Raw genomic sequence first — 144,179 nt, 5'->3', positions numbered from 1 at the left:
TTCCATTTCACACTTAAAGATCTCTTCCACATCAAGGTAAACATGTGTCCTCAATGTGGCATATTAACGGTTCAACTCCCGTGTGGCACAAAATCATAATGTCATGGAGTGACTTTAACAGATCAGCAATACTAAACAATCATCCTCCTGACTTGTAAATAAATCCTTCTTTTGTTCTCACCTTAACTCGTGAACTTTGTCTATCATTCATGTACAGTTTATTTTTCCTTTGTGCTCTTCCGGCTCTGCATTGCTTTTTCTGCACTTTTGGTACTCCTGGCGCTGCTTGCTACTGTATATTTACAATAATAATACTAATAATAATAACAATAATAATTCACTGATGACCTGTGAAATAATAGCTTAATTTATTTACATAAGTTAACTTCAATATTTTAAAAAATATTTAGCATTTGTTAATATTTTATATAATTTCAGCATAATATTAGACAACACAAAACGGGTAAAAGGGACATTTCCTACAGCACAAGCTTCCCCACTGAGCGTCATTTGAGTGTTAATATGCAAGTGTCGCCACAGATTTACATTTGGCCCAGAAGCAGAGTTAGTAGATCAGAACAGCATAGGGTTATTACAATGGTGCTAGTCACAGCTATACCACAGTCTCGGTCAAGACAATGCTGGATCTATGCCTGCATTTGGTAGAGAAGCGTAAGCTTGAAAACCGTGCTCATGGCTTGTGGGATTGCTCCAAGGAAAAAACGGCAGAAAATACATGAATAATATGTGCCTGTTTCACTGCACACGATCTAAAGCACCCTGCTGTTTTCTGAGACCTTGTTGTGGAAAATCATCTTTTCTTTCCTATTCCTCTGTGTCGTATTTACATAATTTATTTATTTCACACGCATGCTGTGAATAATATTAACTAAGCAACAGAGTGCCACAGACCAGCATACTGATTGATTGTCCTTCTGCTTTTCAAATTATTTTTAGTTTTCTTTTCATTCTTTTTTTTTATTTGGTTGTCAGGTGCATACAGCTGAAGTTAGAGATGCTTTTTGCTGTTCCAGTTGCACATTTTGTCAGCCTCAGTGTAATTGTAGTGACTGCAGAGCACAGCAGTATAGGCATCGTCAAAATTTCTTTCAATTTATTGCAGTCACTGTTTGATGAGCATGAACTGTGTTGTGTAGGATACACTTCATAAAGCCACTCTGTTCAAATTTGCCCCTCATATTTTCACATAAAACAAACAGCTTGCGGCAAAAATTCTCATGTGGACTTAATCTGAAACAAGACCTTCATGTTTGCACAAAGGACTCTCTTTGGACCTTGGAATAAATGTTAAGAAGGTTTAGTCTTATTAGATTCATTAACATTTCAAATAAATTCACGACAGTCATTTACCACAGCAACACTACCATTTTCTCTACGCATTTATAACAGAATTTCTCTGGAGGTGGCAAAAATGCTTATGCATTAATAAAAACTAACACTTATGTTCAAGTGGCATCAAGTGGATTATAATCACTGAATCACATCATAATGTACTGAATTAATTTGCTAAATAAGCACTCTTGCCTAAAATCTTAAATAATCTGTCCATCTACATAGAAATGATTTTCTTGGCATTAATAAATATAGTTTGGGGAAAAATAGAAATAATATAGAAAAAAAAAAAGTCATCAGTAATTCTGTAATTCAGTGATCAGCACCAGGTAATTGCTTTTGCCTTCAAACCTGTGTTTCAGTGTGCTGGAAGCTAAAACATCTGGACTGGTTACTCAAGAGTCCCACATTCAAAACCTGGAGAGTTTGCATAGCACCACTGTGACCTAGAGCAAGACATTCAAACCTATGTCTATGCCTATGTAGTTGCTTATCTGTTAAATAGCAAATAGTTACAGTTGTGTGACGGTTTCTCTATATGATGGTAGGTGGGTAAATAGATAGATAGATAGATAGATAGGTAGATAGATAGGTAGATAGATAGATGCATATTTATTAGATATTTTAATATATTTTATTATAGTTATAAGATATTTTCATGAACTTCTGTTCCTGTTGGTTCCAGGGAGATTTCTGTTTCTCACTGGTTCTTGTGCATCAAACACACACTGTATATTTGAGCTTCAGTTTACCATATTTGATGTGCTATGGATTGTATGTGCACTGATCAATGTTTATATTTATGTAAAAACCTAAATTGAATCTGTTTATCATATAAAGCAACTGTGGTCTCATCAGAAAGCTACTTAAACCATTCACTTCGTATGGATTTCTTTTATAATGTATTTAATTTTTTTAAGCTTGAAAGTTTGTGTGTGTGTGTGTCACAACACATGTAGGAGCCAAGAACGAGGAGGCGAGGAACTTCTTAAATAAACTCAGATCTTTATTTACCAAACTCAGGGATCACTGGAGACACAGAGAAACATGGGATGACAATTAAAATCGGACACAGAGGCAGGGAAGCAGAGGACTTGTAAAGGCTGGGGAAAATTAGATAATTACTGACAAACGGCCGGGAACTAATAAACTAATGAACCTAAACGGGGACAGGAACAGGAAGACCAAATAAGGGCATGAGAGGAGGAGGGAACACAAGACACAGGAAGACAGGACTGACATTACTCCCCCCTCCCGGAAGGCGTGTCCTGCACCTTGCAACATCCAACGGGGAGGGGGGGTAGGCACTCTGGAGGCCTCCAGGGACCAGGACACATGACAGACGGCCTCCAGGGTGGCGCCCGTTCCGGGGCCCATGGCGGGTTAGGGAGCAGACTTGAGTTTACCGCAGAAGGCGGGCTAGGGAGAGCCACGGACAACGGCGAACTTGCGTTGGCCGCTGCCGACGGGTTTGCTTTCCCCGCGAACGGCGGGCTTGGGTGAGCCGCGGACGGCACTCCACAAAGGCGGCGAGATTCGCTCGAGGGCCATCCTTTGACGACAGCGCTCTGCACGCTATGTTCAAGCACAGAGCGCGTCGTCCAGGTAGGTGGTGAGCCCTCGAGTCACACCAGCAGGAGGAGGTATTCTGGGCAAAGGAGGGGGTCAATGAGGAACACAACGGAAATAAAACACTGAAGAAAAAACAGAAACAAAAATGGAGGGAACACACACGAAGGTAACGATTTCGGTCAGTTCTTCTGTCACAATACCAGGAAGCACGGAGACGAGGAATTCACAAAACGAGAGTCTTTAACAATCCAACGGGAAGACATAGAGCACAAGGAAGACATTCAAGAACCGACAAAACTAACTGAAAGGACAAGATCTTAAATACACAGGACAATCAGGGAGGAAGATGAGACACACCTGGAATCAAATCAACAATCAACGTGAGGGAGAAACTGGGTCACAGGGAACACACAGGGAGCGAAAAGACAACAAAACCGTCCAGAGGCGTGACAGTCAGTCAGTATAAAAGTAATAGAAGTCTATGGAAAGTCCCCACAATTCACAGAAACAAATGTGTGTGTGTGTGTGTGTGTGTGTATACTTGTTTTTCTATTCAGGTGGGGACTTAAACCTGAATACACACAGACTCATGGGGACTTGTGTCACGGTGGGGACCTAAATTGAGGTCCCCACAGGCAAACAAGCTAATAAATCACACAGAATTAAGTTTTTTGAAAATCTAAAAATGCAGAAAGTCTCCTGTAAGGGGTAGGTTTAGGTGTAGGGTTGATGTAGGGCAATAGCACATACAGTAAGTACAATATAAAAACCATTACGCCTATGAATGTCCACACAAGGATAGCGAAACAAGTGTGTGTGTGTGTGTAGACTTTCAATTAAGGGACAAACACCCATCGGGTTTCATAAAAAGTATTTATTTGTGTTTCAAACGACATGACAATAAATAACTGGCAACAGTATTTTATTTTATTTTTGGGGTGGTTATGGACACTGCAAATATGTTTGAAAACTCTGGTCACCATTTTACTTTCGCTGTAAACTTAAGATAAAAAATGAAAGTCATATGTGTTTTAAAAGACAAGGTTAAGTAAATGTTGAAAGAATTTTATTTAGATTTTATTTAAGAATTAACCATCTCTTTAAATAAAGGCCCTCATGAATGTACACTTTGGATTTTTTCCCTTACAGGGCACATAAAATTTCATGTCATCGAGCTCTTCACTAACAAGCTGATGGTTTAAATCAGGTGTCAGGTGTCTAAGATTACGTCAGGTGTGTAAGATTACATCCAAAACATGCAGCAGTGGGGGTCATAGAGGACAGGTTTGAAAAAACTGTATTGTCTTCACAGTTAGACTGAAGATTTTCAAAATATTGGCTACAATGTTGTCTGGCATTTGTTTGTACTCAATATTTATCTTGATCCAGCAGCCAGCCTCACCTGCTTCCTGATCTAAATCCAAATTCATGTGGTGAATTTGGATTTACCCAGCAGACAGATCTTTTCCATTTCTGAGGTGCTCTATTCAGTACTCTAGTCAACACAGCCCGTATTTCCATCCATCCTGCCCATCTGGACCTCGCACAAGTTGCAGCCAACAGGGAAGATTGACGATGACATATGTCCTGCCAGAGAAGCCATTCTCATCTGTTTCCAGGAGATGTATGTGTTTGCACAGCTCCAGTGAAATCAAATAGTATCTTTAATGCAAATTGAATGCCAGTTAGCATGAGATGAAGATCATGGTGTGATTTGAGCAAACCCTAATTCAAAAGAACACAATGATAAGAATTTGTCCCAAACACAGAGTGGCTATGTCATTGTGAATAAACAAGGTGAATTAAAGGTGGTCATCACTGTCACCATACGACAGTGCCCTACTATAGGTCTGAAAAGGGCTCCATCTTCCATCCATCTAAGGCATTCAGAGTGTACAAAGCCAGCTGACAAGCCTGCAAATCAATTTCACTGAAATCTGTGCTGGGAGTGGACATTTAAGTTTATTTACAGAATAATAAATTATAGAGAAAACCCTGACTTATCCTTGAGTTTGTGATCAATTACAAATCTAAATCTGACCTGTGGTTTCTGTCGCTCAGGTTAAGCTTGCATAACTGAAAGTGCACTAAACGTGGCTACGCAATAAATTTTTAATGCAAGGGTGCAGTGCAACATAATTTCACATCTGGCAACTTAGGATATTGCAACTCAGGCGACAAAAAGGTAATGTAAATGGTTGTAATGTAAAGTTCAAAAAGTAAATGTAAATAGCTTTACTCTGTAAAGTAGCGACCACTGGCTTTAGACCATTAATCATTCAAAAAGGTCAGCAGCAGATGGGGGGACAACATAAAAAGAGCAATAAGAGCAGGTTCTGAACCTTGCATCAAAAGCTACAATCAAACCTTTGGACTAAAAAAAATTTTAGGGTTCTCCGATCTCCAAAATACCATTGTCACCCCAAATAACCCCTACACTTTCAGAAAAAAAAAAAGATACAAAACTGTCATATGAAATACACTTTCCAAAGATACTAATATGTACTTTTAAAGCACAATTATGTACCATTATTGTACTAATGTGTATCATTGTGTACCATCCCAGTGACAGCTTAGTACCTTTTTATTTGAAATTGCAAGTGACTCTAGTTCATATTAGGTCAAGAAAATGGAACCGCCAAAGGTTGTTTATGAACATGGAGGTATAGATGCTTGACTGTGGTCAATCATGTGTGAGTGGCCATGATTTACTACTCTATAATAGAAAGACTAATGAAAGTGATTACTCACCTCATTTCAGAATCACCTCATATAACCTCACAGACAATTCAGGTTGAGAATTTTTCTTTTTTATTCACAGCACCAGAGGTGATATATTTCTTATAGATATCAGTGTAAATGTGAAGTGTAACTACTGTAGATTAACTAGTTTAACTGCTTTTTCAGGTGTTTCTCAGTTATATTGGTGCTATAGGATTTTCAGCAAGATGCAAACAGTGAAAACATTATAAAACATGTAGAAAACAGATCAACCATTTGGCAAATAAATATTGAAATTTTTGAATAAAATGTGAAAATGTAAATTCCAACATTGTTTTAAGGCAATTTGTAACAATTTTATGTTTTGGCAGACTGGCAGAGAATTCATATAATTTGTATTATTCCATTCATTACTAGCATGATCTGCTCATACCATGAGGGTTTAGTAGTGGGTTTATAGGGGTGCAGCTTGGTGCTTAGTGCTTTTCATAAAAATTGGTTGTACAATTCTATTTTGGAAGATTCAATTATTTAATTAATTTAATTGAAAATCTAATTTATGATGGTTTAAACTGGGTGTATAATTCCCCATAATTCAATTATACAGTGCCCTGCGAAAGTATTCATACCCCCGCTTTTTTCACATTTTGTTATGTTGCTGCCTTATGTTACACTACTTTAAATTACCCCAAAAGCAAAAACAGAATTATCACAACTCCATAAATGTATTAAAAAAATATATATACAGTATTATATATGAAACAAGTACATTGCAAAAGTATAAAACCCGTAACTCTGTACTTAGCTGAAGCACCTTTACAGCCTCAAGTCTTTTTGGGTATGATGCGACAAGCTTTGTACATCAGCATTTGGCAATTATCTGCCATTCTTCTCCTCACCTCTTTAAATACAGAGATAGTATGTTAAAAGTGCATTTTAGTTCATATTCATGGTGTCTCAAAATAGCACAGTTGAGTACACTTAAATGATAGATGATGAAGTACTAAAGGATCATTTTTAGTATATGAAGTACAAAATTAGTGCGCGAAAATAGAGCACTTTAAGTACATTATGGAAGTGTACTTGTTTTTCACCTGGGGTGCCTTTCCAAATTTGCCACAGGTTAAATCAGAAAATATTTTCAACAGCCAGAAAAAAAATCACCATTATTTATGGGAAAATGTTATATAAACCAATGTTAATTAATATATTAACAAACCCCTCTGTAAAAATTCTGGTGTATATACATTAATGGCTCAGTGTATTACAATAATATTGAGAAAACAGCCTTTAAATGGGTATTGTAATTTAAATCTACAACTGCATATAGATAGTTTCATAATATTTTGGATGTTTTCTTTCCAATATAATCTGATATAAAACATATTATGGAAGCAAAACAAGTGTACCAATGCAAAAAAACGAACAAAAAAACAAACAAAAAAAACAATGGTTTTCCAACATACCGTCAATTGCAAGAAAACAATAGGGAGCAGGGAGGCATGTTCTCTGAATCATCCAGAACACCTGTCTCAACATCATCATCCAGCAGCCTCAAGGACAAGCTGAGTAGAAGGAATTATTTAGTGATGGGTGGCAAAGATGAGCATTAGCAATGTATTTGTGCCAGTTATTTGCTTCAGATTGATGGAAAGGTTTGTACTGATGATGAGATCGTGATGGGTTGTGATGTTATGGAAGACAGACTTCTGTATGCTGCTGCTGTGGTCCTGATGTAAACCAAGAGAAAAGACACTTGTTTTTTGGTATGGGAATGTAATGGATAAAATATGGACATAATTGCCTTCTGACTTTGTTTGATTGTTGTAGCATTGTGGAGATCTCACCTACACTTTCAGATTATACACACATTCAGTATTTTAGTCAAGACCAGCTCATATGTGTCCAGGTTGAGACCAGAAACGGGTTGAGTCTGAGTCAGTACTGAAATCAGAAGATCTAAATGATTCAAACAGTGTAAATATGCTTTCCTTTGGGGTAAATGAAGGCCTAGTTTTGTGTACACTTTTAAAAATAAAGGTGCTTCACGATGCCATAGAAGAACCTTTTTGTCTAAATGGTTCCATCAGTGGCGGTTTTAGGCATGGGCGAACGGGGCAGCCGCCCGGGGCGGCATTTTTTCATGACACGTGGGGGGCGGCACAAGCACTTGGAGAAAAAAAAAATCATCTGCGCCGCTAAGCGGTTTTCTATTATCTATCATATTATCTATCATATAACTGTGCGGGGAATTGGCAAATTGGCGCCCCTGCTTGTTGAGAAGGTACCGAGCACAGAAGCTGTGTGAGAAGTGGAAAGGGGAGGGGGGTGCGGCCGCGGCGGACAGTTCACCTCTCTCAAATTAGTGGGACAAGTGGGCTAAAGTCAGTCACACCCAGGGGCGCGGGAAGTGGGGGTGCGGAGGGTGCTGTAGCACCCCCTGTTTTTTTTTTTTTATGTGGGCAACTGTTTAATTGTTGGGAATATAAAAAAAAAAAAAATCGGAGTGTCTATTTAAGTGCAAATAGCTATGTTGCTGGCAGAGGCTACATTAACTCCACCCACAAATGTATGATTGGGATAGTCAAATATGCAAAAGACGGTTACTAGTTGTCAGATTCAGTGGTGCAGATGGTAAAGTTTACAATACACTTCTTTTGACACGATCGACCGGGGTTCGAATCTGCCTTTTGGCGAACTTTTTTTCTCGCTTTTTAAATTTCAAATCACATCAGAAAAGCATTTATTTTTTAATAAAAATGAAGGAAATAATCAAAAAGTTGAACAAAGTATCGGGTAGGGTTAGGGTAGGGTAGGTGTAGAGAGGGCTTTTGTCCCAATAAGGTGGCATCCATTTAATAATTAGAAATAAAATAAAAAAATTACACTCAATAATTTATTGCATACTATTTTATACTGTATTACAATGCAAAAGTGCAGATAATTACCACTATTTTTGCAATAAGTAATGTTTTTCTCTAATAATGTTTTTCGCCATGTTTTTATTTTATTTTAACATAGAATAAATAGAATCTAAAGCTCAGAGGGGGTCTCGCCCGGGGAGTAATTCAATGTAGAACCGCCACTGGGTTCCATAAAGAACCTTTAACATCTGAAGAACCTTTCTGTTTCACAAAAGGTTCTTTGTGGTGAAAGAAGGTTCTTCAGATTATAAAAAGGTAAGATGGTTCTTTAAAGAACCTTTGACTGAATGGTTCTTTGTGGAACTGAAAATGGTTCTTCTATGGCAACGCTGTGAAGAACTTTTTAAGCACCTTTATTTCTGAGCGAGAAGGTCATTGCACACCGAGTCCGAATTTTCGTCCGAAATTTTCGCACATTGAAAAATAAATACGACCTCACGTTATGTCAATCACGTTTACACAATGCCTCCGAAATTTTCATCCGTCATAAAAAAATTCGGATCGGTTCGATTTTTTTCCATTTTTCGCATCCGTAGCAAGCATTTTGAGAGGTGTTTTGACAGTTCAGAGCCACCGTCCAAGTGAACGCCAAAATCCAGAACGGCGATTGTCCAGTTCATCCACTTCGTCTCACAGCACAAAGCACTGTATATAGATCCTTGCACACTGAGTTCACAGAAATTGTTGGCCTTCTTTTTAATATATGACTCTAGTATCGCTATAGCAAAGCATAAAACTGAGCCACTAACATCCTGAAATAAACTTTGAATCGCTCGTTATAATCCCGCTGCTCCTTAATAAGGAGGGGGAACTCTTCGTTCTCTCTATATCTCAGGATTGGATGGACCCAATATTTCCTTTCTTTTTCTTTTTTTTACGAAGTGAGAGGACAACAAAATAATCCTCAATGCTTCAAGACTCCATTTAATAGGCTACTGTTTTGCTTGAGTACAGTTTTGAATACGACACTGCACATGTTGTAGTTGTCACGAATCCTGTCCGTTGACTTACGTTCGTTCGCCACTCCCTCCCATTATATTGACTCCCACATTACACAGACTGTTACATTTGCCATGTTCCATTTCACTGATTACATATTCACCTGCAGCCAATTACACACACTATAAAAATCAGTCTCAAACAACCATTCAACTCCAAGTATTGTATCACTCTCCTAGTGATAGCTACTTTACGGAGCCAGTCTAGTTTCTCCGGTCTTAGTTCCCAGTCATATCTAGTCTTGTTCTTTGCCTGATTTCCCATGATTAGATCCTAGCCTGTGTATCTCAATTCTGTGTTTCCCTGTCTGCTCCGGATTTTGCTTATTCTGGATTACACCGGTCGTCACGCCCTGTTTGGATACAGTTTGCTCCTCGTCTGGACTATAGCCTGTCTGTTGGATTTCCCAGTTGCCTCGCCCTCTGGATTATGTTTGCCCTCGACTGGCCCATGCCTGTCTCTGGATTACTCTTTGTCTTGCCTGTGCTATATCTGTTTGCTGGTGTCCGACCCCTGCCTGTCTTGACCATGTCTTTGAATAAAGTTTTGCATTTGGATAATTTGCATTCTACTGCATTGCTTTTCCAGTGTTTTTCTATGTAAACATGCACTAGAATGGACATGTTTGACTGTTGTATCTGCATCTTTTCCAGCATTTAAAAAAAAACATGTCTGATTTTTCTTTTGAAATTCCACTGCCTTTTTTCCCAGGAGAAAAATCTGAGAAACAGCATTCAATTTAGACAACTTAACATCTCAAGTAAGAAAGATTTACTGAATAATTTATGTAAGTACTCTTACCCAAAAAAAGGCCATTTTCACATTTCTGTTTTTAAACCCTACAGAACATTGGTCCTTTTTACTTCCATAGTAACTTGTCTTTTAACATCTTCCTATTTAATTCAGCTTTGAGTTTTTCCATTTTCTCTCTCTGTTGGAATCGGTTGCCTCCACCTGAGCATCCGTACCAATCGCTGCCAAAGAAATACTGCTGTCTTATGCCCTGTCCACACATGGGTATTTCTGTGGTTTTGTGGCATACACACTTTTTTTTCACAATCATTGTTTTTTGTAATATCAGAAATCTATTTAGTTATGGTTCATGTTTTCACTGCATCTGATGACTTATATGGTTTTGCTTGCTTTTACAAATTATTTAATTTCAAAATAACAAACAATGTATCTGTTAGTTTCACAGGCTGTTCAGTAATTTAACCTTATCATGATCTCAGATAAGCTTTTCCATTTTTCACTTTTCTTAAAAGTGTCCCTGTACATGGTCAGAGATGTGTCATATAAAATCGGAAAATTGCTAACAGCAAGGATCAATTTTCCTCTATCTTTTTGTCACTGGAGATGGATCATGTGAGATCACGGTCTTCTTTTGTATTGGTTATCGCTCTCAAAACCTGATCTTTGATTGAATAAGTTGATGAATTTGTCTTAACTTTCTCGAGTTGAATGCACCTAATTCCAGTCACTAGAGGTTTTGAGATGAGGTTACTTTGTCACTGGAAGACACTGCATATATATATATATATATATATATCTTCTTCTTTTTTTTGTGGCTATTGTGCATCTTGACCCTGCTGTGCTTTAATTGCACATTTGACTTACATTTAGAGTTGCATCCTGACCTAAACCATTGTTCTGAACGAAATGTACTAAATTATAACATGAAAACTTGTGAAAGTTTCCTTGGTATCTCAGCATTTCTACAGTAATTTCTTCATAAATGCCTTTTCACATGGAAGACTTTTTTTTTCTTAGAAAGCTTTGCTGATACCTCAGTAATTTTCAAGGTCTTGAGTTATTAACAGCATACACATTCTTGCCTTCAGTATTTGCCTTTGTTAGTTTTAGGTTTGTGAAGATGGTTTGGCCTTAATGAACTTCTCAGGAAACAATGAACCTGAAAGTGTCAGTGAATCCAAAAGAATGTCAATGGAGTCCTTCAGTGAATATCTATATTACTGACTTTATATAACAGCAATCAAGCATCTGTGCAAGCAGCATGACTCTGACCGTCATGCTCTCTCGATGGTTCTGACCATTTACAGTGTTATTTTTACTGACTTCCTGCGTGGGTTCATTGCACAAAGCACAAATTACTGCATGGCCATGACTGACACCTCAAAAGACGAGAAGACTTACAAAAGAATCACTTTGGTTGTTTTAATGACCAGTTTAATACTCAGGGCTTTAATAATAAGAAATGCAAATGTGTTTAATGAGATTTTTCTGGACAGATCTGTGGCAACATTTCAAATGTTTACATCTGCATTGTAGTTTCAGCTAGTACAACTTTATTATAGTTTGTTCTCTCAATCATACTGACTGACCTTGAAAAATGCTTTGACATTCAGTGGGTGAGACGCCTGTTAGAATGACTCTGTGTTCAGTGCAAATGACTCTGAGTGCTGCAATTTTGTAATTTAAATAGCAAAGTGATTGGCCTGGACAGTGAAGGTGAGTATGTGGGATGTGTTTGTTTTTCAGCAGTTCTTTCAGCACTATTTAGTTTATTTTGAATTGAATCTCTTCTGATCATTTTCTCGTGTCTCATTTTTAGTCACAGAATAAGACATCTTCTGACCTCTTGTTAAAACACTTGTTGAAAAAATGCTGAAGTATTGATGTTGTACATTGGTATATGCAATCAGTTTTAGGAAACCTACAAACTACAGTAGCACTTTATTTTGCAATCCTGTTACACATGTACAGGACATATGAAGCAATTATTATATTAATTACACTAACCCTGAACATACCCCTAAACCGAACCTTATTCCATGTAGTTAACTTATATTACAGTACTTTCTTAGTACATTCTAAATTAATGTAAGTACAGTACATGTACTGTAAAATAAAGTGCAACCCAAACCACTTATGAATGAAAGTACAGTTATCCTACCAACAAAAAGAAGCAACTACTTTAAAGTTATATAAGGGATGTAATAATTTTAACACATTATTATGTATTTTAGCAATGTGATACACCAATATTTGCTCATTATTTTATTCCAACATTTCTTTTTTACTGCAAGACAGTAATTCTTTCCTTCCCATTACAATTTCTAATATTACCTATAATTCCAAATGTTTGGCTAATACTTTTTAATTACAGAGCCTTATGAAAAAGAAGTACACTTTCACAAATTAAATAATATGCTAAAGTGCAAACCGAATGTAATGTTTACAGACACTAAACTGCATGTTATTTGTAATTAAATGAAAATGTATTATAGTTTGAATTTATATTAAATGCAATTAGTTGGACTTAGGACATCTCTTTTTAAGTCACTTAAGTAGGGCTTAAGTGCATCTTTATATGTAATTTCATTATTGTTTCTATTGTTTTTGTTATATGGTTAAAGTGTGCTGTTAAATGTACTGACAGACATTTATGGTAAACTAAACCATACTAAAATGTAATATTGAAACTTGTATATCATGTATTTAAATATATTTGTAATTAAGTTGCAATTTAGTACATTTAAAATACAAACTTTAAATGTAATTTCAGAAAATATTCTACAGTTAAATTTAGAATCAAGTACTGTGCTGTAGTATGTTAATCAACAGTGTCAGCACTTCTGTAAAGCATGACAAAATATTATTAAAACATAATGATTTAAAATGTATACTTTAAAATAAAACTTTTAATTTTACATTATTGGAACATGCACTGTTTAAAAGTGTATCTGTTATTGCCTTAATGTTTCTCAATAATATTATGCAAGTTTTATTATTATTATTTTTAAAATGTAACTAACTAAATGCACTTCTTTTCACAAGGGAGTTCCTCTCTTAATGTATGATCATGTGAAAAAAATCTGTAATATATTATTCTTACTAGTTCCAAGGTTGTTGGGTGTTTTTTTGTTTTGTTTTGTTTTTTCAGACTTTGGGCCACTGAAGTCCTATTTCTGTCCTTTTGGGTTCCTATTTAAAGGGTTTGAATGTGTTGGTACAGGTGTATGTCAGCTGTAAATTAATTGATAATTTGCCAGTATGAGCCACCTGCCTCTTCTGAATGTCATCATAGCCCTGGAGGGCTAATCTTATACCTTCTGCAAAATAAAACTACAGAGACCTTCCGTAAGCTTCTGAAGAGCTCTGAAGATGAAGTTTAGAAGTTACCGAAATTACAGTGTGGTAAACAAGGGCTTTATGAAAAGCCAAGCAGATGGCATGAAGAATTAGCCAGAGCTCTAAGATCTCTAAAGACCGCTCTGTCCGAGGTGCTGGAAATGGTATTTAGAGATGGAGGGAAATAATTAATATTATCATAGGAACATAATATCTCTTTTGCTTTCACTTGGCAAATTTACCCACTGTTGCTTGTTCCACTGCTAAAAATAGATGTAACAAGTAGATGTCAGATTCAATGTTGTATTCTCAGCTGGCTGTTTCAGACTGCTCCAACAAATAAGAAGATATTTAACACCTCAAACTCAACAGCCGTTTGATGTTGGAGCAGTGTGAGCCTTTAGTATTACTGTCAGTATGTGATCTGAAATTAAGATTTCTTTACAATCTACCAGTGCTGGAAAGCATTTGGCAGAGGCTTTCATCCAATGGAAATTAAATTAGACTAAATTTAAGGTATAATATATATAGTAGGGCCTATTCATACCCCTACATTTTTTTCTTCACATTTTAGGTCACTAACTTATGTTAAACTGCTTTAAATTGCTTTTTTCCCCACATCATTCTGCACTTCATACACCATAATGGCAAAGCAAAACACAGGTTTTTAACATCTTTGTAAATTTATTAATAATAAAAAGCTTAAATGATTCCATTGCATATGCATTCATACCCTTATTTCAGACAGTTGAAATTTAGCTTAGGAGCATTCATATTGCTTGTAGATGTTACTAAACTTCGAGTAAAGTTGATGAAAAGAAACATCTAAAATCCACTCTGTAAAACCTTTTACTCTAATTTGTAGACAAAATGATGAAACAACATGTTTGAACCCGTTTATTCAATGTTCAGCCTTGTACTACAAAACAATTGTCTTAATATGATTAATCAACAAGGGGTTTATACTATAGAGTCTAGTATAGACATATACATGTATATTACAGTAGCTAAAATTTTTACCCTATTTTGCATGCTGTATTTATCCAATCATGGACACTGCAAATATGCAAGTCAAGGCCTGTTTGCACCAATGCTCTGTGCAAAACATTTGGTGTGATAAATATTTTAATTTGAAAGAATTTTCTTTTCTTTTTTTTTTACCTAGAGTCGCCCAGAGCCACTGCTCTTACATAAACTACAAATTGGTGCTCATGAACAAAAATCTTTGCTAAGCGACAGTAGCTATGTTGCGAATAAAACTGGAATATTGTATAAAACCTATGCAAATAAAGCACCTTTTTCCTCCAATTTGTTCAAGAGAACAAAATATTCACTTCCTAGGCAACTGGCACAAAGTATCAGTAATACAATAATAAAAAGTTGCTTCAACCGTGAAAGCCTATAACTTTTTGTCCCACATAATAAATCACTTGACCCTTGAAGCATGCAGATGAAATGCAACAACAAACGCTGCCATGTTATCTTGCATTCGGAGGCGGATGAGACAGTTCTGTAAGGTAATTATACCCGATCATTTTGATTAAAGACTTTGGTTTAGGCATTTCAGAAATACTAAAACAATATTTGAGATGGTTTACAATAATGCAGTCTTTTTTGCTGCGCATCCAGGAATTTATTCAGGCAATGTGCTTCCAGTGTAGTTTATGTATACATGAATGGAAACATGGAATGGAATGAATTGACTCTTGTCACTGTACATTTGTATTTTTTTGTTGCTTGGAGAACACCACAGCAAATGCAAAAATCTGAATCCCAGCATCTTCAGCCATAGGAAGGGAAACTCCCTGGACAGATCCTTTAGTGAACCTTTAAATGACAAATAAGCAAAGGACAAAAGAATTGTGCTTGGTTCAACATGTATGCAGCCAAACAAGCAGCAAAAAGCAATTTAGTCATAATAACACTTGGAGTGTTTCCCTCTTTTATCCATCAGCTTTTGCAGTCCCCTGTGCACTCAGGTATCTACACCAAAACAAATTAGCCAGAATGTGTGATGTGCATGCAACATTTATCCCAAAGAATTGTTCCCCTAAGCTTTGGCATGTCGTAATGAATAGAAGTTGCTGAAAGGCCCCAGGATGACAGTTAGTCTTTTGTTTGACTCTTGAAATTACACAGTATGTTCAGGCGAACAGGTCATTTCATTATGTTGGCCACATATAAAATCACTCCAGTCGTAATTACAAGGGCCAGTATGATAATCATGGTAATTCTGCCAATGCTACGGGTCAAATCATCTTAAATCCACCCATTGAGGATTCTATAGCGGTAAAAACATATAATTTCTTTTCATCTAATGTCATTTATCTACACATCTAATGTATTTGAATGCTATTTTTTTTTTATGTAATATTTTGAAATCTCAAGCAATTAATTTTTCACAGGCACACAATTGTGGCTGACACTGTCGGTGTCATCACCTCTTATTTGCTTCACTTCCTAATCTTCCCACATCTCTGATGTGAAGTCATCAATTATACGATCTCCCAGTCATGCTATTCCTTTCCACAAGTGTAAACCCCGATCCTCTCCCATAGGGATGGGATTTCACAGCGCTGACAACCAGGTGTTAATTTATTTCACAATAGCCTGCACAGCACGATGCTTTCGACTCCAACTGGCCCTCAAAACACACTATTAGTAATTCCTGCCTCTCACATGCTGCTTGGGAGGGGGGCATTATTGATGTTCTTTTTGTTTAAGGTTCAAATCTGTATGCGCGATTAAAAATGGATGTGTTTGAAGTCTGTCGGATCAAACCAGATGAGGGCAGTGAAGGTTTGATGGTGTGGAGCCCCAAACCTCAAAGCCAGGGAAACATATGGGAAATTCGAGTCACTTCATAAAAGGAGTGTGTCTTGTTTGGCTTGTTCTGGGAGGCCTGTGCAAGCGTTCAGTGGAGCTGCAAGATGACTATAGGATAAAAACTGGATTCAAAAGAGTTTCCCCTACACTGTGAAATCTAATTAGTTGGGCATACTTAAAAAAAAAAAAAAAAAAAGCATGCAAACTGATTACCTTAAAAAAACTAAGTAAAGTGAAATAGGAATAGTATGTTGTACTGACAAATGCTTAGCATAGTTTTCTTACACGAGAGCTCTACACTGTAATTTTTTTTTTTTTTTTTTTTTAAATCAGCAGATTTTTGAGTTTGCTCAACTTATTTTTGTGGGAGATTCTCAAATGTTTGTTGTATAAACTTAAAACAACAAGTTGAGAAAACTCAAAAATCTGCTGAAGCTGGTTGCCTTAAAATTTTAAGTTGGCTCAACTTTTTCTTTTTCTTTTTCTTTTTTACAGTGTAGTAACTAAAAAAAGAACTGTAGGGTTTACTTGATCCTTTACTTTAGGTTTACTCATGACTTAGTATAGCTACTCACTGACTCCCAGAGAGCATTGTGACATGAATAAATTATGCAATTGCTTTGTTTTACTGTTGTTGTTTTTATTTGCCAATTTTATTTGCTGTCTTGTGGCAGTAGTAGCAAAACAACAAGAGCAAATAAAATGGTTGTAGTTATAATTAGTAAAAATAAATAAAATTGAATTGTTACCATTGTTGTGATTCGTGTGCTGAATGTTTAAGTCTGTGTGTGTGATTTGAGATTATTACCACAAATATTAACGGACTATATCAACCCAATTAAAAGTTTCTCAAAGTGTTTATGATAAACAATGAAACTGTGAAACATCATTAATAAACACAGAAAATACACAAATTCTTTAATTAGAAGATAGATCACTTTAGGTCACTGCCTAAAGCAACCTATGTATTACTTTTCTTCCCTTGAAATCAAATATCTCTGATTTCATGCTAAATGTTAATAGAAAGAAAATTATGATAATATAAACGAAGTTCCAAGTGCCCAACCAAAGGGAACGCTAATAGCTATAATGGTGAGTTTTAAAAAAAAACACACACATTTTAGGAAAATCAACATCAATTTATGAAGTCAGCTTATGTGATGTTCTCTCAAAACATTTCAGTTGTATTGAAAATTCAGCGTTCAAGATGACTTTGGGAAACGAGTGAATGCAACTAGTGAAAGATAGCAGACATGGAGGACATGAGTGAAAAGGCTATTGAGACTTTTTCTTTTCTTCTTCTGTTGTTCTGTTGCACATTAGCAACATATTAGTGCACTGCTGCCTCTCACTGGTTTATTAATGTCATTGGTTCCTTTGTGGCTACTTAAATATTTTAAGTGTGGCACTCAAAGCAGTAAGTAAATTGTTATATTTGCCTTGAAATTAGCTGTAACTTGATAAAACCTAGTAAGTATAACAACTAAGTAAAGATAACTAATTATATCTAAGTAAGGTAAACTACTGGATTTTACAGTGTAACTCTATAAAGCCTACTGTACAGTTTCATTTGAATTTCTAAGTAAATTAACAACATGATCAAAACTTTGCTGAAAAAAACTGTTGTGCACAATCTACAACATGCCTTCTTGTCATCTGATTTATATTCTATAATTTGTATGATGTAAAATGCCCTTTTATAATCATAAAAATGTCCACCTTCAGGTTGTGTACATGTGTCCTTTTGCTGTGAAATTTTAAGAATAATAAGTAAGAATAATATTTATTGCAGTGTTTCAAGATGAACACTTATTTGACTGAAACAAAAGAAGAAACAAAATAATTGAATGAATGAATGAAAATAAAAATGACACACAAATTATTATGTGAGCATGAATCAGAGAACCATCAACATGCAAAAGTATTGTTAAATTATTGAAATACCTTAACCTTGTATAACTGGCACTTCTTCAGTTTATCGCCATTGTGTGATGAATGACTTATTTTATTCCTCAACTGTAAGTCACTTTGAATATAAGTGTCTGCTAAATGAATAACTGTAAATGTAAATATTAACTTGAATTTGGGGGGGACCTCACGTAAATATTTTAGGTCGAAGTGGTTTGACCGAATACTGAATGCTAACAAATAATTTTCTCCAGGGTTTGCAAAGATACCTTTTTTAGTATTTTTATATCAAATATTTTAAAAATGTATATTAAAGAAAGGCACATTCTAATGATTGCTCTTTTTAAAATCTATTACTCAGTTTTAGCAAGTGAAGATTTGCCCGTTATGTTTTCACCAGAAGTCAGCAGTTTCTTTTCTTGGAAGAATATTTATATCACTCATGTCCAAAATACCAAATGAACAAGACATTCATTCATTTATACTACTTACCTCCTTATATGTCAAGAAGGAAAGCCTCAGCCCATTTTCATTACTTTCCCCCAGTACCTTGGTTGAAGGAAAAGACTAAGTGGGCTTTTCAAGTGCTACATGACATTCAACAAAATAGCTTGGTGTGGAGGCCATCTATTTAATGCAGTTACAACATCACAACAGCATATGTCGCAATCTACCTCAAGTGCTATCACCATTTTATCCTCATTTTCTGTTTGAAATGTGCTGTGTGAGGTGAATCACTGTGCCTGTGGTACATTACGTACACAGAAAAACGAAGCTCTTGGAAGACTATGACCTTCAGATGGATTTTCAACTGATTGAAAATGTCAAATCATGTTAAGTTATACCTCTTAATGAAGATATAACATACTCATGTTTTGGAGGTGTAAATCAGTTACACAATTGACCTATCAGTAAGCCCCACCCCCCTTAGTTACTGTTGCTTCCTCGGACAAACAAACAGAGTTGCACACTGTCTTACAATGATGGCTACAGTGTGAAAACCATGTCCCACGATGTTTTTGCACAATTTTGGACACAGAAGGCCACCAAATGGGAATTAAATATTCCATGGAGGGATTTATAAAATATTTTAAAATAAATACGGTCGGTAACTCGAAGCAAGGGTTTATAGATCACAATGCAAGCGGGAGAAGTCTCATATTACGGTCGGTCATCACGATCGGATGACAACATGCAGGATCAACAGTTCATGTATGGCAGGGTACGATTAAATTAATGTACATTTAACCAGTTTAATATGGAGAGGCACTGAAATGTAGACCTTCGTTTATGTGTTTTTGACCTACACTGTACAAGACGCGAGAACAGTCCGCTATTTAGGTTGTACATTAGCATGGACTCACTAACTTTAACGTTAGCTAGTTTTAGCCAGAGATACCTTGCTAAAGCACAAGATAACGTTAACGTTCTGATGAAAATTGTAACTAATTGTAACATACTGTATGACAACCAGAAAATTAACGTTTTTGTCTTCATTTGTATTGGGGTGAATACTTAGGGACATTTTGCTCTGTTTTGTTTGGATTCAGGAAATGTAATAAAATAAATTATATTGCCCGTCCTCTCAGGATACCTGGAATCAGTGAATCAAGTACCCCAGGCACATCGTTTTTCCGTTTTTGAAGCATAAACCCCATAAAACCGATGCAAGCTTCGGATCTTCCAATGTTTCTCTATGGCGCTGAAACCTAAAGATGTCCGAGTTCCGCTCCCCGTGCAACTGATACTCGACTGCCATTGGCTAGTCTGCGTTCGAGGGGAGGGGCTTACCGATAGGTCAATTGGTGCTTCATTGGTACTATGAGAGGGTAATACTATTTGATATAGCCTACCATTTTTTATGTATTTACCAAGAGTAAAAAAAGTAAGATTTATATGGTAAGATATGGTAAAATATGGCTACAGATTTTAGTGTAATTTTTGTTATTATAATTTTGGTCTGGACAATTTAACAACCTAAAGTATGTCAAAATATCTTTCATCTTGTGTTGCATTCAATCCACTTCGTAGCCCAAAAGTCAGTCCTTTTTGCCCTTTTTCTCCTCTTTCAAAAGGAGACCATCTGTGCAACCTTAAGAGACTTCATTTTCCGGTACAATAGACACACTCTAATAGATCGATACTGCTGCCATTCAAAGGAAACAGGAGAGTTGGTAGCAGAGAAAGCAACTTGATGCGAACAACCTAGAAAATCTTGGACTAAACAAGCCGATTACAACCAATGTTCTTTCTGTTGAAGTTGTTGTTGCTGTTGCTGAGTAGTTTTTAGAATATAAGAGAAAAAAAGATATGCAAGAACAGAGGTATTTGATGGCTTCATACTGTACAACTGTTAACTTTGGCCATGCCCTTTAGTTTAAGTTGGTAACATTGTTGTAAAGTCTGAAAATCTTATCCCCATATTGTGCCAAAGCCATTTTTCCTTCTTGAGAATGTTATTATAAAACAATGCTTGAAAAACCAAGCCACGCAACAAATTTTCTCCAACACAAAAGAAACAGGCAGAGTATCAAAAGACTGGGCTGAGCTTAAAAACCATGCTGCGAGAAGCTGTAAAACACAACTCAAAGTTCTCTGTGTAAAAGGGTCTTTGATGAGCCCTGAATCCTGATACGCTGATGCCCTTTACAATCAATACATCTGAGTGAGCCTCATGGTAGATTTTTAAGGAAACCGACCAAGTTAATAAAACACATCAGTACACTGTGGCTGTGTTCAGAATGGTATTTACTATTATTTTTATTACTGAATACTGCACAGTATATACTGTATACTCCCTATAAATATAATAGTATGTGAAACAGCACACATTGTGCAACAGAAAATGTTTCAAACATGACCTTATTAGGTTTCATGTTTAATTCAGTGGATAGCAGTTATTCTGAATAAACTAAACTAAAACCAGTAACCAGAGCATTATAATCAGTTTTGAGTAGAAAATATTTCTGGCAGTCCAATCATATAATGATTCAAATCACAGTTGATTTACTCTCCAAATCACCTATAATGCTGGAAATGGAAAGTTAAGTGCACTGCAATGTGGGAAATTATTATTATTATTATTATTTTTTTTTTTTTTTGCAGTATGTTTTCATCAGTACATTTCAAAGAGGCAATCTTCTGTATTGCTACAGTATGTAGCCTACCAGTAGAGTTTAGAAAAATGTATTTCAAACAACTTTAAACATTTGAAAGAAAACAATGTCAGTGTGATTCTGCCTATGAACAGCAATTATTAATATGCAACACATCAAATAGCATAATGTTTGTCTTTTCGTGTCACAGCAGCAACAGCCAACATGCTTTGATGGTTTCTCCATGCCAGTGTAATGAAATGTACATATGAAAACATGTTCATCTCTACTGGGAAACTGCTAAATCTGATTAGTCTCATTATGCACATGCAATAACCATTTACACAATAAATAGAATATGGGGTAACGCATACGCTATCAACTGGAAGACTGATTCAATTCATATTAAATAAATGATCCAATTACACCAGTAATTGGCATCACTGACTTCAAAAGCTGACTCACAGTCAGCTACACTACATGATTTCTAGGACTCAATTAAACATACAATAATGAAAAAAAAAAAAAATTGTAAAAAAAGCATGCATTTACTCATTTCCTTTTTTTTTTTTTTTTTGCCTGAAAGCAATTCAAGATTAAAGTAATAATTTAACAAACTGATTTATATGTTTATGTTTATATGTTTAATTTAACTGTTGCTTCCAGCTAAAATACAAGTCCTTTATCTGTAATATTGCTATCATGAACACAAAAACTACTAAATATTGTAAAATGTACCTTAAACAAAAACTTAATTGCAAAATCAATAGCTGTGGACCATAAAACAATTAAATATTTATTTTCAATAATAAAGATGTAAACAGTAAATATATTGACTAAAGCCACTTTTTCTGTCTATTAAGGGCTTTTGTCTGTCACAGCAATGTCTTTGAATGATCTGGGGGCTTTTCTCAGAAAATATTAACGTATTAGATTGAGATATCTGATATTTTTGAGCACTTTAGTTTGGGGACTAATTCTCATTATTAACTAACTATTAATTATGGCTTATTAATAGTTAGCAAAGTAGTTGTTATGTTTAGGTATAGGATTAAGAGCTTTAAAATATGGTAATGCAGAATAGGGCGTTAGCATGTGCTTTACAAGTAGTATTAAAAAAAAAAAAAAAACAAGCAACTAGGCAATAATGAGAATTAATCCCTAAATTAAAGTGTGACCTATTTTTTGACTTGTGATGAATTGACTGGCCTAAAGATGATCTACAATATTTTATTCATTTCAGAACTGTATTTGTAAAGGGCTCACTGATTGTCTCTTCCGTCATGTAATATTGATCGGACATCTATCCATTATTTGGCTTTCTCATCACTGGTGACTTGATTTCTTTGTTTTGGTCAGGCCCACATAAACAGATGCACAAACACTCTTGGCCAGGAGAGAATCATTATAAGGTCCCATAAGCATTTATTATGTCTCCTGCATGGTAGAGGGAACAACAGCCCCTGTATCAGTGGCTAATGAGATTGAAGAGAATAAAGCGCAGGTTTTGCACGGGTCACTCAAAAGGGTCTGCTGCTGATTACATTTGCTTCCATGTGCTTGATATATTTATCAGCCCGGTGAAAAAGAAAAAGCATCCCATGCAAGCCTGTAGAGATTTAATCCAAAGTATAAATAAAGCTGAGGACTGCTGTGGCTCTTTAGTGCATTACCATTTCAATCGCACCCAATTTTAGTTTTCATTTTCTTTGTAATGTTTTGGCTGTACTGCACATCTACCTGTGTTTCGGCAAGACAAAGACTGAGATGCACTTCGCCATCCACATCAAACAGATTAGCACATTCAGGCTGACACAGAAAGGGTTTAGTATCATGCTGTTACTGTGAACAGATCTGAGATCTTCCAGTGCATTTGTGGTAATGTATGCAGTTTTTCCCCTCAAAGCCTTAGTATTTATTGTGCCATGAGTGGGGGGTAAGTTATTCCCAAATACAATGAAAGCTGTTTGTCGCATGCAAATGAATCTCATGCAAGAGTGTTTTTGACTGAATTTTACATTTTACATTTACATTTAGCAGACGCTTTTATCCAAAGCGACTTACATTGCATTCAAGTTACAGTTTTTACATTTTATCAGCTCTTGCTTTCCCTGGGAATCAAACCCATGATCTTGGCGTTGCTAGCGCCATGCTCTACTATTTGAGCTACAGGAAACCTGAATTCACAATGAAGTTAGTAGTTTTGTGTGTGACTACATTACACACATTAAAAAAATCCCTCATCTCACTCTTTAAGGTAGAGTTCAGCCAGAAATGAACATGCACCCTCTTGTCATTCCTGACTTGTGTGACTTTCTTCCTTCTGAAAAACACAACTTAAAAATAACGATTTCAAATGAGGGGTTTTGTAATGATTTTGACTGAAAAAACATTTTGGGTTCCCAAAGAACCTTTAAAGGAAACGTTTTTAAAAGAACACTGAAGAAGAACAGAACCTTTTGTGCAATGGAAAGGTTTCATGGATGCTAAAAGGTTAGTTCACCCCAAAATGAAAATTCTGTCATTAATTACTCACCCTCATGTCACATCGTTCCAAACCCGTAAGGCCTTCGTTCATCTTCGGAACACAAACCAAGATATTTTTGATGGAATCTGAGAGTTCTCTGACCCTCCCATAGACAGCAACCCAACTGTAAAGTATCGGCGTAATCGCCGTTGTTTATGCTTAGGGTAAAGCATGCAAATGCTTTGTGATACTCTCCAAAATGGCGGAAGACAGTAACTCAGGGAAGAAGAATTGTTGAATAAAGTCATTATTTTTGTTTTCTTTGCGCACAAAAAGTATTCTTGTAGCTTTGAAAAAACTGAAGTTGAGCCACTGATGTCACATGAACTGTTTTACCGATGTCTTTACTACGTTTCTGGACCTGGGAACATTACAGTTGCGTTGCTGTCTATGGGAGGGTCAGGGAGCTCTCAGATTCCATCAAAAATATCTTAATTTGTGTTCCGAAGATGAACGAAGGTCTATAGGTTTGGAACGAAATTAGGTTGAGTAATTAATGACAAAATTTTCATTTTGTGGTGGACTAACCCTTAAAGGTTGTCCATGGCACCATAGATTCCAATAAAGCATGCAAAAGAAGATTTTTTGGTAACACTTTACTTTGAGCCTTTATGTATAATGCATTATAAAGGTATTCATAATGTATGTTGTAATTAATTATATCTTTTAATAAATAATTGTAGCCAAAGTTAAAATGCATTATAATATTTGAATTATAATATTTGTTTGTCATGTGTTTTATGCATTATAATTTCTAAAGGTGTAACAATGAATAGATGAGTATTATAATGCATTACAACTGTTGTTGCAATTATTTATGGGATCATACAATTTATTATAAGGTCCATTACATACTGTTTAATGCATTAGGTTTAATTATGCATTAAACCTAATGCATTAAACATTATACAGTATATAAAAGTTATATAGTATATATTAAATATGAAAATTATAATAAAGTGAAGTGTTACCAAGATTTTTGTTTTAACCCTCATTGATTTTCACTGCATAAAAAAACATTATTTTGTTCCAAAAATAAATTGTTTAAGTCTTTTCTATGATCGCATTAAAAATAAAATATTTTTTTAAATCAAATAAAATATATAGCATTATATGTTGTGTGTTGGATACTGAAATAGCATATTTGTGTTGCTCTGTGGTGGTCTTTTTATCAAGCTTCGGTGAAACACATTTATATTTCCAGAAATCAGTTTAAAAAGCAAAACCTCAGCATTTAGAGAGTTTCTTTGTTCATCCAGACGGCAGCCATACTGTTGTTCAGTGGCTTTAAGACATGATTAACCGGAGGTCAGTGATCCGGAACTGCAAAATAATGAGGATTTCACACCTTACGCTACACTGTTTCTGTTTTCACTCTGTTTTTATGTGCACCTAATGGTTAGATTCTGCATTTCTGATATATTGCAGCAGAAAACTACCAGCAAGCTAATCAACCTCCAGAGTTGGTTATTTGTGCTATAATATAATTGAAGTTTATTCTTCAATGAGATAACAATAACTGCGGTAACACTTTAGAATAGGGAACACTTATTCACTTTTAACTACGACTTTTCCCTCAATAAATTCCTAATTTGCTGTTTATTAATAGTTAGTAAGGTAGTTGTTAAGTTTAGGTATTGGGTAGGATTAGGGATGTAGAGTAAGGTCATCTAGAATAAGGCATTAATATGTGCTTAATTAGTACTAATAAATGGCTAATATTCTAGTAATATGCATGCTAATTAGCAACTAGTTAAGAGACCCTAAAATAAAGTGTTACCATAACTGCATAGCTTCTCTGCAAGATTATTTGAACATTTTGCGGTTACACTTTACTTGAAGGGGTTTGCATAAGACTGACATGACACCTTCATAATCATGACATGATACATGTCATAAATATGAAGGGTTTTTATGCATGTTTATGACAACTGTCATTAAGTGTCATTCATAAAGTGTTACCCATTTTGCTGTATTAACTATAACTAGCACATACAGCTGACTGAGCAACACTCATTGATTGCTTTGTAAAGATAGCGTGACTGACTGAGGAACAGAGTGTGTCAGTGGTAAAAGACAGTCACAGCAAAAGACATTTCGTTTTTAATAACTTTTACGGTCTAACAACTGCAACTCAATCATGAGATGATATATATACATTATATACAGCAGGTAAAATAAGTATTGAACACGTCACCGTTTTTCTCAGTAAATATATTTCTAAAGGTGCTGTTGACATGAAATTTTCCCCAGATGTCGGTAACAACCCAAGTAATCCATTCATATGAAGAAAACAAAACAAATAAGTTCAGAAATTAAGTTATGTGTAATAAAATGGAATGGCACAGGGGAAAAGTATTGAACACGCTTACTCAAAATTTATTTAACACTTCGTACAAAAGCCTTTTTTGGTAATGACAGCTTTAAGATGTCTCCTTGCTCAGGTGTGATTTTGGCCCATTCTTCCACACAAACAGTCTTCAAATATTGAAGGTTCCGTGGGCCTCTTCTATGAACTCTGATCTTTAGTTATTTCTATAGATCTTCTATTGGATTCAAGTCAGGTGATTGGCTGAGCCATTCTAGCAGCTTTACTTTCTTTCTCTGAAAGAAATTGAGAGTTTCCTTGGCTGTGTTTGGGATCATTGTCTTGCTGAAATCTCCACCCTTGTTTCATCTTCATCATCCTGGTAGGTGTTGGGACTGAACCAGCTAATAGTAATTTCCAACAAATATGGTGCTTTTTTACAGCAGTATTCATTCCCTTTACATTGTAGCAGTTAAAATGTTTCTAGTAAATCTCAACTTATAACATTAATGTAATCAAATTAAATATAAAAATTAAATCTAACTCAATCTGACCTAATGACATCATTATCACATGGCACAGCTGACTAGTTCTCTCCTAGCCAATTAGCTCAACAATCAAATATATGACTAGTGCTTGCTGTAGCAGTTTGCAGCGTGCTTTCTGAAACAGCGAAATCAACATCTAAGATAAGTGAATGTTCTTCTAATCCATATCGCTGTGTGTATTGCATGGTCTGCCTAATTTAATTCAAAAATGAGCAACCATAATCAAGTTTAAACTAAGTGCCATGTTAGCAGTTTGCATTGTATGCTGCAGCGAAATATTAAGCATATTAGCAGCAGCATTTAGCATCAGTGTTTATACAGCTAGAGCAAAACGCAGTTTAGAGCATGTAATTTCTCTGAGGGCACGCCGATAGTAATGGACATGAAACAGGTTAAATTAAATAAACATTCTTGTGTATGCATTTCAACAGGGGTTTGCCATATGCATCGGCGTTATCTCAATGTTCACGTTCATTATTTCTAAGGTCGATGTTTTCATTGTGATGAGTGTGTGGTTGATTTCAGCTGCACGCAGTGTCAGAAGCAAGCGCTTATCACAGTCATATCAATGATAGTGTTGCGGGCGAAGTGAAATAAGTTATTGCTGAAGATCACTATCTACAGCTGTTGTAGTCCCGAATGAAATGCATTTTGGCTAGTGTAGTTCAGAGAAATGCATTTGTGTGACGTGTGCTCTCACTGTGCTGTATAATTCAGAAAACGGAGAAAGAACATTTATATTTTGCTTTTATTTCAGGTCAGTCGACCCAGAGGTTTTTGTGCACTGTAACTCTGACAACTTTTATCTGCACGAGAGAGTAAAATGTCATGCATCGGCTACTTTGTCCATCTCATCATTGTACGAACATAAATTAACAAGCTGTTACGCTGCCGCTGGGACTGATGAAGTGGAGAAAGTAACAGCAGTTATCAAATGACTGAATTATAATATTTGCACAGGTGGGTGCTAGGATCTTATCTATCGAATTGCAATGTATATCCATTTTGTTAATTAACATTATTCATAGTGCGCGTCTAATTAGAGTTAAGCCAGTCGGCGTGGTAGCCCAGGCACACATAGCCATAGACCACTAGCTTTAAGCCGGTCGGCGTGATAGCCCAGGCACACAAAGATAGTAATACATGCAGTTCACATGGCTCTTGGGAGCAGTACATATGTCTTGGTGATAGATCTGCTTGTTGGGGGGTGTTCATGTTTTGGCTTGTATTGTCCCTTCTATGTCTCTTTCTTTATTATTTCATGTGTGTTATATTTGTAGAAGCAGTATTTCTTACATGCTCATAGCAGCATGTTGTGGATATATTGGCAGTAGCAAGTCTCGGTACTTGCTCTGCTGCTGCAGCAGATCTATTTCGCCAAGACCAAATACATTAACATTGTCATGTACATTACCATGCCAATCCCTCCGAGAGTTGTCATGACAGATATATATATATATATATATATATCTTTTATATATATGAAGAGACAAGATGCAAAAGCCTCTAAGTGCCATCTGAAATTTTCATCAGAAATGAGCATTTTTATCAGGCTCCTATGTTTAGGTTCAGTAATTTTACTCTAATGGCAATGTGTAGGTACTTTTCTATGCAATTAAAGTGAAATAACTGAACATAAATATAGGAGCTTGATAAAAATGCTAATTTTAGAGAAAAATTTCAGATGGCGCTTAGAGGCTTTTGCATCTGAACTATACAGTATCTCACAAAAGTGTGTACACCCCCCACATTTCGGCAATCATTTTAGTATATCTTTTCAAGGGACAATTCTATATAAATGAAACCTGGATATATTTTAGAGTAGTCAATGTGCAACTTATAGCAGTACAGATTTACTGTCCTCCAAAAATAACTCAACATACAGCCATTATTGTCGAAAAATCTGGCAACAAAAGTGAGTACACCCTACGTGAAAACAGCTATATGTCATTTAACCATGCAAAGCCACATGTCCTATTCATCATGTTCATGTTTTTGTCTGCTTGACAGGACTATACAAATTTGTGTATCTTGTTTTAGAGCAGTTAAAATTTGGTGCTTTGAGTACAAATCTCTCATACTGACCACTGGATGTTCAACATGGCTCCTCATGACAAAGATTTCTCTGAGGATTTGAGAATTAGAATTGTTGCTCTCCACAAAGATGGCCTAGGCTATGAGAAGTTCAGTAACAACCTAAAACTGAGTTACAGTACAGTGTCCAGTGGCATACAGAGGTTTTCCAAGACCTCGCAAGGGTCGATCAAAGAAGTTGAGTCCTTGTGCTGTGCGTCAGGTGCAGAAGCTGGCTTCAAAAAACAGATGCATGAGTGCTGCCAGCATTGCTTTAGAGGTTGCAGAAGTGGAAGGTCAGCTTGTCAGTGCTCAGACCATACGCTGCACACTGCAACAAGTCGGTTTGCATGGCCGTCATCCCAGAAGGAAGCCTCTTCTGAAGCTGGCTCACAAGAAAGCTTGCAAACAGTGGCCAAGTTTGTCTCCAGACCTGAACCCTATTGAACACCTGTGGAGCATCCTAAAGCGGAAGGTAGAGAAGCACCATGTGTCTAACATGCAACAGCTCCGTGATGTCATTATGGAGGAATGGAAGAGGATCCCAGCAACAACCTGTACAGCTCTGGTGAATTCCATGCCCAGGAGGATTAAGGCAGTGCTAGATAACAATGATGCCCCTACAAAATATTGACACTTTGGACACAGTTTTGACATGTTCACTTAGGGTGTGCTCATTTCTGTTGCCAGTCATTTGGACAATGATAGCTGTATGTTGAGTTATATTTAGAGGACAGTAAATTTGTACTTCTATACAAGCTGCACATTGACTACTCTAAAATATATACAAGTTTCATTTGTGTAGTATTGTCCCTTAAGAAGATATACTAAAATGTTTGCTGAAATGTGAGGGGCGTACTCACTTTTGTGAGATACTATATATATATATATATATATATATATATATATTACATTTTCACAGATTTAACTTTTAAGATTATGGTAACCACAATGTCATAATTGCTCATGAGATTGTAATAAATGGTAATGAAAATATCTTTGTAATAAAAATAAACATATCAAGTATGACCCAGTCGTGTTCTTGACAGATTTTCAGATTTTGTGAGATCCACCCTGTTATTGCATATGCTGCATCTGTTTCACCCATACTGTAAAAAAGCATGTCAAGCATAAGCTGATCCATGGAACTAGAAGTAGGTGGGGTTTTGCTGTGCTAAAAGTAGAGAGCTGCCATACAAGAACATGACCATTGTTCTACTGACACATCACCATGGTTACTCTTGGGTAGTGTCCTACTCGCTTGCCTGAAGGAAAAGCCCACCTCTTTTTCTGACTGTATCAGGGTCAATCAAAAATAGGCACAACTTATGGAAATGGCTTTCAGGATAAAAGTCATCTTTTAGCTAGTGGGAAATGAGGTCTGTAGTTGGTTATTTAAAAGTGTATTTAAACTGTTTTGTCCTACAGTTCCCTGAACTCAAAATGTTGCCTTATCAAAATGGGCAAGCAGTTAAAATGACTCGCATGAAAATTTCATTATGAGCGCTGCCTATGAGAGCTGCTGATTGGGATATTTCGTTGGTGACAGGATAAAAATAACTGTCCAGAGACCTCACATTCAAGGTGCATTTGACACTTCTACTTCTGAAGAAGCAGTTTTTAAATATTAGTCAGTGTAAAATGCTGGTGTAATAGGCAAGAGCCACTCTGGAATTAATGGATTCGTCAGGGCTTCTGTGCCGGCTAATTGATTGTAAACAATGTATTTGTACTGGATAGGAAATGCCCTCCTTAAAGAAAAATAAGTAGGCAGTGTGTGGGATTAGCATTGAGCTCAGCATTACAGACTGAAATACTGAATCCAGGCTCAAATCGAGGGAGTAGTGCTTTTCTACAGCTCCAGACATTTGTCTTCATGCAAATGGTGTCTGATTCATCTTTTGCTCCTTTTAATTATTTTTTTTTAGATGAATATACATAACAAAGGGTATCGCAGACCTTTTAGTTTTTTACAGTGTGAAATATTGAGGGATTAGAGTAGACCAAAGCCCTCAGACCATGCATTCTGTAAGAAAAGCAAAGAAGTGTGCTTAATTGCATTGAATGTGCACTTGTAGTGTATTTTAAATATTATATTTCTCATGGTTTTAAATAGGCCTAAGTATTTTTTAAATGTATTTGCAGATAATAGTAATGAAACGTAAGTCATTAAGTGAACTTAAAGAGAGTATGATTATTTCTTAACACTTTGAAAAGTGCACTTTGTAATATACAATTAAAAGTTAAGGAATTTTAAATCATTGTTGTTTAATAATCCTTTGTGCTTTAAATACTTTGTGTTGAATAACATACTACGGCATACAGTGTGTAAAGAACTTGATCATTTTTTTTAACTACAGTGTGTTGTTTGATATTACATTTAAAGTTAATGTTTTGAATGTACTAAACCGTAACATCATCATTACAAATATTTAAAAATATATTACATTCATGTTTCAATAGAAATGACAAGTAGCCTATATTTTAGTTTACCATAAATGCTTGTCAGTACATTCAGCAGTGCACGTCAACCATATTTTGAGGACAATAGAAGTCATTAAGAAATTACATATAAAGCTACTTAAGTTCTATTTAACTTAATAGGTCAAAAAAGTAGTTTAGCTAATGGAATTTAATATACATTTTAAAGCCCTGCACGGGCCTCAAATATAGGCCCTTGCCTGGCCCTGGCCCAAGATGCTCAGGCCCTAGCCTGGTCTTTGTCCAACAACTTATCAGAATAACACAATTTCTACCGAGGGGGCCCCCAGGGACCAGTGCCCCAAAACTCTAAACAAGCCCCTGGCTATTATGCGCATATAGCCAAGTGTTTGGTGTTAATTGGACATTGAGGTGCTGGCACGATCACTTGCATTTATTTTTATTTTTTTGCATTAATATACTTACTCGGAAAACACTATTTTATTAATAAATAATAAAAATATACTGGTATGCATGCACTTGAGTGTGGAATAGGCTAGCTAGCCTATATATTAATGGCTCATTATGGTTTAGTATTTAAGTAATTACTACTGCTACTAGTCAAGTAAAAAAAAAAATCTTTATTTGGGGCCGACCCTAGTTTTAATCCAGTCCTCTTTTCTTCTATATTTCAGTTGCACCAAAATCATGCTCTCTGCTGCTGCTGGCTGTCTCGACAGTCGCTGTAGCACGGTCTTGTGGTGTTTCTTTTCCATCACCTTAACTGATGGATGTCTCTAACATAAAAAGAAAGAGAAGCCTAAAACAGACCCGATGCCTATCCCGTGTGTAAGCTATCAAAGTAAAAATTGTCCTGAAACCCAGCCCTAAGGGTGTAAATAAGTCAGACTCTGAAAATTCAGGGCTCTTTAAACTATAATAGCCAACATTTTCATTGAACTGAGATTAAGTGTTCGAAAACATTACATTCAGCTCCCACTTAAGTAGACTATTTCTAGTATTTGCTAAAGTGCACTTCTTTTCACAAGGGTGTCTAACAACCATGCAAATATTCCTGATGTTCCCAGTAGGCCATACGTAAGGGTGGTAAGAATGCATTACTATTGAGCTCCTAAGGAAGATCTTTTATGAGTCTTAGAGTGCTCTCAGTTACTGGAAAATCTATTAAATTTATCTTTTTTTTTTTTTTTTTTTTTCATTATAAGGAGTATATAATTGGGACACGGTGCATAAATTAATTCTGCAGTTTCTTTAGATTTCAATTTAAGAGTAATTATTTTTCTGCAGTCAACTCCCCACAGTATACCAGCCTTCCTGATCACATATCAGTTGGATTAAGATAAATAATTAAATTAAATTAAATTAATTAATTAAAATAATTTGATAAATATGTGCATGCCTGGTTCAATAGCAGTTTCAGGTATAATCCTTTGCCTCGTGGAGGACCATTGGCAAAATCCATTTCAACCTGTCATATAAATTCACCGCATGAGAAGCGGTCATTCATCCTCTCATTTGCTTACATACAAGCGTAAATGAAGAAACAATGCAACAAGCTGGACAAGATATGTTTTATGGAAGCTCTGTGATGCAATAAAAGTATATAGAATGCAACACATCAATAATGTACTGTAGCACACACTGTTGCCAAGTGACGGTGATAAAATGCAGGTAAACAATTTCTTGTTACATGCTATGGAAGTGTTCCTCTTCAGTACGGACTCACTCCCTTGGGAAAATCAGACCCTTCTGGGCTTCATTTTAAAAAATGCTTTTCCATATTTAGACAAGCTCTTGGGAACATTTCTATGCTGCATTGTTTTCTACATGCAAATCATACATTCACCTCTTCTTTTCCCATGACTATATTACCTTCTATAACCTTTTTACAGATCCTTCCTAAAACAATTACAGAAAGGAGTAATTGATTTTTAGTCCCTTGTTATGGTTAGCTATTCCGTGTTAACATGATTATTTTTCCACAGCTTTGATCTGTTCATCCCAGCTTTTGATGCTAATAGACTTTGTTGGTCTGTTCATGAAAACAGCCCCTTGTTCAAACAACATCTGATAGTTGTGAAGCACTGAAATTGCTTCTGACAGAGGTCACCTCCTATAGCTTCTACATTGTGTGTGTACTTTGTCATAAATTCATTTAATAAGCCAAGCTAAGCTCTTGATCATTACCTGATGAAAGCTTTTGTAGTCATTAAGAATGCATTATGGGTATGCATCTGCAGGATTACATTTAGATTAAGCGAGATAAATAGTGCCTATACGCTTGAGGATGTATTCATGTCTCTCTAAGACAACTTGATGCATGTTAAGTGTGAATAGACCGAAATACTCTTATACACTAAGGAGCGTCCATCGACTACCTGACATTTCTTCTATAAACAAACTGCTGTGATATTGACTTACAGATACAGAATGTATGAGTGTACTTTGCCCTCCAGTGGAGAATAGGATGTACGACACCATTACGAGTCCGGCTATCTGGCCTTCTGGTTACGTATTCTAATTTTAGTATTATCTTGCTGTGCAATGCACTCTGCACCCCTCAGTCACACCTCACCAGCCAGTGATTAGGCTTGAGTCATGAAATGGTAGAAAGGTTTGCTAATGTTGCTGAAATGACTGATATCCACAATCGAGCACAGCTAATGATTGTAGGCATGTGTGTGCGTTTGTGGATGTGTAGAAGCTCTTGGGCCCTCGCTACCTCTCTCTAGGGGGTTAGGAGTAATGGCGCACAGCAGTGAATCTAATAACAGCTGTGAAGAAATTAGCTGGGTATATGGCCCCACATGCTGCTATAGCGATTTAATCTCACCTCAAAATCCACTGCTATGAAGATTAAATAGGCACCGTTCGCATGGTGGATAAAGATCTGGTATAAATGGCCAGTAAGGATCATTAGAGTCTGGTCTGGTCCTAAAATAACATTTTGTCACTGATTTGACAGGATATGATTCCGCTTACATTTGCATGCAAAATCACCAGTGTTTGCAGGATGGAAACTATCATATTGCTTACTGCATACCCTATTTCACAGCATATACTATATTCTGCCAACTATTGATTTAAATAACAGGGGAAACGGTATAGTCAGAAAAAAAGGTACAGAAGCTTTCACTACCCCTAAAGGGTGTATATTTATGTTTGCACCAAAACTGCATATATTAGTACCTAAATGGTACATATTAGTACACTTTGAAAGGTTACCACCCCAGTGACTTTTTCTGAGAACGTATGCTACTTTACTTTACTTTTAGTCATTTAGCAGATGCTTTTATCCAAAGTGCTGATCTGGCGGTGGGGCTGCGCATGTCACAAGCTGCTTCTATTCCACCTGTTGCTCATTACCCTTTCCTTTATATTTTTCTTCTGACTAGTTCCTGTTGTGAGTAGATTGTTTTGTGTTCTGTGCTTTGGTATTACACTCACGTCTGTCTGTCTGTACCCCAGGACGCATAGAGAGAAGGACTGCCACTCTCTGCCTCACTCCACTCTTTAGTGGTTAGTCCTGTGCGAGCGCTGGGTCTTGGGCAGTGATCCGTTCGTTGGGTCCGCATCTCACTGCCGACCATAGCTGGATTACCCCAGAGACTTGCTCGATGATTTTTGTTACAGTTTTATTTGTTTTGTTCACTTTTGGTAAATAAACCTTGTGCTTGAATCTATCCTCTGCCTTTGAGTCCTCTTTTCTCCTCGTGCCGTCACACTTTATTTGACTACTTTTAGACTATTGAACAAAAACACCCGCCCGTGCCATTATAAAGCTTGAAAGAGCTAGGACAGTTTTATAATATAACTCCGATTGGATTCATCTGAAAGAAAGTCATGTACACCTAGGATGCCTTGAGGGTGAGTAAAACATGGACTAATTTTCATTTTTGGGTGAACTAACCCTTTAACTCCCATGTCCCAAAAGAAACTTGATATTACATGATATTGAATGATATTAAATCTCCTTCCAAGAAACCACAAATTGATCTTTGTCAATTTGAAAATTACAGGCCATAGGTAGATCAATACATAATTACATCCTCGTGGGCAGACTGGAAAATTATGTTTGTATTTGTGGACAGGCATTCCTATTTGTCCTATTTGCATGATCGTTACCCTTTTTTGTGTAAATGTTTGTGTGTAAGTCAAATCTTACACAAGCGATTAATATGGCATGCCACAAGGCTCTGTCTTAGGTCTTCTGTTGTTTTCTTCGTACATGTTTACCTTATTATCAGGAAACATTGAACTAATTTTCATTATTATGCTGATGACATTCAGATTTATATTTTCCCCGCACTAGATGACATTTATTAATTTTCCAAGCTAGTGGAGTGTATTAATGACCATGGAAGGATTGGAATACCAGTAATTTCCTACAACTAAATTCTGACAAAACAAAGTTATTGTTCATTAGACCAAAACGTCTCATGATAAGCTGTTACAGTAGATGACAATCTACATGAAATAAGTGTAATGTCATCAGACCTGGGTGTCAAGCATGACAGCAATTTGTCTTACGAAGAACATTCTTCCACATTAGCAATATTGCTAAGTTACAAAACATGCTTGCTGTTCCTGATACAGAAAAGTACATGCATTCATGACCTCTATATTATTGTAATGCATTACTGGCAGTAAATCCTGCAGTCTCCATATACACATACTTCAGTTCAGGTTTCAAAGTTCTTACCAGATTCAGAACATTTAATTATAAAATATGAATTACCTATAAAGGTTTTAATATTCTAGCTTCTCGGTGGTATTCTTCCATGCTATAGTTCTTCACGCTCATTAAGGTCACAAACAGCCTGTTGTTAGTACAAATAAATAAATTAAATTAAAAACAAAATAGGTGGTTACATCTATATGATAATATTTGGAATGGCCTACCCATCAATGTACTATATGGGACTTTTCATTACTTTCATCTCTTTCGCAGGCATACATCAAGCTTAATCCTCAGTCATTTATTTCAGCACAAAAATAAATAAATAAATAAATCACTCAGACTAACATTATCTCATTTGTTTTCTTATCTTATCTCTTGGGATACCCATCCCACATCATCTGTGTTGCTGAGCAATGCTTACTGCCAACTGCAGTCTATGCAAAACAGACGGCAAAGGATTCTTCAGCGACCACTGCCTGCATGTCTGCCAGCCATTTTAGGATTGGATTCAAAGTCTACAGTGTGCCAACACTTCTGACACTAGCCAGACACAAAGGGATGTTTCACAGACCACTGCTTACATCTTTACCAGTCATTCTATGATGGGCAAAGACTGTGCCAACCAGCCAATACTGGTAGCCAGACAGCAAGAGGCACTTCACTAACTGCATCTCTACCAGTTGTTTTAAGCTGGACTACAAAGTCATTAAAGAAATTAATCAATATATTATTTTTACAGATTGTATTGTATGTTCAATTATTTCATTTATTCAATAAATGGAAGATGTTATGTTTGTGTTTTGCATTTTATATATATAGCATGAGAAATGACAGGAGAATGTTATTTTTGAGAAAAAAAAGCATTATCAATTTTCTTGTCTATAGACTCCCTGTAATACAACGTTTCTCTCTCATTTGCGACTAAAACTAATCTATGAAGTGTATTTAGATAATGTGAAAAAAAAGAAGTAATAACAGGTTTTAGAATGTCTTAAATTCAGCTGTATCTAAGGTCATAAAAAGTCACATCAGACTATAATGGCAGACTATAACAAAAGACGTAATTACCATTTTAGAAGGCCTTAAATGGGGATAAAAAAGGAATAGTGATATGGGCTGCAGTGATTATTGAACTTTAAAAGGCTATGATTCATTTAAATGTGAGCTCTAAATATTTAAAAGTAAAAATGCAGCACTGTGCACTTTTTTGTGGTTGCAGAGCAGTTTACAAAGCAATTGCCAGGCAACTGCTTATGATCTGCTGATGAATTTTGACTATATTTACTATATTTACTTCATGTATTTTGGACTTGCTTATAATTACCAGTACAGCATTATGCATACAATCTGTTTTTTGGTTATTATTGGTATTTTGGTTATACAGCATACTCTGTCTGGGATTTTAAAATAAACGCTTGACTCTCTCACAGAAAAGAAAGAATAAAACACATTCAGTATACAGATTGTACATGTATCAACACAGTAAGTGTACACAATAATGTGTACTACACACATTATAGGGAGAATATACATACAGGTGCTGGTCACATAATTAGAATATCATCAAAAAGTTTATTTATTTCACTAATTCCATTCAAAAAGTGAAACTTGTATATTATATTCATTCATTACACACAGACTGATATATTTCAAATGTTTATTTCTTTTAATTTTAATGATTAGAGCTTACAGCTCATGAAAGTCAAAAATCAGTATCTCAAAATATTAGAATATTCACATTTGAATTTGAATAAATGACCATCCCTACAGTATAAATTCTGGGTATCTCTTGTTCTTTGAAACCACAATAATGGGGAAGACTGCTGACTTGGCAATGATCCAGAAGACGAACATTGACACCCTCCACAAAGAGGGTAAGTCACAGAAGGTCATTACTGAAAGGTGTGGCTGTTTACAGAGTGCTGTATCAAAGCATATTAAATGCAAAGTTGACTGGAAGGAAGAATTTGGGTAGGAAAAGGTGCACAAGCAACAGGGATGACCGCAAGCTTGAGAATACAGTCAAGCAAAGCTGATTCAAACACTTGTGAGAGCTTCACAAGGAGAGAACTGAAGCTGGAGTCAGTGCATCAAGAGTCACCACGCTCAGACGTTTTCAGGAAAAGGGCTACCAAGCCACTTCTGAACCAGAGACAACGTCAGAAGCGTCTTACCTGGGCTGTGGAGAAAAAGAACTGGACTGTTGCTCAGTGGTCCAAAGTCCTCTTTTCAGATGAAAGTAAATTTTGCATTTCATTTGGAAATCAAGGTCCCAGAGTCTGGAGGAAGAGTGGAGAGGCACAGAATCCATGTTGCTTGAAGTCCAGTGTGAAGTTTCCACAGTCAGTGATGATTTGGGCTGCCATGTCATCTGCTGGTGTTGGTCCACTGTGTTTTCTGAAGTCCACAGTCAACGCAGCCATCTACCAGGAAATTTTAGAGCACTTCATGCTTCCTGCTGCTGACCAACTTTATGGAGATGCAGATTTCATTTTCCAGCAGGACTTGGCACCTGCCCACACTGCCAAAGGTACCAAAAGCTGGTTCAATGACCATAGTGTTACTGTGCTTGATTGGCCAGCAAACTCGCCTGACCTGAACCCCATAGAAAATCGATTGGGTATTGTGAAGAGGAAGATGCGATATGCCAGACCCAACAATGCAGAAGAGCTGAAGGCCACTATCAGAGCAACCTGGGCTCTCATAACACCTGAGCAGTGCCACGGACTGATCGACTCCATGCCATGCCGCATTGCTGCAGTAATTCAGGCAAAAGGAGCCCCAACTAAGTATTGAGTGCTGTACATGCTCATACTTTTCATGTTCATACTTTTCAGTTGGCCAAGATTTCTAAAAATCCTTTCTTTGTATTGGTCTTAAGTTATATTCTAATTTTCTGAGATACTGAATTTGGGATTTTCCTTAGTTGTCAGTTATAATCATCAAAATTAAAAGAAATAAACATTTGAAATATATCAGTCTGTGTGTAATGAATGAATATAATATACAAGTTTCACTTTTTGAATGGAATTAGTGAAATAAATCAACTTTTTGATGATATTCTAATTATATGACCAGCACCTGTATAGGGAAATACAATTTTATAAAAATGTCAATGGCCAAATTTCATAAACAAGGCCTGTGTAAAATGTTCAGAACAAAATCAAGTTAAAAATGTTTGGTCAAAAAAAAAAAAAAAAAAATATATATATATATATATATATATATATATATATACATACATACATACAGTGCCCTCCAAAAGTATTGGAACAGTGAAGACAAAATTGTTCTGTTGGCTGTGGAGTCAAGACATTTGCAAATATGATGAAAAGATGAATATGAGACAAAACTACAGAATGCCACATTTTATTATTAGCCGTTTCAACACATGCATGTTTTACCAAATAAAAAGAACAGCACTTTTAGAGTTCATCCCACTCAATGATGTGAGCATAAGTATTGGGACAGTTGAACATAAGGCAGATATAAAAGATTAAAAGCTGTTATTTAGTTGCAGATCCCTAGTTGCAGATCCCTCATCCTTTGAAATGCTTTTCCCAGCCTTTAATGCAGCCAATTCCAATTGTTGCTTGTTTTGGGGAGTTTCTGCCTTTACTCTCCTTTTCAGCTGGTGAAATGCATGTTCAATCGGATTTAAATCTGGAGATTGACTTGGGCAATCTAAGACTTTCCATTTATTATATAAATTCCTTGACTGAACTGGCAGGGTGTTTTGGGTCAATGTCCTGATGCAATATGAAGCACTTCCCAATGAATCTGGTGGCATTTTCTTGAATATCGGTAGGCAAGATGGTTTTGTACCCTTCCAAATTCATTCTGCTACTGTCATCATACATTAAGTCATCAGTGAAGTTGAGAGGGTCTGTTCCAGAGGCAGCCATGCATGCCCATGCCATGACACCACCTCCACCATGCTTTACAGATGAGGCTGTATGCTTGGGATCATTGCAGTTCCATTTTTTTTTCTCCATGTTTGCTTTCCCATCACTTAGATAAAGGTTCATCTTTGTCTCATCGGTCTGTAAACACAGTTCCAAAACTCTTCTGGCTCACCTTTGTGCTTTTTTGCAAACTTTAATCTTGCCTTTCTATTTTTGGTGCTGGTCAGAGGTTTGCATCTTGCTGTGTAGCATCCGTAATTCTGTGTCAAAGTCTCCTGAGGACAGCAGAGCATCACCCCAGCTTTCTGGAAGTTGTTGGTGATTTTACAGACACAGCATCTTTTAGGATTCATTTTCACAGCTTTTATGATTTGTCTGTAATCAACTGTTGTTTTCTCAGCTGATCAGGTCGTTGTTGGTTGCTAGTGTCGCTGGTGGTTTCCAAACTCTTGATTTCTCCATGCCCTTTGGTTTTTGCTAGAGCTCTAATTGACTTACTCTTTTCTTTTAGCATCCAAACTGCTTGCTTTTCTCTCAAAGTCAGCTCCCTCATCTTCATCCTGGTTTGTGTGTGTCATCATCAAATGCAAGATTTAGAATGCAGAAGTAATGGATATAACTGATACGACACATTCCCTGCTTTTAATATCTGAAGAATTAATGCAACAGGACACAGCTGATCACTTAGAAAGGCCTGTGAGGCAACTGTTCCAATACTTATGCTCACATCAGATAGAGGGATGAATCTCTAAAAGTGCTGAACTTCCTAGCTGGTAAAACATCTATGTGTTGAATCACCCAATCATAAAATGTCACATCCTCCCTCACAAACTGGTGGACAAACTGACAGACCTGGGACTTGCATACTCCACCTGTACATGGATTAAGGCGAGACACTGCAGGTGAATAGGGTATTTTTTTTTACTAATAGTTATCGCCTTACTTACCTAGTTGATTGATTACATTCATAATTGCAAGCATTTTTTGTATTACAAGTTTTCTAAAATGTTAGGTTTAAATATGCAAATGAGGCATTATTTAATGAAATATGCACTAATTTGCATACATTTCTAGTACAAAAATCTAAACACTGGATGAAGTCAGTTTCAAAATTCTTGTTAATTTTTTGACATATTACAGTCAAAAGTTTTTACAGAGGAATTTTGGGTATCTCATTTTGTCACTCCATAATTCAGAAAATACTTAGAACAGACAGAAAACACTATATTTTGACAATTTTGGGGGGATTAAAATGTTGTAAATAATCAAGAAAATTATATATGAACAAATCCCTCTGTAAAAACCTTCAGGATATAGACAGGAATAAAAATGTAAAGTTTGGTGTGTGTAAGTACTACTGAAGTGGAGATTTATGGCTCAGTGGAGGAGAAAAAACTCATTTTGAGAAAACGGCCTTTAAAAATATGTATTGTAATTGAAATCTATTGACACAAATAGATAAAGTGCTATAAAAAGAAACACTTAACAGTGTCTTTTGGATGTTTTCGTTCTACTAGTCTGAAAAAACACTTCATGAAAAACCAAAAAGCCCAAAATCTCAAAATTGACAGGTGCATGAAAAAACAGTGTTTTTGCCTGTCAGGTCGCAGCCGGAGGGTGAGAGTGGGCCCACATACATCTATGGCCCTTAGTCTCAGCACTGGCTCCCCACAGGGCTGTGTGCTGAACCCCCTGTTCTACACCCTGTATACCTACGATTGTATCCCTGCCCACCACAGTAATACCATCATCAAATTTGCAGACGACACCACAGTGGTGGGGCTCATCTCAGGGGGGGATGATACTGCTTATCGGGATGAGGTGGAGCGGCTGACAGTATGGTGTGGAGAGAATAATCTGTTATTCAATACCTCAAAGACCAAGGAGGTCATCATTGACTTCAGGAGGAAGAAAACAAATATCTCGGAATTGTACATCAGTGGGGACTGTGTGGAGAGGGTGTCGGACTTATGCTTTCTGGGAGTCCCCATTGAGGAGGATCTCACCTGGGGCGTGAATACCTCTGAGCTGCTGAAAAAATCTCAGCAGAGACTGCACTTCCTGAGGGTGCTCAGGAAGAATAATATCACCCAGAGACTGCTGGTGTCCTTTTATTGGAGCTCCATTGAGAGCATCCTCACGTACTGTATATGTGTATGGTACAGTAGCTGTACAGTAGCACAGAGGAAATCACTTCAGAGGGTTATTAAAACTCTCACCACTCTGGAAGAATTACACAGTTCTCGCTGCCTTAAAAAAGCCAAGAACATTATAAAGGACACTTCACACCCTGGACATTCACTCTTTGAATTGTTGCTGTCAGGTAGACGATACAGAGTAATTAAAACAAGGACTAATATATTTAAGAACAGTTATTATCCTACAGCAGTTACCACACTCAATGCTGCTAAAACATAATTTGATGTGCAATAAGAGATCGAGGCAGTAACGATAGAATGTATGCTGTGTGTGTGTTTTATTATATAATTGGTTTTACTATTTTTTTTTATTTTATTATTTTATGTTGTTGATCATGAGTGATGCACTGATTGGATGGCACTTTAATTTCGTTGTACATGTTACAATGACAATAAAGATTTGAACTACTGAACTATATATAAAAAATAAAAAAAAAACACTTTAAACATCAAAAACTGTTTATTGAATATGTAGGCACTAATTATGTCATGGGCCTCTTTCCATTACAGGGTGAGTAAAATGGCAAACTCTTCAAATATAATGTGGTCGTATCACCAATTTTGTTTAAGGTTGCCTATGCAAGGGGTGACTCAACTTCCCCACAGGCTCAGATAACCCCGCTCTCCTCTAACATGTTAAATCCCACTATGCTCTTTAGCTCGTAGTACAAGCCTATTTATCGGTTCTTAGAATTTCTGACATGTCCAAAAGAGACTGTCCTCAGTTCTGTGTACTGTTGGCACAGGAACTGGTGTGATCAGATTCGATTTGCAAACTGTATGAAATGGTTAATTGCAAACAAGAGTTAATAAAAGCAAAATCGCAAGGTTGGATAACACAATTTTATCTCGAGTAGGAATTTCGGACACATTTGAGATACTATGTTTCATTATTGAGTCATTTGTGATTAATGCTGACTGCAGACGTGAACTATTTTAAAACTGATTAATCTGATTTCGTGTACTGGTTCAACCGCCTAAGAACCGGAAAACGCCATGCTTGCCTTATGCTGCCTCCATGTGCTATCTGATTTATTGTAAATACAAGTTTCCTAGTCCTAGAACATGAACAGCCTCTCGAGGTGTATCTAAGAGATCATTTTGATACCAGAGTTTCCGAGTCGGCCATAAGCTAAAACATGGCCCTGGCTGTAGAACTGTAAAGTTTTATTTTTTTCCCCCCACAATGTATACATTGCTTTCTCTTGCCATTACAGTCATGTATATGTACACATATGAATAACCATTTTATGCATATTACAAGCAGAATCTAGTGCAGTGAAAATTAATAGGATGCTACATTTTATTCAAAACCCGTTGGAAATTGGCTAAATATCCTCTATCCGTTTTAGCTTTATTCTGCAAGAAGGCAAGCATGAACTGATAAATGGGCCGTTCATTATGACTTCTGTTCTTTCTGACAACAAAGCACTTGAACTTGACTAACTCATAATTACAACTTTAAAAAGTAGGGAAATAAGGAGGTAGGAAATGTCTGATAGAATGTGATGGCAGCAAAGGTTAGCCCCCTTTGAACATGTTGAATTTATACAGGAAAACTCTTCATGTTTGAGCAGATGTTTGCACATCTGTGCATCTTTCTGTATAATTTATTGCCTCGTGGGGATTGTTAAATACATTATAATTGTCCCTGCTCTATTGTGTTTGTGAAAAGTGAAATCAGAGTCTCCAGAAGAACAAATGCTAGAGCACAAACTGAAAATGATGAGAGTCAGCAGCATAATCTTCAGATGCACAGAAGTGACTCTTTCTGAATTTTTGTATGTATTTGTGTCTACAAATGGAAAAGAGGTCTGTGTGTGTGCCTCAAAGTGAGAATGTTTATGTCAAGTGTTTTCACATGACAAAATATATTTACATACCATGTATTTAATGGCAAAACCCCCTCAAATTAATGAGGTAATTTAATATCTTGTATCATTTTGTGCAGACACATTGATATCCATTTGGAAGAACCCTGGATCAAATTATACAACATAGAAACAGCCATGTAAGGGCAGGCTTTAGAAAACAAAAGTGACTCCAGTTTCAAGTCAGTTTAGAGCTGGAGAGTGAAAATTTGAAAGAAATTCAAACTGAAAAATATGTTATTTTAAACATTTGAATGTGCTGACATCCTTTATGAGTCTTTGAAGGAATAAGTGAAAATGGCTTACCAAACGCAGAGATTTTTGTTGCTCTACTTCATTCTAAAAGGTGGGTTTAAAATCTTATATTAGAGATCTTTGTTTTATACACAAAATGTTACTTTATTTGCACTGTTTTGTCTTGTATGTTTGACTTCTCTCATTCAGTTTTGTCTTTTTAACCCATTCATTTTTGACTAAATTATGGATTGATAAATCTTATTGAAAATGTGGGCTTATCTATTCCCCATGACCCACAGTAACTGCCATAAAGCTCTGGTCTCCTCCCGGATTGGTGATTAAAATGCCGTGTCAATATGAATATGAGGCTCAAGGAAGTATCCAGCAGTTGTCCCTACAGTGGAGAAGCCCCAGGAACCAGCTGCTCTGTCACCTGATCAAGCACAAAACGTACAGCAACTGCACAGCTGGATATTCAGTGCACTACAACCCAGGGAATATTACTCTCATCATCGCTGAGGTGAGGCAGGAGGATTTTGGGAGGCACGTGTGCTCTGTGAGCAAGCTTCATGAATTCTCAGACTTCAGCATCGAATTATACCAGAAGGAAGGTGAGGGTGGTGCATTAAATTAAGTCACATTAATATCTTTTTGAACAGTGATGCAACAGTTATGAATGCATGAACTGTATCAAGTTCTGTAGCCTATAGCTCACAGTGTAAAATCTTGTAATATGTTTAGATCTCTCTGCTGAATTACCAAAAGGCAAGGTAGATCAGTCAGGTACAGTATGTAATTGTGTTCAGTTAATTGAGAATTTCAATTTAAAGACCACTGCTAAAATTTCATGGGTACAGTTGTTGAGATGATATTAGTTTATTCATTGAGTGCCTAACTCTTACCCACAGGTTCTGCAAAGGATCATTTCTTCCTTCTTGGCTGCAGTCTTTTTGTGTCCATTTTTGGGTAATAAAACGAGAATAATGTTCATCATCAGAATAATGTTCATCACAAGACGAATGTTTCACACTTTTTCTGAGATAGGGGATGTCTGGGATTTATCCAGAATAAGAAGTCAGTGTTTTATTATTGAATTTTTTTAATTATTATTATTATTTTATAAAAGTACCACTGGATGGCAGCATACTCATAAATATCACAAAACACCATTTTTAAGCTATTAGGTCTACAGTACTTGAGGATTGATGTTTAAATAACATTAATTAACTTTCTTAGTTGTGTTAAAAAATATAATAAAAGTGCAATATTTAGAAAAAAAATCTGCATATTAATTTGTGTAATTTTGTGTAAATTAAAATATATAACATATAATTTTATAATTATACAATCTAGAATTGCCGTGAGATCGGGCTGGATAGATAGATAGATAGATAGATAGATAGATAGATAGATAGATAGATAGATAGATAGATAGATAGATAGATAGATAGATAGATAGATAGATAGATAGATAGATAGATAGATAGATAGATAGATAGATAGATAGATAGATAGATAGATAGATAGATAGATAGGCAGACAATACCACTCACACACATAATTCAAATATGGGTAAAACACTTGTGGAAAATCAATACTATCACATTAACACAGTACATTTGGCCCTATTTTATGGACTTTTCTTAGAGTGTAATTTATTTATTTTAATATTAGTGCAGGTGTAAGCTATTTAAGTTCTTTCAGGCCTATAAACCAAGCTGCTTTGCACATCATTTTTGACACTAATTCAGAATGCAGTGTATTTATGCATATGCATGTTTAAATGTGTTATTAGTGGGGGGGTGTTACACCAAATCAGCATGTCAAATAAATGACAAAATAAATGCAACAACACAAAGGTTTTAAAATACAGAGTGACATGTTGTTTACCAAGTTATTTGTCTTGTTGATGCTTGATTGATGCTTCTTTAATCAGAATTAATCTAGGATGTGATGAAATGACACTGCCAGAATGAACACTCAGCAGAGCTCATCTTCACAGACACAATTGCTTGTATCCATTTTATGGGTCTGTGACATAAGCTCGCATAAAACAGTTTCAGCACATAAACACGTATGTGTGCCTGAAGGATTCTGGCCTGACGTGCCTGCATCCTTTTCAAAGACAATTCAGCCTTAGAGCATTTAATGTTCGACTTGCTATTTTAGTCAAAGTCATACAACATATCACAAGGACACTAATAGCTGGAAACAATGGCAGATGTTAATACATAAAGATGCTGTGATAACAAATAACAATATTTCCATTGTTATAAATTCATTATGGCTAATGTAAACACATTAAGTTCTTGGTTAATAAGTGTCTTGAATTATATATTATATTTAAAAATGCATAAAGTTGTAAATATGGTTGTATAACAAGAATAAAGAAGAAAAAGATAAGGTTTCCATTTAAACAAGATGCTCCAGTAGTTGTACATGTGTAACTGGAATTAAGCATGTCATTTGAGATACAGCGCTCTAAAGTACTGTATCATGCTTTGTTAATTTTAACCTGTCAGCACAAAATAATACATTGGGTCTTGACCTACAAATTAAGGGTAGTATGTAGTGGTGCCATGGCATACTGATGGAATCAGATTACTACTGCGTGGTACTTTACCATATTTATACTATATTGATTAAAAGTTTGGAGTGAGTAAGATTTTTATTTCTTCTTTTGTTCAGCGAAGACACATTGAATTTATCAATAGTGGCAGTAAATACATTTATAATGTTAAAAGATTTCTATTTCAAATAAATGCTGTTCTTTTAAACTTTCTAATTGCCAAAGAATACAAAATGTATTATAGTTTCTACACAAGTAGCAAAATCAGCATATTATTTCTGAAGCAGCATGTGAGACTGGAGTAGGCTAATAGCTGCTAAAAAATTCAGCATTGCCATCACAGAAATAAATTGCATTTTAAAATATAGTGAAATATAAAACAGTATTTCACAGTATTACTGTTTTTATTGTATTTTGATCAAAAAATGCAGTCTTGGTGAGCATAAGAGACTTCTTTCAAACTTTCGAACAGCAGTGGATAGTGTTCATGGTACTTCAAGGTACTTCCAAGAATACTATGATATTATCATGACAACTTGTCAAATAACCATAATGTTTTTATGTTATATATATATGTGTGTGTGTGTGTGTGTGTGTGACCCTGGACCACAAAACCAGTCTTAAGTCGCTGGGGTATATTTGTAGCAATAGCCAAAAATACATTGTATGGGTCAAAATTGTTGATTTTTCTTTTATGCCAAAAAACTTAAGTAAAGATATTATATTAAAGATAATTTTTTGTAAATTTCTTACCTGTTTGATTAGTAATATGCATTGCTAAGAACTTCATTTGGGCCCTAGTAATTCTCTGAAGAATCAAGGGTTTATGAGATGAAAAAACAATTCTGGTGTAAGGAAGTATCATTTCATTTCAGAATTATGATTTGCACTGAGCTGATAACATCTGAATCATCAGATTCTCTCATTCAATTTGTTATATAACATCCACACAAGCTGTTCACTTACATCCAAACACAACTAGAAATATCTTATTTGACCAGACAGGGAGGGTTGTAACACTTTTCAGTGTATCTGCTGGATCCACAAAGGGTTCACAGATTAGGACAGTGTATTAGATTTCACACAACTGTGAGAGTGACTAACACACACCCACGCTGTCTGTTGTGTTTTTAGAGTTGTTAGTTGTATGTTATATGTATTTCTTTCCCAATTTAATTTGCTCGTTTTATTGAAAATGTTTCATATACCTTTTTTAGAATAAAATGAATGGAGGGTGGTGATTAAGGATAGCATAATAATGATTTTTAAGCAAATTTGATTACCACAATACATATATGCACATGTTATAAAATAATCTAAATACTGTTTTTTTTTTTTGTTTTTTTTTCAAAACCATCTGATAGGGCCTAGTGGTAAGGTTGTAACATCAGACCTTAGCTATTTATTATCTAAGGTTTGTACATTGTATATTTCTAAATCTATGAGTTATGGACATTATGAAAACAAAATGTGTTCATTACAATATCTGCCACGCCTGGCGAGCAAAATAGCCTAAATTGGCACAAATCTGGTCAAATAAGCTTCTTACACCGATTGCGTGTTGGTTTTGTCAGACGATTAAAACTTTTTGAAGTGTAAAAAGAGTAAATAAAACATCGAAATATAGAGTGTTTGCACCTTCCTACTTAAACAATATTTAATCGTTAATAATCCGTAGGAAAGCCCATATGAAGAAAGCCGTGCGATAAGCGGTCGCCTGTGATGTGGAGAGTGTCGCGCACTCTGATTGGTCCATTCAGCTGAAGCGCACATCATCTACAGAGAGGCAGAGCGCATTCAGAGAGCTCAGCACCCTGAAAGAGAGAGAGAGGGGCAACATCTTTACCGATATATTCTTCAATCATAGTTTTACTGGACAACAAGTCTTAAACTTCACAAACCTGTCATCTCAAATCGCTATGGATTGTCGAAACGTAAGTGAAGTCCTTGTTTATGTTTGTACAGCTTCAAAAAGAAACTTATGAATTATGCAGATTTGGGGAAACAGACCAAATGTATGTTATATTACAGTGTTTCTAGACATTTTCAAAAGGTCTGTTGTTTAAAAATATCATCAGTTTCTGATTTCTAAATAGTTAAGGTAAAACTGAATTGTAAATGCCGTTGTTACATAATCCAGCAAGAGCAACAACTTAGTTGAGTTAATATTTTAGGATTTACAGAACTGCTGGACACCAATTACATTAAAATATTAAACCTACAAATGAATTAAGAAAACTGAGAGAGAATCTGCATTATGATTGCAGAGCCAGATTAATCAACTAAGTGACTGTTTACAACAAGAGGATTTAAGAGAACCTGATGTAATCAATTGTATCAATGCACTGGCAGAGGAATCACAGCTTGCACATAATATTTGAGGAATATTAAAAGTTTTACTGTTCATGGAAAGAATGATTGTCTTTCTTTTCTTTTCTTTTTTTTAATCTGTTTATATTGACAGTACAGAGAATGACACTTGGCAGTCTTAATTCTCAGAGAAATATTTCTCCACAGGCTTTTTACTGTGTGAAATGATTGAAGTGCCTTAAAGGAGATGTGCTGTGTGTGGTGAGAAGGGTCACTGGTTTGACGTCTGGTCTTCTGCATTCAAAAGTGCTGATTTTCAGAAGTGACATGTCTGTGTCTAAAAATATAACATTTGAATGCTTGACCAGTTTATCACAGCTCAAACACAAGCTTTGTGCTATTATTTCCACATTACATATTGATTAAAATGATTTTAAATAAACTAGAGATGTGAAATAAAGCTGTGAATAAACTAAAGCTGTGACTGGTTAATGTCAAGTTGGCAAAATTGTTCATTCCCATTTGTTTTACCCTCTCTGTACAGCAGGACAACAAGCAGTCGGTTGATTACACAAGTCATCCATTGCGTGGGCTTGGAGTTGTGTGTTTGTGGGAGGGTTCAGAACTTTCTAGAAACAGCAATTATCTGTGTATAATTTGAAGATATGGCTGTGACTGATGAGACAGATGGTCATTTGCATGTTCCAAACTGATGGGAGATCTTTCTGATGAGACATACTCACAAGTAAAATTCACACAAGATGTCCCTTGATTGATGATTTGTCTCAGGACCAGCTCCCGTCATGCTTGAGAAAGCTATGTTGTTGGGAACATCCTCAGATCTTTGGTATGGACGCAAATCTAAGAGCATGTAGGTAGAATGTCAAAGGGGTTTTTTGACACATGAGGGGTTTTATGGTGAATGATCACAGAATAGGAGCCCTCAGGTCCTTGTTTGTTGTGTAATAGATCATTGTTTATCCCTGCATAGTGCAGAAACCTCAGAGGAGCGTAAGGCTTCCACCTTACTCAGCTGGATCTTCAGACTGTTAGTCTGCGAAGCTCCGAATAATTTCAGCTTCACTCCCTTGACTGTGACGCACCCATAGCAGGCAGGGAAAATTAGTCAAGCTGTCGGAAACTCGAGGCTCGCTAGGGACCACTGACAGCTTGGATCCCACTGGATGAGGAGAATAAAAGAATAGAAGAAATCAAACAAAAGGAAATGTGCATTCCCCTAAACATAATGATTTACCTTTGAGATACCATGTATTTTAATGATTTTGATTCTGAGAGAAAGGAAAACTCTTTTAGTGAGAGAAACTTAAAAAGTTAATGCAATAGTTTTAAAGGAATAGTTCACCAAAATAAGAAAATGCTTTCATCATTTACTCACCCTCATGTCGTTGCAAACATAAAGAAGATTTGACGATTGTTGGGGAAACGATTTGGTGATCATGACATTTCATAAAATATATTCTTTTACATTCCACAGAAGAATGAAAGGTTTGGAATGAAATGAGGGTGAATAATTGATGACAAAATTTTCATTTTTATCCCTTGAATGTTAGAGTTTTATTTGTAGCAGTTTACACCTGCTGGATGTTTTCATCAAAATGAAGCAGTAATATGAACAGTAATAGCAAAAGATTTAGTTCTAAAAGGAATCATATGATGGATATATAAGGCATTATAATAATGCTATAAATGCTGGAAAGTTCACACAATTGCTGAAATCTCACACATACAAAAACAACTCATACCTGTGCATGAAAACACATTTACCAATATCTAAACCTAAACCCAGTGCGCGGTTGCTCCCAAAGGAATTTTCTAATGGGACTTTCACCAAAAACTGGGCTGGTGAGAGTACCATTAAACAATTCCTTTGGGAGCAACAGAGTGCCGACTTTAGGTTTTGACATGACTGTAACAATACTTTACCATTAGCCACTCCTACAAACAACACTGTAAAAGTGAAAAGATTCCACACATTCCACTACAATCTTTAGAAGAACCAACATACTCTAATGGCAATTTCATAACTATTTTACAGTTTAATAAGCTGGTGGCTAATCCATTCACACAATTTAATACATTTTTGTCTGATCTGCTTACACCCCACTGGGAGTTAGGTTCAGAGGTGGGATTATGCTTAATTCTTTTTTCTAAAAAAACATATGTTTCAGTACAAATCACATCGAACAAATCCACCTCGTAAAATAGGTACGTTTTCTCATCAGATCAGAGATCAGTTTGAAAGAACCTCCATAGGCACCTTCTGAAGGTACTTCAAATATCCTATTGTGTATTCAAGATCAATTTATAATTTCAGTATATATTTATATCCTTCCTCAAAGCCTTTCCATTGTGACAGGGTTTAAGAGGAACTGTGGACAATCTTTGGAGTTCTTGCAGGAACTTACTGCGTTCCTTTTTGTAAGTTCCTCAGAGACTCGCTCTGCAGTCTGCAATCATTTTACACTTGGTGTTCTTGATAAAGATTGGTCTCATGTGGTATTACATAGTGTGAAAGTTCGTTGACACTTCAGTGTAGATCTTGACAAGGAGCTGTAAGTGTTCTTCTCTCATGTAGTCATAGCTAAAATGGCTGACTGTGTTTTATCTGAACTGCAGGAAGGATGCACTCAGCCGCAAGATGAGGACATCATGGACATTCCACTGGATGACCCAGCTGCAAACAAGGCTGCTGCTAAGATTCAAGCTGGTTTTCGAGGTCACATGACCAGGAAGAAAATGAAGGATGACAAGCCTAGAGACGAGGTTAGCAGCATGGGCACTACGTCAAAATACATTTGCAAAGGGACACGCACACAAAAAAACCTAATTACACAATTCAATTCAGTTATTCAGTATATTATATAAATCTACTTTGATTTACAGGTTAAATTCACATTTGTAAATTACACGTATTCTTAAATCACTAGTAAAATTATTTATGATATGTCTGCTCTGTGTTATAGTTGTAGTATTAATTTTCAATTACTAAGTGGCCCATCGTTGTTTTTTTCCAATTATAGCACATGATCTCAAGACATTTTTGAGGTTTGACCCATTAAAACCTTTTTATGTGTAGAACCACATCTTTCCACCTGTGATCTTACTTAGAAACAGCACAAGATGTATAACTAGTTAAAAACTGTCCACAAAGAGCATGGCAGAGAGAAATACAATTCTGTGTTTAAATCATTAAAAGTCATTTTTAAATCCATCAGCCAGTCTTGTAAGTTATTATCCAGTTAGTTGAATGTGTGTGTGTGTGTGTGTATTTTATTTTATTTTATTTTATTTTATTTTATTTTATTTTATTTTATTTTATTTTATTTTATTTTATTTTATTTTATTTTATTTTATTTTATTTTATTTTATTTTATTTTATTTTATTTTATTTTATTTTATTTTATTTTATTTTATTTTATTTTATTTTATTCACTCCTGGGAAATTAAGGCCGATCGAAATCCTAATCAATCTCAGATTATTTTGTAATCCATTTTGTACTGAAAGAACAATAGCTATTAAAGCCATTAAGGTTCTTTGGAACTATTGTTATCACAAACTCTACACAATCGTTTCTGTCTGGAATCAGAATTTCTCCAGCAGACGTCAGTATGGTTAAAATGGTATCCTAGCAATACCGCCTTAATTGCTTGTTGCTAAGCAATAATACAGATGGTACCCAGTAAATGTCATGTGTGCACCCTTCTCAGTTGTATTGCCTATGTATGGTAATGCTTTAGACGAAAAGAAAGCTATTTTACAGAATTTTGATGAAATGCCTTTTGACAAATTTCTTGGTTTGAATGCAGCTGGTCTATTTCATGCATAGGAACACGACAGCCTTTCATAAGCATCTTTCAGGAGTTTTGTGCGAAACAAAAACATGTGTCATCTGTTTCAGAAACAACGAGAGCAGAAGTAGCTAAGAGGACCACCACCACCGCCCGATAGCACATCACTGCAATAACCAGAGCTCTTTTGTTTAAAAAGAACCCTTCAGTGTATGATATGAAAGCATCGACATCCAAACAACATGCAGAGTTTGCCACCTGACTAGCAGATTCTCTCACACTTTCCTCTTCTTCCTTTAGCATTTGAGTGGCTGTTTCTTACTTGAAACAGGTTCACAGCATGACATTATAAATTCAATTCATTTTAAGATAGAAGTTTGTTTGTGATCTGTCAGCTTTCAAATCTGAAGCGTTTTTCTTGTTGCTTCAAGCAAGGCAAGCCAAATACTCTGTCTGGAGATTTGTTGATTTGTTTGAAGTTGTGCTTTACTTCTTTGGCTGTACTGAATCTTACAATATACAAGTATGCATTTACTAAAAGTCAATGTTTTTTCTAGCATAAATTTTGTTTATGCCTGTTTAATAAATCAAATTAAGTTCCTCATATAAGCTTTCTGTGTTCATTGGACCTGTTACTATTGGATTTTTTGTGTTGATGATAATAAATATGTTAATTACTGCTCAGATATCTTTTTAATTAGTCAAAAAAACGTGTTTTACATGACAAATATATGCAAGCTGTGAGAAACACTGAGCATATTGTTCGTATTTCCATACAGTGTGTGTCAGATCCATGTGATTCAGTGAAGTATTCCCACAGCTTAATCAATCTTTCAAACAGTGAGACTGTATCCTTCAAATAGCACAGATGCTCATTAAAAATGGATTTGCTCAAATGCACTCCTTGCGTGCTGCCCTGCCTGTGTGAATGTTTTTTTGTGCATTTGTGTTTCTGTACCTGTCTATTTGTATCAGATCATCACCTGGTAAAATGCAGTACTTTTATCTTGTGTTCTTGTAGCTCAACTAGTAGAGCATGGCATTAGCAGTGCCAAGGTCACATACTGATAAAATGTATAGGGCAGATGTGCTGTAAGTCACTTAAGATAAAAGCATCTGCGAAATGCATACAGATAAATGTGATGTAAATGTCACTGGACTACATTCTTGAACTTATTGCTGAGGGTTTTAAACAAGGTTTGTAATACCTGTAGAAAGCTCTGTTAGCATCCCCATTAATTTAAATGGCAGTTGCTTGGCTGGTGCATGAAGCACACAATTTGAAATGTGCTATCTTTAAAAAAAAAAAAGTTAAAAGAATATAAAACTGCGACCTGAATGTAATGCTTTTTGGACACTTTATTGCATTTTAATTGTAATTAAATAAAAATTTGTTATAGTTTAAATGTATTTTAAATGCAATAAGCTAAATTTTAGAGTGTTTTCGACTTTCATCATTACTTTTATTGTCTTTGAAATATGGTTAAAGTGTGCTGCAGAATATACTGACAGGCATGTATTTAAATATATTTGTATTTACTTGTAATGTTAAGAAATATTTGCAAAGAAGTTGTAATTTAGTACATCTAAAATATGAACTTAAATGTACAGTTCTACTGAGTAACAGTTAAAATTATAATCAAGCACTTTACATATTACTTCTGCCTCTTCAAGATGAATCGCTTCATGTGTTCCCCAAATTGTAAGTCGCTTTGGATAAAAGCGTCTGCAAAATGACTAAATGTAAATGTAAATGTACTTAGTCCATTAGTTGACACATCAAAATAAGCGTACTTTAAAGCAAAACGAAAGATTATTAAAACAATTATTTGAAATTTAGTTTAATTATTTAATTATTATTATTACAAAGTCCACGTTTTAAAAGTGTGCTGAAGTGTGTTAAAAACACAGTCATGAAAGTGTTCTTTCTTTAAGTACAGGGATAGTTCACTCAAAAATTACAATTCTGTCATCATTTCAGTGAAACAGAAGAGGAAGTGCTGAAATGCTAAATGTCATTCTTGCAGCCCCCTATAGTGCAGAAATAGGCAAAAATGTCACAAGCCCATAAAATCGAGTCCTGTTTGAATCCCAAGGGGTGGCTGTTTGTAATGCTTGTAATGTTTGTAAAAACAAAAACTTATTAACATGTTATTATCCATCCATCCATCCATTTTCCAAACTGCTTATCCTTTGTAGGGGCGTGGGACATGTTATCTTGTTCTAGATAATCTGAATAGCTTTTCCGGTTGTGGTTTTGTAGCGGGAGTTACTTATTTAAGTAGCACTCTGTTATCTCTGTTTTATTTATTTATTTATTTTGCACTATAACCTATGGTACTATCTAAATACTAGGATTATGTGTGGTAACATAAATAAATAAATAAATAAGTTTTCCTGCTAGTTCCAATATAGGAGGAGGATCAGTCCAGAGGCTTGACTCAAGTGCCGAATTAACCCACTCAGTGGTATTACACAGAAAGAGAAAGAGTGGAATCGTGGAGGAGATTGGGAGGTAGAGGGATGCTAGAATAATTGTTGCTGGGACGGCTCAATGGCTGCTGCTTATACGCTCATAATGATGACTGACAAGGATTAGGCTCCTCCTGTTTTTAATTCTTGTTTGCTAGTGTGTTCTTTTTGGGGGGGGGTTGGTTTAATGATTTTGAAGGTTAAATTAGGGGTCTCCTGGAAAAAAAAGGTTGGGAACCTCTGAACTAGTCCATCAGTCAAACCCTGACTCTTGTTGGTTTTAATATGCCTTGGTTAAACAGACATTTTACCAGCGGGTTTTTTAGCTGACATCCCATTCTTCCCACAGAGTGCTCTTTGTTGGCAGTGAAAGAGTGCCTCTAGAACTCATGTTTTAATTACAGTACACAACTCACAATGGGTAGGAGAAAGTAGAGCGTGTTGTAATTATCTCTTCCTGCCCTGTCCCCTGACAGAGGTTTTATTACATCTACTCGGCCTCCTCAGTGATATCAAGCAGTTAAAATAGAGCAGTGGCACAAGACTGCTGCAAGCTGTGTGAGTGTAAAAGACATATTATATGTGGTTAAAAATCAGGGTGCAAATGTGGATAGATTCTGGGCCCATTGCACAGAATTTGCTATATGGCCGCCTCAAAATCACATTCAGTGTAGGAGTTGGCCCCAGTCAGTCAGGCCCCTCAAAAGACATTGTGTTGGGCCACTCTCAGCCTCTGGTTGTGATGCCCCTGTCCATGAGTTTAAAAAGGCACCTGCAATACACATCATCAACTCTTTTGTCTGAATGAGATGTGCAGGCAAGCTCTAGGCATGGCAACGAGATGTATAGTGTCTCATTCCCCTTCTCAGAGAACCAGGATGCATACACAATCTGAGATGTTCCCTTTCAAATTGGAACTTGGATGCTGCGTCACAGAGTTGACACTATGGGAACCACTACCCCAGGGGTTCTCAACTCTGGCCCTCGAGGTCCACTTTCCTACAGAGTTTACCTACAACCAGTGTTGGGCTAGTTACTCAAAGAATGTAATATATTACTCATTACTAGTTACTCCTTTCAAAAGTAATATTGTTACTTTACTTATTACTTCCTGGCAACAGTAATTAGTTACACTACTAGTTACATTACTTTTTCTTTACGCCCCACAGAAGTTGTAACTGTGTATCTTCCACATGAAATTCTTCTAGAATGTTACTAACAACATATTTGCATTACGCCATGCTGAGAGAATGTGTGCCTCACTAAGCTGTGAATATGCACAAACATTGTGGGCATAGCGTAAATTGACTCAACATGTCAATTCAATGGGTGCATCCCATGTGAGACATACTGGTGATACTCCCTAAGCTAATATTTCTGCTAGAAAGATTCCCAATCTTTGCAAAATTAGTACTTCGTACTAAAACCTTCAATGTTGCCATTCCTCCAAGGGGGAGCATTTATCCTTAATCTTACTCAGGAAAGGGAGGCAAACGAGAGCAAGACATAATGCAGTTTGCCCAGTAACTCTTATCACCCAGGCTCTAAACCCCAAGGGAGCCAGGGAGTAAAGGCACACTACCGAAGACCCTCTATAACTAACACTTATATTTTTCTTTAAGCACTAAAACAAAACCTACTCAATCCCTGTGATTCCAGCAAGAAATTCTAGGAGGGACAACAAATACAAACAACAAACAAATAACAATGCAGAGTCTGTGCTTATTACTGTTGGACCTGTGTACCATCCAACTGCCCACTCTCATAACCTCTCAGCTATATGCTGCAGGAGAACTAATGGAACACTTGTCATCAGCCCGAGAGGCTCTGAAGGAGCTCAAGAGAAAAGATTATTTTTTCTTCCTTCAATCTCAAGACTCTGCTCCAGCTGAAGAAGGCAACTGGAAGCAGAAGGGACCCGCTACCAACCCGCAACCAAACTTCTTATCCATTACCTCAGCAGTGCTTTAACATGAAGCATTGTACTGAACTTACCAGATGACTGTCATGAGTAGTGCAATATCCATTATTTGACATTTCTTACATCATTAATCCAGTCTCAGAGCCTGATGTAAGCATTTAATCTCTTGTGCCCCCAGCACTCTCCTCTGAGAGCATGTCCTCACCTCTCTGAACTCTCCCACGACTGTCCAGAGGGAGAGATCGTGGCATCAAGAAGGATGGACAAGTCTGTGGTGTGGCGCAGTTCAACAACTGTTCAGGGGACAATCCCTGCCCCTGATCCATGTAAGCAGATCTGGGGCTGGTTGCACCAGCTAGACGTAAAAAAGTTGGGTCTAAATCATACGCTGGTCTTTGCAATGTCCAGCTTTACGATAAATATTTACACCTGTTGCAACAACTAAAACTACGACCAACTGCGCAACTACGGCTAGTGTAGATGATGCGTGTCCATGCCGACACATTCTCCCGCAATGACAGCTGAGACGACATTCATGTTGCGATGGCTACAACTACAAATAATAAAAAGCTGAACTGCTCAAGACATCATAACAAGTGAAGCCAACCATGATTTAATTGAGTAAATATTCTGTGTTTTTAAATCTGAAGTCTCCCTGTACATTCATATGACAGATTTCTTCTTCTTCAAAAAAAAGGAAGGCGACAGGTTAAGTAAAATATAATGAATCTAATATAATGTTTTGGTCTAGAGTTATTTTTCTAGCTGATTATGGAGTTTATGTACAACGAATTTCTTTCCTGAGGTAAATATGACTTTACATGACATTGTTCACGCGTTTTACTGACGTATTTCTGTGATTGAAAAAACACATTTATAATTTGTATTTTGTAATAAAATTGACAGAATTTGAAAGCTAATATTTTATTTCTGATTAAATGTAACAAAGCACAAAACTTACTGCGATTATTGGATGGCGCGCTAAATAGCCTAATGAATGGACTTAAAGACATAAAATATTTATACCAAGCAAGATGATGAATGGTAAAGTTTTTTTAATAATCCCAGATCATATTATTTCCATGCATAATTACATACTGAACATTTTTTGTTAGGTCAATTACTGTGGGCAGTATAGCTACACCGAGCTTCGCGATTGATATTGCATATCCTGCTTGAAAAGACCATAAACGTTACTACAATTCACATCTGCAGTAATAATTAACAGACATGAATCCTAAAAACTAATAATGTACGAGCAAATCATGACTTTTCACTTTACACCTACCTTTGACTAGGCGTAAGATTTCGTTTCAGACGTAACTCTACGCACAACTTAAAGCATATTTTATGTCCGGCCTAGTCTTACAACCGCGTGTATGTCCAGTTGGTGCAACCGGCCCCAGGTATGCCTGAAACACAGCCATCTAGTGCAAGGCATCCCCAGCCTGACCCGCTGCTCCTTATGGCCTGCCAATCGACCACAAGATGGTCTGTAACCATTTGGATGGCAAGACCAGAGTCTTCAATAAGGATGCCTCACCCTGTGAGAGATAGCTAGCGTCTCCTCAATATCTTCACAAATCCCAACTCGCACAATCCCTACAATCAAAATTCTGAAATGGAAATAGATGAATATGTTTTTTTCCCCCATGATCTCTCCACCTCAGTGTGAGCACCTGAAAGGAAAAAACAGCAGGTTTATAATCTAGCTGTGGCGTGGGCCATAACATCCAACAGTTTCCCACATGTGGGGCTGATAGAAGGAGAGGGCTTGCTGCATACAGTTTCTTTGCCCTCTCCAACCACATCCAGCACCTCAGAGATAGATGGCACCAGCAACATGTTTTCTGCTGCATCGGAAGATACCAGAGACTGGGCATCCTGATCCACCAGATCGTTCAAGCCAGCAATCGAGGATTGAGAAAAAGTGACCACTGTCTGAAAGCCTTTGCTATCCCCACAATCTAAGTTTTCAAGCTGCCTCGGCAGACATTTGTCCCTGATCCTTCAAGAAGAGGGACAAGAGGGGTGATCGTAGCTTCCTCAATGTGAGCTTGTCTCAGTAAGTTCATACAGCAACCTCGAGTGCTGTATGTGTGTACTCCACTCCCAAGCAAACAACCTGCAGATCATGTTTCCTCAGGTGTCAAATAAAAAGCGCATGAAGGCACACACATTCTGAAACACTTGCTGATTGAATTCTCCATTGTCTTCAATAACATGTGCTACAAACAAATGGCTCCTGAAGATAAAACGTTATTGGTGTGTATTGCAGGCTCTTCGCTTTTGATATTATGGACCATCATCACCAATGAATATTGGCGTGAGGTTACACATGCTTCATGTGAATGGTGTTCCCCATAGCATCAACTCTATGACAGACTGTCAAAGTTCTACTTCAAAAGGGAACCAGTTAATTTAGATACTACTACATTACATATTTAGGTTACATGACATTTTTTTAAAGAGCTGAGAAAGTTATACTCTGTTTGATGTGGCATTTCATCTTTGTATGAAATGAACCAAAATTTACTTGTACATATCACAGAAGTGTGTGTGTTTATCATAAAACGTTCTTTTATTTTCTTTCACATATTAGCGCACCTCTAAAAAATACTATTTTCTGAGCTAAAAATACTCTTTTAAGAGCCATTCTCAAAAATAGGCGCTTAAGGGCACATAGTTCAAATCAAAGCAAATCACAATTCAAGGAATTCATCATAGCAACAACCCATGTCTGAATCCATGAGTAGTAACTGAATATCCTGCTCTGTGTTGCGCTGTGGGATGAGAGCCTTAAGTTGCTTTGGAGCCTCTGAGCCCACTTTACGCCCACGTCGGCTCCCACTCGCTCTGACACGTCCAGGGACTCAGCCGGGGGTGGGAGAGTTATGAAATATGAATTTCACTCAGGTTTCCAATGGCAACACAGACAAAATCTGCTATAGTGTTGCCTCCTGCTTCTGTAGGCTCATATGTTCGCCTTTCATCTCTCTTTTTTGTTGGTAAATATGCCTTTTGTTTAGTACAGAAACCATGTTCATGCTCACATATACAAGCTTGTTAATGACAAGAAGTCATTACACCTACACTGACTTACAGTATATGGAAAATGAATTAGTCACTGGCTTAATTACTCCCTGTGCTGCATGTGTATTTGTTAAAGGGAAATGTGAACATAAAGGTTAATGTGAATTTGGATAAGGTTCACTTTGCTTTAAAGCTATGAGCTCCTAGCCTGTAGTGTATGTACAGGAAAGATTTTCTTTCATTCTTTCTTTCTTTCTTTCTTTCTTTCTTTCTTTCTTTCTTTCTTTCTTTCTTTCTTTCTTTCCTTCCTTCCTTCCTTCCTTCTTTTCTTGTTTGCCCCAGTTTAATGAATGACTGTTATTCATTAAGAGATAAAGTCAACCTGGAGACCCTGAAGAAACACTGTCCATTTTATAGTGGGACAGAGAAGGAAGGGTCAATTTGGTGCTTTCAAACCAGTGGAGGGCAGCATTGTATAAACGTGCCCCATGAAACCCCAGCTGCATATCTAAACTGTTTAAAAGGTTCCTGGCATTGAAAGAATCTTTTAAATTTGGGGTATTTTGCAGATCAAAATCTTTACTACAGTTTTGCTATACAGCATGTTTTAATTGATAAAAACAAGCACAGAGATGAATGCAGCTTATAACTTAAACAAGATTCAAAAGAGACAGATGGACAGATGTATCAGTATAGGTTTCAGTACTGTATGTAGAAAATGACTAATAACCAACAAAAGTTGGACAGACTGTGTAATTGTTGTGTTTGTCAAATTCTTTGGGGGAAAATAATTACATATCAAAGAAATCCAATAACGTTACTGGAAATAAATGACAAATCACTGACAAAAGAGATTTTAATTGAAATTCTGTTCTTGTATTGACTGAGTTTCTTTTAGGCATTATATGACATCATAACAACCTAAAATCTTGAACAACTTTTTCCATGCTATTTTGTCAATTTACCATTTGCATAGTCTAAAATCAGCTGATTCTTGTTCTTGATATGCCTTGTGGTCAGTTTTATGATGGCGAGTCAGCTTAAATCGGAATTTCTTCTCTTTTCTTATTAATGCCTGCTCTCCCCTTCTAATTTTTTAAGCTTATTAGGAGATGAAGGTATTTTTATATTTTTAATACAACTATTTTCATTTCTCTAATATTTATTCACTTGAGATGTTGCACAATTATCTTTTTTTTTTTTAAGAATCCTGTTATTTCATTCTATTATTACCTTAATTACTCGAAGAAAAATTCATTTGTGAAATACAATAAACAGTCAGGCCATGAAGCAACAACAACCTCCCCACACATATATTAGCACCCGCTTCTCCCCCCTTACACAAACAGACCCATTCAGCAATTCACAAACATGCCATCATAGTGCAATGGTTGTGAGAATGCATGCAAACATGCACATGTGTGTGTGAATGCACATCCGTGTGTGTTTATGTGTGTGTGTGTTTGTCAGCAGCATGGCATTGCCCAGCCTCGGAAGGAATGGCAAGACTCTGGGTTGAGGGACGTGCTCAGAGTGAACAAATCATGCTAATTGTTTTGGGAAGACTGTGGAAGTTAGACCCAAGATGAAGGCACAGAAGGAGGCTTTCTCTTGGGCATCAGCTGCTTTTGCTGCTCCTCTCCTCCTGATCCTTGCAGTTCTGATTCACTCAGGTAAGAGAGACAAAAAGTAACTTTTTATCGAATGACAATGCTGCACTGTTGGCCTTGACCAAGGGCTTATGGCGTAGTTATGGTTGGAAGTTAAAGAAAAAAAATTCATTTTATATTGTATTTATGTCATTGCAAGTAATTGTCTAGTTCGGACTGATTTATTAATTTAGTAACCAGAACACAACTATATTATCTATTGATGTTGAGTAATTAATATCGTATTTAGACCCTTTTGGGCTCGTCTATCACACCTATGATGCATGAATTTCATATCACAAGGTAAAAAATATCAAATCAAGTGGCAAACAAAAAATGCTAAAGCTATCTTCTAAACTGGTGTTACTTTTTGAGATTTTCTGGAATATTTTAATCAGTTAACTGGTGTCAGTGTGATGTTTTGTGGATACATCATGCTGAACAAATAAGCTTTCCATTGATGTATGGTTTGTTAGGATCGGACAATATTTGGCTGAGATACAACTATTTGAAAATCTGGAATCCGAGGGTGCAAATAAAATCGCCTTTAAAGTTGTCCAAATTAAGTTCTTAGCAATGCATATTACTAATCAAAAATGAAGTTTTGATATATTTACGGTAGGAAATTTACAAAATATCTTCACAGTACATGATTTTTGGCATTAAAGAAAAATTGATAACTCTGACTCATACAATGTATTGTTGACTATTGCTACAAATATACTCTTACTATGACAGGTTTTGTGGTCCAGGGTCACATATGTGCTTTATAAGTACTAATAAACAGCTAATATGCTATTAATATGCATGCTAGTAAGCAAATAGTTAATAGTGAGAATTGGTCCTTAAAATAAAGTGTTACCAATGACTTTATATTGTTAGTAATATTTCAAGAAAAAAACTTTTAATGTATTGCATTGCATTATATGTTTTCCCCCACAATAAAAAGCATTGATCATAAAACTAAGCATTTAAATATGATCTTACTAAGACATATTACTGGGCAATATAGAGTGACAGCTATGCATTTTATGGAAGTTGACTGCTCTACAGGATTTCATTTATTTAAATTACTTTACAGAATTTCATCTTACTTTCTGGACATAAAAATATCAGCAACAGCACCAAATTGCATATTTACAAATATGTGTAGTTTGAGCCTCTCAATGAAACTGAGTCATTTTTCTACTTGAGTATGAGCTCTATATATATCATAATATAAAAGCCTGATGTATCAAATATTATACTAAAAAAAAATGTATGCAAAAAATAAAAGGGGGGGGGGGTTGTTTCTTACTATAATTTCATGTCAGACTATACAGGGTTAAAATAAATTCCATGACATTGACATTTAGACATTCAAATGAAAAAAAAAATGGTTTCTATAAGTTTTGTAGTCTAGTGTTACAGTGTAATGCTGTGCCTGTCTGAAGCAGTGTTAGAGCAGATAGCAGCATTAGCTAGCAGAGACAATAACTTACTAGAAGGACAAAGACGACTTTCAATGTACTTTATATGCTATTTACAACATCATGAAAACCCATTCCTATCCTCGCATCCTGACTATTTTAGAAGCTGTTTGTGTTGTACAATTGGGCAATGTTGTCATCAACAGAGTCACAGGAGCCCCGTGTGTCACTTTTCATCTAATCACACTGATTGTTTGTCGCTCTGTAGGTCCTTTTCATGCCAGGAAATTGGGCCAAACAATTCAAGCTTTTGTGTGCTCATCTCTGGCAGGCCTTTCGCACTGTAAGCAGTTACCAAGGAGATGGGCTGTTTCCACACAGGCTTTATTCTGCTGGTTATCAGACAGAGAATGAGAATCTTTGATGCTTTACTTACAGCTTTAAAGGTTGACACACTAAAATACAGTACAAAAGTAAAAATATTAAGCAGCACAACTGTTTTTAACATTTATAATAATAAGAAATGTTTCTTGAGCATAAAACAGGCATATTATAATGATTTCTGAAGGATCATGTGACACTGAGGACTGGAGTAATGATGCTGAAAATCCCTCACAGGCATAAATTACATTTTAAAATATTCAAATAGAAAACACATTTTTGCAATAATACTTCACAATATTACTGTTGTTATTGTCTTTTTAATCACCACAGTGAGCATAAAACACTCCTTCCAAAAACAGTAAAGAAATCTCACAGACCCCAAACTTTTAAATTGTAGTGTATATTGCTATAGTTACTATGCTTGATTTTATAGTTAGTTTTATTTTATTATTTGTCATTTCTTCTCCTGCTGTTCCTGAGAGTGTCATAACAGAGTTGTGACCCATTTTTGGCTTGAATGTGCTCCAATGTGAGTCATCAGTATCTTAAGAGCTCAATTGTAAAAGGTGTCTTGGACTGTGCAAGTGTACTTTATGTAAGTTATGTTGTTGCACTCTCTGGCAATGGGATCTGATGAGTGTTGTGCACAAGGTTTGCAGTGACAGTCAGATAGTGTGAGGCCTTACCAAACTGACAAATTAAGTGTAATCTTCCCTGTGTGTGGAAACAGAAGGGGAATGCTAACAAACCATCATCTAAAGTGAACACAACATGAAATAGAAATAGAAGAGAGAGAGAGAGAAAGAAAGTTTCACTCAAATGTACAAAACAGAATAAAAAGATCTGTTTGTCACTACTTCAATATACATAACAAAAGAAATAAAATGCTAAATTTAAAAATGAAATTATTTTACAGGACCAGTCATATTTATTGTATGTAATAAATATGTACTTATGTAATTATGTAAGTAGTAATTTAGCAGACATTTTAATCCTTAGTGTCCTACAGTGCACTTACTACAGGTTCAATCCTCATAGAGGAGCCTGAGGTCAAGTGCTTTGCTCAAGAGCATAATGGCTAATAGCACGGGTTAATCCTTATGTGGATCAAACCATCAGACGTGTGATTATGAGCTCTGATTATGAACCCTGAGCTGTATAGAATACTTGTGTTTTTGAAGAAGAAAAAAATCACTAAAATCTAAGTAACTAACATAAAAAAAAATGAAATAACATTTGAGATTATGCATCTGAATTGCATAGAAAATTCCTATCCATTTGGATTACACAGTTGTAACAAAAACAAAATAATAAAGTTTATGTGATGCATATATGTCGGTCATAGATTAACAAATTATTTCTGCACTTAAAAATCATGACATAGTTTATTAACTATTAACTATTTGCATGTTTTAATTAAATAATATTTTCATGTGATATTTTTCATAATATTTCAAATATTTTTAATGTATTTATTCAAATGGCTGAGAATTAGAATAAAACTGATTAAAAAAAATAATGTATATATATATATATATATATATATATATACTTTTAACTAAAAAATGCTCATATTTTCTCCTACGATTGTGTAACGCCAGATTTTACATGCAATTCAAAAACAGAAATCTTAAATTTAGGCCTAAATATTTTTTGAGTGCAGCCAACAACAGTTCAGGTAATGACTCTTTATAAACTTATTTGATAATGACTTCACTGCTGACTTGATCTCTTCACATTAATCTCATAAATCAGATGTTTAAATTACATTTTTTATGTCACAGCATGTGTTCAAGGAGTGAACATCACCAGTCTTGAGACTCTAATCAGAGGGACGGTGGGTGGAGAAGCTCTGCTTTCTGTCCGATACTCAAGCACCAGTATGGATCATCCTGTAATCAAATGGCAGCTGAAGAGGGACAAACCTGTTACAGTGGTCCAGTCCATCGGCACAGAGATCATCGGTAACCTGCGACCAGAATACAGAGACCGTATCCTTGTTTTTGAGAACGGGACACTGCTGCTCCATAACCTCAAGCTGTCTGATGAGGGCACTTATGAAGTAGAGATCTCCATCACTGATGACACCTTCACTGGAGAAAGCAGAATCAATCTGACGGTGGATGGTAAGAAAAATCAAACATTACAGAATCATAATTGTTATCAATCTACTGATACCAGTAACTCATAACAATAAAATCATACCTAAAATTTTGCCAGAGCCAATCTCTAAGCCATATGTCCACATGGCCACCTCCACTGTGCTGGAACTGACGGAGAATTTCACACTAAACTGCACCCATGAAACTGGCACTAAGACTACCTACAGTTGGGCAAAAGGTGGTCATCCATTACTAAACGAGACCCGTCTGCTGCTGTCACCAGACCAGAAGGTCCTGACCATCACACGTGTTCAGATGGTTGATGATGATGTCTACAGCTGTATGGTGGAGAACCCTATTAGTAGCATGAGAAGCCCACCAGTCAGACTCACCGTTTACAGTAAGAACGGGTTATTTGAAAAATGTTCCTGTTTTAAATATTCCATACATATTTGTGTCATGTTTGCAGATGTAAAATGGCTGAAAATGTTCTTTTGTTTCCAGAAAGAAGCTCTCTTTATATCATACTGTCTACAGTGGGCATCTTCCTCCTTGTCACTCTTGTAACTATGTGTGCTTGCTGGAAGCCGTCAAAGAAGTATGACTTTTTTTTCTTTGCCCCTTGTCTATCCTTAAGTTAACAATGTCGGTGTAAATTGACATGTCACCACAAATACTTTATTTAACAGATCAAAAAGACAGAAGTCCAAAACTATTAAACCAAGATCTATTCAACAAAACCATCACATCAGGTATCAAGACGTCAAGCCAGAGGGTATGTAATCAATGTAATTATGTTTCTTCTTTTTGATTTACTGTCCATATTAAATGTTGATCACAGCAAATACACACTAGGCAAATAGGCCCATTTATTAAATTTTTTATGAAATATGTTAGTAATTAAAAGAAATGTTCTGATGTATTGTTGATTGCCATAAAATATAACCCTCAGTATATACAACCCGAATTCTGGAAATGTTGGGACGTTTTTTAAATTTGAATAAAATGGAAAATAAAAGACTTTCAAATCATATGAGCCAATATTCTATTCACAATAGAACATAGATAACATAACAAATGTTTAAACTGAGAAATTTTACAATTTTATGCACAAAATGAGCTCATTTCAAATTTGATGCCTGCTACAGGTCTCAAAATAGTTGGGACGGGGGCATGTTTACCATGGTGTAGCATCTCCTCTTCTTTTCAAAACAATCTGAAGATGTCTGGGCATCGAGGTTATGAGTTTCTGGAGTTTTGGTGTTGGAGTTTAGTCCCATTCTTGCCTGATATAGGTTTCCAGCTGCTGAAGAGTTCGTGGTTGTCTTTGACATATTTTTTGTGAAACATCTGGACTGCAGGCAGGACAATTCAGCACCCAGATTCTTCTACTACGAAGCCATGCTGTTGTAATAGCTGCAGTATGTGGTTTTGCATTGTCCTGCTGAGGGGAGCATATGTTGCTCTAAAACCTTTATATACCTTTCAGCATTCACAGTGCCTTCCAAAACATGCAAGCTGCCCATACCATATGCACTTCTGCACCCCCAAACCATCAGAGATGCTGGCTTTTGAACTGAATGCTGATGACACGTTGAGGAACATTGTTTTTAAAGTATTCCACAATCTTTTTACGCACTCTTTCACAGATTGGAGAGCCTCTGCCCATCTTTACTTCTGAGAGACTCTGCCTCTCTAAGACATCCCTTTTATGTTACAGACCTGATGTCAATTAACTTAATTAGTTGCTAGATGTTCTTCCAGCTGAATCTTTTCAAAATTTCTTGCTTTTTCAGCCCTTTGTTGCCCCTGTGCCAACTTTTTTGAGACCTGTAGCAGGCATTAAATTTGGATAAAAGTGTAAAATCTCTCGGTTTAAACATTTGTTATGTTATCCATGTTGTATTGTGAATAAAATATTGGCTCATGTGATATGAAAGTCTTTTAGTTTTCATTTTATTGAAATTTAAAAAAATGTCCCAACATTTCCGGAATTCGGGTTGTACAACACACATGTACAAGTGACAAAATTATCAGTTAAATGTCTGCTTTATTGTTTACTACCACAGAAAAAAAAAATGTTGACTCGTCCCTCAATTCAAAAGAAGACTAAATATTCTGTTAAACAGACTGTTGTAATGTTGCCTTCCTGTGCTATTGAAAATTTCCTAGTCACACTTCTGAAGTTGTAATTACAAGTTTGTCATGTTCAAGTGTTTTGTTGTTGGAAAGATCAGGAATCATTGAGGACAGCTCATCATTCTAATTAAAGCCAACATTTATAAGACGTTTTTAATTAGTATCCAACAGATTTTCCATAAAAATAGCATCCCATTCGTAAAAACATTCACCATATCAACATATATTCAGCTTGCTGAGAATGCCGAAATTTTGGTCAAATATGCTATTTTCAAGTGTACAATACATACAATTTGCAACAAATGGTTATTTATATAGTAAATATACATGAGTGTAACGACAAGAGAAAGCAATGTAGATTTTGAGAGAAAATGAATAAAACTTATCAGTACAACCGCTATGTTTTTCTGCTACACCATTTTAGAAATTGAGCTATCTTTATTAACAAACCACATTTTTTAATTCTAAACAATTGCATTCTTGGCTAAAAACTCTTAAAACTACATTCTGTGACGCCACAACAGTAGTGTTTGTAAAATTATAGTGTGTTTGGTTGTCTGCCATGACACTCACTGTGAGAAATGCAGCAAGTGGAGTGATAAAAATGGTGAAATGGTTCCTGTTGTGATATATCAAATGGCTGGAAAGACCTCTCAGCCAATCAAATTCCAGGACCAGAAGTAACTGCTGTATATATTATATTATATTATATTATGTTATGTTATGTTATGTTATGTTATGTTATGTTATGTTATGTTATGTTATATTATATTATATTATATTATATTATATTATGTTATGTTATATTATATTATATTATATTATATTATATTATATTATATTATATTATATTATATTATATTATATTATATTATGCAGTTTTTCATTTATGATTCTAGATGATGCCATCCCAATAATGACTGATCATGAGCGCAGGAATCCTGTATCACTCTACATCCTAAAAGAGAAGGTATTATCACGTCATTATTTAATTTCCCTCTCCCAGCACACATACTTTATGTTTAAAAATAGCATTTCAAGTGGATGAGTGCTTCATTACCTCGGTAGAGCTGTCTGTGATTCAGAGAGCAAAGGTTGAACCTGCAACCACCTGACTGCAACATTTCTTTACATTAGACATTAATATTTATGGTTTCACCACACATTCTAATATACTGTACAGCAGAATAGGTTATGAGATTACCATATTTCTGTGCTACAAGAACAGCCTAGTTTTGCGCGTCTTGATAAAATGAAAGTGCATTGATGTAGGCGTGTAAAGACTGTAAATGCCTGCACTTGACATCCTCAGGAGTCTCCTCCTGGAGAACCAGCGTCAATGTGTGAAACATGCACCTCCAACAGCAGCAGCCCTCCGAGCTACAGCAGCTCAATACCTCCTCCATCTGACTCGCTTGAGCTGCCAGCACGCTCCTCTCGCAGATATCCTCGCACCCCGACTAAATCCCCACCGCACCATCGCCGGAGGAAGGGACACAGCCAGAGCCCACCAGCCCCTTCCTCGCCCCGCAACCAAGGGTCCGGTCGGGCCTCTCAGCGCCCTGCGTCATCGTCTCCAGCCAGGATACCTAAGGATCCGTCCATCCCTCCACAGGAACCAAGAGGCTCCCCAAAAACATAGATGATAGCACTGACCACTTTTGCCGAGCCCACATGCTGCAAAAAGACAGATACTCTATTGACCTGCACAAATACTTTTGCATTAATGTATGTAAATTTGTAAAGACACAAATATATGTTTATGCTCCAAAACTATGCATTTCAAGCTTGTTTAGCATGTTAAAGGGATGAAAAAAATTTAAATTCTGTCATTAATTACTCACCCTCATGTCGTTCCAAACCGTAAGATCTTCGTTCATCTTCGGAACACAAATTAAGATATTTTTGATGAAAAACTGACACATTTAAGGCCCAGAAAGATAGTAAGGACATCATTAAAATAGACCATGTGACATCAGTGGTTCAACTGTAATGTTATGAATCTATGAAAGTACTTTTTGTGCAAAAAGAAAACAAAAATAACAACTTTATTCAACAATTTCTTCTCTTCCGTGTCAGTCTTCAACACAATTCACGAGAGTACCACGAATAAATGGTGGTGGAGACTGACCGGAAGAAATCATTGAATGAAGTCATTATTTTTGTTTTCTTTGCGCACAAAAAGTATTCTCGTAGCTTCATACGTCTGCTGTCTATGAAGGGTCAGAAAGCTCTCAGATTTCATCAAAAATATCTTAATTTGTGTTCTGAAGATTAACGAAGGTCTTACTGGTTTGGAACAACATAAGGATAAATTATTAATTACAAAATTTTCTTTTTTGGGTGAACTATCCCTTTAAGACACTTTTTCAAAAGCACATTGTGAATGTTTAGTTGATTTAACACACTAGGACAGATTCACTTTCAGAGATGTCTGGGTACTTCAATGTGATTGCGCTGACTTGACAAAGCCTTCAAGCTAAATCTATCAATTCAGCACAGTCCTACAGATTAATTATAGTTTAATTATATTTGTTTAATTACAACTATGGGCTTTTCATTACCAATTTGACATTATCAAATATGTGCGGTGGAGGGGGAATAAAACAATATTTTATTACATGCTTTGCACAACAACTATTATAGACATATAAAAAAACAATAACAAATAAAAATGACAAAAATGATAAAAAAGTAAAATACAAAAATAAATACTAATCCAAATATTCAAAATCTATAGTAGTATCTAAAAATAACTAAAACTACAACTTAATAGAAACTATAGACAGTCTATATAGTTTTTATTAAGTTTTTGTTTTAGTTATTTTAGCACATCAAGTTTAAAGTAAGGTAGCCAGTGTCTGCGCTAATGTCTAGTGTCTGCTAAAAAAAACTCAGAATACCATTGCAACCATTTAGCAGAATACTTAACTGTAATTGCGTAACAACCATTCAGTACACCCTAACCAACATTTTTTTTTTTTATGTTTATGCATGTAAATGTACTGACATATAGAGTCAATATAAAAATACAAAAACTTCATATGGTAATATTATATATATATATATATATATATATATATACACATATATATTAAAAATATATTGGAAAACGCCTGCCCTAGAAACTGTTCAAATAACTTAGCACCCAGAACACCATAACACCATAGCAATGCTCTAGCAACCAGCCAAAACCCCCAAGCGGTGCTCTAGCAACCACCTAACTATCTATATGTGTTTGAACTATTCAAACTACACTCTAAAAAAGGCTGGGTAGTTTAAACCCAACTTTGGGTCAAATATGGATTGACCCAACTTTTGGATTAAAAAAATGTATTGAAAAAATTAACCCATCAGTTGGGTTAGTCCATGTTTGACAACCCTGTTGTACACTTCAAGAGACTTTGTCAAGCCAACAGTGAATGTTTGTCTTTTCTTTTCTAGTTTTTCCATTTCCTATTTTTATTTTGGTGAATGTAAATGACAAGTAGAGTTGATCTGTAATAAAGATGTTAAATAGAAGATTGAGAAAGACCTGAATGCAATCTTTCACATATTTGTTGTTATTTTGTCCAGTGTTTCTCCTGCTCATAATCTGTGCATTATGTAATCATGTCTTTCTCACTGAAGTTCATACTGTTCCTGAAAATGGAGAAACAATGTGCATGCTGATTCACACAAAGGACACAGTAGGCTCCTTGTTATGCAAGGGCACGGCCGTTGAGAACAGGCATTGTAAAGAGAGCAGGCTGTTCTTGTGTTGATTCATACCCATGCATAAATGTATAAGTTGGAGACAGGAACCCAAATAAGCGCAGGGAATGCTAATAGATTACCCTGTGGAAAAACAATGCCTACAAAACAGTTTCAAGCATGAACAAAAGTAGGCGTGAAAGCTTAAAAAAAATAATTAAAATTAAAATTAATTTTAAAAAAGTAATTGTGACTTTTTATCTTACAACTTGGAGTTTGTTTTTTCTATTTATCTCGCAATTCTGAGTTTACATCTCATTTGTTACAACCTCGCAAAGAAAAGTCCCAATTAAGAGACGTTTTTTTGTTTGTTTGTTTGTTTGTTTGTTTGTTTGTTTGTTTTTGTTCCATTTAAAACGATAACACGACCGTTTCAAGTTATTTTTATAATAATAATAATAATAATAGTAACACAGCCCCATTTAAAACTGATACACAATATAAATCAGATTTATAAGAATTTGAAGGAAAAAACATATTTAGTTTTAGTCACTGTGGAACTAAAACTAGCAGGTATTCTTTTCCCCATCGAACTTTCATGTAGGAGCACATCGGGCGTGACCTAATCGCTACAAGTTTTGAATGGCGTTACTTTTGACGAATAAGAGCGTATCTTTACAAGCTGTAGCCAATAGAATCATAAATGGGCGTGTCTAAAATGTTGTGATTCTGTTAGCGTCATTGACAACGGAGCTTTAATTCTGACAGTTACAGCAATGGAAATATTAACGCTATTTGTATGAGGACAGTAACAACATTATGAACCGCTTTACTGTAATAAAACTCCCATAAAGAAGTTTTGTTTTTGCTCGAAGGATCGGTGTTTTGCTTGGTAGTAAGGTCTGAACATCAGTGACTCCCAAAATGCCATAAATGATAGTTATACGTGAAGTTACCCATTCATATCTACCAGGTTTTACGCGAAAATGAATCAAGCAAAAACAGCTAAAGAAAGGGTTTGCTCTTCGATAACACAAAAGAAGCTCTTCAAAGAAAACAAAAGGATAACCTTTGGAAACAGGAGAAAGGCCACAGATGTGAGAGTGTTGGCAGAGAGGAACCCGGCTGTGGCGCCTGTGGGTGTTTGGGTGGAGAGCGGAGATGAGAGTCAGGAGCATCCCGCGGTAAGAACTTACACTAATGTGATATATATATATATAATATGAGAGCTGTAGAGATGTTGTTGAACATGAGCTTCCTTGTATTACGGTGGGTGTTGTTGGTGTCTCATTAAGTGTACCCATACCAGGATGATTTTTAGTCTGTCCCACAATGGAAGGGAAGTTTATGGGAAAAGAAAGTTTAAAAAAAAAAAAAAAAATGAACAGTAATCACAATCCAACATTTGGGCCCAAACTAGCTTATTAGCTGGTACTGAGTAAAATCTCAATTTTGGTTAAAAGAACTCTGTTACCTATCATTAACTAAAACCTGAAATTAAAGTTGAAATAAAATAAACATTAATTGAAATAAAATAATTTTAAAAAAACCTTTAAAACTTATTTAATTCCACCTAGCTGCCCAGGCAACATTTCTATTTTTCATTAAAGTTGAAGTATTAAAACTAAAACTAAAAGTACATAAATAAAAAAACTATAGACATATTACAAAAATAAATAATGATGATGATAATAATAATAATAATAATAATAACGACAAAATGAACTGGTCATTACTTATTGTTTTTTAGTTTATATATGGTATATATATATATATATATATATATATATATATATATATATATATATATATATATATATATATATTCACCAGCTAAAAAATGGTTTTAAGTCAGTTATTTCTGTATTTTGCTGTAATGTGTCAGTGGGAAATATCAGTGTACATTTTCAAACATTCAGTTTGCCATTAATTGTAATAATCCAGTGAGATTTTTGTTTGCACAAGGAATCTGACAACAGCCGGTGCTCCACACAGAGATCTGATCTGATCATCATCCAGTATATCTGGAATGACATGAAGAAACAGAACAAACTGAGACAGACTAAATCCAGAAGAACTGTAGCAACATCTCCAAGATGCTTCAAGAAACCTCCCTGCAAAGCTACAGTACTGTTAAAAGTTTTAGGCACTTGTGTAAAAATGCTGTAAAATGAGGATGCTGTCAAAAATAATGTCATAATAAATATATTTTCTTTATCAATTAACTTCCATTAAGTTTAATTCTCTTTGCGTTTAAAGCAGCTTTTGCCCTCGGTGCACTTGTGCATAGTTATTCAGGTAGCTTTGCTGGTAGGTTTTTTTAATCATCTTGTAGACATGTTTTTAGACACATCCCAAATTAGGGTTACACAAATTGTAAACCCAAATAAATAGACTCATATAAAATGACCTCTTAAAACTGATGAAGATTTGCAGAAAGCTCCTACTAGCGGGTCTCTGATGCCACACATGTCCTGTAAATGTATCCATGTGTGTGTGGAAGGTCCGGGCTTTGCTCACAGAAGAGCTTCTAGAGGAGACCAGACGAGAGAAAGAGGAGAGTCTGCGCCGATTTCAGGATGCAGTTCGTGAACGTGTGTCGCAGCAGACCCGTCTGCGCAAACAACAGCAGCTGCTGAAATCATACGAGACGGTAAGAAATCACCTCATGACACCTTATTCTTTAAAAAAAAAGCCTGACTTTGCTTTACTTGCAAATTTAAATGGTGGTGAAGATTCCAGATGTGTCCTAACAAATTCTCAAATACCTGCACTCATAAAATGATTCATGTGAACACTATCTTCAGGTTGAGTGTGAGAGCAAAGTATTGCAACAAACCATCAAAGCAGCCTATCGTCTTACACCTCAAACCAATTTATTCCCTTCCTGGACACATGGGGAACAAGCAATCTGCAGTCCCAGCTCTCGCTGTGTCAGCGCTCTGGGGACGGAGGCTGTTTCTTCACATCACCATACACATAATGTACGGGTATTTACAGAGCATGATCCTTATACATCTGTGTGGATCATTTTGGTTGTGTGATTTGGCAGAACAGAGATGTACGGCTGAGTTTCTTTACGCTTGTCCAGGTCAGTAAAGCCAGGAAGCAGGTGAGACACAGACTAGCTGCTCGTCAGACAGTGCAAGAGGGTGATGAACTCTCACAGCTACCTGGTGGGAGATGGAAAAGATCCACAGCTAGAGAAGTGAGTCATGCATGATGCATTTGAGACATTTTTGAGACCTGAATGTTCAGTGTTGTAGTATTAATATATTTGCATTTTGTTATATACAGAAACCTGAATCACACACTTGGAAAGATCAGAAGAATTATACTGAAAGTACAAATGATGGAGGAGAGGAAAACGAGCAGGATGTTGAAGTAGAAGATGAGATGCTGTTGGGGCAGCATGATCAACCTCTTCATTTGCATCGCCACAGAAGCAAGACTGTAACTTTTCAGAATGATATGGTAAGAAGATCTTGTGTGGCCTTAAAGGGATAGTTCACCCAAAAATGAAAGTTCTGTCATTAATTATTAACCCTCATGTTGTTTCAAACCTGTAAGACTTTTGTTCATCTTCGGAACAATTAACAAATTAAGATGTTTTGATGAAATCCGAGAGCTTTCTGATCCTACACAGACAGCAAGGGTCCTACTGCGTTCAACGCACAGAAACGTAGTGAGGACATCGTTAAAGTAGTTCATGTGAAATCAATGGTTCAACCGTAATTTTATGAAGCTACGAGAATACTTTTTATGTGCTATTTTGGAGAGTACCGCGATGCTTTTTCTTCATGTAAACAACACATGCGTCATGATACTCTCCAAAATGGCACTAGGGTGACACGGAGGAGAAGATTTGTTAAATAAAGTCGTTATTTTTGTTTTCTTTGCATACAAAAAGTTTTCTCATAGCTTTGGAAAATGTCACATGGACCATTTTAACAATGTCCTCCTTACTACGTTTCTGTGCCTTGATCATGGTAGGACCCTTGCGGTCTATGGAGGGTCAGAGAGCTCTCGGATTTCATCAAAAATATCTTAATTTGTGTTCTGAAGATGAACGAAAGTCTTACGGGTTTGGAACAACATGACGCTGAATAATTAATGACAGAATTTTCAAAGGATGTTCCGTTTTTTCCCCACATAAAAACATTCCTTTAATTTATATTTTAATGAATAAAAATTAAACAAATCTTATTTTTGGAAAATAAAGGGATCTAATATTGATAATATCATTGAAGACATTGTATGATTATTCCTTAAAGATAAGGTTTTAATAGTTTTAGTAGTAGTAGTAGTAGTATTACGTTCTGCCCAATGTCTTCAAGTGAAACCGAACTTTTATTTTGACGGGTTGCCGTGAATACCTTTACATTTCGGTGTGTATATGATATGAGGATAGTTTTTCTCAAATGAAACGGTCAAATGCTCATGAAGTGACTCTCAGAGCAGTTCTGGAGATGTTGTTCATGTATTTATGTCCTCATTTAGTGAGACGACAGACGTCACGGCTTCTGTATGAGTAGTGAACAAACCCGCGCGTCTGCGCCATACATTAACACAGAGACAGGCAGAAGTCATATTTAAATAGTCGTTTTGCGGCTTAATATTTACAAATAGGAGTGGGAGTGTGCTCACTTGTGTGTCCCCCAAAAAATAATGGTAGAAACACTGCTGTCACATTTTACGCAAGATTTAATTAAATGCATGTAACTTTTTATAACATTCATGTTTTCCAAATTTGATAATATTACTATTTCATTCTATAATTGTGATTATTTTATTCAATTAGCAGCACTAGTTTTTAATATTAAGAAAAACAAATCAACAAATCTGCATATAGTTTTATGGGGAAAAAGTTAATAAAAAATGTCTTTAGTCAATGACATTATAAAAACAAATGATTTCATTTGGAAACAATAATTTTTCTACAATAATTTTTCTCATCTTTATTACATCACGCATTATTTTCACACAGTATAAATGGGTTTAAATACATGATAATATATTTTAATATGGGGTCCCTCACAAGGGGAAACTCCAAAACTCCCAATACTACTACTGTGCCATTATTTTAATTTTAATGAGCTACCAGTTTGCTGCTTACTTATTACAATTATAATTGTAATATCACTGATTTTTAAATTCACCTGTCCCTAAATATCACATACTGGTTGGTGGTTTTACAAATAGCTTAGACATTCTCTTCCTGTTTAAGTGGGCTCTTCAGAATAATTATGTACTTTCTGAATCAGTGCTGTTCAAGCTGTCTTACACCAAGTAACCCTTATTAAAAAAATGTTATATAATATACTATTATTATATAATACAATGCCTTTTATTATTTCATGCATACATGTTGGTGTCTCTGCAGGTGTATGAGCCAGATCCCACTGTTTCCTTCACAACTGACTACAGAGCTTCCCAAGTGCTTTGGCCTCATGAGAATCAGGAGGAGGTGAAGAGGCAGGTGAGGAATCATGCTTTATTTCGAATAGTGTCTCCCTTTTAATCTTTTTTTTATTAGGGACATAATGTACATTTTTATAATTGTGGCAAAGAAAGTTTACATTTAAAATAACTGTTTTAAAATCACTACCACATTATCCATACGAATTCATTCTAATATGTTGATTTGCTTCTCAATAAATATTTCGGTAACACTTTAGAATAGGGAACACTTATTCACTGTTAACTACGACTTTTCCCTCAATAAATTCCTAATTTGCTGTTTATTAATAGTTAGTGCAGTAGTTGTTAAGTTTAGGTATTGGGTAGGATTAGGGATGTAGAATAAGGCATTAATATGTGCTTAATTACTATTAATAAATGTCTAATATTCTAGTAATATGCATGCTAATAAGCAACTAGTTAAGAGACCATAAAATAAAGTGTTACCAATATTTCTTATTAGCACAGTTGTGCTGCTTAATATTTTTGCACAAACGCTGTTGAATTTTTCATTATTCTATTGAATAAATATATTCATTGAATACATTATATTGAATAAATGTTTTCAGTGTGACTGTTGATACATTTAATTGATCACTGATGAATAAAAAATATAATTTCTGGTAGTGAATTTAGTGTTTAGTCTTGATTTAGGTGGAATCTTTGTTTTCTTCAACGCGCTAACTGTATCGTTTCAGAGACAGTCTCAGTTCCTCATGTATCGACGCCACTTCATGGACATTGAGCGAGAGCAAGTGAAGGAGCACCAAAGGCACAGGAAACATCTGAAGAGAACTGCAAGGTCAAATCTCACCACGTTTACAAGTATCTTCTCTACAACAGCATCACATTTACATTGCTTATCTCACTTCTACTTAAAAGGTGTCTATTTTAATTTCTCTCCGCATAATAGTTGCTCACTTCTCTTTTGGGGCCTCCCTTGTATTCAGGCTACAGTAAAAAGTTTACATGACTGACTAGTTACTTACTACCTAATTGGTAGGTCTTCGACACAAAGACCAATCTAAAAAATATTCATGGTATTACTCAAAAATGTCACTCTCATAACAAATAAACGTATTTTAAAATTCATAACTATTATGGATTTTCCTATAACTCAGCTGGTAGAGCATGACACTTGCAATGCTAAATTCAAGGGTTTGATTCCCAGGAAAAGACACATCAAAATGTATTTTCAAACTTAATTTATATGTATGTGCACATATTATCTACAATTAATTTAACGTAAACATTAAACATTCTTTTTAAATGTATAATGTTTTAAAAAAAATGTATTACAATTTTTTTTTTTAGTTTATTTTAGTAATCTGTCCTTAAGCTAAGTGCATTTTTTTTTGTACTGTTGAAGCAAGTAACCACACATCATTTTTCTTTTATTAAGTTGTCTAAGAACACAAAAGACTTCATGTTGCGCTTTTTACTTTCTTTTATAAACTCTGAGAACTTTTTTCTTTGTGTAGGATTAAGAATGAAAAAGAACAACTCAGGAAAGCAGAGGAGAAGAAGATGGAGAGGCAGCGACAGCAGGAGGAAGAAAGAAAAGACATGGCTGAGAGGGAGTATTTGATTTTGGAGCGATTGAGGCTTGATGAGGAGGAGGCAGCGGAGAAGGTAGTGAGACGAGAGAAATCAAAGAGGAACAAAGAAAGCAAACGGTACATACTGCCAGTATATGGCACAAGTTATCTTGCTATAAGTATGTTCATTATAAGCATAAATACATCAAAAGTTTGGGGTGGAAAGTTGGAAACACAAATCTATTATATTCACCCAGGCTTCATTTATTTGATCACGAATACAGTAAAAACAGTGATATTGTAAAATATTATTCAGAAATCATTCTAATCTGCTAAATTGGTGATTTAAAAAACATTTATTTTTATTATTATTATCCATAGTAAAAATAGTTGTGCTTCGTAGTATTTTTGAAGAAACCAAAACTACTTTGAAGAAACAGCATTCATTTACCAAGCACCATAACTTCTATTGTTTTCCATTCAGTAGATTAGAATTGTGCTCTAATCGTATGTAAAGAGCTGTTGTGGTATGTGATGATTGTATGACAGGTACATTGAGGCCATGCAGGCTCTAATGAAAGAGAAGCTGGAGAAGGATAAAATAGAACTGCCTCCTCTGTGCTGCTGTGGAGACTCTTTCTGGGACAGCCATCCGGATACCTGCGCCAACAACTGCATCTTCTACAACAATCCGAAAGGTAAACTACTCTCTCTGTTTCCTTAGTTTTCAATATAATTATAGAGTATTCTGCTTTTCTTTGTCTTGTTACACTGTGTATTGGGTAATTCTGAGTTTTTGTCTAAGTGACACAACATTTTGTTAGGTGTTTGGTTCCTATTTCTGTGGCGTAGCCCCGCCCACAGGCAACTATCATTGGTCGTTAATCATGTTCCTCATAACTGAACTTCAGAAATGTTCTGATTGGTTGTGATTGTGTTGCTGGGAAACATGTCACATAGTGCCTGTTTTTATGTCATAAATGTTCTTACTCACAGTACCATGACTTGACAGACAATGCATGTGGGACCTGTCGCAACTGATATCTTTTGTTTTTCCACTTTCCATGACAGAGTATAACGGTACATATTTTTACCAGACAGTCTGAAGTTTAATCATGGATTTAGTTCATCACAGCAACAATTTGTAAATACCCTTCTGAAAAAAGATTTCATACTTTTAAAAAGGGTACTTATTATTAAACAGGATATTCAAGTGAAAGTGAATCTAATGTTTTACAATCATACGATTAAATGAAAATATAATACATTGTGTATCTTTGAAATATGGTAAATGAATGAACTGACAAGCTAAACTAAAATAGAATTTAATGTACTTTCTTTTGAAACTTGTATGTTACATTTTGAATTTATATTTGTTATTTGTAATGTATTTGTAATTAAGTTTAGTACATTTAAAATATATTAACTTTACATGTAATACTGAATAGCACGCTACAGTTAATCAAGTATTTTGCATGTGCTTTAGCATCTTAGCACCTTACATTTAAAATGTATTTTAAAAGTAACTGTTAATAACTTTTGCATTATTACAAGTGCACCTTTTATGGTATACTTAAGTGAGTTAAGAAACATAACCATGAAAGTGTTCTTTAAGTACATTTAAGTGACCTTTTATTTGATTAATATTGTATCTATTCTATTGTATCTGCAAGTACACTTTTTTAAAAATATGCTTTTAAGATTACAAGTACACATTCAGTACAATTAAGCACACTTCTTCTTCACAAAGGTATTCTTGACCACGTTGCTCAACTTTTTTGATACTGATGTTTATTCAACTTTAGAGTTTGTTTATTGGTCATTTATGATTGTTTTCTGCAGCATATTCTCAGGCTCTGCAGTCTGTCATGTTAAGCTGTGATCTAAAGGAAGGAGGCTTTGGACAGCATTCGTCCACCTGGAAGGCGTCCTCTATAGATGTCCATTTTCAAAGGAAGTGATTGTATTCCATCTTTAGAGTCATTATTGAACATGTTTTAAGACTGGACAGCCTGAAGTGTTATATTGTATTAATGTAATGATTTCATGGTGTGATATTTTTTTATTGTTCTCATAGATGGTTTTAAAATACCTGACATACCTCTATGTAATTTTTTACAGCATTTTTGCTGTTTTAATAAACCTTACTAAACTAGGAAAATCAACTGCTGTGATTGTTTATTGTGTCACAACTTGGTTTTCTTAACCTAAATGCAGAGGCGGACAAAGTACACAACTTCATTACTTGAGTGAAAGTACAGATACCACTGGTCAAATACTACTCCACTGCACAAGTGAAAGTTGTAAAGACAGATTTTTACTTAAGTAAAAGTATGGAAGTACATGTTTTTAAAAGTACTTAAGTATCAAGATATTGAAGTCTATGATATGGTTCATTTTAGGCAAACAAAGCAAACATTGAAAAGAAAACAAACCTTTAGTCTTTTCAGAAAACTAGATCATACCCTCTCAGTATGGCCATGGGTGTGCAGGTTGCACCAAAGAACCGTCTTTTTGAATTTTGTCATCAACTGATCAGTGTTCATAAAATGCTCAGAGATCAGTGAACTTCACAACATGTGGCTGGTTGGGCATTGTTTGAATTTTATCCATTCAGATTCTGCTTATTGATTTCAATTCTTATTGATTCCCAGTTTAGATTCCAAAGTTTTCATTTAGCCTACTTTTTGATCATTTGTTTGCAAAAAAAAAATAATAATTATATATATATATATATATATATATATATATATACAGTGAGGAAAATAAGTATTTGAACACCCTGCTATTTTGCAAGTTCTCCCACTTAGAAATCATGGAGGGGTCTGAAATTGTCATCGTAGGTGCATGTCCACTGTGAGAGACATAATCTAAAAAAAATCCAGAAATCACAATGTATGATTTTTTAACTATTTATTTGTATGATACAGCTGCAAATAAGTATTTGAACACTTGAGAAAATCAGTGTTAATATTTGGTACAGTAGCCTTTGTTTGCAATTACAGAGGTCAAACGTTTCCTGTAGTTTTTCACCAATACATGGCCCCGGTCATCCTCTCCTTAATACAGTGCAGTCACCCTGTCCCATGTGCAGAAAAACACCCCCAAAGCATGATGCTACCACCCCCATGCTTCACAGTAGGGATGGTGTTCTTGGGATGGTACTCATCATTCTTCTTCCTCCAAACACGTTTAGTGGAATTATGACCAAAAAGTTCTATTTTGGTCTCATCTGACCACATGACTTTCTCCCATGACTCCTCTGGATTATCCAAATGGTCATTGGCAAACTTAAGTCGGGCTGGACATGTGCTTGTTTAAGCAGGGGAACCTTCCGTGCCATGCATGATTTCAAACCATGACGTCTTAGTGTATTACCAACAGTAACCTTGGAAACGGTGGTCCCAGCTCTTTTCAGGTCATTGACCAGCTCCTCCCGTTTAGTTCTGGGCTGATTTCTCACCTTTCTTAGGATCATTGAGACCCCACGAGGTGAGATCTTGCATGGAGCCCCAGTCCGAGGGAGAATGACAGTCATGTTTAGCTTCTTCTATTTTCTAATGATTGCTCCAACAGTGGACCTTTTTTCACCAAGCTGCTTGGCAATTTCCCCGTAGCCCTTTCCAGCCTTGTGGAGGTGTACAATTTTGTCTCTAGTGTCTTTGGACAGCTCTTTGGTCTTGGCCATGTTAGTAGTTGGATTCTTACTGATTGTATGGGGTGGACAGGTGTCTTTATGCAGCTAACGACCTCAAACAGGTGCATCTAATTTAGGATAATAAATGGAGTGGAGGTGGACATTTTAAAGGCAGACTAACAGGTCTTTGAGGGTCAGAATTCTAGCTGATAGACAGGTGTTCAAATACTTATTTGCAGCTGTATCATACAAATAAATAGTTAAAAATCATACATTGTGATTTCTGGATTTTTTTAGATTATGTCTCTAACAGTGGACATGCACCTACGATGACAATTTCAGACCCCTCCATGATTTCTAAGTGGGAGAACTTGCAAAATAGCAGGGTGTTCAAATACTTATTTTCCTCACTGTATATATATATATATATTTATGTGCAGTGTTTTGACAATAAAATAATGTTCAGAGTTATATACTTCCCTGATCAGTGTTTAGCAGCAATTTACCAGTAGGCCTAAGTTTATATATTGCCTATATATATATATATATATAGTAAAGTGAGGGCAGCGATTTTTGACAGATATATTAGTCAAGTCAAGTCACCTTTATTTATATAGCGCTTTTACAATACAGATTGTGTCAAAGCACTTAACAGTATCAAATTGGAGGATAGAGTGTCAGTAATGTATAATGATAAGATTAAACACTCAATTTTCAGTTAAAGGCATTTCATTATTGAATTCAGAGATGTCATTGTCTAGCTCAGTTTAGTTTAAATAGTATCTGTGCAATCAAATCGGCGATAATCGCTAGAAATTAAGTGTCCCCAACTGAGCAAGCCAGAGGCGACAGCGGCAAGGAACCAAAACTCCTCTGAGACATAATGGAGAAAAAAAACCTTGGGAGAAACCAGGCTCAGTCGGGGGGAATTAGCCTACCATTTGTATTGCCATAGTTTAACTACAAAAATCAAACTATTGTTAATATAAAGAAACTATGGTAAATTTGTGGTTACTGAAGTTTTATTACAAATAGCATAATTATGGTTACTATAGTGAGATAATAGTACATTTGTGGATACTGTGATTTTACTGCAAATACCATAGTTATGGTTACTATAGTAAAAACATGGTTTAACTACAAAGGGCTTTAATGAGTTTACACATGCCTTTTTTTAGAGCGCTTTTAGCTGTGCGGTAGCGCGGACGTTTACATTAGTTTAGTGGAGAAGATCCCGAGGTTGCCAGATTTGCGTAAAACAAATCAGCCAAATGTCCGTTCAAATCTAGGCGGAAAACTGCAGGCTTTGAAATACTGTAAGACTTGGCAACACAGGAAGGTCCTGGCAGATCGCAGGCCGGATTTTCGCAGAAAAAAAGGTTCAGTGAATCTGAAAATGCACATACTGTAAAAACTGCTAAATATAACGACTTTCTACTTGGGAACCTTGATATAAATGTAGTTGAGTAAAAAGTACGATATTTGTCTTTCAAATGTAGTGAAGTTAAAGTCGCAAGTTTCCAGAAAAAATAATACTCAAGTAAAGTACAGATACTCAAAAAGTGTACATAAGTACAATACTCAAGTAAATTTACTTCGTTACTGTCCACCTCTGCCTAAATGCAGGTAAATGTGTATGTGACCTTTGTACAGTTATTCAGTCATTATCCACACAGAGTGCCTCATCATATGCTTCAGGTTGAGAAGTCAGTAAATGAATGGCAGTCACATTTATTTCTGTCTTCGTCTGTGGAAATAAGAAGTATTTATTTCCATTCCAGGAAGCAACATCCTAATTTCTAGTCAAGGTTGTTAAGTCAAGGATGTTAGGTTTGATTGGTGAAATCTCGGGCTTATTTCATATATGATATGCTGCATAATAACTATAAAAAGTGTATTGTCAGTGCAAGCAGATGCTCATGAATTTAAAGGATTTGTGTAATATATAGTAAGAACATAAAGGCATGAACACTGTATTAAAGGTGTGTTAAAGTTATTATTATTTTTTATATATAGAAAATGAATAGTTCTAAACTAAATATTTTAGGTCTAACAGGTTTGGCTGCAAGAAAAAAAGAAAATAAAAAAAAGCTGAATAATTTTTATAATGACAAAGAACATAAAAAAAAATCAATGCCAGTGGTGAATACAATTGAAAATACAATAACAGGATAAATAATTAGGAAAACATTATAAAATGACACAGTGAGACAGTTTTAAGGGCTTTAGAGTTGCTGGATGTAAGAAGAGTGTCCAGGTAGCATTTAAGTTTTTTACAGTAAACAATAAAGTAGGGCTTAGCACCCTGAAATTTACATTTTGTGTAAAAAAAAATAAAAAATAAAAAAATAAAAAAATAAAATGCTAGAAAAGTTAATGTTTATCCAAAAAAAATATTGATCCTTAACGTCTTTATCAAAGTTGTGATGACCAAATAAAACATATTTGTATGCCTATAACAAAGAAAATCTGTGAAGAAAAAGCACTTACAAAGATAAAGAAATCCTTCCAAAATAAAACTGTAGGCCTGTATCTGCATTCCCAAAGGAGATGAGAAGTAGATTCGTCTTCTGCCCCACAAAAAAAGAACATAAAAAAACACACATAAGATATTAGATCACTTTCTTCCGTGGAATTTGATCAAACTAGCCTTTCCAGTAGGACACAATGTATGAAAGAGAAGTTATCTCGGTCTGAAATAGTTTGTCTGTTCCGTCCGGAAGAGGTAGATAAAAAAAACAAATATTACCAATCATTGTATTGAGAGGATGAGTTATTGACAAATAAATTTGGGATCTAGCTGAGTCTAAGAAGAGTTATGGCCCCATAATGGAATATATAACGTTAACCACCAGAATTTATTAATTGAGAAACCAGATTAATAATATTATCGACCCAATATGGGAAAACAAATATTTATTTTTTATAAAGAATATCACCATTTTTCCAGATAAAATAACCGTGAGGACTAAAATCATGTTAATGGTAAATTAGGTGCCACCCCAAAATAACTTTATGTAAATTTGAACATTTATGGAGCAATTTAGTGATATTGTAATTACATAAGAAAGGGAGACCTCCCACCCTAGAGAAAACAAGATTAGGAAGAATATTCCAAAATGAATCAGGGTTTGTTAAGTACTGCTTTAACCAATTAATCTTAAAAGTATCAAAGAAAAGCCGAAGAATAAAGGGTTAATTTGAGCCCTGGTGACGTCACGATGTATCACATGTTTACGCCGCCAGATCCAGTGTGTGTGTGTTCGTGTGTTTGTGTGTGTGTGTGTGTGTGCGCGCCGCAGCAGCCCTGTATGGAAAATGGAGACGCTACATCAGCACTGCACGAGCTAAAGATCAATTAGGCCTAGCTAATACTCATGTGATTTTTAAAGACCAGACAAACCGGTATTAATAGCACTCAGGTTGACACGCAGACGGACACCGGCCAAGACAACCATGGAAATCTTTGGGAGCTCAGAGCGCTTTACGGTTTTTCCACCTCTGGAATTGGGAAATGACAACACGTCTCCGACACTTTAAATGCAACTTTTTTTAAATCTGAATTAGGATCGCCGGCTTTCAACGAACATGATTATATGGACTCGTAGTTTTAGGTCGTAAGAAATGAGCGCAAACTGATCCGAGGCACAAAACGATTAGTCAGCTAAGTTTCGTTGTGTATTTTAGTTGTTCTTGATTTTAATCTTAAAATTGTGGATTTGAGAAGTCTTAATAGATATGGCATTCTTTATACATAATTTATAACGTAGATACAAATTTTAGTATAACTTTTTTTATAATTTTTTTGCAACGAGACAAACAACGTTAACTGTAAAAATGAGATCTCTGGCCCCGGGAATCAAATTCATTACTTCTTTCTCTAGAGACAGCTGGTGAGTAACAGGCCCATGTAAACACAACAGACTATACAGATAACATGCTGTGTGATGTAAAATGTGTATCCCATCATGTGGGATTTTATTGTAACCGACATGATTATTCATTTTCGATTACGCTGTTTTAGCGCTGCTTAAGAGTTCCTCATTAATCTATAAAATAAAATGTTTTTAGTTAACTTAGTGCTAATATACATTTCAATACAGGCGAATGATTATTTTTTTAACAAATGTACTACTCTGGAAATTGAACCACAGTTTGTATATGCACAACTTCATTTATTGCTTTTTATTTTATTTATTAAGAATCTTAAATCACAATTTAAACATGATTCATGAATATATGCGTGCCTCATGAATGGAAAATCAGTACTCAAGTTAAAGTACACTACTGTGACCTAAATGTTAGAGGTTTCTGTTTTGCAGCATGCATAGCCCTCTGAACTGATGTACACTGTGTTAAGCTTCCCCCACAGGAAATGTATAAAAACTTATAGATAGATCATTCAGTGTGTGTGTGTGTGTGTGTGTGTTTGCCTTAGGTGAGGCTGTTTTCCTGTAAGTCACATAATGTGGTTTCATTTCTGTCGCTGCCTGGGTGTTTTATTTAATACTACAGACATCCAGATTTCACTTTAACCACTGTTGATGCTTTTTGACTTGTAAATCTTTTATTTAAAGAACTTGTTCCTTTTGATTAGGTACCGGTTCTTCGTCCTCCTCCTTACGTTTGTCTTCTACACCACCTACCACCTTTCTCGAAAGCCTATCAGTATTGTCAAGGTAATAAAAAGTCAGAGACTTTAGCAACTTAACATTAACTAGCTGCATGATAGGCCTAACCTAAAAAGAAGACATGCAATAAAAAGGATTTTGTTATACTGATAAATCACATGGTTGTGTTTACATGTAAAAAATTAAGAGTAAAATGTGTTGAATAATAATTTTATGTTGTGACAGAGTCAGCTGCACAGAAACTGCTCTAATGTTATTCATCCAGCAGACCTCAACATCACTGACAATGACACCTGGTGTGATTGGTCTCCTTTTGGTGAGTTTGATTCATGATGCTTATATCATATCTGTCCTGCAATTAATACATCCATGCACAAATGGTGACATATTAATACAATTTAAAATGTCTAAAATTTCTATTGTAATATATTTTAAAATATATTTGAATTTTCAGCAGCCAGTCTTCAGTGTCACATGATCTTTCAGAAATTATTCTAATATGCTGATTTGATGCTCAAGAAACATTTCTTATTATTATCACTGTTGAAAACAATTATGCTGCTAATATTTTTGTGGAAACTGATAATTTTTTTTAGGATTCTTTGATAAATAAAGAATTTATTTGAAATCGAAATCTTTTGTTGGATTAGAAATGTTTTTACCAGTGTTTTTTCTGATAGAAAAAAAAACGTACTGTTTACTAGTTTATATTAACCCATCAATGTGTTTCTTTGTCTAAATTCAGACCAGAACAATTACCAGAACCTGTTTGGAGTCTTGGACAACTGCTTCCTTGTTGCATATGCTATCGGCATGTTCTTTAGGTATGATATTGGGTTTTCTTGTTTAGACTTTCTTGGTTAGTGTATTTTGCTTGAGTTATAACAGCTGGTTTTGAAATGTTTTTGACAGTGGGATATTTGGAGAGCGATTGCCCTTGCGTTACTACCTGAGCTCAGGCATGATTCTCAGTGGCATTTTCACTGCTCTGTTTGGCCTGGGCTTTTACTGGCAAATCCACTCTTTGTGGTATTACTGCTTAGTTCAGGTAAGCTAGTTCTCCTTTCTCAATTTAAACCAATGAATCTCCAAAGGTGTATCAGTCCATCAAACAATTCATTTAAAGTACCAGAGCGAGTACCAGAATTTCACAATAATGAAACCAAAAAAACAGAAGTGATTCTTTTCCAATGGCACGTTTCCTGTCACAAGCGAGTTTTTAAAATGAAATGAAAAGTATGTTTGAATATTATCAAATAAAAACCTTATCAGTGCATGGTTGATGTGTACATCATGTTGAGCAGTTTCTCTTTTCTTAAGCCCGTTGTTTTCCAGTCTTACAGCCCCAGAGTTATTTCATAGTAAATCTGGAGTCATGCTAGTCTGAGTCACACGGATAACGCATGACTGAATCAGGTGGAATGGTTTGCTGCTTGAACATGTCAAAGCCATGTGCTCTTCAGACTTGCTGATTCCTATGTTTTTTGTTTTTTTCTTTTACAGGCCTTAAATGGGCTGGTGCAGACTACAGGCTGGCCGGCAGTGGTAGCGTGTGTTGGGAACTGGTTTGGGAAGGGAAAGTAAGTGACTTGTGTTATTTGCTGCTTGCTCAGTTTGTGTGCTGTTGACAGTGCAGAATTGTATCTGCACTTTTTACACAAAAACAACTAAGTGCAGATCTAAATGATCTCTCTTGCTTGCACAATCCCACAATCCCAAACTGTTAAAACTTGTCTGCTGTGAACTGTACTTTTAAATCAACATGAAACCACAATTGTAACCCATTTTACTACAGCAATATGACAAATTTCAGAGTGAAAAGGGATATTTCACTTGAAAAATCGTGGCAATTCTTGATGTTATCCATCAGGAATTGTTTGGATGATGAAAACAGGGTATTTCATTTTGGAACTAAGCCAGATGTGAATTTAGTTAACAAAACAATTCATAAATCACTATTTATAAACAGTTTATTAATGTTATCCAAATAGCCTGCATGGCCTAAGAGACGTCAAAGCAAGTCAGAGTTGTTTTTAAGGCAGGGCAAGGTATTAAACTTGATTTTAAACAACTTCATTGATGAATTGTGCACATTTAAGATCGTACGCTATCGTTCAAAAGTTTGGGATCAGTAATAATCGGTATTTGATCAGAAATGATAGTACAGTAATGTATGATGTTACAAAAGATGGCTATTTCAAACAATGCAATTAAACTTCATAATCATCCAAAAATATTCATATTAAAGTTTCCAAAATTATATAAAGCAGCAGAACTGTTTTTGAGATCAATAATGTTTCATCATGATTTCTGAAGACACGTGACAGATTTGACTTCACAGGAGTAAATTGCACTTTAAAATATATTAAAATAAAACAGTTCTTTTTAATTGTAAGAATATTTTATAATATTACTGTATTTCTGATCACATGAATGCAACCTTGGTGAGTATAAAATACTTAGAAAAAAAAATACACAGGCTTTTAAATGGTAGTGTATTAATAAACTAATTTCGCGTTCTTCCAACATTGAATTTTCAAAATTCCAAAATTGCTCTCTGATGCAGGCGTGGATTCATCATGGGCATCTGGAATTCTCACACCTCAGTAGGAAACATTCTGGGCTCTCTCATTGCTGGGGTCTATGTGTCGTCCGCGTGGGGCCTGTCATTCATTGTGCCTGGTATCATCATCACTGCTGCTGGAGTCATCTGCTTTTTGTTCCTGGTTGAAAGTAAGTCACAACCTTAGATTGGAGGGAAATTTGCTATTATATGCCTGTGGTGCTGTTTACAAAGACAGGAACAGAAGGGAAACAAAAAACAAGGATCGTGCAACTAAATTACATGCACATAAATTTTCCATTACTTCAACCTAGATCAGATGGGTGTGTTAGAAATTAAATAAAGACAACACAAACACAATATTAACTTTATCTGCAGATATAAAAGATATTTTCAACTCAAGATTCATTTTGAGGGAAAAAATTCCGTTATACGAAAAAACTTTATTTATTTTTTTACAGAACCTGAAGATGTGGACTGTACCCCACCACAACACCATGTGAGTTCACTTACAATTTAAAATCTGTGCAAAATATTTAGCAGTTTGACTTTATGACCTGCATATGTTACGGTACAATTATCTCACTTAAACCTTGGATAACCAGCTAAACAGCGGTGCTCCCCTCTCATTTGTGTTGCATTATTTGCAAACTGATTATGTGAAAAGGCTGGCTAACACTCATTTACTGCCATTTGGTTCCAATCAATAACATTTTGTGCCAAAACGAAAGCAAAATTAAATATTTTTAATACATTTGGCCTATTTTTTGCAGCAAGAGAATTTAGTAAATGAATGTAACATTGTCATACTGTGTGCCTGTAGTTCACAACACTATCATAAATTTGGTTGAGAAATGACCTGAGAATTGAAAGCAGAAGTAATTGTGAACAGAGAGAAATCACATGTAACAATCTGCACGAGTTTACAAGCATGAGAAGATCTATGATAAAGCTGTCTGATGAAATCTTTTGATCTATGTGATTAAATCTCAGTTGTTGGTCTCGATGATTAAAGGCTGGGTAACTTAAAATCTGAACAGATTTTAAACTCTAGGCATCATACACTTGCTGACATGGGAAAAACTAAACGAGTGAGGATCATAAACTGAGACGCTGTCAAACACAACAAATTTACACAGAAATATGCAAAATGTTGACACTGCCGCTCTATTCTATTTCTATTCTGTCTACTTGTTTTCCTTTTATTCATTAAAAAATGACCCTCAAAACAGCTTCTCTAAAGCGTCTGCTAAATGATTAAATGTTGATAGGAGACACATGACCAGTAAAAACGGTCTTTGTTCTAAAATCAGATCAAAATATCAAATATGTTTGATATCCTCTGACTGAAGCCCACACTGTGATTTTCTGTGAAACTCTGATTGCCCAAAATCTGCAGGCTGTGACTTTCAGCAAATAGCACTGACTCCTCCAGACTGAAAATTGGGGCAAAAATATGTGCAAACGTCGTGTAGTGTATTCCACCCTTAAGTATGTACTTAAAATACTGTCATTTAATGTTCTTCCTTTAACAAACACTTTTTGTCCTCATTGATGTAACACTAACAGGCTGTAATGTGTTTAGGAGAGTGTGGAGCAGGAGCCTCTCCTGAGGAACTCGTCCAGCAATGAGGAGATCTTCAGCGCTAACACCTCCACAGCCGTGGAGACGGTGGAGGATCACACAGAACCCATCAGCTTCTGTGGAGCGCTCAGGATTCCTGTGAGTGACCTGTTATTCTCAGTTTTACACCCACAGCTGTTAATCAGCGAATATAAGGTGTTATTTTGAAGAGACTGTGAAAGGAGCCAATCCTGTGAAGTGTCTGGAGTTCTTGGATCAAAAATCATGCTTTTGCTTTCCCAACCTAAATATTATTTTTTCTTAAAATAATAACATTTTTAAGATTAAATATTTAATTAAAATCTTATCTAATGGCATTTAAACATAATACTCTGTTTTGGTCATTTGTCAGACAATTTTTGGATTTGCATTTATTTATTTAGCAGGTGCTTCTTTATGCGAAGTAACTCACACGAGGAATGCTATAAAATAAGCAGTTCATCCTAATGTTAGAAATTAGGCAACATGATGTTGCAAAGTTGATAGAGAACAGTATTATTTACATTCAGTTGTTGCTAGGCATGTCCTGATATTGTTTTTGTGCTCCTGATTCGATCGGTGTCATTGAATATTGAGTATCTGCCGATACCGAGTAATCCCCGGCTGTTCCCTTGGACAGGCGTAAATAGCATAGTGTTGCTTTTGCTCATTGTGTTGTTTTCTTCCTGCAGGGTGTGGTGGAGTTCTCCTTGTGTTTGCTTTTTGCCAAGCTGGTCAGCTACACCTTCCTCTACTGGCTTCCTTTATACATCGCTAACGTTGGTAAGAATCCTTCGTCAGATTCTCTCATATTTACTCGGTTCTTGGCACAAATGAACTGTCAAAAGTCACTGAGTCTGCTCTCTCTTAGCTCACTTTGATCCTAAGGAAGCTGGGGACCTGTCTACGCTGTTTGATGTTGGAGGAATTGTGGGTATGTATGTGGCATTTAAATTATTTATAGGAATGAGAAATATCTAAGGGTGATTCTTGAGATTGGTGGTACTATAAGGGTTTTTTCTGTGTTAGGTGGCATCCTGGCTGGATTGATATCTGACTACAGTGGAGGCAGAGCCACTACTTGCTGTGCCATGTTGATCATTGCTGCTCCTATGGTTAGTCAAACTGTTCTCTTTTTTATCTTTGCTCAGACTTTGGGCAAAATGCAAACATCTGTTTCAACAAGATGTTGCAGATTTATTTAATCTATTAAGAGTATGTAAAAGCATTATTAAAACACATGCGTGGACCATAAAATTTACACTTGGGAGTTTATATCAGGTTTAATGTGCAATGCTTATGTCCACTGGCGCTGTAAATGTTTGTTGTAACAGATTGTTCTTCCTAGAGTACTATTGGTCTGAGCAAAAAAAACAAAAAAAAGAGCAAAGCTGGCTAGTTTTGCACAGCTACAGAATCTGAAGTGTTGTCGGTAAATCTTGAAGTTTGCTCAGAGTTTTTACAGACATATGTAATCTTTTGCACACAAAACCCTCAAGCTCGAGTTTACCTGTGAACCTGTGTAAACGCATGGATGGGTTTCACTTTCCTTTGAGATCTGCTGCTTATTCATGTTTGCTTTTTCTTCCTCAAGCTGTTCCTGTTCAATAAGATCGGGCAGAACGGCTTGCCAACCACCATTGGTGAGTATGGAGTACATGGCTTTTGTTTTATGTTTTGTATATATATATTGTTTGGACAGATGCACTTTTTTTCCAAAGTTGGTTAAATCAATTTTTGGATGCATTTCAGGCTGAATAATCAGATCAAAGTGTTTTTTGGTCCCACATTATATTGGGTGGCCTTAACTACTATGTACTTACATATAAATTAATAATTTGATACAATGCAACTTATTTTGCATTATACATACATGTTTTGCATTGTACTTTTATATTTAAAAAAAAAAATACCTGCATCTAATTACATCTGTAATTTAATTTCTGTAGTTACATTTATAATTATACTGTTGACCTATTACACCTTAACCCACCCTTAATCCTACCAATACCACCAACCCTGTCCCTAACCTTACCCGTATCCCACCTCAATAACAGCAGAAGTGTTTTGCAATACAATAAGTACATAGTACTTATATTTTGATGGAAGTACATAGTAGTTAAGGCCACCTAATATAAAGTGGGACCAGTTTTTAAGTAAAATCCATTTTTAAACTTTATTTGCCTTTGAAAAATCATAACAGTCATCATAATATTGTATACTGTTAAGTATAAGGGGATCAGATGATCTCGTGAATTATGAAATAAGTGCCATATTGACAACAGATAATCAAAATCTCTCTCTTTTTTTTTTTTGGCCGTATCTCCTCCTCTGCCCTTTTCGGACCTGCAGGCATGTTGCTGTGGTGTGGTGCTCTCGTGAATGGACCCTACGCCCTCATCACCACTGCTGTGTCAGCTGACCTAGTAAGCGCTGGGCACCTTTCCTCCATGTGCTCTTCACATGGATACTTGTAAAGTCTTAAAAAAAGGTTCAAAACAGATACGTCGGGATCAGCCTACAAGTCCTGCCGTCAATAACTGATCAATACATTTTGTAACACAACAAGCATTTTGTGTTGGACATTTCATAATGTTTTTTGATCTTTTAGGGAACCCATGAGTGCCTGAGAGGGAACTCCAGAGCACTGTCCACTGTGACCGCCATTATTGATGGCACTGGATCAATAGGTATGTAGGGAATGTGTGTGTGTGTGTGTGGTTATTGACAGTCAATTTAAATGTAACATTCAGAAACCAGTGTTTGTTTTGAAAACTTCTCACTGTCCTGTGATAGCCGTCACATGTTGTGTAATGTGTTTAATGGGCTCTAGGTGCTGCTGTTGGACCTCTGTTGGCTGGTCTGATCTCTCCCACCGGTTGGAATAATGTTTTCTATATGCTCATTTCTGCTGATGTGCTGGCCTGTCTGGTGAGACTAAAGCTGATGTGTATTATATTGTTTTTGTTATTATTAATGTTGTTGATTCTATTGTTATTTGTAATGTGACCCTGGACCACAAAACCAGTCATAAGTAGCACAGTTATATTTGTACCATTAGCCAACAAATACATTGTATGGGTTGTATTTTGTAAATTTCCTACTGTAAATATACCAAAACTTAATTTTTGATTAGTAATATGCATTACTAAGAACTTCATTTGGACAACTTTAAATGCGATTTTCTCAAAGTTTACATTTTTTGCACTCTCAGATTCCAGATTTTCAAATAGTCGTATCTAAGCCAAATATTGTCCTTTCCTAACAAACCATACATCAATGGAAACTTATTTATTCAGCTTTCAGATGTATAAAATTAAAAAAATTGATCCTTATGACTGGTTTTGTGGTCCAGGGTCACATATTATCCAATAAATAATAGCAAAATATCTCTTCTCATGATGAACATGTGTTTTCAGGCTGGTGTTTCACTGTCTCCTCTTGTTCTTGTTTGTGTAGCTGTTGTCCAGGCTCGTGTATAAGGAGGTCAGAGGATGGTGCGGATACACTACAAGGCTGAGAGGGTGAACATCCCTTATTCACTCTTGTTCTTTGCATTTGTTGAATTATGTAAGAAGGTCATTAAAACCATTCATATAAATACACTATATACACTACCGGTCAAAAGTGTGGAATAATTAGACATTTTTTTTAAATTTATTTATTTTTGTGTTTGAAAAATGACTCCTATTGCTCGCCGAGGCTGTATTTATTTGATGAATGATACAGTAAAAACTGTAATATTGTGATTTTATATTATTACAATTTAAAATAACCTTTTTCTATTTGAATATATTTTAGAATGTAATTTATATCTGTGATGGCAAAACTGAATTTTCTGCATCATTACTCCAGTCTTCAGTGTCTCATGATCTTTCAGAAATCATTATAATATGCTGATTTGATGCTCAAGAAACTTAATGAAGTGACAAATACCCTAACGGTTGCACTCTATTCTGTTTTTATTCTAACTACTTTTAACACTAGCATTCTATATTCTATTTCTATTTCATCTACTTGTTTTCTTTTTATTTATTATAAAAATTAACCCTTGATACATATACTCTGTTAGGCTAACCAAGACTTATCACAGCAATTACGTATTGTTGCTCTTTTGTTGGATAAAAGTGTCTGCTAAAAGATTTCTAATTCAAATAAATACTGTTCTTTTGAGCACACGATCAAATAATCCTGCAAAAAAATGTATCGCAGTTATTATAAAGCAGCAAACATATTATCAACTTTGATAATAATAATAACCATTGCTGAGTGTAAATAATAACTGAGCATCAAATCAGCATATTTGAATGATTTCTTGAGGAACATGTGACACTGAAGACTGGAGTAATGAAGCTGAAAATTCAGTTTTACCATCACATGAATAAATAACACTTTAAAATGTATTAAAATAGATCATTGTAATAATAATGCCCAATATTACAGCTATTACTGTGAGCATAAGAGACTATAGAAATATAAAAATCGTAATTATTACAAACTTTTGACTGGTTTCGGGGGCAAAATTTTCCATGCTGTGACGTTATTGGCAGATGACTTCATTAAGGTTTATATTTGACCTTCTATTATTACCTAGTGGCTTTTAAATATCCCGAATGGTGCTGATTGCCATTACATGTGCTTGATATTAGTGGCTGCTAAAAATGTAGAACGTCATGACCAAAGAGACGCTGTACTTGAATTAATTGGGCCTACCTGCCTTCAATATGATTCAGTGGAGGCTATTTTTAGTGGTTGCAAGGCATTCACAATTACTCCAAGAGGCTGCGACCCACCTCGGGATTTGTTAGTTTTCACTGTGTTCCCAAATGACTGGCAGAGATCTGTGTGTCGAGGTGGAAAATTATGTATGCACTTCAAGTGCAATATCATTACGTCTCTGACACCCTTATAATTATCAGTCAATTTTTGGCTTGAACAAAACCTGGTTATGAATTATCCATTTAAAAAAAAAAAAAAAAACTTGGTTTGTACTAAGCCATTTTTGTGCTTTTTTTTTAAATTATATTTTAATGCATTCATTGTACTAATGGTTTCTGCTATCCACTTTAGACATTTTGTCAAATGAGCAGGCGGTAATTATTTGGTCTTTTTTGTCTTTTTTTTTTCCACTGATAGAATCTGATGATTAAAAGGGAAGCGTTTAATTTTGCACCATGTGTTTGCAGTGGTTTCATCTGCTCTTTTCTTTCAGGTTCAAAGAGATCTGAGCCGCCCGTCGAACAAGAGAATATCACACCTGTGATGGAAAATTACCTGCAGCATAACGACAAAAAGGGACCATGGCTTGATGCAACACACCAAGCCTTTTTATGCCCAAGGGTTATTTTATATGAAAATTGTAACATGAGACTTTCATCCTTTTATACTGACAATGGGAACAAAGCTTAGCTGCTGCAGTGAAGGAGGAGGAGCGTTACACTCACCCTCGTCCACATGTGGCCTGAGCGGGACAAACACAACAGGATCACTAAGCTTCTTCATTTTAAATCAGGATGTTTTTAGTGACTGCTCAATACAGATGTACCTTTTTTTCTAGCATTAAAATATGCCATCGGTGCTTTGTCCTTTTATCTGCATCGTGTCTGCGTGATCATTCGTGCATTTCCCCTTCGAGTATGTTTCCTGTTTGTTATTGGCCTGGCTAGCTGTGAATCTTAGCTTTGAGCCTGAATATGTATTTCAGTAGATATCGAGGTCATATATATGTACATGCACACACACTTAATCACTCTCAACTTCATTAAAATACCAGGTAGCTCCAAGCATCCCAAGAGAACCTCTCGGCTTTATTCTGAGGCTTTGTATGTATGGACGCACGTACGTTACTGGTAGCTGGTTTTCTAGCTTTAGGGTATAGATAATATCAGTTTCTGTCAAAATGAGAAATTGTGTGAAAGGCAAACAGTCTTATCTGCAGAATAATGCTCTGTGATAAATCATTTCTTGAACACACACAGTGTCTTTCCATTAGTTTAAAAGCTGTGTTATTAGTCATTACTTTTTTTTTTACGTTATTAATTTAATTTATTGATTATAAAAAAAGGTAATGTCCAGGTCATGTTGTTATACTGTATGAGGCAAGTTGTTACAATACTACAAATGTTTAACAGTAAAATAAGAAACACTAGGAAAAAAAAAATAATAATTAAACGGTAAAAACAAGATAACATGAAAGTATAACGCCATTGTTTTGGACAATAGAAATCATAATCAATTTTGTAATTAATGGATTAATTAATGAATTATAACTGTATACATTTTAAAATGTTTGATTTGTCCTAACCTGGTATTTTTTAAATTTATACTCTGATTAAAATCTACACTACCATTTAAAAGATTGCGGTCAGTGAGTTATTTTTATTTTTTTGAAAGGTTGTATTTATTTTAGCAAGGACACATTAAATTAATTAAACCTAACAATAAGGACACAGTTACAAATGATTGCTATTTCTATTTTTTTCTAATGCTGTTCTTTTAAACCTTCTGTTCATCAAAGAATCCTGAAAAAGCATGCACAAAAAATATAAAGCTGCACAACCGAATGTTTCTTCAGCACAAAATCAGCATAATAAAATAATTAAAGGATCATGTGACACTTAAGTCTCGAGTAATGACTGCCAAAAATTTAACTTTGCCACCACAGGAATAAATTAAATTTAAGATATATTAAAACAGTTTTTTTTCTAATGATATTTCACAATATTACTGTTTTTACTGTAATTTATAAATAATTGCTGGCTTGATAAGCAAAAGAGGTGTCTTTTAAAAACATATTTCAAAAATATTATTTGTGTACCTTGAATTTGTGTATTATCTTTATTATTTAATTGAAGACAGAATTCACAAAAGCAATTTCATTCAACAGTTGTAACTCAAGATTTTGAAGCAGATGAAACTGAACCTGAAGACTATTACTAAGACACAGCCCTTGTGATAAACAGCCCCGGTTTTACTTTTTTCATTTCTGATGGCAAAAAAAAAAAAAAATGACACTACGGCAGGCAGATTTTATGTAGTCTATGAGTTAAGGAAAATGTGAAATTATCCTGTTCTCTCTGATAGTGTTCAGATCAAAGATATCATGCAGTCAAACATGCATATCATAGAACCTGTGGTAATTTTAGTGAATACACACGTGCGTGTGTGTGTGTGTCTCTGTGTGTGCATGTGTGTGTACCTGTTTTTCTATTCAGGTGGAGACTTAAACCTGAATACACACAGACTCATGGGGACTTGTGTCACGGTGGGGACCTAAATTAAGGTCCCCACGGGTAAACAAGCTAATAAATCACACAGAATGAAGTTTTGAAAATCTAAAAATGCAGAAAGTTTCCTGTGAGGGGTAGGTTTAGGTGTAGAGCAGGGGTGCCCAACCCTGTTCCTGGAGATCTACCTTCCTGCAGAGTTCAGTTCCAACCGTGATCAAACACAACTGAACCAACTGATTAGGATCTGAAGGAACACTTGATAATAACAGACAGTTGTGTTTGATCAGGGTTGGAACTGAACTCTGCAGGAAGGTAGATCTCCAGGAACAGGGTTGGTGTAGGGCAATAGAATATACGGTCTGTACAGTAGAAAAAGCATTACGCCTATGGAGAGTCCCCACAAGGATAGTAAACCAGACATGTGTGTGTGTGTGTGTAAGGGGTAGGTTTAGGTGTAGGGCAATAGAATATACGGTCTGTACAGTAGAAAAAGCATTGCGCCTATGGAGAGTCCCCACAAGGATAGCAAACCAGACGTGTGTGTGTGTGTGTGCGCGCGCACGCGCATGTGTGTGTGTGTGTGTGTGTGTGTGTGTACACTGGTTTTTGTGGTTTACGGGGACAAAATTTGTTTAATGACATGGGTATGACAGAGGTATTACAATTTGAAGGTGGTTTATGAGAACACTGCCTATGTCCCCGTAAAACAAAAGGCTTAAAAAACATACTAAATGTTTTTGGGTTTTTTTATCTAAAAATGCAGAAAGTCTCCTGTAAGGGGTAGGTTTAGGTGTAGGTTTGGTGTAGGACAATAGCACATACAGTAAGTACAGTATAAAACCATTACGCCTATGGAGAGTCCCCGTAAACCACTAAAACAAACATATATGTGTGTGTAAATCATCAATTATGATTATACATTTTATTTAGAATTATACACACACACACACACACGCATAATTCTAAACTAAATTTGTAATCATAATTGATGAAGCATAAGGAATGTTTCCAAGACAGCAAGCATTCAAGCATTCTTTTTTGAGTATGTTTGGGTAGATATTGTATGTCATGAAAAGGAACAGTGTTGTAATGGATACGTGTGTCGCCTCCAAGCAGTAGATGACATGGAGTACATAGTCAGCTCTCTGCTCTAACAGTTCCTTGGCAACGCTGGAGAGCAGGGGAGTGAGTGATAGCCTACTTAAAGGGCAGAGACGTGACTCCTGCCAAAGCCGACCGCATCCATCAGCATCTCAGAGTGAGTGGCTGCACCAGATTTAATGGCACATGCTGAGGTAAGGCAATAGGTTTTATTTATGCTCTGTCAATTATCACTCTGCAAATGCCTGTTTTAGTGCCATAGTTCCACTTTATATAGCAGTTGAAAGTAACAAAATTTGTTTATTTGTTTTGAAGTGTTATTTGCTGGTCCTGAGGAGGTATAGCTATAGGTTGTGTATCTGTTGCTAAAGCATCACCAATATCAGAGGTCATCATGGGGTCGAGTTCATCATCTTATGCCCCTAAAACTATTTATCTGGATGTGGATGGAAAGGTGCAAAGGGTGAGTCTCAAGATTTCAAATATAAAAGCTGTATGTTTAAGATTGCATCAAAATGAGATGCATTTTAATTTCAAGTGCAATTGCTAATACATGATTAGCTATGTCAGGGTTTCATCCAAATATAAAAAGTATTTGGTGGCACACATAAAAATGTATGAATGTCATGGACTTGATGGGGTTAGTAAATATATGATGAGAGTTTTTCTGAACTAACTTCAGCTTTTTGGAATCATTTTTACAGTCATTTTTAATAGACTGGTGTGGCAATAGCTTCAAGCAATTCTCTAAAAGTTCACACAGGTGTCAGAGTAACCACGGGAGTAGTTCATCACATTATCTATGAATATGGTTTACCAAAGTTCGACAAACTTAATTTTGAACACAATTTGTTTTATTGTTTTATCCTTCATAAATTATGAAACGTTTTGTGAAATTTCTACATGAAAGTATGCTTGTCCTGGCTTTCATTAAGATAAATGCCACTGGTTTGATATTTTTATATCTAATATTTTAAGGCTAACGTGTCCAAATAGTTTTTAGAGCAACCACAGAAAATCTCCACAGAATAAAGATTGTAAGATGTGTTTTCTGTTTGTACTGTTCAATGTTTTGAGGTCGGTAAGTTTTGTAATGTTTTGGAACATAAGTCTCTTATGCTCACCACAGTGGCATTTATTTAATACAATAAAAATATCATCAAATGTTATTATTTATTTATTTATTTTAAAATGTAATTTATTTCTGTGATGAAAGCTGAACTTTCAGCAGCCGTCACTCCAGGCTTCAGTGTAAAATATCCTTCAGAGATCTGATTTGCTGCTCGAGAAAGATCTTATTATGAAAACACCTGAAAACACAGTTTTGCTGCATAATATTTTTCTGAGCTCGAGATAAAAATTTCAAAAGAACAGCATTTATTTGAAATAGATGTATTTTGTCTTTTAAATGTCTTTATTAGTATTGTAATTAGTATAATATGAATTTATTTTCTTAAAAAAAAAAAATTGACCAGTAGTGTAACTACTTGTATAATACGGACAACATTTTATTAATATTAATATTATTATAAACTATAGTCATTTAATGTATTTTAAGACAGGCACCCTTTTTAGGATAATACTTGTGTTAAAAATATATCGAGGGTCATTGTGGGTGACAGGTGCCTTTGACACAAACAAGCACAAGGGCAAATCTAGAGCTCACTAGAGCCACAGCTTCACTGATAACAAGACTCATGATTAATAAATGATTTGTAAATAATGATCTTTGATTTTTCTTCATCATCTCATTAAGAAAATGACTCGCTTAGTTGTCATGTGCGATCTCTCATGTTGTAGGTGATTTTCAGTCGACACTGTAGCCCATGTGATATTAAGGAACTTCTTTGTTCATCATCCAATATTGCCAGGTCAGTATCTTCTCATATATGAAGTCTTTAATGCAGATTATCATCTCAAAAGTGTCTCGAATATGTTCTTCTCATGTTTCTCCAGAAACACGGCTATACTTCTGATTGACTCGGAAGGAGCAATGATATCTATTGACCCCACCATGCCTGCAAACACACCAAAGTAAAAAGTCAACATTAGAGTTAATAAATTTAATGAATAAATCAGAAGCATTCATTGTTTTACTTTCTTTGTTTCTTTGTTTCAAGCAACTTATATAAGGTTATGCCTCATTCCACAAACCAAGGAGGAGGTATGAAAAAAAAAAAATAAAGTTTACTAAGTGTACATAATTAGCCAAAGGCAATGCTGATTACATGTGTTAAGTGAAACTAGATTAGAAATAAGGCAACTGACAGTAACATACCTTATAAACAACTTTTTATTCCCCTCAAAAGAGAAGGAAGACATGTTCCAGAACGTCCTGTCACAAGTGGCAGAGCAGTTCAGCAGGTACGTTATGTGCTTTTGTTGTAAAGTTAATGGTATGATTCAGATCAGTGTGTGCATGGTAATGAATGTAATATTTGTTTCAGGGCTTTCAGGATCAATGAGCTGAAGACTGAAGTGACCAACAGACTGGCCATGCTGGAGAAGAGAGTGGAGCGTGAGTGATTCTCTGAGGGCTAATGCATGTCACAACTCACACCTGATGCTGTGAGCTAATAGTCTTTGTATCGTTACAGTGGAAGGACTTAAAGTGGTGGAAATTGAGAAGTGTAAAAATGATCTGAAGAAATTAAGGGATGAAATGACCTCTAGAGGAGGAGTGAGGTAAGAACAACTATTACTTTGTTCTTTTTTAATTAATTTATTTAATTGTTTTTATTGATTTATTTATTTATTTTGCACAGTAATTCCGTTAGGAAATTGGTTAATTGGTTGTTTATCTCTTACAACCAGAGTGAACTGCAATTGCAAATACAATTTTACTGATGATGGGAAAAAACTGTCTCCCAGGCGAGATGTCCCAAACTACCCAAAGGTAAAATAAAAAAGTAAACAAAAAAAAAAATTCCTTTTTTTCTTGGCTTACACTCTTAAAAATAAAGGTGCTTCACGATGCCATAGAAGAACCTTTTTGTCTAAATGGTTTCATAAAGAACCTTTAACATCTGAAGAACCTTTCTGTTTCACAAAAGGTTCTTTGTGGCGAAAGAAGGTTCTTCAGATTATAAAAAGGTAAGGAAGAGATGGTTCTTTAAAGAAACTTTGACTGAATGGTTCTTTGTGGAACCAAAAATGGTTATTTTATGGCATCGCTTGAAGAACCTTTTGAAGCACCTTTATTTTTAAGAGTGTATGTACTGCAATCAAATAAAATCTTTGCAGTGCTGTTGTAATCATAATTAACGCTGTGTTTTGTGTCTGTGCAGTACACACTTTCTCAGGAAACTATAGAGGCTCTGAAAAAGCCTACCTTTGATGTCTGGCATTGGGAACATAATGAGGTTTGTCATTCTTTTTTGTGTTCAAGATTGAGACATGCATGTTTTTATTTTTGTAGAAGTTCCCTGTATAGGGAATTATAGTTGTGTTTCACTTAAGTATCATTTAAAAAAAACAAAAAAAACAACAACCAACAAACAGATTAAAAAAAAACAACAACACTTAATCACACTTAAGGACAATGGCATGTTAAAATTGTATTTTATTTCAAATTTATATAAAATGTGAGTACTTTTTGACCCACTTAAGTATGGCTTAATATATAATTGCATAATTATTGCTACAGTCTTTGAAATATACTTAAAGTGTACTGCCAAACAAGCATTTATAGTAAACTAAAATACACTTTCTATCATCAGTTATATCATTTCTATCCTATTCTGTCATGTATTTAAGTATATTTGTAATTAAATATTTGAAATGCTGATGTCCCAATTTAGTATATTTAAACTTTATTAACTTTTAATATTGCATAACACACTACAGCTAAAATGGTAATAAAAATGAATGTTGTGCTTATCAGCATTAGTTGTTTTATCAGACACACAGGTCAGGTGGTGAATTGTGTTTGTCTACAGATGCTTAGCTGTCTGGAGTATATGTATCATGACCTTGGACTGGTTAAGGAGTTCAACATTAACCCCATAACTCTCAAAAGATGGCTGGTAAGACGTGCTTTCCTGCATATTTCATTTCTGAATTAACTAGAGCACTAGACTCTAAGACTCACCTGTTGTGTCTAGCTTGCAATTCAAGAAAACTACCGCGACAACCCTTTCCACAACTTCCGCCACTGCTTTTGCGTGAGCCAGATGATGTATGGAATGATCCATCTGTGTAACCTTCAGGTGAGGTCATGTCCTTTAGAGAGTGGGCTTGTGTGCGTTTGTCAGATCAACATGCTACTTGCTTTTGTTCCCTAGGAGAGGCTGACTATGACAGACATGTGCATTTTGATGACTGCAGCCGTGTGTCATGACCTGGACCACCCGGGATACAACAACACGTATGTCACTGACATGTCCACCCTCTCAGAGAACAATACCTCTGACAACACTGACTGTGTTATCATATGCAGCAGTTTGCCAGTGTATCTAGAATTTATACAGTATAGGAACTGCTCAAAGGTTTGCCCTCTGTAACCAGGTATCAGATTAATGCTCGCACTGAGCTGGCCGTGCGCTATAATGACATCTCTCCACTGGAGAACCATCACTGTGCTGTGGCTTTCCAGATCCTCTCTATGCCCGAGTGCAATATATTCGCCAACGTGGAGCCTGACTCCTTCAAACAGATACGACAGGTACTTCCAATCCACCATACATACATTTCAGGCTGCAGATGCAGTTTCTACACAGAGGAACACTCTTTCATAGCTACATGAAACCAGTTATGCTAGTGTTCAAAGGTTTGCTGTTGCTTTTTAAAAGAAGCCTTGTGAAAACAGGTAATATTGTGAAGTAATGTTACAGCTGTTTCTATTTTAATGTATTTTAAAATGTAATTTATTCTTGTGATGGCAAAGCTGACTTTTCAGCATCATTACTTCAGTCTTCAGTGTCACATGATCCTTCAGAAATCATTCTAATATGCTGATTTGCTGCTTAAGAGACATTTATTTTTATTATTGCTTTTAAATTTTTTATATTTTTATGGAAACTGTGATACATTTTTTCAAGATTCTTTGCTGAATAGAAAGTTCAAAAAGTTCATTTTTTTAGTAACAAAGAAAAGGTCATACTGATCACCTACATTAAACATTCAAACCAAAATTTATTCAGACACCTTCAACATGTCTCACATTATCACAGTCACAATTTTATGGTGAAATACCGTTTTTGGAAGTGAAAAAGAATGTAAAATTTACAGGGAAAAACTGTAAATTGATGTTCCCAGAATTTCAAATTTTGTTTGAATTTGATGTTTTTTATTTGAAATAACTATGTTTCTTCTTAGTTTTTTCTTATCAGTTATGTTTATTAGGGTTTTAATGTTCTTGTTAATGTCCATCTAATGTTGTTAAATTAATGTTTATTGCATATTTCAGTTTAATGAATCTCACCATGATGGTGTTTAGTGTTTGTGTGAATGACACTGTACACCTTCTATATATATTACTATTTAAAAGCTGCTTGTGATGGGTTTTGGTTCATCATTTGACTTTCTCATTACCACCAGCATTTGGTGGTTATCAGTGTATTTCAAAGGTATAAAATAGATTTCAGTACTTCAATAGGTTGGTATATTAAAATTATATCAGTTAATGAAATTACGATATTTACCTGTAAATTTAAGTAAAAACGGTAAAACCTACAATGTTGCTACCATATTTATTATGGTAGAATTCCGGCAACCACAGCTGCTGTTTTTTTACAGAATTTTTTTGACAGTGTATATATGTATACATACAGTGTGTATATATATATATATATATATATAAAATTATATCTGGTGTCTGAATAATTTTTGGTTTGACTGTAGTTAAAAATCTGCTGGCCATCCTAAACAATCCTGAATGTATTTTTTGGTGTCTGTTGTAGGCGATCATTACTCTTATCCTGGCGACGGATATGGCCAGGCATGGAGAGATACTGGACTCCTTCAAACAGAAAGTGGACAACTTTGACTTTACCAATGAGGAGCATGTTAAATGCGTATGTGTTTCCTGCTGTGACTACAACTGCATGCTCAAAACTTGTTGGCTTTGTCTTGTATAAGCAATTCTGTGTCTTTACAGCTGAAGATGGTGTTGATCAAGTGTTGTGACATCTCCAACGAGGTCAGGCCCACTGAGGTGGCAGAGCCGTGGGTGGACTGTCTCCTGGAAGAGTACTTCATCCAGGTACCTCAATACAAGCGATTTCTGCTTACAAGTGCTTTGAAAATGAATATGGTAAAAAGCTTATTATTATGCTTCTATTATTTCACAATATGCTTACATTACCGTTCAAAAGTTTGGGGTCAGTATGATTTTTTGATTTTCTTTTAATCAGCATGGACACCCTAAATATTTAATTTCTTTTCTTTAACATACAACTTTCTGATTATTTCCAATGGAACTTGAAGATTTTGATTTGATCAGCCCTTTGGACTCACACAACATTGTATGTTGTAGCTTGCGTTTTGGTTTGTTTTGGCAGAGTGACCGAGAAAAGTCAGAAGGTCTTCCTGTGGCTCCATTTATGGATCGTGATAAAGTCACCAAACCAACGGCACAAATTGGCTTCATTAAATTCGTCCTCATCCCAATGTTTGAGACCGTCATGAAGGTTTGTACACCCGTCATACAGACTGACCTATGAACTGAAACTTTGAACTGAAGTTACGTAACATATAGAGATACTGTGTCTGTGTTCAGCTCTTTCCACAGATTGAGGAGATCATGGTTCAACCTTTGAGGGACTCCCGTGATCACTATGAAGAGCTCAAGCAGATAGATGATGCCATGTCAGAGGTAACAAACTGAGCCTTGTGTCCAGAATGCAAATCAGAAAAACTACATTCATAAAAATTAAATAATTACATTTCCAAAAGGGGCGATTCCTTAGAAGAACCATTTAGGGTTCCCCAAAGAACCGTTAGTGAACTTTTCTTAAAAGAACCATTTTTCTCTTAGTGTGAAGAACAATAAATCTAAAGAAACTTTTTCGACTATAAAGAATGGAAGGTTCCATGGATGTTAAAGGTTCTTCATGAAACCATTTACTTTTTTTAAGATTGTAAGATACGCATTATGGTTTGCTCTCTTTTCAGGCACAGAAGAAGAAAACAGAGAGTATGTCTTTAGGTGGAAAGAAGAAATAGCCAACTTGCTTCTTTTATGGTATGAAGGAAGAACATTCAAAACTTTTGAACGTTTATTGAAAGAACTAGAAGATTGTCATTCATACTTCAGATTCTTCAGATTTGAGTTTAAGGGATAGTTCACCCAAAAATAAGTATTGTCATCATTTACCATCATGTTCTTCCAAACCTGTAGGACTTTTAATCAATGATATTCTGAAGAGTATTTCACCTGCTTTTGCCCATGTAGTGAAACAGAATGGGCAAAAAAAAAAAAAAACATTTTTGACTCCCTGTCCTGTTCTCTTCCTTTAGGGATCTCATGCTCATCCAGCTCCCAGTTTCCTCAAAACTGAGGTTTTGAACAGTTTGAGCTCTCCAAGCACCCTATTTCTGAAGGAGAGTGTTGGACCCCCTTCTGTGTATTGAGACATCCAGATCAGTAGTAAAGAGGGGGTCAAGATGACTGATTCTGTTGATTTTGCTGGTCTGATGTGCTTGGCCCTGAAATATTGTTTTATTTTCACAGGTTAGACTAAACTAAACACCTTTCGGAAATGAGCAGTCACGATTTATAACTTGAAGATGTTTGATCAGATAATGGCATTATATGGCAACATATTTATTTTTTACTTTGGTATGTATTGTTTTTAACTCTGAGGCACTGAGGAACTGATTTCACCAAAGCAGCTATTAATAAAATGTATTTAGTAATAACTCAGGAAAATGTGAAGCATCGTTCCAACAGAAAACCTTACAAATGAATAAAAAAATAAGAAAGCAAATCAATAAAATATACATTAATCATGAACATGTCCAAATTTGGTGTTGTGTTTATATAACTTTTTTTAAATGGGAATGTAAAAATTCACAACTTTCCACTAAGAAAGCTGTATAATATTAATTTATATTTCTTTAAAAGGAAATGAATCCCCATTGAAGCGTGTTTCAAGAAAGGCATTTGTTAAGGCAATGTGTGTGAGACACTTGTTTAAAGGTACAGGTGTTTTCGAGGGCTGCAGGTGCAAGAGACATGTCTGTTGCTCTCTATCCTCGCTGCATCTGGATGTGACAGTTTTTACACAGCCGTCGTTTACAGGATTATGGCTTTAAGGAAGCAGTGAAACACTTTTCTCACAAATTCTCTTTTGATAGAAAAGGTTTTTTTGAGATTGGGGGGAGGGGGGGGGTTATAAAATCATCAGAAATATCTATCCAAACATCAATCCAAGACACACAGTAAATATGGACTGCAATTGACTGCAATGAAAAATAACAAACAATTATAAAAATTATATTTGTATTGCCTTTATGCCTTTATATATATTTGGAGGCATGACTACCAAAACATGCAATATATGTAATTATTTTTTAAATTCAATATTGTCACAAATGGGAACCTGATGTTTATGGACATTGATTTGAGAAGAATGCACTTTATATAAACATATAAAGTAGTAATTAGTATATAATAAATAAATAGTATATTCATATAAACATTCACATAAAATTTGAAATATTTTTAAAACCTAATTCTGTACATGTGTTTAACATGATATTTTTCTAACAGCCAAAATGGAAAAAGTAACAGAAAATTTAGCCATTGTTAGCCAACAGAAATTAATTAATTGTATTAATTGTATAAAATCACAACATATCTTTAATAAATATGACAACATGACAAGCTCTAAAATCAGTTTGACAGCTTTCTCTAATCTATTTATGAAAATCAACCATTTCCTGAGAACACCATTTTAGTGTTCTTTAAACTTAAATATGGTAGTTACACTTTAGTATAGGACCAATTCTCACTATTAACTAGTTGCTTATTAGCATGCCTATTATTAATTTATTGGCTGTTTATTAGTACTTATAAAGCACATATTCTAACTATTAATAAGCAGCAAATTAGGAGTTTATTGAGGCAAAAGTTGTAGTTAATGGTTTGTTAATAGCGAGAATTGAACCTTAAAATAAAGTGTTACCTGCAAGGGATATTACAAAAATATGATAATATTCGAATTTCTGTTTTTAACCTTTTAAGAACTACATTCTTTAGTCAGTGATTCATGCCATTAGTTCCAGACCACTCATCTGAATCCCCTGGCAGCTGTTAAGGGCTCTGCTCATTTAAAATGACTCCAGAGAGTCTGGTGATAAATGAATTCATGAGGTTGCTGTGAAGGAAGGTAAAGATCTCCATAAACCTCACAGTCAGTCTGCTGGGGTCACAGGTCATAAGTGTCTTAGTGAGAGCACTTTACAAGACAGGCCATGTTTTCCACAGCTTAAACTTTCATGATGTTATGTCATAAATGTAGAGAGCTATGCTTTACATGAATCTGATTTGATTATTTGAGCCTGTGAGACTAAAAACATTAGATGGAGTTTCTGCAAAATTGGACTCTAATGAAATTTTAGTCACACTATATTTGAAGGTGTCCTTATTACAGGGCAATCATACATTTAAGTATTGAGTAATGTTAATTCATTACAACATACTACTGATTTAGGGTTAGTTGCATGTAATTATGCATAATTTACTGTTATTACTATATTAAATACAGGTAACGTGTAACAGACATTGTAAAATAAGTGTAACCCAAGCTTTAAATATATGGCTATTATTTTATTTGTGATATGATGACATTATACAGCCATTGTTTTTTCTCAAGTCTTCTTAATAATAATTTTGTGTGCTATTGCAAATTATTATAGTGAATTGTAGTGCATACCAGGAATGTATGTTTAATGTGAGCTTGCAAAAGTCTTAAGAAGATCAAAAGGTTAAAGTTCAGAAGGTTAGAAGAAAGGGTCACCTGCCACCTTCTGGCATCCTGCTGCCAATGCCTGCTCAGGCCAGTTTAAAACCATAAACACTGGCAACACACTTTTTGGTGCCCATGTTAACAGGTTAGAGTTAAGATTCAACAACAAACATTTTTCAAATATCTTCCAGTGTATGGGTTAGGAATTACATGGCATGAGTTTGGAACAGGGAGTAAATGATGGTAGAATTATCATTGTTGGGTTTGTTTGACAACTAGAAAACTGCTAAATACTTTTGTCACAATTTTGAATAATATAACCACTTCTTTGTCACGCAAAACCTAGCAAAGTTCTTGAATTGTTTTGCTTGAAAAGGCATGTGGTGTAAAGAAATATAGAGTGTCTTATTGTTGGAAAATCTGTGAATGAGATGCATTTTTGATAGTAATTTTAAAAGATGTTGGAAAACATATTAAAAATAGGTATTTGATGAAAGAGATGACAGATGAGAGAGATAATAATAACAACAACAACAACAACATTTTTTATTAAGGGTCAAGCTCCTATTTGTTATGAAATCTGAATAATGGCTCTGACTTCTCAAAATAATGTAATGAATCATTCTCAAGAAGAAAAAAAATACCACCACTTATTTACAGGGTACTAAATTTAATCATATTATTTGACAGATTTAACTCTATTTATTGTTTAATGGAAAAACAACAACAATAACAACACCATATAATCTATAGGCCTAATTTATGAAAATATAAACCAACGTGCATGCCCCAGCCACTGAAAAAAATGATTCATTGAATTTTTTAAGGTAAGTGGTTGCAATCAATTTATTTTAGCTACATTTAAATAAACAAATTTAGTTGACTAACTTTCAACATTTTTTTTTTTTTCTTCATTAAATGTAGCTAAAATAAATTGTTTGCGACCGCTTACCTTAAATTTCTTTTTAGGTTTATATTACATTTAATGGGTTATAGCCTATATTATAAAAACTAGGGCTAACTCATTGAAATAAAAGTAACGAAATTTCTTATGATCCTCCTCCCGGTCAGTTCAGTAGAGGTTTATTATAGAGTCTTGAAATCTGAGCCTGTGTCTTTAAGAAGTGGCCCCATGCAGTGCTGGGAGCCCGAGGCGCCTTTAGCCAAATTACTGAAGTTCAGAGGAAGTGAGGGGAATACAGGAGCTTTCTTTAAGAGTTAGTAGTTCAACGAACAGAACAAGAAAAAACTGTAGAAAGAGAAGGCGTTTAAGAAGAAACTGTTCGTGTACAATTAAGCCAGTGTTTTCTGAATCACGACAACGCACATAAGATGAAATTCAAATATTGACGGAGGCGCAGTTTCTGCGATCATGATCGAGCTGCAAGTATTATTAGTTTACTAACTATATTGTTTTATAATCGACCGTTAACTACCTCTCTAAGAAGTAGTTTACATTCGCTGTCCATCTGTTTTTAGTAATTTACTCTGACGATATGCCCCATTGTTGTGTTAAATGAGTTTACATCCTTGGCGTCCTTTGTAATGAACGCGAGAGCGACTTTAGTCCAGATAGCGTTCGTCGTGTTTACGCTGCTATTATCGGTAAGTGTTTGCTCACAGTTAACGGTGCTTGTTCGTCTCAACGATGGTCAAATAACGGAGGAGCAATTAGAGGCGGATAGTGAGAAGGACATTATAACAGTGGAGTTCAGGCAGACAGACGGGACTCTCATTACATTCCTGTCTGATTTCAAGCGCGTGAGTATAAATCCAATTAAATGTATTTCAACCAAAGTTGGGAATGAACTTGAAAATAATCAAATACTTGCGCCTTCAAATCCCAGTGAAGCCCTGCAATACAACTGTATTTCTGTGGCAACAAAACAATAAGTCAAGCCAAGGTTTATGTTTGTTGGACGTGCACCATACCAAGTAGGCTGTATAAGTAATACTAAAGTAAATACTCTCACTCTGATATATAAATTTCAATACCATGGTATCTCAGAGTACTATTACTATCTGATGCATGTTGCATTTTTCAGAAAAGTAGCCTACCAGTGTATTTCAAAATACTATTCCAAAAACAGGAGACTTACCACCATGATACTTTTTGGTAGTTTTTGTAAGTTACACTTTATTTTAAGGTGTCCTTGTTACAGTGTAATTCAACATTTAAGTACTGAGTGATATTAATTAACTACATGTACTTACTATATGATTATGGTTAGGATTAGGGTTTCGTTTAGGTTTACTTAAGTTAAGTCGTGACGTATTGTCAAGTATGGTGAGCCATACTTGAAATGGTGCTCTGCATTTAACCCATCCAAGTGCACACACACAGCAGTGAGTAGTGAACAAGTGCACACACACACACACACACACACACACACAGTGAACACACACCCGGAGCAGTGGACAGCCTTGCTCCAGCGCCCGGGGAGCAATTAGGGTTTCGGTGCCTTGCTCAAGGGCACCTTAGTCGTGGTATCGAAAGTGGAGAGAGTGCTGTTCATTCACAATCCCTACCTTCAATTCCTGCAACGTACTGTGGTATTACCATCTGATGCTGCACCATGATACTTTTTAAAATGGTAAAAAAAACAAACACACTTTTTGTGACTTGATGGCACTACTTACATCACTTGGTTTAATATGGTTAAAGAACTGAGCTTTTAAAATGCTTTTCAGCGTGACATCAGATCTAGTTTTATGAATCACACATGTATTTATCAACTTGAATGTTATTTTATAGGTTTGAGAGGACTTTAAAGTGGCATTGTTAGATTTATACTGAATCATGTGTCTAACAGATGGATTTGATGTAAATTACTATCTGAAGATCATATTTTGGCCATAAAACATTTACGATACTTTTGCACTCTGAAACACAGCGTTTTTCTCTCAATAGACATACCTAAATGTAGAAACCTTTTTACAGAATCACATTTTATTCTGTCTGATTTCTTTCATCCATGGAAAGTTGGATGAAATCAAGCTGCCAGTTCCCAGATAGTCATACAGCCAAAGTCATGCTGTGAAACATCATGCAATATGAAAAGCAGCTTAAGAAACACAGAGCATGGAACATGCATGTTTATATATTATACAGAATTATAATTAAATAAATTTTTCCATTTGTGAATAAAAGAATGTTCTGGGTTCCTTACAAGTTATTGTTGGCATAGTATTGATTACCACAAAATTACTTTCACTTATACTTAAAATGTCTAGGTTAGAGTAGGGTTGCCAGGTTTGCATAACAAAACCTGCTTAATTGCTTTTTAAAACTGGCCCAATCACAGCCACAGTTTTGGGTGCAGGGAGGCTTGGTTCAACCCACAAACAAAAAAAAAAAAAACAACCCATGGCAACAGTATAAAAGTATCCCAAAATTCTGCTGGAAAACCACAGACTTGGCAACACTGGGTTAAAGTGAGGCGCTTACAATGGAAGTTAACAGGGCCAACTTGTAAACATTGAAATACTTCATGTTTTAAGATTGTTGCTACTAGAACATAACATAAACATTATGTGTTAACATGATTTTTTTGTGAAATATATCAAATACTAACATTTTCTGTGTAAGAGTGTACAAGTCAAATGTATTTGTTGGTGTCATCAATATTGTGCCACAAATGCTGCCGATTGAGCGTAACTGTACTGAACCCAAAATATTCCTTTAAGTGCTGCAGTTATGACTAATCTCATCTATCAGGACCTTGCTGTCCCGAAAACATTGCATCTATGAAGTACTTCCTCCCACTCCATATAGAGTGTCATTTTGATGGCCTCACAACATGTTTGACCATCACGCACACACACATTCCTCTCTACATTCAAGAAGCCATTAGCTTTTAGTGAAGCAATGCCAACTTTTCTGATTTCATATCACTCCGTGTAACAGAATCTACCAGACCTTTCAAAAACAAAGTCTATTCTCCTAGTTTTTTGAGGAAAAAGGGCCTGTTCTCTAGCTGACGTTCACACTGCTCCAGTCATATTCCGTGTGAATGCTGTAGTGCAGTTACCACTAGGACGGAGGCAAAGAAAAGCAGTATTGTTGTCATGAAAGAGAGGCTGTATTCTTGGTTATGTGCATATGGGAGCACTTAGCCTGCTTTGCGCTTGGTAAGTCGGTGGATCAGCTGATGCTCAGGGTCGTGGTAAGAGGTTACGCTTGAGATGCATGTGCTCTGAAGAGCTGGTCTGTTTATAGACAGGGGCCTCTTTTTTGTTTTTAGTGTTCACAAAATAAAGGCTTTAAAATAAAGCCTCTCCCAGTCTATAAAATAACTTGTTCACATTCATCATTTCTAATTCATCATTAATAGAACTTAAATAATCCAAAAAATGCCCACAAAACAAGAAAAATATATTTATTTTCAATATTCATTCTATTAAAATAAGAGTTTCTATTAATATGAGTTTTAGTTTTTCTTTATTACATCTAATAATATTTGTTAGGGGTTATATTTTTAAAATAATTTTTTTTTTTTAATAATCTTATTGAGTTTTGCTTCCCAATGAATCCCAAGTAATTGCATATTATTTAAGGATTCAATATTTTGTATATATGTCTGTAAACTGTATGTGAGCCTGTTCTTCCAATTTGCATATCCTGTAATTTCATAGGAAAGACATCCTGGTAATACAATCCCCTAATACATTGATAAAATGTAGGTTTGTCTTATGACTGTGTCTAAGCGCACATTTTCTTTTGTTCTTTCTTTCTTTTTTTTTTCCTAACAGCATGTGAAGATCTTTCGTGCACTGGTGCTTGGGGAGCCAGAGAAGGGCCAATCTCAGTACCAGGCCCTCTGCTTCGTCTCACATTTGGATCATGGAGAGCTCATCCCGAGTGAGGCCATGGCTCGACTCAGACAGGTCAAAATTTAAAGAATTTTAAAGCACCATCTGTGGCACCCTGCTGAAAAGACCAGCTTAAGCTAACTTTCATGCTGGTTGTGGCTTAAAGGGATAGTTCACCCCAAAATTAAAATTCTGTCGTCATTTACTCACCCTCATGTCTTTCCAAACATGTACACGTTTCTTTCTTTATACAAAAATATATATATTTTTTTCAAAATGCACAATCATAGCACAGGAATAAATGTTAGTTGCAATAAAAGTGTAGAAAGGCAAAGACAGACGTACACATATATTATGTATTGATAATCATCAGGGCAAAAATTATTGAACCATTAATGGTTTATCATCAGTATTTTTGTGTTTTGTCTCTTAATATCCAAGTATTAACCTTATGCCCTGAGATGTCCTTATGTTTCTTATGTGAACCCAACAGAAAAACGCTCATGTGGTGCGAAGTGCGGACGAGAGACGCAGTGTTGAACAGTTCACTATGAATGCAGTGCTCAACATGACTCGCTCCTGGCACCTCAGTACTCATATTCATAATGTCTGCAGGGATGCACGAGACCTGGTGTACACACGACAGCAAGATGTCAAATACTGGCTGGAGAAAGGTTAGATGAGAGGGTCATTAATGCAGCCCTGTTAAGGCTGCCAGTGACTTTGTTGCTGCATTCTGCTAGTGTTTATACTGTATAGGTCGCTCATGCACATTCCTAGCGCTGTCAATGTATGAATCAAACTCTATAAGAATGCTGACAGTTCATTTTCATGCATTATTTTCTTGTATTCATGTATATTTACAGACCAATTTTAGTTCAAAATTTTCTCAAAATCCATTCTTCATTTGCATGTCGCTGCAAGTCACCAGAAAAAAAAATACACTTTGAATACATATGAGTAAACTGTGGTAATATTACTCAGTTTCAGTGTGCTCTGTGATAGATAGATACTTTTCTACCACTCTAGATTATTTAGTCTGCAGTCAGTTTGTTTTGTGCCAAGAGCAACCTTTGTTCTGTCAAAGTTTGATTTTTAACCCCTTAATTTTTTCTGAAAATGAGTCTTTTTCTCTTGACAGGGGTTGAAGGTTCAATATTTGATGTCTTTCCTCAGAGTTTGAATGTGACTGACTTGCAGAGCTGCAGCTCCACAACAGACCCATGGCAGCCCTGCGCCTGCAGTTACAGGTTAAACCTGGAGTGGTTCCCCTGTCAGCTGAAGTACTGCCGGGGCCAGGGCCCGAACCCTTACAAATGCGGCATTAAGAGCTGCAGCAAAGGCTACCGCTTCGACTTCTACACGCCTCATAAACAGCTGTGCCCTTGGGATGAGGACAATTAGCAGCACCTGACAAAGGAAATTTGTTTTTCTTAAAATAATGTGTTTGTTTGTGGGAAACATTTTTGCAAGGTACTCTACAACAATGCAAAACTTTTTCTTAAAGGAACTGTTTTGATAATGACATTATCTAGAAATTACTTGTGCACTTCAGTGATTTGAAAGCAGCTATACATTTTGTCTCAACAGGGAACTTTCTCTGACTCTTATGCCTTCAATGGGAGTGAAAGAATGGATATTTTGATGTGGATTGTCAAGCCATTTATCTTTTTTACTTTGGGACATCACTACAATGGTACCTCAGGGCAGGAAATTGTTTTATTATTATAAGTTGTATGTTCTGCTTAGGGCAGCTGTATTGTAGCTCTTGTTTTCATTCTGTTTAGTTTGTACGTTAGTAAATTTTTGCGTTAAAATATTTGAATGTTAAAGTCTTAGCTATCCATACATTCCCAGTATTGATGACATTAGTATAAAGGAGAGTATTTTGATAAATATTCAAATCCCATTCTACAAAAGGTTTACAATATGATGTCTGAATGTGGGTATTTCTGTTTTTTCCTTTGTATTTTAAAAGGTTTCTATGCTGTTTGATCTTTTACGGTTGAACCTTATTCATTCTTTTTTACTTGGTTTTACCATGTTGCCTTCACTAATGTTATAAATGGAATGGAATAGTTCAGACAAATGAAAATCGACTCACCCTCAGGCCATCCAACATGTAGATAAGATTTTTTTATTCTTCATCAGAACAGATTTGGAGAAAGTTAGTATTACATCACTTGCAAGTGATGTAATACTACCCTGCTTTAAACTCATAACGGACATATGCATGTGTCTGCGGTGTCAGACATCCTGCCAAACTCAGCACGTGCACCACCTGTGCCTGATCCCTCTGTCCCAGTACTTTCAAAGGAGTAGTTTACACAAACATTTTCTGAAGGTTATGAGTTCTGCAGTGAATGGGTGCCGTCAGAATGAGAGCTCAAACGGCTGATAAAAACATCACAATAATCCACACAACTCTAGTTGATCAATTAATGTCTTGTAAAGTGAAAAACTATGTGAGAACCAGTTGGTAAGAACATTTTTTTTTTTTTTTTGGTGAACAATTCCTTAAGTGATTCTTGTGATTCTGCCTACTGCACTGTAAAAAACAAAAAAAACAAAAGTTGAGTCAACTTAAGGCAACCACCTTCAGCAGATTTGTGAGTTTTCTCAACTTGTCGTTTTAAGTTTATACAACATAAATTTGAGAATCTCCCACAAAAATAAGTTGAGCAAACTCAAAAATCTGCTGAAGCTGGTTGCCTTAAAATTTTAAGTTGGCTCAACTTTTTTTTTTTTTTACAGTGTGCATTGTCAAAGTATTGTAATATAAAGTATTGTAATGCAATATCTGCAACAGTTTAACTGCTGCAGAATAATATCTTCGAGTTTTCAATACCATCATAAACATTTTCAAGACAATTCACATTTTTGCTCTCTGTTTATGAAGCTAGGAATGTAAAGCTGCAAAAAAAGGCCTAAGTGGCTGCTAAAATAGTGTCTCTGAACATATTGTGATGTCAATTTATTGCAAATTTATTCAGTAGATGCCAAATTTCTTATTCTCTGCTAAGTTGCTCTCTATAGCCTTGACTAATTCTAATTTACATTTCAATTGCAGCTGTCTTATGAAGAGTCTTTTGCTTTGGTTTGTGATATACAACATGGGTGTGTGAGCTTCAGTCTGGCGAGGCTCTGTATTCTCTTCTCTCACTCTCTGCTCTCTTGTGTCACTGTCCTAAAATGATTTGCTAGTTTCTCTAATTCATATTTTTAAGCTTTTTCCAGACATTGTTTTTTTTTTTTCTTGTAGTATGAAAAGTATTTACAAGATAAAGCATTTGCAGTGGATTAATGTGTAATGCAGTATATTATTCACATAACTGTACCAAATGTTGTGTTCTACTACCTCACAACAAGAGACCTCAATGTGTATTTTTACATTTATATCATGTAAAGTTTATTTTATTACGGTTATTTGCAATCACTTTGGTACTAATTTTAGATCTCTCATGTCTTTTGTTCAACAGTCTGGACACAAAACTCCTAACAGGTTTTACATGTAACACAAAACATTGCATTGTGTATTCGTATCTTTAAACCGTGCACTTGCAGAATCATTGGTTACAACTTATTTTTCATGAAATACTATAGGAATATTTACTTGGATCACCCACACAAGACACTTTCACTGTGTGGTTCAAAAGGACTAGTAGAGAGAGAATACTGCAGACACAGTGGAATCATTAAACAAAATCAGAAATTTATAGATGAAATGCCAAAGCAGCTGACAGTATTGGAAAGCAATTACAATATACTGTTATGTCAAATCTGTAAATATGGTCTTATCAATTGTGGTAGATAATGTAAGGATGACTGGTTAAAAAATATTTAACATTCTTTTTGGACTTTTTTTTTTACTTTTACTGACAGTTGTCAGACTGAGTGACACACGTATGATCTGCCTGGCTGTCTGCTTCTTGTGAACAATGAAATATTATGGCATTTCCATTGTAACTCTCAGACAATTCAAATATACCTACCACCAGGGGCGTACTTTGGGATTTGCATTACAGTTGTGGCATGTTGTAGCTATTGTTTCTAAAATGTGCAGGTTGTAGTTTTTCATAATAAATGCTATATAGATTTTTAAAAATCGTTATTGGCCTTTAATTACTGGCCATTAATGATTAATAGGCTATAGCCTCAGTATAACAAATGCTACAGTAAAGAACTGTGGTACATTTTCATAAGAACAAGTAAAAGTCAGAATCAAGAGCCATGTGTAAAATGGGTTCTAATGACCAATGATGGAAAAACCTGGCCTTCACATATTCCAAGAGATGGCATAGATTAAATTAAGAACATAATGAAAGAAATAAACAAGGATGCATGAGGGATTATGAGGGAGCATGACCCGGTGCTCCACTAGTTCACACTTCAACCCCCCAATGTTCAAACCACGCCCTAACCTGCCACACTGAAAGAAGTGGTGTAGGATTTACTATGAAACAAATTTCACTCAAAAATTTGTAAATTTCACTTATCATTATAAAGAAACTGTGACACACACACACACACACACACACACACACAAAAAACATTAACAAAATCATCATTCCCTGTGTGTTTAAAGCAAAATTCTATGGTAGGCCTACCTGCATTTGAAAAAGCATTTTAAAATGCTTTAGTATCTACTATTTTCAAAGTATCTGGTTAATTTTATAGTGAAAACGTTAAATCAAACAGAGATATAAAGTATCTGCAATGTATTTAGCTACATTAGAAATGTGTGTGGCTACACTGGCTTTTTATGTGTCGTGTATTTTTGCTTCGTTTGTTATGATGGGCTATGCCATATATAAGCAACCCTCTAAAAAGCGATGTGATCAGAGTACACAATTGTTTATTTTCCTTAAACCACAGTATACGTAGACTACAACTCATATGCAAACCAACATTACGAGCATTATGCTGTACCTCATCATTTCCTTGAGAGACTGAATGCTGCCCTCTAGTGAAAGTCTTCTGTTAGGCTATGTTCACTCTGGATGGTGTGACAGTAAAATTCATCTTTAGAAGGTAAAGTTACAACTTCTTAACGTAACGTGGTTAATTCGTGAATGTAGAGGTAGAGTTTACCGGACAGAGTGTAAATCTGCACAAACACAAGTTCTGCCATCCGCGACAAACCAACGCAGCTGTGCACACTTGCTGTTTTAGCTAACCGGTGTGACTCGCTGGCAGTGTTAACGTTTTTACTTTAGGATAAACGTTTAGTTGTCATGAAGTCTCCGAAATGCAGTAAAATGACACATGTGACATGGATATTATTATAAATTATGTTGTCATCTTAATTGGAATAAATTTCATACTATACAAAAATTTGTATAAAATAATTGTTAATATTGTTGTTATTATTATTAGGCCAATTATTATTATTATTACATTAATAAACATTATTTATCTCCGTAAACGTTTATTAAAGCGGCATCTAATATGACGCAAACTCGCGCTGGATTTGAATGGGTTCATTCAAACGAACTGTTCGACTGAGCTGTTTCTCGGAAATCAGTCAGACATCCGAACAGTGCTACACCCCTTCACATCCAGCAGTCGTGGGATAATTCACTGGAATAGTGTTGGGGATGGAAACTAAATCTCTTTGGATAGGCTAGTTTAAAAACTGCAACACGTAAACAATGAGAATAAAACACTGAAACTGAATCGAATTAATTACATTGTCTCACTATGATTTTGGTGATTAAAACCCCCCAAGAGACACTTTTAATTGGCAGTTTGTTTTATCCTACTTTCAAATCCATTTTCATATTTCCACGGAACTCTGGCTAGAGAAACAGTCCCTTGATCTTTGTTGTGCAATGAACTGTAACTCTTTTAATGCCATAATAATGAGGCGCACTTCTGAGATATAGCCAAGGCTATGCTTGAAAAAATAAAAACATTTGACACAAGTTTAAAAACAATCACATCACTTTGGGAATGTAACTCGAGTCAAATCTGTTCTCTTATATAGACTAGTGAAAAGAACAATCATAATTCCAGCCTTTATGCACAGTGATGTATTTGAATAAATAGAGCTATGCCATGTTCAATCAAAGACCAAGCACACTTTAAGTTTGCCAGTGTACATAGACACAGGCAGAGTTGCACGCATGCTCTTATGCTCAAGCTTTTCGAAGTTTGCTGTCTGCCTATTGTTGTTTTATGCAAAAAGTCAGAGTCTGGATAGGACACACCGAGGGCCTTATGCAAATGACGTGTCTATTGGCTGGTGTGGGATACTGAAGAGGTGAATGCTCTTCTACTAACCCACTTTGCTAAATGTGTTTCTCTGAACCTTTTTGAGAAAGGTTCACTCAGTTCGTCATCGAAGACCTGAGAAAAGCACCACAGACACAGGGATATAATCTGCAGAGCCTGGATCCGTGGGGCTTTCCTCCTGTAAGGTAAGCGTAGATGTACTCCTCAAAGTTTTTATCTAAAATACCAAGCTTTGTCTCCCAGATGCCTGCTCTCTTCTCAAGCAGTGACCGTTTTGTGGAATCATATTGTTTTGCATTGTACCTGTTCACAGCTCTCTATATTGGCAGATTTAAATGTTTTTGACTAGAAGAGATTAGGGTGGAGAGACAGAGTGATTGTGGTGAATGGTGAATGGGGATACCCTTGCTCTTATGAATATTACAACAAGCCCTTTACATAAAGGAGACCATTTGAAAGCTGGACACATTAGAATAAACCTCAAGATCATTTTACTGGCTGGGCCATGGCATGAATTGCCCCAGTGTCTGCATAAAGTTGTGATCCTGTAGTAAAATCAGCTGTATTTATCATTACAGATATTAAGATGAGCACAGAGGCTGTTGAACAGACAGAATCTCAGCATGAACAAGCTGGTAAGGAGACTTTTCACTCTCTGCTATATTGTCAATTGCCTTGAAATGGTAAAATTACCTCTTGACTAATGTATGGTGACATTTGAATGTGAATAACATCACACATATGTAATCAATTATATGCTAATAATAGTTTTTTGATGATGCTTTTTAATGTTGTAAAATAGCATCAACTGTGTGTCTTGAATCAGACTGTAATAAGTAAAATATTTTAAAATCTTTAAATACATACATGTAAATGTTAAACATTATATTCTACATTACAAATATGATGTGATTATATTCTTGAATATTTAAAATCTTTTCATTGCTTTCAGTGAAATCCAAAGGTGGATTTTTTAAAGGTAATTTTCTCACAAATGGTTCACTTTCCAGTTACTGAGTCTTTTTTGATACTGTGGTTAACTGTACAGTTCAGTGTTTGTGAGTCAGCTTTACGTTCCTTCGAAATGAGGATCATAATTTCACGAACTGCCACTGGGCTTCTTCACAATAACCGTTTGTGGTTATGACCAAAAGTTTAACTCTTTGTGTTGATGGGACACTGGTCACGCTCTCAGGCATGAAAGTCTGAGCAAGTGGTTTTGTGCCAACCATTTTTAGGTGGTAATCTCTAAATACATTTTATTTGCCTCCCCATTTTTTTGTACTTCTAAAAACGTTTTTCTTGCAACGTATGTTGAGTTGAGCTCGTCGGGTGTCTAGGTGCGTGATGAGTGCAGGCTGATGGATGAGAACTCTACCAGGATGTATGTGGCGGTTTGTTTGCAATGAAGCGCTCATAGCCTCAGGCGGTACTGAATCATGGTCTGGTTACAATGGCTTCTGTACGGAACCGTCTTCTTCAAATGAGGAACCTGAGAGAAATGACAATTCAGAGAGAGCAGAGCATTGTCACCAAATGTTAAATATATATTTCATTTATGTTCCATCACCTCTATGGTGTGAATTGTTTGAGTATGGATTAAGGTTAAGGTTAGACCTATCAGATGTCCCATCAGGTCATGTGATAACTACAAATATTTGGATTGAATGAAAAATGCTGTTCATGTTTACAAATTGTAAACAATTGTCTTGTTACATAAACCCCACTGAAGTATATTTATATCTAAATCTAAATTTGTATGTTTAGTTTTGAGGACATTTTATTATTTTGGAAATGCAAAGACACAATTGCTTATAAATTAATTACAAAGAAAAGGCTTACTTTTGGACTATAGATTAAAACAGTATTTTCTTGTAAAATACACTCCAGTAATCTTTTTTTTTTTTTTTTTTAGAATTTAGTCATTTTAAAAATGATCATAATTTATGTGCAAACACATGACTGGATGACTCTAAACATTCTGAATTTAAAATCAGTAATTTTAAAATGATATGATACAAAGAACAGGTTACAGCAGGTTTTATAATCATATTATTAATTTTTTTATTTAAAATTGTGTCAGAGAGAGAGAGAGAGAAATTGAGAGTGTAAGAGATGCACCTGGAGGTCTGTAAGTATTCAAATGTGAAGGCCTCTAAAGGTTGCCATGGAAACTCATTTGCATGATCTGATGATTTCCATACTGGAAGTTTGGCTCAGGAGAAGGGTAGATTTCCATATTATGGAGTGAGTGAGTGCCGTTCTAACCACGGCCTCATAGAGACTGATTTGAATTTCAAATGAAGAGAGATTACCTGGTATTGACGACCTTTGAACCCCCGACTAACCCTCCTTGCTCAGTTTAATGGAACATTTGGGAGTTTGTTTTTATGGTATGTTCCATTATAGGTCTTATGATGAACACCCTTTAAAAGAAATCATAATAAAAGTTTAAATAAAAACTAAAATGTTTTGTGAAATTAGCTGGGTCCAGTGGGAGGCAGTTTGAAAGTTAATGCATAACTCTCAGTGTGATTATCTTTTCATTTTCCAGACATTGAACAAAACGGCATTGACTTCACCAGACAAGTGAGTACAAACAATGTTTTACTTAATATACATCATCTGTAAACAGTTGTTTTGCTATTTAGAGCAGCTCATTGCTTCTCTTATGAAGAGAAACGCCAGAGTTCAAGGGCAAACAGCTTGAAAGTTTACTAAAGTTTTCTAGTGTTACAGTGCGTGAGATATTTGAGCAATAATACTTCATTAGTTCTTCAGATCAGCCTGTCATACGATCTAGTGTTGAGGACAGTAAAAAGTTTCGTGCACAGGAACTAGCTTCAGGCTTGTGAGGGCATTTGCATACTGTGCCTGCGGGAAGGGAAGGAATGTTTGTTAAAGGCCCTCTCCGGCAGAACGAGTCCAGCAGCCTTACTGGTCTCCGAGTGCACACAAAGAGCGTGTGTATACACAGACAAACACACATGCCTGAGGACCAAAACACTGCGGTGAACAGCTCCACATCGTGACATATTCACCGGATTTGTGTTGACTAACAAAGTCTTTGTTTCATGTGCAGATTAAGACCGAGAACCTGAATGATTCACCTCATTCTGTATCGTCACACAAGACATGCCACCTAACTCAGGGATCCCCGGTGCCTGGAGGCCAGCTTACTGGGGTACATCCTTATAAACCCAGCCATAGCGAGTCATGAAATCCATCAAGAGCATGTTCGGCTTCTATATTTTGCACAAAAATAATCAAATGAAACAAAAATATGTTTTGCCTTTTTTGAGGCACTGTAACAGTACTATTTTAATAACAGTTAAGCAACACTTAAGTTAATTTAACTTAATATTAAAATGTATTCATTCATGAGAATAAAGTGATATATTAAAAATGTATTTATTTTATTTTATTTAAGTATTTATAAAACTTGGCAGTATTTGTTAATTGCCTTTAATTTATAATTATTTGAATAAATTCCTAAAATCCAGTAAAATATAATCTAATGCAATTAAATTTACATTTAAAAAAAACAAACATTTTATGTATTATTTATTTATTTTATATATATGTATGTAAATATGTATATGTATCAAGTATTTATGAGAAAAAGCTATATATTAAATATTTATCAATATTATTATTCAAGTATTTATAAAACTTTGTAGTGTTTGTTAACTGTCTTTAAGAGATAGTTCACCCAAAAATGAAAGTTTTTTCATCATTTACTCACCCTTGTGTCATTCCAAACTTGTATGAGTTTCTTTCTTATGTTTTACATAAAAGAATATATTTTGAGGAGTGCTGGTAATCAAACAGTTGATGGTCTCTGTTGACTTCCGTAGTATTTCTTTCCCTACTATTGAAGTCAATGGGGACCAACAACTGTTTGGTTACTTAAAATTCTTCAGAATATTATCTTTTGTGTTCAACATAAGAAAGAAACTCATATGAGGGACAGTAAATGAGGGAGAGTAAATGATGACAAAAATGTTCATTTTTGGGTGATCTATTCCTATAATTTATAATGATTTAAATAAATTAAATTATCGAATGCAATTAATTTATATACACACATACATATATAATCGCAATTAATCGTTTGACAGCACTAATATATATGTTAGAATATATTAGTATATTATTATTTCACTGTCTTGTATTCATAATGCTTTAAATGAATTATTGAAATGAAATTAATTGTATTAATACAGCAAAATAGAATCTAATAAATATAACCATTAAGAATAATGTAAATTAAAAACAAAAGCAAAAATCATTAGGGTAATGAGATTTTGGGGGAAATGTGCTTAACTGTCTTGAAAATAATGTCATAATGCAAAACATCTTCATGCTAAAACGCAAATGTGACCTGAGCATGTTTTTGTGGGATTCAATCCTCTAAAGTTTACACAAAGAGGAATTGTGGTGAAATATGGCTGATGATTGGTGTTTTTTTAGGAGCTGCCCTCCCTGCACCCTCTGCCCCAGCTAGTCCTGATGCCTGGATCTCACCTGTCCTCTCCGTCATCATTTCTCCTCTCACAGGCCCAATCAGGACACCAAGGTCTGTGGATGTACTGGGTCACTGGGTCATATTAGGGATGATGCTGTTCATCAGTTTGCATCCAAGAGAACATTCTGTTTGTCTGCTGTAACTACAGTACAAACATATTTAAATACTGTTTTTTTTCCAGCACTGCTGCAGCCCAATCTGCTTTCCTTGCCCTCCCAGTCCCAGACAGGACTCCTACCGCACCAGCCTGGTCTCGCACTCACTCCTCAGGTACATCTCAGCCTAATGCTGGATTACTTAGGTTTCTTTCAACTGCAAATAAATAAATAAAACAACTGAAAAAATATTTTTCATTCTTCACTAGTACTATTTTTTTTAAAGTTGTCAACAATATGAAATATAACAAATGAGGATTATATAATAGGGATTATATTAAGGACCAAATAATATGAAACAAATCAAAAGTATCTTTCATGCGTCACCCCAGTTTTATTTTATTATTTTTTAAATAGTTTATTGTAGTTCTATTACCTTTTTATTCATTTGTAAAAAAAAAAAAAAAATTTCTATTTGCATTTTAATGTAAAAAGTTTTAGTAATTTTGTCATTTTATTAGTTTCATTTTAAAAAAATGTATATGTGTATAGTTTTTGTTTCAGTTTTAGTTTTAGTTATTTTAGTGCATTAAGTTAAACTAAATGAAAATAAGACTATTTTTAAGCAGTTTTTTTTCATATTTTACTTTATTTCAGTTCAGGTTTATTTATTTCAATTTTTTTTTTTTTTGTGTTTCAGTTTTAGTTAACTATAATAACCCAGCTGGAGTGTAATTTATTGCTCCGTTCTCATTATATTATTATTATTATTATTATTATATTTATTACTTTACTTTTTTATGGGCATCAGAAAAGGAAAACACAAAAGAGAAGGCATTAATAAAATAATAAAATAAGCAAATAGCATGTAAGCAAACAAAAATGATAACAACTGATTACCTAGACCCTAATAGTTTTAATTTTCTCACAAGGCAATGGGCAGGTCAGGTCTGGCCGGGTCCTCTATGGACGGACACCTGGACATGTCTCACTTACATGTGCCTAAACATGTGGGATCACCTCAAGATGAACCCAATGACCTGGAGGAACTCGAGCAGTTTGCTAAAGCCTTCAAACAGAGACGCATCAAACTCGGCTTTACTCAGGTAAGACTGTGCCTGATTTCATAATGCTTTTAGCTGCATATTTTATAGTTTTTTATCTTTATCTCTTTAATAATAGCATTGATTTTCCATTTATATGAACATCTTTTCATTTATTATTCTCTTTTTTTCATAAATCTCTATTTGAAAATAGACTAGAACTATAAGTTATAAATATCAGCAGCAGAACTGAATCTAGAATGTCAGTTCCTGAATTTGAACTAATTGTAAAACATGATGCAGAATTGAAATTCAAATTTGAATTTTAGGAAGTAGAATTAAAATAGAATAATATTTAAATAAATTCATGATAACCGCTGTAAGTATTTTTATTAATACATTTAATTTTGCACAACAACACAACACATGGGGAATATGTATTTTTTAGTCTACAGAAGTCACCATTTAATTTAAATACATTTCATTATTTTTAATACATGCACTTCTATTTGTCTGGACTATGACATGCTTTGTGTTTATTCAGTAAATAAAAAAAACATATTTAGCCAATAAAATTCAAGTATATTGTGACCGTTTTTTATTATTGATATTTTATTACCTTTTCTGTAATATACAGCGGGTAAAATACGTATTGAACACATCACCATTTTTCTCAGTAAATATATTTCTAAAGGTGTTGTTGACTTGAAATTTTCACCAGATGTCGGTAACAACCCAAGTAATCCATACATACAAAGAAAACAAAACAAACAAGTTCAGAAATGAAGTTCTGTGTAATAAAGTGGAATGACACGGGGAAAAAGGATTGAACACACGAAGAAAGGGAGGTGCAAAAAGGCATGGAAAGCCAAGACACCAGCTGAAATCTATCAGTAATTTGAAAGCAATCCTGCCCCTTTTCAGTGGAAATTAATATGAGCTGGTTCAGTCCCAACACCTATTACCAGGATGATGAAGATGAAATGAGGGTGGACATTTCAGCGAGACAATGATCCCAAACACAGCCAAGGAAACTCTCAGTTGGTTTCAGAGAAAGAAAGTAAAGCTGCCCAGCCAATCACCTGACTTGAATCCAATAGAAAATCTATAGAAAGAACTAAAGATCAGAGTTCATAGAAGAGGCCCACAGAACCTTCAATATTTGAAGACTGTTTGTGTGGAAGAATGGGCCAAAATCACACCTGAGCAATACATACGACTCCATACAGGAGGCGTCTTGAAGTTTGAAGTATTAAATAAATTTCAGTTGTTCAATACTGTTTCCCTGTGTCATTACATTTTATTACACATAACTTAATTTCTGAATTTGTTTTGTTTTATTTGTATGTATGGATTACTTGGGTTGTTACCGACATCTGGTGAAAATGCCATGACAACAGCACCTTTAGAAATATATTTACTGAGAAAAATGGTAACGTGTTCAATACTTATTTTCCCCGCTGTAAATTTTAATTTATATATATTAGTGCTGTCAAACGATTAATCGCGATTAATCACATCCAAAATAAAAGTTTTTGTTTGCATAATACATGAGTGTGTTCTGTGTATATTTATTATGTATATATAAATACACACACATTCAGTATATATTTAGAAAATATTTACATGTATTTACATTCATATAATTTCTATTATAAATAAATATATTTAATATATAAACATAAAAAAAATTCTGAAATATATACATGCATGTGTGTGTATTTATATATACATAAACATACACAGCACACACATATTATGCAGACAAAAACTTTTATTTTGGATGCGATTAATCACGATTAATCGTTTGACAGCACTAATATATGTGTGTGTGTGTGTGTGTGTGTGTATATAAAATTTATAATTTATAAAGTATAATAATTGTTGTTTCTTTTATATAACTTTTCCTGTAATTTCAAATGTCGGTGGGTCTTAGAAACTTTTATTTAAACTGAAAAGAAGCCAATAATTGTGATACTCAATGTTGCCCAACCCTGTTGTGGACCTAATCCAGTTCTCAAACTCATGTGTGTTGTGGCTGCAGGGTGATGTGGGTCTGGCCATGGGAAAGCTGTATGGAAATGACTTTAGTCAGACTACCATCTCACGCTTTGAGGCTCTCAATCTTAGCTTCAAAAACATGTGCAAGCTCAAGCCCTTGCTGGAGAAGTGGCTGAGTGACGCAGGTATGTGCTGCTGCCCTCTCGTGGACAGAACTGACTAATGGCTTCTCTCTGAGCAGCAGCAGGCTTTTGTTTTGTGGACTGCACTATAAATACCTGTGATCTTAAACCTTCCCTTCTGCCTCCTCAGAGAACTCACCGTCCGACTCCATGACCAACCCCACCACCCTACCTCCCCTTTTGGAGGGTTATGGAAGGAAGAGGAAAAAGAGAACAAGCATCGAAACTAACATCAAACTCACACTAGAGAAACGCTTTCTAGATGTGAGTCTATGTTATTTTACAATCATTGACATACTATATTTTTTATTACTATTTTAAACTAGGTTTTATATTTATATTTTCTGCTTCCATTTTAATTTTAGTTTAGTTTTTGCATTTGTGTGTGTGTGTGTGTGTGTGTATGAAGGGTTCATTTGCAAAAACAGATAACTCCGTTTTTAACAGTTTAAAAAAATCATGTTTTTTCATTGTGCATTCCAAATAATCTCAATCAAACTGCAGTTGGGTTATTTTTATTAAGTAAAAATAACAAAAAATACAGCTAACTAACACAATAAAAACATAACACAAAAAAACATGATTTTTGAAAATAAAAAAGGAGTTATCCGTTTTTGCAAATACATTTTTATTTTAGTTTTAGTTACTCATTTTTACTTATAGTTACTTATTATTTATTTTAATACATGTATTTAAACTTAACAAAAATTTAAATATTTTAATAAAAATAGAAATATTGCCTTGCCAAATTGCTGAAATTAAAAAAGTTTAAGGTTATTTATTTTATTTTTTATTTTTTATTTATTTAGTTTTTTGGTTAGTTATTTTATTTCAAGTAGCATTTTATGGTTTTAGCTAAATGATAACCCTGATGTGAATTTGCAGTTTTTACTTATTTTCAGATGCTTCAGACCCTCATTTACAGCATAGAGTGGGGGAAAAAATGATTTGATCCCCTGCTGATTTTGTATGTTTGCCCACTGACAAAGAAATGATCAGTCTATAATTTTAATGGTAGGTTTATTTGAACTGTGAGAGACAGAATAACAACAACAAAATCCAGAAAAACGCATTTCAAAAAAGTTATAAATTGATTTGCATCTTAATGAGTGAAATAAGTATTTGATCCCCTATCAATCAGCAAGATTTCTGGCTCCCAGGTGTCTTTTATACAGGTAAGGAGCTGAGATTAGGAGCACTCTCTTAAAGGGAGTAATCTCAGCTTGTTACCTGTATAAAAGACACCTGTCCACAGAAGCAATCAGTCAATCAGATTCCAAACTCTCCACCATGGCCAAGACCAAAGAGCTGTCCAAGGATGTCAGGGACAAGATTGTAGACCTACACAAGGCTGGAATGGTCTACAAAACCATCGCCAAACAGCTTGATGAGAAGGTGACAACAGCTGGTGCGATTATTCGCAAATGGAAGAAACAAAAAATAACTGTCAATCTCCCTCGGTCTGGGGCTCCATGCAAGATCTCACCTCGTGGAGTTTCAATGATCATGAGAACGGTGAGGAATCAACCCAGTGCTACGCGGGAGGATCTTGTCAATGATCTCAAGGCAGCTGTGTGTTGGTAACACACTACGCCGTGAAGGACTGAAATCCTGCAGCGCCCGCAAGGTCCCCCCGCTCAAGAAAGCACATGTACAGGCCTGTCTGAAGTTCGCCAATGATTCAGAGGAGAACTGGGTGAAAGTGTTGTGGTCAGATGAGACCAAAATCGAGCACTTTGGCATCAACTCAACTCGCCGTGTTTGGAGGAGGAGGAATGCTGCCTATGAACCCAAGAACACCATCCCCACCGTCAAACATGGAGGTGGAAACATTATTCTTTTGGGGTGTTTTTCTGCTAAGGGGACAGGACAACTGCACCGCATCAAAGGGACGATGGACGGGGCCATGTACCGACAGGGCCAGGGCATTGAAGCCAGCCAGGGCATTGAAAATGGGTCATGGATGGGTATTCCAGCATGACAATGACTCAAAACACACGGCCAAGGCAACAAAGGAGCGGCTCAAGAAGAAGCACATTATGGTCCTGGAGTGGCCTAGCCAGTCTCCAGAACTTAACCCCATAGAAAATCTGTGGAGGGAGCTGAAGGTTCGAGTTGCCAAACATCAGCCTCAAAACCTTAATGACTTGGAGAGGATCTGCAAAGAGGAGTGCAACAAAATCTCTCCTGAGATGTGTGCAAACCTGGTGGCCAACTACAAGAAACGTCTGACCTCTGTGATTGCCAACAAGGGTTTTGCCACCAAGTACTAAGTCGTGTTTTGTGAAGGGGTCAAATACTTATTTGACTCATTAAAATGCAAATCAATTTATAACTTTTTTGAAATGCGTTTTTCTGGATTTTGTTGTTGTTATTCTATCTCTCACTGTTCAAATAAACCTACCATTAAAATTATAGACTGATCATTTCTTTGTCAGTGGGCAAACGTACAAAATCAGCAGGGGATCAAATCATTTTTATTCCCCACTGTATGACCATGATTTATTATTTACTTTCGTGTCAGGCGGAATTAATTAGGGAGAGGGATGATCACATTCCAGAGAGCATTTGATTAATACAGAATGAGCAAGAAGAAGGATTTTTGATTTGGACACAGATAAAAAATAAAATAAAAATCATTTTATAATTTATAGTAATAAAGTGTAATTTTGTAACATTTATAATCTGTTACTAGTAAATTTTGTCAAATTTATGGAGGTCTAATCTTAAACTGTTTTAAGATTTAGAAACCTTTGCTCAAGACAGGTAACCCTAACCTGCTCCACATGGTGTAACAAGTCTTTTTCATTCAGCGATGACAAAGTGCAGCAGTTTGCTTGCAGTGCCCCCTGCAGCCTGTGATACATAAACACACTTTCTACCCCAAACAGAACCCAAAACCCAACTCTGAAGAGATCACACTCATCTCAGAGCAGCTATCCATGGAGAAGGAAGTAGTGCGGGTTTGGTTCTGCAACCGGCGGCAGAAAGAGAAGAGGATATACTGCCCCATCTCCACTTCACCTATGAAGTCTCACAACTACAACCCTCGTCTGGTGAGTCTGAGCAATCATTATTGAAATTTTCCAAAATAGTAGAACAGGATCCATAATGCACGTGAGACACACACTGTCATAACAGTACAACCTAAATGGTGACTATCAAGTCTTTTAAGGAAAGTTGAAATTTATTTAATAAAACATTGACCCCCGGTTTCACAGACAAGGCTTCTTGCTTTTTTTGATGAAATGAGATGAATAGTCACAATATGTTATAATAAAGATTATAATGTAATTTTGAGCTGTTTCAACTGAAATAAACATGCACTGACTGATCTTAAAACATATCAGTGCCTTTGTTTTGTCTCAAGATGCACGGCAGTAATGTTTTTTCTAAGGCATGTTAATAAAAATTACTTAAATGTCCCAATTGAACTATGGCCTAATCCTGGCTTAGTCTAAGCCCTGTCTGTGAAACCGGGCCTGAGATTTGGCAATATTTACCACTACAAAACAGTCCTAAACATTATATTATAGTGAAAGTGACGTGTGGCCAAGTATGTTTACCCATACTCAGAATTTGTGCTCTGTATTTAACCCATCCAAAGTGCACACACACACGCACACACACCCAGAGCAGTGGGCAGCCATTTATGCTGCAGCACCCGGGGAGCAGTTGGGGGTTCGGTGCCTTGCTCAAGTCATGGTATTGATGGTGGAGAGAGCGCTGGATATTCACTCCCCCCACCTACAATTCCTGCTGGATCTGAGACTCAAACTCACAACCTTTAGGTTACGAGTCCGACTCTCTAAAGATTAGGCCATTAGATTACATTACATAGTTCAAAGCTTTGGGGTCAGTAGAACTTATTTTTTTTAATTAATTAATATTTTTATTAAATAAATTGCTCAAAAGTGACAGCAAATGCACTCAAGACTGACTAGAGTAATGACTGCTGAAAATTCAGCTTTGCCATCAAAACAATAAATGACATTTTAAAATATGTATTTAAATAGAAAAAATACTTTTAATTGTAATAATATTTCGCAATATTACTGTTTTTCTGTATTTTGTGTAGTTTTATTTCTTGCTTTTTTTGATGAAATGAGATGAATAGTCACAATATGTTATAATAAAACTTAAAAAGAAAAAATATATATATATATATATATATATATATATATATATATATCCCTTTAGCATGTATATAAGGCTACCATCCTCTCCAAAGTGAGTGTGTTTTGGAATGCTTTTGTGGTTAAAGTGATGTTTGTTTTCCTTAATGTTCTCTACCCAATACTCACAACCGGCGCAACGTCATAGAATGTCTCTGAACAGGTTCACGCCCACTTTTGGGGGAAAACAAACCGCCATACAGCATCGGATCGAGGAAGTGGACTAACCTTACAACATGCCAAAGAGTTGTTGTGTGGTTGGGTGCACCAATAGTGTTTGTAAAAACCCAAATTTAGCCCAGGCTACCTGCCACCATCATCCATATCTTGTTGTTATGGAAATATTATGAATTACGGATGATGCTATCGAAAGCGAAGCCAGGCTAGTTGTATGGCTGGACAGAAAAGTGCACTCAGTACTCTAAATATAAGGACATAATATATACATTTAAAGATGTTTACTTTCAAATGAAGTAAAATAATTCACTGGTTTACCTGGTGATTAGATTAGGTACGAGTAAATGTCCGGCAAGACACCTCTGGCCACTGGGTGGGGTTGTTACACCAATTTGACGCTGGGATAATGAGTTTTTAAATTGACCAAATTAAGTTTATGGATGTATCTTTCACGCTCTATGGCAGGCAGGGTGGACATATAATTACTTGACATGATTAATCCTAGTGATTACTTAAGTTATTCACGTCTGTCGGCTGTGTATGGACGTTGCTTTTTGCCGCTATTTTGTATTGAAGCCTATGGGAAGTCTAGTTTGTTTTCCCCCAAAAAGGGGCGGTAACGAAATTGACAGTTAAGTTCCCGGATGTGCCGGTAGTGCGTATTCCCCACTAATTTGGTTAATTTCCTGTTTCAGCCTTCAACCTCCCGCTCATTCAGTCCACTCGCCACTGGAGGTGGTAAGTACTGAGCTGGTGTCTCAACAAAGATTTGTAAACATCTTTTCTTTTTTTCTTTTTTTTTCAGATTTTTCACCTGCAATATCCAATAATATTTTCATGAATACTTGAGCACTAAGTCATTACAAACATAACAGCATGACGTCCTGTAAAGCTGCTTTGTAATTCTATATATTGTGTATCGCTCTATACAAATAAATTTGACTTGATTGTTGTTCCTGCAGTGTCATCAAGCTCCTCCCCCAGCAGCCCCAGTCGAGGCTCCTCCCCCAGCACTCTGTCCACTACATCCAGTCCACTGACCTCACAGGGGGTCAACCAGACGTTCAACACCCCAGGGTAAAACCACAGCAAGTTACTTCACACATACAGCCATCTTAACCAGTAAAATGTACAAATGATGAATTTGACTCTTCCTTAGATCCTGGTATCGCTGGAACACCACATCATACCACCACTGAGCCCCTCTGAAAGCAACCGCTTAACTTCATAACTTACCAAACGAGAGAGAAATACTCATTCTGTAATGTTTACAGAGGCAGAACACAGGGAACCACTATTCTGCTTCTCATGGTCTTATGTTCAAAGGGCTTGTGAATAGAGCTTCACTGCTAATTACCGAAGGGAAAAAGCACTAATATGCAACTGCACATTGTTTAGATATGCAATCTTGCTACAAAGAACATGACAGACATGTTCGGCATTTTCAGCAGAGCTTTTAATGTGCATGAAACCTTATTTCACTTTCTGTGTAAAATCTCTGTGCCAATTTTGTTGGAGATGAAGGTTCAAATCTGTCTTTTTGTGTACTGATAACGTTGATGTGAAAAACTGCAACTAACCAAAAACAAAACCACTGATCTTGTTTACATATTGCTTTATTAGAGACTTGTTTTAAATTATGTAAAAGGAAGTTTCATACGCTAGTGCTCTTGAGCGTAATTGGCCCTGCTCAAGGTCAAGCCTGGAACAGCTGGCTCTGATATGTGTAGTAATGTTGAGACAACATTTAGTGGATTGGTCAGCAGTTTACAGTTCTCAATATATTTTCGGCATACACCTAGTTTTGTGTTTCTGAACATTTCTAAGGATTTCTGGCAGGGAAAAAGTTTTATATGCCTGGCGTGGAATATGTAAAGTTCACACTATTTTTATGCAACATTGTCCAAAGCATTTGAAGTTCCTTGAGTTTCACATTTTAGCTTTTATGTATGATTAATAATATTATCTAGATATTGTTTGTTTGTTTGGTTGTTCTTTGCTTTTTTAAAATTTGAATAACACTATTGTATATTTCTATTTCACTGTTTGACTGTTATTAAAATTTGCACTTAAATTTGTTTCTTTTTTTACCACAGTATAGTGTATAGTTTCTAGTAAATATCTTTTGAGGTTGTGCTCACAATACTTTTGAGCACAATTATGGTCATAAAATCATAATTATGAAAAAAAAGTCTTAATTTTAAGACAGAAGTAGAAATTATGCAATACTAGTGTAATAAGTCACTGTAAAAAGTGATAAGTTGACTTAACTTAAAAAAAATGTAGGAAAGTGAATTGTCAAGTTCGCTTAACTTCTTTAAAAAAATTATTTACTTAATAATTTTAAGGCAAGGGGTTTCCTCAATTTTTTAAGTCAACTTATCACTTTTTACAGTGCAAGTATAATTTTTTTTTTTTGTAATTTGTATCTCAACTATTTTACATTTTTATCATCATTCTGGCTTTCACATAATTTTTTAACAAAATAAAATGATGGTAACACCTCCAAAATCAGTGTCCTGAAGAACTGAATGCTAATAAACAATGATTTACTGCAACCTTAAATAGCCAAATCATTATTATGTAAAAACATTAGTAAACAAAACATCAGATCCTTAGACAAACCTAAGCATAAACATTCACAGTTTATCAGAGGGGAAGGGACACTTGACTTCATGAATAGCGATAAACGCAAAAATGACAGAACGGCAAATGACAAAGTAGAACTTATGACAACAGTGATTAGCCTATTATGTTCTTAATAAACAATTTTGACTTCACAAGAAGACATGTACCCTGCAAAATATTTTTGTCTGTTTGTAACACAAAGCTACCGTTTGTCTTCAGAAGATGTAGAATTAGTGCATTAGTTTTATGAACCACTTCTATGGTAAGCTTGAAGATGTCTTTTGTTCCACATGGTTTGGAAAGACATAAAAGGGACTAAAGTGTCATTTTTCTCCTAGAAACGAGCGACTATCCTGCTTGTTCCGGAAACAGGCATTACTTAATAATAATCTAACATACAACGTTAGTTAGTCATTGTCCCTAAACAAGTCTTGATATAATAAAGGATTAAGCGTGTCAGTTAAAATGTATACAGTTTGAAGGCCTCCCTAAGGTGTATCGCTGGGAAGGGCTGCTATTTTATACGCACCTGGACAAACCAGTTCTCTGTGCCCACTGATTGGCTCAATCATGCCGTTCTGTCCTGCTCATCCGGTTTTAGCTATACTGTTATTCTGTTATTTCCCATCCCACAGTTTTACCCAGAGAGCATTCTGAGTTGTACACACAGCTGGACTGTACAGGACAATATGCTGGCTATTCTCTTCATTCTTGGGATGTTGTATCCCCTAAACGTTGCAGGTAAAAACATTTTTATGGCTTCAAATTACTAAAACTAATTTTTTTAAATTAATATTTGTTGTCAGGAAACTATATTTCAATACATTTAATAAGAGTTTATTCTTTTTTTAGTTATTAAGGTTTTAATTATTACTAATATGTTTTTTTTTTTTTTAGGAATACCAATTGAACTGATGGATATTAAAACGGTGTTTGAGAATATATTCACAGACGTGTTTCTGCGGAACTGTTCTCTTTACGGAAACACAAACGCTACACTGCTGTACTCGGAAGCATCCGCCACTGAAAACAGTATGCATCACATTCATCCTCAATGTGGCTAACATGACATTGTTTAAATATTAAGCATTATGACTTATGTGTCCTGCAGAAACACTCGTTCTATCTTGTAATGCAATTAAGCCGAACCTTCTGCAAAACCTCAAAGGAACACAATACTCGTAAGTGGTGCTTGTGTGTGTGTGTGTGTGTGTGCATGTGGGTTTGTCTCATATATCAGCTTTTGATTTAAATCAGATAATGTCAGCAGGTTTCTGTGAGGTTTTTAGAGATATGGTTTAGCTATATTACTATAGTAATTAGCATTATATTGTTATGAAAACCCTTTGATCAATGGGAATTCCTCACTATAATGTCTAAGGTCTCTCAGTGCGTGTAACCATCTCTCAGCAAATCAAATCTCATTAACAACAATCTTAATTGTCTTTCTCTTTCAGCATGTGGTACCAAATTGGAAATGAAACAAGCCAAGTTTTGATTAGGAAAACTACCGATGGTAACAGTACTCTTTATACAGAAGAAAAATGATGTAGGCCTATATGTTATATAATTGTAATATATCTCATTTTTCTTCCTAGTCACTAATTACCAGAACATAGACAGCGGTCTTGAAGCGCGCAGTGGGGCCATGGTGGTCATCACTGTCATTCTGTCTTTGGCTATGGTGCTCCTCGTCGTGGGCCTCATTATTGTCATCTTCTTTTCTAACTAGCTGAACATGATGCACTTCAACACTGTACATGATGTGTGTTTAATTTCAAAAATAACACAGACACATTTCAGATACTTTCAGAGATTACTTTCTTTTCACTTGAAGTCTATACAATAACAGTGTATCTATAATGTAACAGGGAATTACACAAATGTATATATTTATCAATTATTTCAAACTGAATTTCACAAAATTGTAATGGTGTACTGCATTTAAAATAAATCCTGTAACATAAATAAATTATTTTATGATTTTTTTTAAAAACATAAATAAACTGGCAAGTATAGATTTTAACCAAAAGGCTGAAATGTGTGTTGTTGTTGTTGTTGTTGTTGTTTTAAACAAATGTCAGGTTTGGACAAGTTGTCATATGTTTAATAGTTTTGTGTTTCAATACAGATAATTAACCACAACTTCTTTTGTAGTCAAACAAAAGTTTATCTTTTTTATCATTTGTTTATTATATATATTTTTTTCTTTATTTGGTATTTTAGATAATATTTGCCATCTGAAATAAAGACAGGCTATTTTTCTCAAATTAGTGTCATTAAACTGAAGAGATATGGTGCATTTTGTCATGAATTTAATTTTTTTAACACATAAGTTTCTTTACCATAACTACAAGTATATATATATATATATATATATATATATATTTTTTTTTTTTTTTTTTTTTTACAAATGTCAGGTTTGGACAAGTTGTCACAGGTTCTTGTGTTTCAAGGCAGATAATTAATTTCTGTTGTAGCCAAACTAAAACGTTTATATTTTTTATTTATTTTATAGATTTTTTTTTTTTTTTTTCCGGAGATATTAGACAGCATTGCAGTCAAAATATATCTGCATATGGACAAATTGACTAAATAAATCAATCAATTCGCACAATAATAATACTCACAATTAGCGTGACAATGAACCCTAGTGGTCAATGAAAACCTGTTAAACCTTTGATTGCTAATAATGGAGCTTAATGATTTCCACCTGTTTTAATGAACGATATTGCCACAGTTTGTCTTTAGTGACACAACGACATTTCTTCGAATAAAATAGATACTGGGGATTTGTTTACAAACGTTTGCTAGCTGTTCTTACATAGTCGACGGCATGTATTTACAGCTTCAAACCAAAAGCAGATTTCTCGACCTTCATTTAACCAGCGGTTTACATGACTGGGACATGAATGAGGAAATCAAGTTAACGACGACGACTGATCAGTTTTACCACGGTAAAAGAATTGTTTCAGTGAGTAATTGACTCAAGTATGCGAAAGAGAGGCGTTTTTCAGTGTGGCTGATGTGTGGTGGTTTGGCAGATGATAAGCGGACTGACCAGTATCTGGCGCAGTGGCACTACGCGAGGATCTCCAGAAGATCATTACCTGCAGCAGCAGCAGCAGCAGAGCACAGGAGCTACCAGCTGCCCCTCAGCAGCGGAGGTGTGTTCATCAAGCATAGCTGCTCATGACCGCACACTAATCAACAAAAACACATCAAACACAAAACTCCTTCTCAAAGGTTTTCACTATTTTCAATGCCAGAGACCCCATAAAATGTTATGTACTTTTGTTGTTGTTGTTGTTTATGAATGACTTATTTGAAACCATAAACATTGCGAAGACAAATTATTTAACAAAATAATCATTAAAAAATACAAGATAATATATATATACATTTTTTTTTTTTTTTAAATTTGGAACAATTATACAAAATAATTTATGAAAATATTATCTGGAAAATATTTGCTTTGTGTAACAGGCAGTTCTTGTTTTCTGCCTAGTAGTACGTAGTAGTAGTATCTCAATTGAGGGTCCCTGATCCCTGTCTTAAAACACAAAGTTCCCAGTAATGTTCGTATTGCCAAAAATATATATTTTTTTTTAAGATTTGTAATTTTTTTTTTATTTTTTTTTTTTTAAATTAATAGTAAAATTCCATCAGACTTAATTGAATAATCCTAACATTTTATTTGAATAATTAAGGATTGTTCAAATTCAGTGAAAATACTTGGATTTTACTATTAGTCAAATTGTGTAGATCTTTTAAAGCCTTTTTTTTTTTTTTAACGTTAGAGTGGTTTTGACCATTTGTAACTGGAGTCAGTCAATATGCTTGATATGTATCATCATAATTATAGACTGGTTTGTATTGAACTGCATTTTGTCTCTCAAATTGGCTTAATTCAAAATAAGATAAATGGTTCCTTGTGTGACTATATTTCCATTCAAGTAAGATTACTGCTAATTAGTAGCCTACACAATAGATCCGGTAACGCTTTAAGAATTCCATATGATCCTGTAGAACTTGATTATCTGAGAATTCTTATTTGAGAGTCCTTTCTGATTTGGTTCTAAATTCCAAATTTTAACCTCTTAAACTCTTGTCACTGTGCACTTGAAACGTGATTGTTTCTGTCTTTTAAAGAGCCTGAAATACAACCTAATCTGTGGCTGATGGTGAATCCCAGTTTAGCCTGCCCCATAAAGTACCCTAGTAATTACCCCAAAGCCCCAACACCTCCAAAAGCGGCAGCGCAGTCAGCGCTGCCAAGAACTGCCACACCTGTTCTGGAACACAGTCTGCACCCAGTGATGCTGCCTGATGACACCTGCCTGAATGAGTCAACGCTCGAAACCTCCCTCTCCAGCGAGTATCAGGTGAGTAAAGCAGCATTGTGTACTTTGCTTGTTTGCCACCTTGGTATTATGTCATGCAAACTTCAGAGAATTATGTCTAGGAGAAAGGCACATATGAAATGAATGAATAAACTGGGTGAAAGATTATCTCATGTAGTTGACCCATCTCCACCTTCACAGTTCACAGACGAAGATGACGCTTCCTCTGTAGATGTGCCTGTTTGTCGTAAGGTAAAGGGTGTGCGGAAGGGGAGGACACCCAAAGCTTCTACTCGCAAACTGGGTCTGACGCAGAACCGAAGGCTTCAGAGAGCGCTGCAGGACAGTATGAACCTGAAGAACGGCGGATGGCCTCGGCCTCCTGTTAACTACTGCATCCTCATTGCAATGGCGCTCAGCAGCAGCCGTAATGGCAGTCTTAACGTACAGCAGATCTATAACTTCACCAGGTCTCTTTTATATACTTAACGATGTGAACAAACACTGACAGTACACTCTTAAATTCATTCTAAAAATAAAGCTTCCAGAAAGTTGATTTTGCAGTGATGCCATAGAATCATTTTTGGTTCCCCAAAGAACCTTTAAGTGAAAAATTCTTCTTCCAAAAAAAAAGGGTTCATTTAACATTTTCAGCAATAAAGAACCTTTTGTGGAATGGAAAGATTCTATGGGTGTTAAAGGTTCCTCATGGAACAAAACTTTTATTATTGAGTGTGTATAGGCTGTATTTTATTTATTAATTTTTTTTTTAATCATCCTGGCTTCACTCATCGTTTCTCTAACTCGCACACAAATTCCAGATTATGAAAGATTTGTTCCTCATTCCATTTTCTTTCTGTCTTTCTAGAGAGCACTTCCCCTTTTTCCTTACAGCTCCAGATGGGTGGAAAAACACAATCCGCCATAATCTGTGTTTCAGCAACAGTTTTAAAAAGACCCCGCAGCAGGTGTCTGGAGACGGCAAGAGGAAGTCGTGTCTGTGGCATCTGACCCTGGATGGCCGACAGAGACTGAGAGATGAAATTAACACGCTTACAGGAGATTCCTTCAGAATGCTGAAGAGGAGCATGAACTATCCAGGTCAGAACTTGGAACTGAGTGAGTGGTGAGGTCAACCGCAAAATGAATTTGAGCTGATTTCATTCTCAATTGTGTCCATGTTACAGATATGATTCAAGCGCTGTTAGAGCTGTGATCCAACTTTGACCTCTGACATCATCAGATTGGACAACTGGAGCCGTTTTGTTTTTTATTTTTTATTATTTATTTATTTTTTCTTCATTGACACATTGTGCCTTACAAAATAAACAAATGCATTAACGTGCTTTTGTAGTTTCTTTAAAGCGGCTGCTATTTCCTTAAAGCAGCTGGAAAAAGGGAATGCCTAAAAGTCTTAAACATCTAAATTAATCAATGAAATCAATCAATCATATTATTTATATATATATATATATGTCTTACTCACCAAGACTTCATTTAATTGATCAAAAAAAAAATGTATCAATCAAATTTTATTTATATAATATATAACACTTTTCCAAACAAACCGAAAAAGTTCAAAGTGCTTTACAGGCAATATTATTTGGTTACAAACAGTAATATTGTGAAATTATTGCCGAGCAAAATAACCGCTTTCTATTTCAATATATTTTAAAATGTCATTTATTCATGTGTTGACACAGCTGAATTTTTTGCATAATTCCTCCAGTCTTCAGTGTCCCACGATCCTTCATAAGTCATTCTAATGTGCTGATTTGATGCTTAATTATTATTAATAAAGATTCTTACTATCAAGGTTCAAATTTATTTTTTGCTGCTTAATATTTTTATGGAAACCATGATATTGTTTCAGGATTATTGAATGAATAGAAAGTTCAAACAAACATTTAATTGTCCTTGCTGAACAAAAGTATTGTTAAGTTGTTGTTGTTTTTTTTTAAATATTGCCCCAAACTTGTTCAAAATTAATAAATTATTCTTGAGCAACAAATCCGATGTCTCAGATTTCTCTCAATTCATAATTGCTGTATTGGCATGACATGAGTTAAATATTGCCAAAGCATTCGACATAGCAATATAAAAACAAACAACACAAAACTACATAAAAATACATCCATATATATTTATATAAACATTAATGGTACTACTAACGCAGATGTTCACTCTTTATCTCTTAGTTTGTGGTATTCATATATATGATGCATGTGCTACTAAGAGGAAGTAGGTCCTTCAAGTAATATTCCTAATTTGTCATTTTCATAGAGTGACTGGAATAATCTGCTGTATTTGATTGTGCAGTGAGTCTCTTAAGTAGAGGATGCATGTTAGGTATGTTTCTGTGGATATGAAAGATGATTCTGCAGAACTCTACATGTAGACTTTTTAAAGGATGTTTGTGCCAGTATTTATGGCTGTAGTTACTTGTACCCAGATCTCACTTCTATAGGGCAATAGGCAGTATGACACTATCAAAAATCTTTGTCTAAATTCTGATGGGAAAGTTTATTTTGAATAATTTCATTTGTATGCCATGCAGTTACTTGCAGGCTTTTAGAAGTAATGTTTTAATTGCCAAATTGAAATTTCCAGTGGGAGTTAAAACCAGACCAAGATAATTATATTGTAAAGTGTGTTGAAGTGTGGTGATGTTCCAGATCTGTTTTTTGTTTTTGTTTTTTTAAATGAAATGTCATAATCTTATTTTTTGGATGTTGACTTCTAGGGTCCAATCATGGCAATATTTCGTTAAAATGTCTAGGTTGTTCTGGAGACTTTCTTGTGTTTTAGATAGAATTAGCAAGTCATCTGCATACAATAATATTTTACTTCTGTGTCAAATAGTTGTAGTCCTGGCCTGTCAGATGATCTGCCAATTCATTGATATATATATATATATATATATATATATATATATACACATACTGTATATACATACACACACACACACACACACACACACGTCTGGTTTGCTATCCTTGTGCGGACTCTCCATAGGTGTAATGCTTTTTCTACTGTACAGACCGTATATTCTATTGCCCTACACCAACCCTACACCTAAACCTACCCCTTACAGGAAACTTTCTGCATTTATAGATTTTCAAAAAAAACTTCATTCTGTGTGATTTATTAGCTTGTTTACCTGCGGGGACCTCAATTTAGGTCCCCACCGTGACATGAGTCCCCATGAGTCTGTGTGTATTCAGGTTTAAGTCCCCACCTGAATAGAAAAACAGGTACACACACACACGCACACACACACATTAGGCTGTCTACATACAGTGGTGTGAAAAAGTGTTGGCCCCCTTCCTGATTTTAAAATTTTTTGCATGTTTATCACACTTTAATGTTTCAGATCATCAAACAAATTTAAATATTAATCAAAGATAACACAAGTAAACACAACATGCAGTTTTTAAATGAGGTTTTTTATTATGAAGGGAAAACAAAAGCCAAACCCACATGGCCCTGTGTGAAAAAGTGCTTGCCCCCTCCTATTAAATCATGAAAGAACTGTAGTTAACCACATTATCTTAGAAAGCTGAGTTAAATTTTACTAGCCAAACCCAGGCCTGATTACTGTCAGACCTGTTGAATCAAGAAATCACTTAAATAGAACCTGTCTGACAAAGTGAAGCATGTTTAAAGAGCAACATATCATTCCACGATCTTAAGAAATTCATAAACAGATGAGAAACAAAATAGTTTACATGTATCAGTCTGGAAAGGGTTATAAAGCCATTTCTAAGGCTTTGAGACTCCAGCAAACCATGGTCAGAGCCATTATCCACAAATGGAGAAAACTTGGAACAGTGGTGAACCTTCCCAGGAGTGGCCGGCCTACCAAAATTACTCCAAGAGCACAAAGACGACTCATCCAGGAGGTCATAAAAGAACCCAGAACAACATCTAAAGAACTGCAGGCCTCACTTGCCTCAATTCAGGTCAGTGTTCATGATTCAACAATAAGAAAGAGACTGGGCAAAAACAGCTTCCATGGGAGAGTTCCAAGGCAAAAGCCATTGCTGACCAAAAAGAACACAAAGGCTCATCTCACATTTGCCAAAAAATATCTTGATTATCCCCAAGACTTTTGGGCAAATATTCTGTGGACTGATGCAACAAAAGTTGAACTTTTTGGAAGGTGTGTGTCCCGTTACATCTGGCGTAAAACCAACACAGCATTTCATAAAAAGAACATCATACCAACAGTCAAACATGGTGGTAGTGTGATGGTTCAGCTTCAGAACCTGGATGACTTGCCATAATTGATGGAAACATGAATTCTGCACTCTATCAGAAAATCCTGAAGGAGAATGTCCGGCCATCAGTTTGTGACCTCAAGCTCAAGCGCACTTGGATTATGCAGCAGGACAATGATTCCAAACACAGCAGCAAGTCCACCTCTGAATGTCTCAAGAAAAACAAAATGAAGGTTTTGGAGTGGCCAAATCAAACTCCAGACTTAAATCCAATTGCTATGCTGTGGCATGACCTTA

At 35.6% G+C, this 144,179-nt stretch overlaps 9 protein-coding genes across 14 annotated transcripts; all 9 read left to right on the top strand.

Annotated features, from left to right (window-relative positions):
• The first annotated feature begins 48,640 nt into the window (after window positions 1–48,640).
• nrgna (neurogranin (protein kinase C substrate, RC3) a) lies at window positions 48,641–53,878 on the top strand. Its single transcript, XM_058777056.1, has 3 exons — window positions 48,641–48,783; window positions 51,797–51,943; window positions 53,080–53,878. The coding sequence occupies exons 1-3, from the start codon at window positions 48,769–48,771 to the stop codon at window positions 53,098–53,100; spliced, it is 183 nt and encodes a 60-aa protein (XP_058633039.1). The 5' UTR covers window positions 48,641–48,768; the 3' UTR covers window positions 53,101–53,878.
• Window positions 53,879–61,808: 7,930 nt separating this feature from the next.
• Window positions 61,809–71,598, top strand: hepacamb (hepatic and glial cell adhesion molecule b). Its single transcript, XM_058777650.1, has 7 exons — window positions 61,809–62,068; window positions 65,622–65,963; window positions 66,058–66,339; window positions 66,444–66,537; window positions 66,629–66,714; window positions 68,978–69,048; window positions 69,391–71,598. The coding sequence occupies exons 1-7, from the start codon at window positions 61,981–61,983 to the stop codon at window positions 69,718–69,720; spliced, it is 1,293 nt and encodes a 430-aa protein (XP_058633633.1). The 5' UTR covers window positions 61,809–61,980; the 3' UTR covers window positions 69,721–71,598.
• Window positions 71,599–72,484: 886 nt separating this feature from the next.
• On the top strand, window positions 72,485–80,922 carry ccdc15 (coiled-coil domain containing 15). The gene is made up of 10 exons (XM_058777649.1): window positions 72,485–72,955; window positions 74,275–74,424; window positions 74,579–74,755; window positions 74,863–74,979; window positions 75,069–75,245; window positions 77,155–77,250; window positions 77,930–78,033; window positions 78,713–78,907; window positions 79,319–79,467; window positions 80,612–80,922. Exons 1-10 carry the CDS (start codon window positions 72,758–72,760, stop codon window positions 80,728–80,730), a joined length of 1,482 nt encoding a protein of 493 aa, XP_058633632.1. The 5' UTR covers window positions 72,485–72,757; the 3' UTR covers window positions 80,731–80,922.
• A 4,727-nt stretch (window positions 80,923–85,649) lies between these two features.
• On the top strand, window positions 85,650–96,794 carry slc37a2 (solute carrier family 37 member 2). 2 transcript variants are annotated; one of them, XM_058777292.1, is made up of 18 exons: window positions 85,650–86,299; window positions 87,004–87,085; window positions 87,263–87,353; window positions 87,783–87,861; window positions 87,950–88,085; window positions 88,541–88,617; window positions 89,604–89,770; window positions 90,062–90,099; window positions 91,186–91,323; window positions 91,896–91,986; window positions 92,075–92,137; window positions 92,233–92,318; window positions 92,798–92,846; window positions 93,556–93,629; window positions 93,815–93,893; window positions 94,037–94,134; window positions 94,663–94,727; window positions 96,416–96,794. In XM_058777292.1, the coding sequence occupies exons 1-18, from the start codon at window positions 86,244–86,246 to the stop codon at window positions 96,429–96,431; spliced, it is 1,485 nt and encodes a 494-aa protein (XP_058633275.1). In that variant the 5' UTR covers window positions 85,650–86,243; the 3' UTR covers window positions 96,432–96,794. The 2 variants fall into 2 exon arrangements, with proteins under 2 accessions (XP_058633275.1, XP_058633276.1); XM_058777293.1 differs by having other exon boundaries at window positions 94,663–94,773.
• A 3,133-nt stretch (window positions 96,795–99,927) lies between these two features.
• On the top strand, window positions 99,928–107,115 carry pde9ab (phosphodiesterase 9ab). The gene is made up of 19 exons (XM_058776512.1): window positions 99,928–99,996; window positions 101,334–101,404; window positions 101,490–101,567; window positions 101,654–101,697; window positions 101,843–101,897; window positions 101,981–102,051; window positions 102,131–102,218; window positions 102,348–102,429; window positions 102,821–102,895; window positions 103,472–103,558; window positions 103,637–103,741; window positions 103,817–103,899; window positions 104,040–104,196; window positions 105,434–105,547; window positions 105,631–105,735; window positions 106,034–106,162; window positions 106,252–106,347; window positions 106,647–106,716; window positions 106,992–107,115. Exons 1-18 carry the CDS (start codon window positions 99,928–99,930, stop codon window positions 106,695–106,697), a joined length of 1,560 nt encoding a protein of 519 aa, XP_058632495.1. The 3' UTR covers window positions 106,698–106,716; window positions 106,992–107,115.
• A 3,631-nt stretch (window positions 107,116–110,746) lies between these two features.
• oafb (OAF homolog b (Drosophila)) lies at window positions 110,747–118,244 on the top strand. 3 transcript variants are annotated; one of them, XM_058774579.1, is made up of 5 exons: window positions 110,747–110,831; window positions 111,068–111,205; window positions 114,197–114,331; window positions 114,750–114,930; window positions 115,398–118,244. In XM_058774579.1, the coding sequence occupies exons 1-5, from the start codon at window positions 110,817–110,819 to the stop codon at window positions 115,658–115,660; spliced, it is 732 nt and encodes a 243-aa protein (XP_058630562.1). In that variant the 5' UTR covers window positions 110,747–110,816; the 3' UTR covers window positions 115,661–118,244. The 3 variants fall into 3 exon arrangements, 2 of the variants coding, with proteins under 2 accessions (XP_058630562.1, XP_058630561.1); XR_009271179.1 differs by having other exon boundaries at window positions 110,819–111,205; window positions 115,398–115,729; window positions 115,847–118,244; XM_058774578.1 differs by having other exon boundaries at window positions 110,819–111,205.
• A 941-nt stretch (window positions 118,245–119,185) lies between these two features.
• pou2f3 (POU class 2 homeobox 3) lies at window positions 119,186–134,759 on the top strand. Of its 3 annotated transcripts, XM_058777700.1 has the most exons (15): window positions 119,186–119,287; window positions 120,580–120,675; window positions 121,069–121,125; window positions 121,443–121,469; window positions 123,045–123,079; window positions 123,573–123,674; window positions 124,964–125,069; window positions 125,200–125,288; window positions 126,046–126,219; window positions 128,201–128,342; window positions 128,470–128,603; window positions 131,231–131,395; window positions 133,387–133,429; window positions 133,654–133,768; window positions 133,851–134,759. In XM_058777700.1, the coding sequence occupies exons 3-15, from the start codon at window positions 121,077–121,079 to the stop codon at window positions 133,888–133,890; spliced, it is 1,221 nt and encodes a 406-aa protein (XP_058633683.1). In that variant the 5' UTR covers window positions 119,186–119,287; window positions 120,580–120,675; window positions 121,069–121,076; the 3' UTR covers window positions 133,891–134,759. The 3 variants fall into 3 exon arrangements, with proteins under 3 accessions (XP_058633683.1, XP_058633685.1, XP_058633684.1); XM_058777702.1 differs by lacking the exon at window positions 121,443–121,469 and having other exon boundaries at window positions 133,851–134,757; XM_058777701.1 differs by lacking the exon at window positions 119,186–119,287 and having other exon boundaries at window positions 120,481–120,675.
• A 212-nt stretch (window positions 134,760–134,971) lies between these two features.
• Window positions 134,972–137,224, top strand: upk2 (uroplakin 2). Its single transcript, XM_058777703.1, has 5 exons — window positions 134,972–136,060; window positions 136,217–136,351; window positions 136,431–136,500; window positions 136,777–136,835; window positions 136,918–137,224. The coding sequence occupies exons 1-5, from the start codon at window positions 136,009–136,011 to the stop codon at window positions 137,049–137,051; spliced, it is 450 nt and encodes a 149-aa protein (XP_058633686.1). The 5' UTR covers window positions 134,972–136,008; the 3' UTR covers window positions 137,052–137,224.
• A 791-nt stretch (window positions 137,225–138,015) lies between these two features.
• On the top strand, window positions 138,016–141,014 carry foxr1 (forkhead box R1). The gene is made up of 6 exons (XM_058776856.1): window positions 138,016–138,276; window positions 138,364–138,486; window positions 139,472–139,704; window positions 139,864–140,132; window positions 140,531–140,763; window positions 140,850–141,014. Exons 1-6 carry the CDS (start codon window positions 138,156–138,158, stop codon window positions 140,876–140,878), a joined length of 1,008 nt encoding a protein of 335 aa, XP_058632839.1. The 5' UTR covers window positions 138,016–138,155; the 3' UTR covers window positions 140,879–141,014.
• The last annotated feature ends 3,165 nt before the right edge of the window (window positions 141,015–144,179 follow it).

This window comes from Onychostoma macrolepis, chromosome 05, assembly GCF_012432095.1.
Source record: "Onychostoma macrolepis isolate SWU-2019 chromosome 05, ASM1243209v1, whole genome shotgun sequence".
NCBI lineage: Eukaryota > Metazoa > Chordata > Actinopteri > Cypriniformes > Cyprinidae > Onychostoma > Onychostoma macrolepis.
Note: the sequence above shows the minus strand (reverse complement) of the source record. Positions and strands in the feature narration are given on the sequence as shown.

Excerpts from the sequence above, each read along its gene's own strand:
- slc37a2 (XM_058777292.1), top strand. The coding sequence starts at position 86,244 with ATGAGATCTCTGGCCCCGGGAATCAAATTCATTACTTCTTTCTCTAGA. Across the intron at positions 91,987-92,074 it reads TTTATACATCGCTAACGTTG|CTCACTTTGATCCTAAGGAA; the intron begins GTAAGAATCCTT and ends GCTCTCTCTTAG. Across the intron at positions 94,135-94,662 it reads CTGATGTGCTGGCCTGTCTG|CTGTTGTCCAGGCTCGTGTA; the intron begins GTGAGACTAAAG and ends TTGTTTGTGTAG.
- foxr1 (XM_058776856.1), top strand. The coding sequence starts at position 138,156 with ATGTATTTACAGCTTCAAACCAAAAGCAGATTTCTCGACCTTCATTTA. Across the intron at positions 138,487-139,471 it reads GCTGCCCCTCAGCAGCGGAG|AGCCTGAAATACAACCTAAT; the intron begins GTGTGTTCATCA and ends TGTCTTTTAAAG. Across the intron at positions 139,705-139,863 it reads CCCTCTCCAGCGAGTATCAG|TTCACAGACGAAGATGACGC; the intron begins GTGAGTAAAGCA and ends CCACCTTCACAG.
- nrgna (XM_058777056.1), top strand. Across the intron at positions 51,944-53,079 it reads ATGACAAGCCTAGAGACGAG|AAACAACGAGAGCAGAAGTA; the intron begins GTTAGCAGCATG and ends CATCTGTTTCAG.
- oafb (XM_058774578.1), top strand. The coding sequence starts at position 110,990 with ATGAACGCGAGAGCGACTTTAGTCCAGATAGCGTTCGTCGTGTTTACG. Across the intron at positions 111,206-114,196 it reads TCCTGTCTGATTTCAAGCGC|CATGTGAAGATCTTTCGTGC; the intron begins GTGAGTATAAAT and ends TTTTCCTAACAG. Across the intron at positions 114,332-114,749 it reads CCATGGCTCGACTCAGACAG|AAAAACGCTCATGTGGTGCG; the intron begins GTCAAAATTTAA and ends TGAACCCAACAG.
- ccdc15 (XM_058777649.1), top strand. The coding sequence starts at position 72,758 with ATGAATCAAGCAAAAACAGCTAAAGAAAGGGTTTGCTCTTCGATAACA. Across the intron at positions 74,980-75,068 it reads AAAGATCCACAGCTAGAGAA|AAACCTGAATCACACACTTG; the intron begins GTGAGTCATGCA and ends TGTTATATACAG. Across the intron at positions 78,034-78,712 it reads CATCTGAAGAGAACTGCAAG|GATTAAGAATGAAAAAGAAC; the intron begins GTCAAATCTCAC and ends TTCTTTGTGTAG.
- pou2f3 (XM_058777700.1), top strand. The coding sequence starts at position 121,077 with ATGAGCACAGAGGCTGTTGAACAGACAGAATCTCAGCATGAACAAGCT. Across the intron at positions 125,289-126,045 it reads GTCTCGCACTCACTCCTCAG|GCAATGGGCAGGTCAGGTCT; the intron begins GTACATCTCAGC and ends TTTTCTCACAAG. Across the intron at positions 128,343-128,469 it reads GAAGTGGCTGAGTGACGCAG|AGAACTCACCGTCCGACTCC; the intron begins GTATGTGCTGCT and ends CTGCCTCCTCAG.
- upk2 (XM_058777703.1), top strand. The coding sequence starts at position 136,009 with ATGCTGGCTATTCTCTTCATTCTTGGGATGTTGTATCCCCTAAACGTT. Across the intron at positions 136,061-136,216 it reads GTATCCCCTAAACGTTGCAG|GAATACCAATTGAACTGATG; the intron begins GTAAAAACATTT and ends TTTTTTTTTTAG. Across the intron at positions 136,352-136,430 it reads AGCATCCGCCACTGAAAACA|AAACACTCGTTCTATCTTGT; the intron begins GTATGCATCACA and ends TGTGTCCTGCAG.
- hepacamb (XM_058777650.1), top strand. The coding sequence starts at position 61,981 with ATGAAGGCACAGAAGGAGGCTTTCTCTTGGGCATCAGCTGCTTTTGCT. Across the intron at positions 65,964-66,057 it reads AATCAATCTGACGGTGGATG|AGCCAATCTCTAAGCCATAT; the intron begins GTAAGAAAAATC and ends AAATTTTGCCAG. Across the intron at positions 66,340-66,443 it reads AGTCAGACTCACCGTTTACA|AAAGAAGCTCTCTTTATATC; the intron begins GTAAGAACGGGT and ends TTTTGTTTCCAG.
- pde9ab (XM_058776512.1), top strand. The coding sequence starts at position 99,928 with ATGGGGTCGAGTTCATCATCTTATGCCCCTAAAACTATTTATCTGGAT. Across the intron at positions 102,430-102,820 it reads ATGTCCCAAACTACCCAAAG|TACACACTTTCTCAGGAAAC; the intron begins GTAAAATAAAAA and ends GTGTCTGTGCAG. Across the intron at positions 106,348-106,646 it reads TAGATGATGCCATGTCAGAG|GCACAGAAGAAGAAAACAGA; the intron begins GTAACAAACTGA and ends CTCTCTTTTCAG.